The following is a 119,083-nucleotide window of genomic DNA, read 5'->3' on the forward strand; positions in this document are numbered from 1 at the left end:
GTGTGTGTGTGTGTGTGTGTGTGTGATTGGTGTGTTGTGTTATATGATTTAATTATCCTATTGATTGATTGTGTTATTTATTCTAGCGTTTTTAATGTTGTTTCTCTAGGGAGTATTGTTATTAAGGTTTTAGGGTTACTAATATTATTATTTTTGGGTTATGATGAATCGATTATATTTGGTTATTAGTATTATTGTCCTATAAGATTTGAGATATTTTGTGAATCGAGTATGTTATGTTATATTACTTGGGAACATGTGCCATTATTGAGACACTATTTATTAGCATGTAAATGGTTATTTGATCAGTGTATGAGATCAAAAAGTTGAGAATTATTATTTTGTTCTTGGGTTGAGTCTCGACGTTATAGACCTTAGTCCTTGGCATGTTGGTAAGAAGATGATAATCATGAGTTAAGAATGAGGTACAATCTTTATTTATATTTTTTTATGGTCACCTACAATGGGATTTGCCCCGTATGTTGGTTTGGTTCAAGGTGTTTTTCTGGTTATTGAGAGTATTCAAGTTTTTATACTTGTTGGTTTATTCATTCAAATTACTCATGTCCAAGGCTAGGTATTGAACAAAGAACATGGCACACTTATTGGTTAGATGAGTTAATTGAGTAAAGGTTCGTATTATTATTCGAGGTTGAGTTTGACAAAGGTTATTTCCAGAGTACAATGTGTAATTTAGTTTTGAGCTATATTGTTTAAGTGAGCTAGTACTATTAATTATTCTATTATTCTCTGTAGTCTAGTTATATGTGATGATTACTCGGCTTTTTGCTGACGTGTGTGTTGTTTGTTTGCTTTGCTACTTGTGTTTGTGGCCATGTCTTATGGTGACCCTGCGACGATCTATTTTGGAATTTGTCCTTAATGGTGAGCAGTCAAGTTTGTTTAAGCAGGTTAATCAAGTGATCGTAGCTAAAGGAGCTCAAGTGTTTCGATAATACTTTTATAATGAGTTTGTAAAGTTGTATTAATAGTTTACTTAGACTTATAGAGTTGTAATTATTGGGATTTTGTAAACCTTAGCACTTGACAAGTTGTCGAGCTGAGTGTGGCGATATACCTCCGATTTAGGTGTATGCTTCCGCAATTTTATTTAAAGGTTGCTTATTTTTCCTTTAATTTTTATTTATTTTTAATTAGTAAATCGGGGGTGTTACAGATCTAAATAGATTAACCAAAATTGAACTAATAGTTAGTGAAATTGACGATTAGAGAGAGAAAATGGTGAATTAAGAAAATCTAGGTTGCAATTGAAAATAATTTTACGTTTACAGTGACATTTGTTGCTCAAAATTATCGAAAAGTTTGAAAATCACCTTCTCTTTTTACGCGGATTTCTAGAATTTGCTATAGCACCAGCAATTCTTCTCTAATATCCATGATTATGCACGAAATTTTTGATATCTAAGCTTTTTGAGAATGTTTATGGAGGTTTCTGAAAATGAACTAGAGAGGAAGTGACAGTGAGAGACAGAAAATGGGTATGGAGTTTTTTCCCAAGTTTTGAGAGCACCACGTACGCTTTTAATTTTTATAAAATTATTAGAGTGCCACGTAGGATTAATATTTTTAAAAACGCTACAATTGGATTATGCCACGTAAGATTAGTTTTTTTAAAAGCGCTACGTAGGATTATAATAATAAAAAAACGCCACGTAGGATTAATATTTTTTAAAACGCTATAATAAGATTATGTCACGTAAGATTAGTTTTTTAAAAAGCGCTTACATAGGATTATAATAATAAATAAAAATTTATCAGAGCGTCACATAGGAAAATGTTATTTTTAGCCAATGAAAAAAAAAAATTGCATTTTATTTTAGATCTAAAATTTTATATTAATTATAAAAAATAAAATCAGCGCGTTTTCTATGTGGCTGGCGATATTGTGTGGCCAGCTGAGACACACCAAAACATTGACCGGGTAATCCCTGATCAATAAAGTAACCCTTGACCAACTGAGTAACCCCTGACCAAGTAATTCCGGCTACACGATGTGATCGGTCACATATAAAACTTTGTAAAATAAAATATTATCTATTTATATTAGAAATTTTTATCTACATATGAAAAACAAAATATAATTCATTTTATAACCCCTGACCAAGTATTAATAATTTTTTTACCTATAATAACTATTGGTAATTGATAAAAAAGAATACTCTCGTAGTTAGATTTTTGTGGCCATGCTATTGGAACTTTGGAAGTGTGGCAAAGGTTACACCTCACACACCACTAATTAGATTTCATATCTTTCTGAAGCACATTCCAAAAACACATTTTCAATTTCCCGGGAATTTCAGAGACTAACAAATTCCAAGGAATGCCCCTACTTCTCCGGCCACCTTCGCCGTTACCACCCTCTTCCACTCATTTTCCGGCGACCACCCCCAAGCTGAATTTCAATCTCTCCCAAAAACTCAACAATTTTCCTCAACATCGGCCGACGTCGCTTTCCGCCTCCCGAAACGTCGACTTGTTCACCCAGAACTCGGGGTACTTGTTCAAGCTCAGTGACTCGGAGGCCGAGTCGCTTTCGGAGTATGATATTGCGAGCATTGGTTTCGATTTACAGAAGAAAGCCTTTGATTTTGGGTCGTAGGTTGTTTCAGATTGGTACTACGCTTGGAAAATGGTTCGGAATTCGGTATATTGACGGGGTTATGGAGAGGGCTGATACCATGTTCAAGGTTATAGTATTTTGCTTGTAAGTTTTGTTTCAGTTTCTACTTGTTTGCAATTGCTTTTAAGGGCAGAAACCAAACCAATTTATAAGCTGTTGCATGATCATAGGAATAAACTGTCCAATAACAACCAATTCTTATTAAAAATTGGTAAAATGTAAGAATGATTGTCAATGTATAACTTTAACCAATATCTTACACTTATAACAAGAATAAATCAACAAAGATAGTCCATGGATTAATTATGTGAAAGTCAAAACGCTGCAATTATTCTTAAACTATGAAGCACAAATACTATTTTTTACATTCCTAAACAACAAAGTATATACTCCATTGGTCCATCATATATGGTCTTTTATTTTGTTTGCAAAAGTCTATCTTAGACTATCAATATCTCTTTAATCACAATTTTTTATAAAAAAATTACTTTTCTCTATTTTTTAGATGCTTCATCTTCTATAAATGGAAGTTTCAATTTAGATGCATTATTCTCCCTTATAACTAATAAATTCTCTCTCTTTCATATCACATGAATCCCTCTTTTACTTTCTCTCTTTACTTCAAAAATTGCTCAAAAGTAATGCATCTAAAAAAACCAAGAGACGAATACAACAATATCTCACATGACTACGGTCAAAGTTTAAAAGTTTGATCACGAATATGAAAATGAACACTGTACCATGAGACGGAGGGAATAGACATGGTTAATAAATTCATGTATAGCTAATTGTTACTTTTGGGGTTTTTCTTCTCTTCTTTGCCCCTCATTTGTTTGGCTGCCTGCTATTGACCACACTCACTTTTGGCCTGTTTTAAGATGACCCTAACCTGATCCACCCAATAACCAGGTCCAACATCCGCTATCTGACATCACTGTACCTTTGTAGAGTTTGAACTTTTTCAAAACTATATAAACTAATGATGGATGAGGCCTTTGGAGGCTATAATTTGGTAGGTTATTAGCTAAAAGCAAAAGAGATGTTCACTATTAGATTGTATCATGTCAATCAAGGACATAATGTGAAGCTGACTCTGCTGCAATATTCTTACTTGAACGTCTTGGATTGCTGCAATGGTTGTGTTAGTTTTTAACCTTGAAGAGTGTTGACATGTTTCCTCTTATTGTTTGCAGGTTCGAGCTGCTGAGCTTCGGAAAATACTGGTTGAACTTGGTCCGGTATTGATAAGTCACATCTTCTTTGGATTCCATGATGCTGTCTTGAATTTGTTCATTCATGTTTTTGTGCTTATGAATTCTGCGTAGCTTGTCCACATGCATGAATGTATCTGTTATCTCCATGAATTTCTATTTGTAACTCCATGCTCTGTCCTGTCTCTGGTTTAGATTTTTGTTGTTACCCAATATGCTACTAGAGCACTAGGTGCATGATATCTGCAATGCTTTTGTCAGATCATAGCTTCAAAAAGTTAGTCTGATTTTCTAATGGATGATATTTAAAAAGATGAATATCCTTTACTAATAGTCTATGTTTCTGTGCATGTCTCAGCCACTAGAATAATTCTATCTTGCACATAATTTATTATTCCTATTATTGCAGGTTTTCTGTTTAGATATTGGAGGATTAGGGATAAAAATAAGGAAGGAAAATAAAATTTCTATATGGATTGTGTGTTTTTTTTTTTTTTTTTTTTGTTTTTGTTTGTGCTAGCTTATGAACTTGGTTCCTTTCTATTTTGGATACTCTCTTCTTGGGTAACCCATCTTGAGCTTCTCTTTCTCACTGCAGGCCTATGTCAAAATTGCTCAGGCTATTTCATCTAGATCTGTAAGTTGCCTGTATCCTCAATTTAGTGTTTGTTGATGCTGATCTACTGTTTTAGATTTGTTAACTGTGTGTATCTGTACTACTAATACCATTTTGCTTTGCATAACTTCCTATTTCTCAAGTTTTTGACTGAGTATTTCCTATTCTTTGCCTTCTTTAAAGACGGAGGTTTGGAGCAGTGACTGAAATCACCATTTAAAATATTTCTTTGGTTGTCAACTTATTAAAAGGAAGTAGTACATGTAAAGAAAAAGAATTTGCACACAATTTCTACTGATTTTTAGGGTGCTGTTCTATTCACCTCACTTATCTGAACTTTTTCAGCCGAACTTATTTAAACCTTTTTTTTTTTTTTTTTTCTCTTCTCCCTCTTATAATGAACTGAACTTATCTAAACTTTTTAGAACTTATGTTAGTTGTGAGTTGAACTTGGATGACCTTGCTTTTCGTAAATAGAACTTATCCTATCTCTCTTTTTTATTTTATTTTATTTATTTATTTTCCCTGAAATTAGTGAATTTAAGGAGAGGAGAACATAGCCTTAATTTCCTTATGACAAGGTACCAAGGGACATACTTTGATGGGCATCATCAAATAAGGGTGTGCATGTCACATGTATATTGACATAATTTAGTATTATATAGAGAATCAGATATTGAGAATAAATATCAGAACATGTGCAGGAGAATTGGGGAATTTCCCCCTTACAACTGGATCACATCAAGGCATTGCACAAGTCCTTTCTTTTGCAGATGATATTGTTTTACCGGTTGACTTTAGACTATTAGAGCAGGTTTTCATGCAAAGTTAGATCTTTGGAAACAAGAGTTGGAAGTAAAACATAATGTTTGGAGTGTACTGTGCATATGGCACGAAGGAGGATCCTAGACAAGATATTGTGAAACTAGATGGGAGAGGAAAATCTATTAGTAAGACTAGGTGGGCCTATCATTTAGGAGATTGGAGGATTAATATCATTAATTACCTGGCTCCAGTGGAGAGAAGTGTGCGATTGAAATGTTCCTCAGAGGTGAAAAGAAAATTTTGTATGGTTGCTGTCCACCCAGCTTTGCTATATGGCCAATATGGGTCATTATGTTGGGTTTCAAAAAAGATCATGCTTAAAATATGAATATGGCAGATAGATTATGTGTACGTTGAATGATGTGTGATAGCATTTACAATGAAGATATCTGCTGTAGGGTCATAATGATTGTAATTGAGGATACTATGAAAGAGAGATGGTGGCGGTGATGGTTTGGAAATGTATAACACCAACTGTAACACCTCCTAAATTGAACCTTTTTAAAATTGAAAATTCATCCAAAACCTTGTGAGTATTACACATTACCTAATCAACTAGGAAAGTGAAGCCATTAATTAAGTGGTATAGTTAAGAGTAAACTATTAGGATCTCAAAATCCACAATAACAAAATGAAATAAACTAAATTAAATTGTTTTTGGGTTAAGTAAATTATATCAATTGCACATTCTTGTTTGTAGCCTATTAAATAAATGGAAGACATATAAAAAGTGACAAACTCCCGAAAAGTCGACAATTTGAGTTGATTCCATTTTCATCCTGTGATAATAAGTAATTTTTATATCAAAAACATCTTTGAGCACATAAATTAAGAACACAAGCTCTATAACCAACTAAGTAATCACATTATTACTGTACCACACAAAACAAGGATAGTAAACACAGTACCAGGTGACTAAGCTGTAAGCACAGGCACCACCTACTTTTATTGAGGTCGTGCTTAACCTTAAAGTGACCATAGCTAGAATTTTTACAATACATGTCCAGTGTTTACACCCCTCACCAATTATCACAAGATTGGGAGGAAGAATTTTGACATCAAAGTATTTTGCACCTACTAGTAGCCTTTTCTAAGGCGTTGGGGGTGCATTGGTACTTATCTTGTATTAAAATGAGTTTGGATTAATCATTCTTTTGGTGATTAGCTAGAATTATATGAACATGTAACCAGGAGGTATTTTTTCAAGATGTGTTCAGTTGTTCTCATAGAGACGTCATTGTGGAGTTACATACTCTTTTTTCCCACCAAAATTTTCCTAGTTGAAAAATCAGCACTGTATTCATATATATAATAATCACCGGCGCAGCTCATATGATAACATATTTTATAATTCACTATGTACCAGTGTTGGCAAGTTGCAAATCGCAACGTTGGGGGATACCTACTTGCCAATGCACATTTTGTAACTTTTATATCTTAAATTGTATTTTAGTAAGTTGATATTTTGAAAGTATATTTTGATACGAATCTAAAAAATCCCACATGGCTATTTTTTCCAATGTATAAATCATAAAAGATGATCAAAGGATCATGTGTGAATAGTGTAACATTCCAAACATTCGATTAAAGAAGAACGAAGGGAGTTTTTATCTGTGAAGGATATTTATGTCTAGCTATGTGGAACTGCTTTGGATAATTAAGTATCGTAGTTTATCTTGGTCAAACTCGACTTTATCACTTAAGACATTTGTGACAAAAAGAGTTTTATTCTATGTTACTGAAATCTTTCTTGGCGAAGGTAAGTAGAAGTTTTTGCTTAATTTTGTACTCCTTTCTATTGAAGTGTGAACTGTTGTAAGAACTTGGGGAAAGAAAAACTTTGTTCTTCTGATGTATGAACTGTTTTATGAACTATTTTCAATGTTTACTAAAATCGTTTCACTCTTTCCATCTGTTGGATGAATGTCAAAAAGCAGGAATCTACAAAGACTCTTTGACATTCTTCCTTTTGCTGTCAATTCTTATGAACTATTTTCAATGTTTATGTTATTATCTTATGCATCAATTCTTTTCGTAGGACTTAATTCCACCATCATACTTGGAGGAACTTTCAGTGTTACAAGACAGTATAACTCCATTTTCCAATAAAGTGGCATTTAGTCTCATTGAGGAGGAACTTGGGATGCCAATCGATGAAATCTTTTCGGAAATTTCATCAGAGCCAGTAGCTGCTGCATCTCTTGGCCAGGTATCAGTAATTGTTGATTCAAGGTTGATGTGGAAAAGTAAATTACATTTTATGGGTATATATTGGGTACTCCTTTCTGCGTTGAGAGGGATGTTGAATGCATGTACATAGGATCATGACTTTGTAAGCAATAAGCATTCTGGTTTGTTTTTAGGAATCTTAGCCTCTGTAGGCTCATACTATAGGAAACATGTCAATTTTTTCTGGGACTACTCCTCCGTTCCTAATTAAATGCATCACTTGTGTTGGCACATAGTTTAGAAGAATCTTTGAACAGTAATATTATATTATGAAAGAGAAACAAGTGGGTAAATTATTTATTAAAATAAAAGGCATATATAAGAAAGAGAAATAGCAATAAAAAATTCAAAAGCCAATGAGAGACGGATAGAGAAACCATAAAAAATAATGAGTGAGATCATGACATAGGAGAGAGACAATTATAGAAGGTTACCCAATATAGAAGTGAGGCATATATTTTGGAACGGCCGAATAAGGCAAGTGATGCATTTATATAGGAACGTAGGGTTTATTCTCCGATGCTCTTATGTGTCCCTAGTTTCTGTTGTGTGACTTTTATTCAACTGATACTTTGTACTTTTCGTTTCTGATTAAGAAAAAGGTTTTCTAACCAAAAGAACATTTGAATAGGTTTATCAAGCTAGACTTCGGGCAAGTGGACAGGTGATTGCTGTCAAGGTCCAGAGACCTGGTGTAAAAGCTGCTATTGCCTTGGACATATTTATATTGCGTTTTGTTGCAGGGATAATTCGGAGGGCAGGAAAATTTAATACAGACCTACAGGTAATGATGCTATTTGCTGCTTGCAACAATTATAATTTGAAAACTCATAGTGGATGATGCGAGACAGTAATAGAGTTGATTCAGCTGATAACAAAATCATGCCTCATCAAGTGTTACGCTTTACATGACACCTCATAGAGTACACTTCCACAATGCATTACTATTGGTTGAATTGCAATTGTAAACTCACCACAATTTAAACCCTAACTGTGATGCTCTCAGGTTTTTTGAATATGGAAATTATACATATAAAAACAAACAAGCAGATGTTGGCCTTCACTTCCTTACCACTGATGGACATCCCTTGTTCTTGTTTTGAGAGGTTGAACAGACCTAATTTTATTCCTTGTTGTCCTCCCTCTTTTCTCTTTTCCAGTTAAGGTTTAACATTATAGTTACTCTTTTTTTAGCACTTTCACTTGCCTATGAGCTTTGTTCCTGGTCAGCTGCAGCCATGCCATCTTGTTCTCATTATTTTTTTTTTTCCCAGATTTTTGGTTTTTAGTTTTAAGATCTAGACACACCCAAGTCAAGACCTTGTTTGTCCTATACGCAAATTCCCTCTTTGTTTTTGAACTTTAGATCTTGGTCTCCTTTGGTTCCCTTTTTAGCATGTATAGTGATTTATCAATGTTCTCTTTGTTACCGGCTAAACAGACTCTCCTCGACACACCCAAAAATGGTTAGTTTTGTGCTGAAAGTCAGTAAATTCTCTGAGTGATCTTGAACACAGCAGGTCATTCGTATAGTCCAGTCTTGGTGGATCTCGTTGTAAAATGTGTGCAGTGATAATGCATGAAAACTGCTATTGTTGTGTTGTAAAGGGTTGTGACATGCATTGGATCTTGCTTCTATGGCCTTTGGGATGAATTAATGATTGTCATTGAACTGCAAAAGGTCTTATGTTAGTTAGTTATTGATATTATTGATTTGCTCATATCTGAGCGAATTTGTATTTGTGATACATATCAAAGAAATCAATAAATTGATCTTTATGGAAGTGATTCCTAGTATTGTACATGAACATTTGGACAAAAACATTTTTTCTAGGACCAATTCATCATTTGTTCTTTTTATTCTCTTACAAATAATTAGGAAAAAGTTATGAAATAAAATTTACAAATATAAGTTCTGATTAGGAATCCACATCATTTTTTTTTTCTTTCATTTTCTATTGATGATTATAATTGAACAAGTGGATTATTATTTGCAGGCAGTCGTAGATGAATGGGCTTCAAGCCTTTTTAGGGTAAGTTTATCTACTTTGATCATCATGGCTACATATTTCTATGACCATCTACATGCCTAAAAGTTTGACTGAGGGCCTTTGTTTGGCTATTGGCTCATCTCGTACTTGCTTATTTTCTTAATTATAAGCATGGCAGGTGTCACCTTTGTGTTAATTATTATAAAAAAAAAAAAAATCTCCTTTACCTTTGGGAAAAGGGTACATTTCTGCATTAGTATCCTACTAACTGAAGGAAAGATTTTGGATGCTACTAGTTTATTGCATTTTCACAAGTTACTTTTTTCTCGGATTCTATTTTCTTGTCCTGTCTGTTGTTACTTTCTCTCTATTTTGACACTTACCATCATATTTTATTTTAATTTGTTATGATGGTCAAATGTGAGATATGAGATAAGAAATATCCTTAGAGCTTCATAATGAATACAGGTAAATCAAATTGAATGCAGGAGATGGATTACAGGAAAGAAGCAAACAATGGATTAAAATTCAGGTGAGTGAGGCTAATTGTATATTGAAATGTTCGAACTTTTAAGGCTCTCTTTGGCAAGGAATTTGCTGTGTGTAGGCAATGACAATGTTTACTAATAGTCCTTGTTATTTTCAATTTTACTATGACTTATATTGTATCTCTTAAATTATGTTGATAAAAAATGGAGTATTAAAATTATACAATTAAATACATCTTAAATAGCACTTTCATAATATTTATTTATTTATTTATTTTTTTTTTTTGTTTTTTTCAATATGTTATTGAAAGTACCCACCAATCAATTAGTCACTTTGCAACACTGTTATTCTAAGGCATCCTTTCTAAGATCAAGTATGTGATTGAGGCATTAAGATTGCACCTTTTCGATCTCTGGCTGTCTATGGTGCTATAGCATGGTGCTCATATAAGCTTGCCAATGTTGCTTCTCTGCATCCTCTCTGTTAGGCGAACTGATCCATTCCTTTCTTACCTCCAAGTCCCACTACACTCTTTTTAGAGAATCTGTTCGTGTGGCTAAAAAAATTTGTGACATATTCTTTTGGCTGGGTTCTGAGGAAACAGGACACATTCATTTGCTTATGATTTTGTAGTCATGTTGTATTAAGGTGAAAGGCCTTAGATCTCAGTTGTGGTTTCTGAGACAATGTTTAACAAGTGTCCTCAATTACGTATTAGTGTAGACTATTTGCTTTGGTGGCCTAATTGGCTTCTTTTTATTGCAAGATCAATGTTTAGTGTTTTGTGTTGACCTTAGTTTAAGATGAATGCCTATGGGCTGCTTTTATTTTTGGTTTGGTTTCTGAATCAAGTCTTTTCTCCTTTTTGTTATTTGGGACATCTTTGTCCTCTCTTCCTCCTTCTCAGAAAGAAATTTTGCATTCTTTCCTGTGTTTCCTCAGCTTTCCCTGCCTTCTCATATCTGTTTGATTCTAGTATGTAATTTTCTTTCAATACCTGCAGAGAGTTGTATGGTGGTCTTCCTGATGTTGTGGTTCCCCAAATGTACATTGACAAAACAACTCAGAAAGTCTTAATCATGGAATGGATTGAGGTAAATATCATTCTATTGCTTCTTGTTGCCTTTTACCTAGTTTCCTCATCAGCACATTTATTAAATTAATTTCTGGACAATTATTTATTTATTTATTTATTTATTTATTTTTTTTGATAATTTGGACTAATTTTATTTCAGTGTCTGATTAAAGAAGTTTCTGATGAGCAGTTTGAAAATGCATAATAGAAACATTTTAAAATTTTCTGCATTGTGCTCCATTTTTGTTGATATATTTGGTGGGGTGCACTTGTGTGTTTTCTGGAAGAAGTGCACTGTAGATAAAAGTTTTCTGCATACATGATAACATGAAATCCTCTCTTGCTACTTCCAAACACATTTAATAAACAGGAGAAGTGCACTTGTGTGTTCACCAGTTTGCAGTTGGTCATTCTTCTTGAGTCTCTTCAAACAAGCTTCTAATGTAAAGGCTTTAAGTTTTTTGAGGACCTTAGAATTTTGAAGAAAGCCGGATATAGGCACTAAGGAAGAGATGAGGCATTTGGAGATTACTGCAGGTTATGAAGTGAACTACAAGAAAGTATATCAGGACAATCCCTAGTGAGATTCTCCGATCTGTAGTCATTCTTAGTTGATCAGGACGAACTTGAATGAGATTCTCTGATCCGGAGAGTCCACTAGCATCCAGCATTGGTTAATTGAGCAGGTAGATTCTATGGTGGAAGTTCCAAGAAGGAGCACTGTTCTATCTGGCCAGAGGGTCATAACTTAAGCACTATGAACTATATATTGTTCTCCAGCTCGCGATTTTCCCAGTTATGAGCTTACCCCATTCCAAACTCGAAAACACAATAACCATACCATGCACTACCTCCATTCTTGAAAGTTTTTCACATTATCTGTTTTACTCCGTTTCTTTCTTTCTTTTTTTTTTTTTTTTTTGAAAGAGTTTCACTCCATTTCTAGTTTTTATTTACACTTTTGCTATATATATATATATGTGTGTGTGTGTGTGTGTGTGTGTGTGTGTGTGTGTGTGTGTATGTGTGTGTGTGTGTGTGTGTGTTTATATATATGTGTGTATATATAAATAATTATATATATATATATGTGTGTATATATAAATAATTATATATATATATATGTGTGTATATATATAAATAATTATATATATATATATGTGTGTATATATATATATATATATATATATATATATATATATATATATATATATATATATATACATATATATATATATATACATATACATATATATATACATATACATATATATATATATATATATATATATATATATATATATATATATATATATATATATATATATATATATATATATATATATATTTTCTGAATTTTTTTTTGAAAAAAACCACATTTACTACCTTACCCCACAGTATTTACACCTTTCCACTCACTCTTATATTTACACCTATTTCTTACACCCACCCATCTTTTTACACACCCTCTCTTACTTTTACCCACCTTTTTCTTACACCCACCTACCTTTTCTCACTCTCTCTTACTTTATCCACCTATTGTTTTACACCCACTCACCAGATCAACACTATCTCTCCAATTGTCTTAATTTGTGTGCAAATATTAACTGTAAAGAACTTTTGGGAATGAAAATGAACTTCTACAAAGTAGACGAAGACTCATAAAACCTGCAAATATATTTCTAATCAATGAAAATATTCAACTGCTTGCTATATGCAGGAACATGAGATCGCAGTCTTTTGAAGCGCTATCAGAATACTAAACTGAATTGTTGATAGGGCACATGCTACTAGCTTAGATAGCATCCCAAGGCTTTGATGGCCGACTTGGTTAATTCCTACTTAACACCATAGAAAACCATCTATATCAGATCTGTTGTGAATATCGGCATGTTAGATTGTTTTTGGCAGGAAGATAACTTCTTGGGTTACCTTATGCTAGAAGAAGCTTAGTTGTTGGAATTTTTCTTATTTTGACTTAGCAGGTCTAAGTGAAGTTTTAATAAGAAATATTTTAATAAATTATTTTTTGCCATGCTGTTCTAGCATGTTCTCTGGTTTTTAATAAAATTTATTAATTGCCAAAAAAAGAAAAGAAAAGAAATATTTTAAAAATTTGTATACATTATTTTCCAATTTTTTTTGTTGTGAAAAAGGTGGTGTTGTATTTGATTTGTGCGGAACAAGGTCATTGAATAAATAATTGATGAGAAAGCAATAAAGAAGATAAACAAAAACACACAAGGATTTACGTGGTTCTGTCAACTAGAACAACTCCACAGGTGGGGGATCCGAGAGCTTTTCTTCACTTTATAGAGGAAACAAGAGGATTATCCGATTGTCCAAGGAGCCAATAATGGCTTAATTGGCTTAATGAAATATAAAATTCAATGGTTCTTTATAACATAAGAACCCTAATTAAACCCTTTGATTAGTCCCAAAGCCAAAGCACAAGTAACCGACATGACTAAAACAGATCTTAGCTAAAATATTGAATGTCAGAGAACAAACTACATGTCAAAAATGAGGTAGCCAAGATCTAGTGCGCGGATGTGGAGTAGTTACCATCCACGGACGCGCATAGGTTGTTTTTGCCCAAAAATTGCCTTTACAGAACTTTCTGCCTTGGACTTCAAATTTGCATTTTTACGACCCTTTTACACAGTTGCTCATCATTAGTCAAGTGTGACACACTCTCCTTCTAGTGGATATGGGTCACACATAACAGATTTTATCCTAGACATGGGGAAATTAACTCGATATATAGCTGGAGAATAATATATACTAGTACTTTATACTTCATAGTGCATAAGTTATGACCCTAGTGAATATACAAACATGGATTGAACATTTTAAACAAAAATACAATTTCCTTGGAAGTGAATATGAGTATTGATTGGTTTTTGTGCTACATGGGTTTGGGTACATTGCAAAGTAAGTCAGGAGAAGGTCGTATATTACATTCACTAGTTCTCTCCTCAAAATAGATGTAGGCCTTGTTCTTTCACAATTGCTTTCTCCCTGTACCTTAACTTAAAACCATATGTAGTTTCAGTGGAGGTCCATTCACCTAAATGGTTTAACTTAACTGCTATAATCGATCCTTGCTTATCTTATTTGTTCTGTTTGTATGTTATCTTATTAGTTTTTGACGTTTATTGTCTTTTAGGGGCAAAAATTGGCTGAAGTTAAAGATCTTTATCTGGTTGAGGTAAATAGTTTTATTGGATGATCTTGAGAAAATCTTTACAGTTATTCTATAACCAGATTCTATAGCCTAACAAAAAATGTGTTCATGGACAGGTAGGAGTTTATTGCTCATTTAATCAATTGCTGGAGTATGGATTTTATCATGCAGATCCACATCCTGGAAATCTTCTGCGCACATATGATGGAAAACTAGCTTATTTGGGTAATTGGGTTCTCTCTCTCTCTCTTGCTCTTGTGCAACGGCTGTGATCTATGTCTGTTTTTCTATTTCAATTTTCAGTGCCTGCCTTGTTTTTCCCGTATTTACATGAAGTTTGCTGATTTTTTCTTATTTCTGTATCTATTTTCTAAAGTGTTAATAATTTCATTTCAAGGACACCCATGGCTCTCTTTCTGTGATAAAAATTAACATGTCTTTGAACTTTTGGAGTGATGGAAGGTTGGTATTTTGTTTGTCCTTGCTTGCTGCAATTTCCAAGTTTTGTCTGCCTGATGGATGTGGAAGAGTTTGCACTATCTGATGCTATATGACATAATTTTCATATTTTTCAAGGTAAAGAGAGTAGGAAATCATAAAACAGTACAACCAAAAGTCAAATTAGCCTATCAAAGAATTATGAGAATGCATGCCAATGGTGATAAATATTCTACAGCAAAAATGTAGTTCAGCACCAGATGCCAAATCAAAAAAACAAAACCACCACATGTTAGTAGCCATACTAAAGAAAATAATGTACTCATATTCACCAAAGCACCCAAAAGCCTGCCATATATGCACACTTTTAGTTTTTCAGACCTCCCTCTGCTATATTCTCCTTTGCTATCTACCTTGCCTGCTTGTGGCCTCACAAAGAAAGCAAAACACATCCAGCGCTTGGATCTTTTACTTAAAGAAAAGATCATAAAACATTAGCCACCTTATTTTGAAGGAAGAGATGAGGTTAGTGATGTGAATTTATATTTAATTTGTATGAGGATTATAGGGTACCATGTTTATCTCTCTTACTGTGTTACTGGAGCAGATTTAACTACCAGTAACATTGGAGATGAGAGTTTAAAGTGTTCTTGTGAATCTTGTCACCACCTTTTCAGACTCGTATTGGCGAAAGTCTAAATATCTGTGTAATGTAATTGAGGCACAAGTTGAACAGATGTTTTGACAAAGTTCTTCAAGACTACAACATTATCAATACCCCAAAGCCTATATCGAGGCTGCATCGTGTCCTTCCCTGGAAAGGAAGCAGGGTTGGGTATGTGCAACAACAATCTACTATTTCACAATGATAAGAAGCGTAGATATTTATAAAAAAAACTAAATATTTAGTCCATTACAATTCAAAAACTATGGAATAATGATTTGTTAGCTCCATTACTAAGCAACAACATGCTTTTGTGGTGTTTATATATCAGTAACTACTAATTGAACTTTTTTTTGCTGATATAGCGAGTCTTCATGGTATAAAAAAATTCGGTTGCTGGAAAAATGCACCATTGTGAACTACCTTTCCAAAATTTTTGTTGTCAACATGTCTTGGAGACTTTGGGAAAGATTAAATTGCATGGTTGCTCTGAAACCCCTGAATGATCCTTAACTATTACTCTAATTTTGTTAACGTGTTAAATGTAAGAGTATATACCAAGAAGAAAAAAGGGGTGTGCTGGGTATACTCTCTCTCTCTCTCTCTCTCTCTCTCTCTCCTTTCATCCTTTTTTGTTATGCTGTTGCTTGTCCTTCCCCTTCTCTCTCTAAACGTGAATCATCAGACTAAGAGTCACTTCCTGTCATAAAGTGGATATTGAACCCAAATTTTAAATGAAAAATTTGCTCATCCTCCCAACTAGAGCATATATCACTAATGTACCCAAAGCATAAGGACTTGGGGAAGTGCATCATATAATGTTGCAATTGATGTACTGTGCAGCTTGTTCGTTTGTTTATTTCATTATTTATTTATTTTTAATATGTGAGGACATATGCCTTACACATTCACCCTGTAAATATTAAAAGAGTGCAAGTAATTTTCATTTTTCTCATATTCTTTTGTTTTTTCACTTCCAGACTTTGGCATGATGGGTGATTTTAAGGAAGAACTATGTGATGGATTCATTGAAGCTTGCCTTCATCTTGTAAACCGGGACTTTGAAGCATTGGCTAGAGATTTTGTTACTCTAGGGTATCTTTTAGTAATATTCTTGTTGTATATGCTCTGTAGTAGTGCTTTCAAATATAGTCCATTCTTGATATGCAGCTGATCTTGACAGGCTTCTTCCACCAACTTCTGAGAGAGATGCTGTCACAAAGGCATTAACAGGTTTCCATCTCTTGTGTACTACAATGTTCTGTTGCCATGGCTAAATACCTAAATTCTGAGGTTGATCATGGTAAAACGTTTTTCCAGGTGTCTTTCAAAATGCTGTTTCTAGAGGAATTCGCAATATAAGTTTTGGGGATCTCTTAGGTGACCTGGGAATTACCATGTAATCTTCAATTTACCCTACTAATTTGTTGCTTATGTTGTATCAAGAATGACTTTTTGGGGTTTCAAGGTAAAAAAAAATCTGTATGAGGAAATGGATTTGTTTAAGGTATGAGAGGGCAAGGAGGAATAATCCCATACCTCAGAATTACATTACCTGTTGTAGTAATTGTGATTATTTCTTCCTGTCTACTAGGAGTGGTGGTGTGAGAAAAGATGATTTGCATCCAATTCTTTTGTTTATATGTAAAAAAAAAAAAAAAAAAAGTTAAATATTGAAGGACAAGAAGGGAGTCATATGCTAGCAGAGGGCTAAAAACTAAGAAATCACCATTCCTAATTTTAGCATGTAAAATTTTATGCACAGATCCAAGGAAGACTAGGAAGACTGATGGTCAAATTGCTGAGCTGGGTTTTAACTCTACAATAGTCCAAACTTTGTAAAGGAAAACATATTAACATAAACTAGCTCTTCTCACAAAGATATGCTGGATTTTATTCATTATTAACTTTCGTCAAGCGAAACCAAAGTTGCTATTATTGTATGTTTGTTTTAACTTTTAATAATTACTAGTACCAATAAATGATACGCTTTTTACTCAATCAGTTAGAAAGATTCTTTAATGAAAGATTTACACAAAACACATGAATGCTGGCATATATGTTTGAAAAAAGAGAAAAATGTCTATTGTTTATGAAATTTCAAGTGTTTAAATCTGCTTTAAGGAATTTGATATTGACTGCAAGATACAGTTCTAAAGATATACATATATGCTGTTCATTTCAGGTATAAATTCAAATTTCAGATACCCTCATATTTTTCGCTTGTCATAAGAAGGTATTGCTTCTTATTTAAACAGATGCAGTTCTTCGTTGTATCTTGTACTTGTTGATGCTACAAATATATGTAAATGTTGCTACTGAAAGTTACTTCGTAGATTCAGTTATTAAGGGCTCTGTACTAAAGTCTTTTGGTATCTAGTAGTCTTGTAGCTTTCTTGAGAAGAGGCTTTGCAGTCTGTAAGTGTGCATGTAGAAGAAATACGTGTGATGTAGACCATGCAAATGCAGGGACTTCGGGTAATGATTATGAGATGCCAGTAGTTTGGGTAGGACATTTGTGAAAATCTTTTATCATAAGATATGTGTGAAGGTCAATGAGTGAAACAGATGAATGAAAATATTGAAAGTTCGAAACATTGAAGTTTATTCAGGTGACCTGTGGAGCAAGGACATAAGCACATACTTCCTCCAATTTTTTTTTACTCACAACACTTCCTTTTAGGGAAATGTCTAACTATATGCAAGAGTTGCAACATGACTCTATTTGGTAGTGTTTGAATATTAAAACACCATTTCTACTGTTACTTCCCCATTTCTCCTCACCCTTCTTTCCTCTCTATCATTTAACATCCAACCACACTAGTCAACATCTCAGCCACACCCACCACCAGTATTAGCCAGCATCAAACCAAACCCATAACTGCTATAAGTGGCCTTATCTATACTTGAAGCCAAATCTACTCAGATCCACCCCATCTCCTCCTTCCTCCCTCCCTCCCTCTCCGCTCCTCCCCTTCTTCCGGCAATTTACACCTGCCACCACCGCTGCAAAATTACACCAGTCAAGAACAGAACCACGGTCTGCGATTTGTTTTCCGTCTTTTAATAACCCATAGTTTTTTATTACAGAAAAATCCGATTCAATTTCCTGACCCAATATTCTTTAAAAAAAAGATAGAAATAAATTAGAAATGTTGACTTATTTACTATATAATATGAAGATAAACAAGCCATATTGATTTTTTGTGTGGTTTATATGTAAAAATTTAGAAGAATGGAAAACTAAAGAGAATAATCATTATAACGTCGTTCCTAGATAAGCGTGTGTGTGTGTGCAAAAAATGATATTTGCTTCATCTTTTGAATATCAGCCTGGCTGTCTTGGAGGGTATTGCAATTAGCTTTGATCCTAATTACAAGGTTCTGGGTAGTACATACCCATGGATTGCCAAAAAGGTCTTGATGGGAAGTTCACCAAAGTTGAAGTCATCTTTGCAGTCTTTACTTTATAAGGTAGATTGTGTGATATAATGTTTTTAATCGTTATCCATTCTTTTATAAGATGTAAAAAGTTTGTCTATCATGACTGCATGCTGTGTGCATTACATAATCTCTATTCTTACTCTATCTTCTTAGGATGGTGTCTTCAATATTGAGCGTTTAGAGTCACTACTAAATGAGGTGAGAACCCCCACCTTGGCAGTTGGCACCCCTTTATGGCTCTGCTTATTCTTGAATCTTACTTTCTGCTACTTCTTTCTTTAGTTGTTCTTTGGGCCTATATATATACACTTGTCATACATGTTCAGTTGTGAGAATCTTTGTCCTAAATTCTTTTGTCTTTGAAAATTCATTTTCAAATTTATTGGGTATAAGTGTTGTATATAACACTTGCCATACATTTTCAGTTGTGAGAACGTTTTTCCCAAAACTCATCTGTCTTCGAAAATCGCTTTCAAATTATTGGGCTTATAAAGTGTTAAGCTGTAACTGATGCAAGATACATTAACAAGGAACAAAAAATTATACTCACAGAATTATGTAGTACTACTACTAATACATCTCATGGCATTGCCTTTGCTACTTATCTTACCAATACCCTTGATTTTGCCACAACAGATGCGTCGTGCTAGACTAGATAAGACGCAAGTAAAGAAGGATGAATTTGACAAAAAGATTGCTGCCAGAGATATTTTATCTTTCACATTAGCAGAGCAGGTACAGTGAACTGCAGAATCCTGTTCCGCACTTCATGCTAAATGGGCACATGTGCATATTTAATTGAGGCATGTATTCTGTCTTTTGTGGAGTTTATTGTAGTCTTAGTATGACTTGCATATTTTTCTAATATATAATAGCGTTCCTGGTTTCACTATTGGTACATTTGGTTAAAAAAAACCATAGTGGAGCATGTCAAAACGCACAAGATAGGAGAAACGAACAAATTATATGATGTACAATGCTCACTTTGTTAATTTCTGTTCTATAAACATGAGGAATGGATTGCGTTTGAGAGCTTTTTTTGCTGCCTTAAAGTTTCATTAAGGATGTATTGGCTCCTATGGTATGTATTGCAGATGTTAGATGTGTATTTTTGGGGACTACTTTGACAGGTTGTAGATGACTCATTGATTGACCTTTCTTTTTAAGTGGGCAAGTATCTTGTATAAACTATAACACATTTTAAACTATTTCTTACTGTAGAGATGTCCCCTATTTCTTTTGTTCGGAAAAGCTCAAAAAGCTCTGTCATATTTCTAACTCTTGTTATATTTCAGGGTTCTTTTGTTCGGGAGATTTTTCTTGAAGAAACTGCAAAGGTGAGAATCATAGATGTGTGGCGAAACGATCTTGGGGGGGGGGGGGGTAGGGGATGTTTGGGAGACGCATATTTTCTCTGATTGCTTGTTTGTTAATTACAGGGTTTAGATGCATTGGGTATAGCTACTATAAACTCAATAGCTTCTGGACCTGCTGCATATCTACCCTTTCCTGTTCCAATTCTGTCATTTCCCCTAACTGATGAGGATGTTATCAACTTGAGGAACTTCCGCCGCATTGTGCTATTGGTGTCAGGGCTACAGGATTCTGGAGTAGTAAGTATCTCTATAATCTTTTATACATACATTATCACACTTATCAATGCAGACAACAATCAAGAACATGCACTGATGGCAAAAGAATGTTGTTTCAGAAGCGTCATCTTCAATCATCAGTTGTGATGATAAAGCTTTTTCATTTGTGAGCTCTAGCATATGTATATTTAGTAGGCTAACTCATTTGTAATGCTGCAGGGGCTTCCTTGTTCAATGGTATACTGTTTATTGGTCTCAATGGCTAAAATTATCAATCCCTCCACTCAACTTTCTAGTCTATTTGTTTGGATGTCCAAAAAAGATCTTCATTATCTCTTTTTGTTGAGCTTGCTCTCTTTATTAATTTCAGTACTTCTCAATCATTTTACTCTATTCAATATCAATTTTTTCTGTCTAATTTGAATATTTTTCTTAATCTCTGATGTAAATAGAAGCTGGAAGATAAATATGGGACAGATTACAAAGTATTTATTTTGTAGCTGTTGGCCTCTTGCCTTAACCCTTTAGCAACTGCCCCGATTCCTCAAATTTTTTATTTTTAATTGAACTCTTTTCATTGTTTCTTCTACTGCAATTTTGTTGCAGTATTTGCTGCAGCTTCATGAGGCCGTGCAGATAATATTACCATAAAGAAGATTTTCAAAAGAAATTTGGTTCTTTTTTCTATTCGACTGCAGCTTTCAAATGTTTAAAATCTATATATGTTTTGATGTTCATTTGGGGAGGTGAACTTGCTTGAGCTCTAAATTATCTTGTTAAGTGAGCCTTCTAGCTGCTTTAAATATTCCTGTTACATGAACTCTGAATTTGCTGCTAGACATGCATCACTTAAAGTTGGCGTACTTGGTTAAAAATAATTATTTTCTCAGAACTCTCCCATAAGTAATGCTGTATGATCCAATTGTCCCATTAACTACACCAACTTTGCATTCAGTGCTGCTTTTTTCATATGTGCAGTAGGCACTTCTGGTCATACATAGGATCAGTACTCCTACACGCTTACTTTGTATCCTTCTCTTACTCATGAAGTGAAGGAATTAAATCTACTTAGTGCATATGAATTCAGACTCATTACTCACTACTGGACTACTTATGAGCAGACTGAAACAGAAATGAGTCAAGTTCTTGTAAAAGCAACACAGCAATAGATATAATCTGTTCAATTTTAATTTTGAGAGCTTCTACTTTATTTATTTTATGATACCATGCTAGATTTGCACTGGAAATAAAGTAAGATCGTGCTGGTTCTGTTGTAGGAAATTGAAAAGATCAATGAAAATCAGCGGTCATCAACGATGGATATATACCAGCTTTTTTATCGGCTTCCACCTACTCAGGATATTCAACCCGTCCTTGCAGTTGTAAATGAAGTAAGAATTCATTGATGTTTGTCTAATTTAAACATAGTTTTGTATGATTTTAGTATTGTGAGGATAATGGCTGGATCACTTTTTAGTAAGAGATTAATAAAAATACAGCTACATGGACCAAGAAGTTGGTCAGTGATGGAAAAAATAGTGCTCATCTTGCTTTCCTAGAAAATAAATTAGAAGTATTAGGACTTTTGGAAATGTGAAAATCTTTAAATCAAGGATCAATTTGAGTTCTCATCTTTTTGTGACATAAAAGGTTTTGTTGTAAGACTAAATTCTGGTTTACTCCAGTTCATTTAAGCCCAGCTGACTATAGCAAATCTGACATGATCACCGAGGATAAGGGTGATATTACTCCTGGATTCAAGATTCCGTAGTTTTAGCAGTCAAACTCAGCCAGAACTTAAGTGACATCGAAGAAGTTGAATCCATAGGATCGACATCAATTTGATGTGCATCCTATAGTCATATCCACTATCTTCATATTTTCTTAGAAGGCAAAAATGGTGTATACTTTGATCATCTTACCTCATGGATCATGAAGAGAATCAATTGATTGCCTTGCTTTTTGTATACTTTAGTATATTTTCCCCTCCATGGTTAATTACTCGTGTAAGAGTGATTAGGAGACTAAAGCTTAATCTGTGTCAGCTTTCTTTTGCTAGAGTATACAGATCTACTTATTCAATTTCGTAGTTTTTACCTTGTACCATGCGCAAACGCTGTAATACTAATTTGTTGATTATATAAATGCATTTCTTTTCATTATGTTACTAGTCTTACTATGTACCTAATGCATCCTAAATTTTCTCTATTTCAGCTTCCATCAGAACAACAGCAGCAGTTGTACAGTTTGCCATCTGAGGTGCTTGCAAGATTTCTATCGCGTGTTGCTGCAAGAACAGTTCGTAGATTTTTACTATGAAGATTCTTGTAGAATTAATGCTTCATGCAAATATGCAAATGCGAAGGAATGCATACTTCCACAGAAATACTATGTCGTAGATTTGAATGAAAAAAAAAGTTCAAATTAAGTTTTGCATTAAAATTTATGGTCTTAAAAAAAAGTTTGGTCGCATAATTAAGCCATTTACAAGTGAAGGACGGTTATCATTCTAATCTATACAAATGCATATGAAATGGTAAAATGCCTTAATATGGATGTTTGTTTGTTGTGTAAATAGATTTACATTATGCACAATTTTATTCTGTATATTTTTATAGATGTGAAAATTGCGACTATTCGGTCAATGAAATGTGATTTTTCTAGTAATTTTCTAGTAAAGATTTTTGAGTAATTGAAAAGTTTAGTCTTTTACATATAAGTTGAAGAATTAGACAAAAATCATCTTCTTGGCAAGAATGATAGACATCCTTAAACAAAAAAAAAATGCTACAAAACATAGTGATGTAAAAGTGCACATGAATGTTCGATGTGCAATAGTCATAACTTTGTTGAAATGATAATTTTATTTGATTCATTCAATTGTCAATGCATTAGTTAGATTTAGATCTAGTCGTAAATGAATATTTTTATATCAATCAATTTTATTATAAAAAAAAAAATGGAAATTTGGTTAGGACACGCGGCGGTGCTCGTTGAAGCAACCTCTACTATATCAATGATGACGTAAATTATACAAATGTTAAAGCTAGAGAGAGTGTAAATAATTGAGTGGATTTGAAAATATAGTGGATAACATAGGTTAAAGGTGGGCACCGTGACGGGCCGTGCCTGGCGAGCCACGTGCTCCGGCGGGCCGTGCTTGGCGGGCCACCGTGCCTGAGAAGACGTGACGTGTCCGCCCAAAGTCACAGGCCAGCCCACGGCACAGCCCACGTGCCATTCGGGCTCGTACCGTGCTGGCCTCGTGGGCTAGCCTGCTGCCGTCCTCCCTTTTTTTTTTTACAACATTTGTTTTTTTTTTTTAATAAAAGTAATAATATTATAGTGTAGTTAAAAATTATAAATAGACTGGCGTTGAAATTTTTTATTTTTTTTTATTTTTTTATAATAAATACATTATAAAAAAAAAAGGTTAGCATTATATTATTATTTTTATAACTTATAATCTTATATTATTATTTTTCTAAAATAAATTAAGTTTAATATTTATGTTTTATTATTTTGTATATTTAATATTTAAATTTATATATTTTGTTTATACTATTACTTTATAGTTTAATGTTTATAATTTATTACATTTATTTTTGTATTATTAATTATTATAATTTTATTTTTGTTATATTAGATTATGAATTATAACTTAACGAAAAAAAAGGGCAAATTGGACTTTGGATGTAAATAATGCATACTTCATATTATTAAATTACTTGAAAAAATTGTACAATGATAATAATGATAAAAATCGTACAAGGGTATTAAACAAAAATTGGATAATGATAAAAATCGTAAAATGATAATATTGATAATGATAAAAATCGTACAATATACAAAAATCATCTATTCTTCTTCTTCTTCTTCTTCTTCTTCTTCTTGTGCGTCTTCGTCTTCGTCTTCGTTTTCAAGGTCATCGGCTAGTTGCATAGATTGGGAACTAGCCGAACCCGAACGGTCGGAAGCGGAGGTTCCTTCATCGTTGTCGTTGTCGTCGTAAGAACGGTCTTGTGACCGATTATCCGCATCCAACCAATCTTTAAAACACACGCACATTTCAAGTGTTTCGGGATTTAGACTTGTTCTTCTATCGTCTAAAACCCTCCCGGATGCGCTGAAAGCTCGTTCGGAGGCAACGGAGGAGACTTGGATAGCAAGAATGTCTCGTGCCATTGCCGCCAAAGTTGGATGCTTCGTGCTTTGTTGTTTCCACCATGCTAGGAGGTCGAGGTTGTTTATCTCATCATCGTCCATGCCTTTGGTGAAGTCGTAACTCAGGTACATTTGCAACTCCGAGACATCACTTTGCGTTCTCCTTATTGATGAATCACCTGAAAACCTTGAAATCAAGTTAGTAACTTGTGAAAATAAATGTTTGGCCTTCTTACTTACGTTTTTGGATGGTTGGGAAGGCCCTGAGTGAGGAACAGTGCCATATTTGGCTTCATAGACTCTATATAAAGCAAAAAACTGATCCTTCACATTACTCTTATACATTTCTACATTATCGTCAAGAAGCATGCATTGAAAATAAATGTCAACTAACATAAATGTGTTTTCATACTTTTGCCTAGGATCTAATATGGAAGCAAAAATATAAGTCGATCAAAGGAATTTCACTATAATATTTATGCCACTTTGTTTCCATTGCTGGAAGATACTGATCATAATCATTTTGGTTGCGATGATCAGCGAAAAGTTGGGCGAGTAAACATGCATTTGAAAGAAAGTTTTGAGCACATGGATTATAAACAGAAGAAAAACAATACGTCATGTTATATAATAACTGTAAAAATTGCATATATCGTTCACATTTAGCCCAATCATCCTCATATAGAGCATTGTTTGGAAATTTTTGGTTGTAAAAAATTGTCAACGGATTCTTGTACTCAATTGCGTTCGTTAACATGTCATAGGTGGAATTTCACTTAGTTGGGCAATCGGTTTTGATTTTTATTACGCTTATCTTTTGTTGTCTTAGAAAACACTTCCATTCTTGGTATCTCATGTTTGAGCTATTAATAGACATAATAGCTTCTCTAATTTTGTTATAGTATGGACCCATTGCTCTAAGTCCATCATGTACACACAAGTTAAGAACATGGCAAACACATCTAGTATGAAGTGCATCACCATCTAATATTACATCGGTCAAGTTTTGTTTGACATAATTAGCAGTATATGTCATTGCGGTTGCATTGTCAAATGTCATAGACATCATTTTATCTCGAAGGTTGTATTCATTTATTGCTTCCATTAAATGGTGAGAAATGTTAATACCGGTGTGGGGGTATTCCAGCATTTTGAAATGGATTATTTGTTTTTGTAACAACCATTGATCATCTACCCAATGTCAAGTCACACATAAATATTGATATTTATAACCACTATCCTAAGAATCGGTAGTCAAAGACACTCTACAGTTAAGGTTACTCAATTCGGCTTGTAACCACATTTTGTACTCTAGGAAGTTTTTCATGGCGGCGGAACGAACGGTTTTCCTAGAGATTCTTTTATGTTGGGGTAATGCTTTGTTAATGTAAGTGTTAAATGGGTCACTTTCGGAGAAAAGAAAAGGTCATTTTCCCTAGTTCATCCCTATCTCTCTCATAGTTGTAGGTAAAGCCGTGTGGATGGAATTGGGAAATTTTTGGCTGGGTTGGATCACTAGATGGTTTTGCACAACTTTTCACGTGTCTATCTAAGTGTCCTGTCCCCGATGTGGATTTTGCCGAGAATGAATGACCACATGTTTTACATTTTGCTCTTAGGTGGTCTCTACTTAGGAGGAAATAACGCCATACCTCATTTTTGCGGCTTTTGACAAGTACCATCTCACTCTCGGTTAACCATTCCTCATGTGTGTTTGGGAATTGGGTGTTTGTAGAATCGGGGGTTTGTTGGTTAGTAGTAGAACCGGAGGCAATTATGGTTTGTTGGCTACCTTTGCTAGAATAAAAATTGTGTGTGTCAAAGTAATTTGGTGGGAATTGACCGAATTGTGGAAATTGGTTTGGTGGTGGAAATTGGTTTGGTGGTGAAAATCCGGGCATATTGTATGGTTGAAAATCGGAAGTACCATCGTGCTTAAATTGTTCAAAGCCTAGGGGAACGTTACTGGGGTCATTGGTTGGAATGGCCAGATTCGGAATTTGGGGGCTCGTTGGATTAGGTGATTCCCTAGAACTACTACCACGGACAAGTCGGCCTTTCCCCTTCCCCCTAGATGATGGGTTGTTCGACGCCATAATTAACAATATTAATTAAAAATAATAATAATAATTAATAACAACAATTTTAATAATAATAATAACAATAATAATAATTAATAACAACAATTATAACAATAACAATAATAATTAATAACAATAATTGTAATAATAAAAATAACAACAATAATAATTAATAACAACAATTTTAACAATAATAATAACAATAATAATAATTAATAACAACAAATATAACAATAACAATAACAACAATAATAATTACTAACAATAATTGTAATAATAACAATAACAACAATAATAAATTGAAGATTAGTTTAGATCTTACAACCGTGCTTCTACGTTTTCCACTAATTACGATTACGAACTTTTAATTTTTTCCGATATTAAGAAATAATATTTAGAGAATTTAAGAGAATTATTAGAGAAAATAAGAGATTAAGGATTATTAGAGAATATAAGAGATTAAGAGAGGAAGATTGTGAATTTGTGATTTGGGAAATCAATGAAATTGGGTATTTATAGGGAATTTGGGAAAACTAGCCGTTAATTGCCGTTTGAGACAAAAAAACTAGCCGTTAATTTGTGGATTGGCTACGGCAATATAGCCGTTGGCACGACGGGTCGTGCCGGGCTGGCACGCGGGCCGTGCCTACGTGCCATGCCACGGGCCAGCACGACTGGCTAACATCGGGTTCGTGCCAGAAATTGAAAACGTTGTCTGTGGCACGCCCACAGCTAGGCCACCATGTCGGGTTGTGCCTGTAGCGGGCTCGTGTCGGGTTGTGCCTGCAGCGGGCCATGCCCGTGCCGCCCGCGGGCCAACCCGGCCCGTGCCCACCTTATTATAGATAGTACGGGATCAATCGTCTTAGCTATGAGCTAGCCAGAGCTATGGTGGCAAAATTAGCAACATGGTTGGAACACATATTGGAGCCAGGGAGATGCCCAAGTCAATAGCAAAGGGGCGATGTGCAACTTTATACTTGATGTCTTAGACCTTAAATATAATTTAAGGTGTGGCGTGATGGAGACCCAAGATCTCTGATTTGGTTGTATATAGATCTCAGCAAATTATATATCTTGGTCTACCTTTTTCAGCTGTAGATTGCAAATTATATTGCACATATCAGGGCATTTGAGTCAACTAAGAACTAACCAAAAGATTATAACTACAATTTACCGAACATGCCCTTAAATTTTCCAAGATAAATGGTTAAAATTTAATACAAACACATCAATGGTCTATATTATTTTATTATAGTCAATCGTAACTGACAACTGTGGTAGAAGCTTCCTTCTTCGTTTTGAGCCCATACACCTTATGAACCAAATGTAAGACTTGATGGGGTTGATCATTAAGTTCCCAAAATGCACAAAAATGAAACAGAGTAACCGGCTAAACTAAGTCGAGTGTGAAGACGTGATTTATCCAGATAATGAAAGTTGTGGTTTTGTGAAAGGTACATTTAATCTCAAGAGAGGAGGATAGAGGAAAGAGTGTTAGTAACAGCCAGAGCCACAAAATTTTCGTGACTAACAAGACAACTGCTCAAAATTTTACTTTTTCTATAGATAATTGTAGTTGATTTACGTATCTCTCTATAAAGGCTCACAACAATTACAAAGAATTAGATAGCTCTCAAGCATCTTAGAACCTGATTGCCCTCATAGGAAGCGTAAGTTAGTGTTGATAAATGTACTAACCAGCTCCCTTATCAACATGATCGTGGATCTATCCAGTGTGTGCACCATAACCTCTTATCAAATTCATTTGACTTCGATAAGTCCACAAGGTTTCATCTGAGCATCTGCTGGAGTTGAATGACTTGCTGTTGCTGATCTGGGGGCAGTGAACTCAACTGTTCAGGAGTTAGGTTCAGCACTTGTTGCAACAAGGCAGACTCCACATCAGGTGGAAGCTGCATCTGCAGAATATCACGAATGCCAACAAATAAATATTCACTTGAATTAAGAAATTGATGTTCTAGATCCTGGAAACTAATAGACAACATAGAACAGCTGAGCAAATGAATTTGTGCCCCAAGATCTTACAGATTTGTAAGCAGCTAAACAGCATAAGAGTAGCTACGCACATAAAATTGTGCACCATGATCTTACAGATCCTCACAGTTTCCCTCCTCACAACTGAATTTAACTGCTTGTACAACATGAACTATCATTCCAGAAAGGGCAGGAGTTTATATGATAACAGAAAAACTGACTACATGCTGCAATCTGACTAATACAGTGTATGAAGTTCAGAAGGAAAAGGGGCATAGGACATTCCCTGACGTGTCCCTTTCTGGTGTACTTTGTGATTTAAGTTAATATTTCCTATATACCTTGATTTTGATGGACTTCTGGCCCCACTTCATTGTAATTTTTCTACTGCGAATTGATTTTCTTTCCTCAACTAAAAAGATTCAAACATAATCATGCAACAGGTTTTTATAAAAATGCATAGTGCATATTGTTCCACAGAAATGATGACTCAAAGTCTTTGAAGTATTTGTATCATAGTGTTTCAGCCTGGTTCTTCTATCAGGAATTTTCACTCCCTATTGGCCTATTCTATAATCTTGACCTAGTAGACTTTTCAAGCACAGAAGGAGTGTAATAATAATTATTAGCAAAGGAACCAGTTACTACAATAATTATTGCTGTTCTTATTTTTGTCATTATTTTTTTTTGTCATTACATTATTGTTAATATTAGTAACAACATTTCAGGCCTGATACTACAGTTGTTATTAAATGATATGATTATATGAATGATTACCAATCAAACCACCCTTTTGCAAATATCTAAAGTTTATTAAGTCATTAATACTCAACATACAATTTAGGCCCGTACACTCAACATAAAATTAGGCGTCAATACTCAACAAATTCCAATCATCGGTACCACAAGGCTAACAATCAAATAAAATGATTTCTTTTTCTTAAGAAAAAAAGGATTTTAAAATAGACCAAAAACAAACATTAAATGACCACAACATCCAATCATATAGAAAGCTATGAAATATCGAAAAGTTGCTAGCTGAACAAAGAACAGAACTGGAAAAGAAGTAATATGGAAAAATATTCATTACTGCTACAGCTTAAAACAATTATTTATAAATGAGATTAGATGCAAATACCAAAGGAGCAGAGGCTGAAAATGTTTAAGTTGAAAGCACAAGGACTTGCCATAATTTAAAAATCTCATTCTAAAAATAGAATAAATAAATAAATAAAACAGTCTAAATCCTGCTTTATCTCTTGGTAATGGGAAGTAGGAGGCTTTAGTTTAGGTACTGGTACTTGTACACTTAATATTCCAACACTTGGTCCTGCTAAATTAACCCCCTCCATCTTTTCTTATTTGCCTCATTTGGCTAGCACACATGCTAAGAAGGCTTACATTAGTGACAAAAAGGGTTGTGTGAGCACATGATAAAGTCAGACGAAAAAGGAAGGATACAAGTGAGAGGTTTAGGGGTAAAGAATGACAAATACAACCACCACTGTAAACTAAAATAATGAGTAGCAATTCCAGTTCAAACGAGGACTAATAAATTCATATCAGATTAGAACAGGTGTTTTAAGGTGAACAGCCTAACCCAAATTATAACATAAAGCAGGTTTTTTTTAATTTTTTTTTTTTATTTATTCTGATAGAAGCATATATGAATCAATCAAAAAATAAATAAAGAGGCGAGATGCACCACATTACCTGTGGGGCTTGGTTCTCCATGTTCTGTGCTTCCACACCAGAGCTTTGACCAGCTGCAGCAGAGCTACTTGCAATGGAAGTGGCAGTTGGTGCAGCTAATTCCGCAGGTGAGTAAGGCACACTTCTGTCATCATCCAACTTCCTAAGTTTTGAAGGACGACCCATCTGATTTTGAGAATCCTTTTTATCAGATACTGAAGCCAAGTTCGCCAAGGTGTTTGTCCAACTAGCCACACTTGCATCCCCGACACTTTGTCCACGGTTGGGAATGTCCTTTCGATTGGCCTCAACCGACGCAGGGCGTATTGAACAGGCAACCTGATGTAGCAACAATTATTCACAAAATTAACTCTCCAGCAGAATTAGTTATAACGTTATATCTATGTATTAGAAATATGGCTCTCGTCTTTCTTATGCCCATCATGTATTTCTCACGTTCTATAAAATTCGCAAGGTTCTACATGCTCAAATTAGCTTCCATTCTTCAACTTTATTATCATCAATGAAACCATGAGAATATACCAGGGAACTCTCTTACCTGATATCCAGGATCTGATGGCACAGATTGGCTTTGAAAAGTAGGCTGAAGTTTTGCATTTTGAGTGGATGTCATATTAGCATGTCCTGTATGTTGCAATGGTGGAGTTTGGAGAGGTCTGAATGAAGAGGAAGATACAGGTGGCATTTGCAAACCACCCAGAGGTTGAGGGCGTGCAGATATCAGTGATGAAGGCCCAGAGTGCGCAGGCACTGCACTTTGTGGTGGTGAAATCATCTGGTTTACATTTGGATGCTGAGCTCGTGGTTGTTGATGATGTGGCAAGAGTGCTGTGAACTGATTATGTGCCAATGGATTCTGGGACATAGAGGATAATGGAGTGAAAGAAGGCAACCCAGGAAGAGTCTGAGAAGATGAAGGGTGACCCTGCATGGTAGGTTGCGTTGAAGATTGGGGTTTTGGAATAGTAGAATTTGGGATATGTTGTCTTATATTTGGCATCTGCAACTGAAGGTACCCATAAAAGTAAGGTTATTCAAACTTTTCAAAAAAAAAATATATATATAATATAAAATATAAAATCTTTTGTATGATATTCCACTGTTATAGGCTTATTTAACATACCATTTGAGGTGTCACCATCCCCAATATTATTTGTGTCTGCATTCAAATTCAAACAAAAAGAAATAAGATCATTCTGCACAGAACACATTTTGAAATTAAATTTTGGTACAAACTACTCTACAAACAAGATATCACTTAAATATCCTAACAAAAAGTAGCTTTGGAATACAGACCAGCAGACAAGAAACTGTAGAGATCCACAAAAAAAAAAAAAAAAAAAAAAAAAAAAAAAAAAAAAAAGCACTAGATTAACCATCACTATTATCAATGATAACTTGCAGAGCCAAGATCATGCCACAGTCCTACATGGCAAAATGCTGATTCAAGACTGCATAGTGAAGGATATATAGGGCCAACAAACAACACAATAATATTAATCAAGGTGTTTTAAAATTCTCCAAAATTCTAAGGAGATCCATTGGTGAAACTATAAGGAACCAATAGTAGTGCCCAGATTCTTATAACCATTATATTGCGGAAGGCCTGAGAGGGAATACAGCAGTCACAATGAAACAAAGAGCAGGAAAACTTCAATATAGTTGATAAAGGGTGATTTGTTATTCATCACATCATCATTGGTTAAACTTATAGACTTATGGACATAATGCTATTGTGTATCAAGAAGCAGGATGGCAAGCTTTTTCAAGCCTTGTGGTTGTTGGAAGCTTCAAAAGTTCAAGTGTATATGGTATTAGAGCGGCTACACTAAGGCTTCTCAGTTTATTAAAATAAGTTGTGGTATGTAGGAATAGGAAATATTATGAAACTAATCCATAATTATTTTACTCTTTGTGTTCTTGACTTTCCATTGCTCCACTGTCTGATAAGCGATAACTTTTCCCTATAAGTTACTTTAACAAATTTAAAATGCAGCTAGGAAGTTAATATTATTTGAATTGAACCTGTTTGCCTGTATGGAGCAATAATGCAACTAACATAGCTGGAATATATTATTTTGCATTATTGCATATAGTTTTCCTTTGGCAGTAGTAAATAGAAAATTAAAATTTCAAAATCTACGCAAAAGGCTGTAAGACTGTTTAAAATTGATTAACAAACTGCACAACATAGCAAAACCCCCAAAAACTTACTTCATAATTATTTATCTATCATATGAACCACAAAACAAGCTACCTAGCAAAGTAGGTTACCACACCCGTTCCATGTACCAGATTGCAGTACACTATGAGTAGACTGGTGGAGAGGCAAGACATTGGTAAACTCAGACTTTTCAGCCTTAATTCTGTAAGGCTTTTGCGACACGAATTGTATCATAGTTTTATGTGAAATGACCATTACTCCAGAGGCTTGCTCAAAATTGACATTTCCATTTCTCCAAATCAAAAACCAGGAGGATAATATCATTGTATAGCATTAACTAACTAGCTAGCAAGAATACTATAAACAGAAGCATAGAGAATCGGAGAAAGCCAGATGCTACACCAAGCAAAAGAGAACAAACTTAAGGGATTTTCACCAATCAATGGAAGAAGTTCAGATTTGAGCAGAACCTGGAAGAGAGCTTTTGGAAGATGTGGGCTCACAAGCAAAAGCTGACGTGTGAGATCTTTGTTTTGCATAGAAAGCACCTGTAAACAGATTGAAAGTAAATAGATGGAAAATGTAGAATAATTCTTCAATGCATCTCTTTTGCAATATTAACCTTCATTTCTTGTATAACTTGGTTCAATTGACTTCTGGACATTTTGGCTAGATGATGGGTTAAAGGATCACTGCCTACTAGAGACTGATTCTGCAAACCATTTTGAATTATCTGACCAGTCTGAGGACCACCAAGAGCTCCTGCCATGACAGAAGCAGCAGTCATAGCGATTGGGAGGCCAATTGGTTGATGTAATGCTGCGTCCCCAACGGAAACCGTGCCTCCTACCTGCTTTTGAGCATCTGTTTACATAGCAACTCCATTAAGATATGGTTAACAGGTCACCTCCATATGAACAAGATAGAGGTAGACCTCCAAAAGTTGAAGCAGTTGAGGAAGAAACTAAACTAACCAACATTTGTTGCCAGTCCTGGCCCACCCCTACCCTGCAGAGAGAAATAAGGAGCAATTTCAGTGCTTGTAGTCAGAGAAGATCCTCCTTCCCCTCTTTCCCCCCATCTTTCCCCCCCAAAAAAAAATACTATACCCAAGAAAAAGGCGCAGAAACTAAGACTAAGGAGTGAGGACAAGACATACCCAATGCAAGAAATATAACTAAAAGAATTAAAAGGGGTCAGTGTCCACAAAGAAAACCCTTCTTGAGCCCAAACTTCAATAACTCACAATCCAAATTCTGATTTCCAAGCTGCGAATTCCACTTCTAGATCTGAGAATAGATTTCCTCTCTTACTGAACGGCTGGACCTACTAGCTTAAAGATCTTGTGTCCAAGAGAGGTTGATCCCAATCATCATTTTTTTTTTTAAATGTTTCCTTCACAGCCTAGAGTGACTTTATACTCCCAACACAATAGTGTGTCCTGGAGGGTGAAAATTGGGAAAGTATCTGTTTTGTATTACTAGATTGATGGTTGTGATGCTTTAACCTTCAATCAATCTTTTAAAGAGCTTAGAATCTTGAACATAAACAGTCAGCATCCCACAAACAAGAGACCCTTGTTCACCTTCTGGCAGCAGATCCCCTCCAAAGTGACTTCCAAGTTGAGCAATCTCACTGTCCTAAAACCATCTACCAGTATCCCATGAGTCTATGATTCCCCTTTCTAGTATAGAATACCTGTTAGAATTTAGTTTAGTTCAAGTATGCACCTCACTACAAGTCCCATTCACAGCTCACAGGTTTTATTTTATTTGAACTTATTAGCCCTTATCTTATATTATCTTATCTTATTGGACCATATTAGACCTTATTGGACCTAATTATAAGGTTTAATTGGAACTTATCTACCTTTGTCTAATATTATCTTATTTGAACTTATTAGCCATTATATAATCTTATCTGAAATTATTGACCCTTATATTATCTTATTTGAACTTATTAGCCCTTTTATTATCTTTTCTGAACTAATTAGCCCTTAACTAAACTTATTAGACCGGGGGTAGGTGAAAATAAGGTGAGGAGATCAGAGCAGTAGTCCCCTCTCCTCGATACTTAGAAGCCCACCTCTTTGTTGCTGGATTGCCTCAGAAGGATGTGTAGAACATCTATTCTACAAAAATCTCTTCCTTAAAATTTAAGGAAATGACAGTAAAAGCTAGAATAAAATGTGAAATCTTAACGCTATAGGATATACAAGTATACATACCTAGAGTCCTAGATGCACCTCAAAGTGAAAATTTTTAACATGTTCCATGACTTTGAAATTGCACAAGTCTCCTTTGTCTAAAACCCTGAGTCAACTCCCATTTTAGGTCGTCTGGTTGTGTTTAACACAGAGGATCTACAAATTACTATCAGATATAACTCATTTCAATTCCTTTCTCCATAGCCACTAATTCGGACACAACTACACCATGTTGGGGGCTACAGGCCATCCATAATTAATCTCTGAGATCTAGATAAGAGAGTACCACAGCTTCCACCAGCATTCAAACTGGAAATTTTAGTAGCAACCCTCCCATACATTGTGTGTGACAACTTGTTCTAGCTCCAAGCATTACCTAATTTGACAAAAGATCCCCAAGAATTTGTGGTCACCTCCGCTCATCCTAAAGCCCTTCAAAACACGCTTGGATTTATCCACTTAGTTGAAGCCAAAAGGAATGCTGACCATATTTGTACACTAAATAGTGTCCTCTTAACAGAAAATTTATTTGTGCCACTACACTCCAATCCAAAAACACTGAAAGAACCCATAGTCCTACAGAAGCACAGTTTTAAGGTTTAAGAAATTCTACACATCTGGCCATCTGGGGCCAAATATATATAAACTTGCATCCAAAGCAACCCATATTATCAGAGATTTACAGATATTAATTAATAACAACTATGCAAATGAGAGACAGAATCGCACAGAGACAAATTTGCTACAATAAATTTATATATGTACTTCCAGCAAGAAAGAATGTAATACAAACTAAAACAACAGACCATGGATTCTTAAAATTTACCTGTTCACGATTTCTATCAGCACCTTTGTCGTTTTCGGCAAAATCTACCCGCAACTGCCGGCCATTAATCTCATAACCCTGAAGATTACGGCGAGCACTGAGTGCTGTTTCTTCATCCTTGTACTCACAAAATCCATAACCTTTTGGCTTCCCAGTTTCACGATCTATAACCAATCTGAAAAAAAGCAAAGAAAAAAATTAATTAGGAAAATTCTTGACCTAGGAAAGCACTCAACCAGAAATAGATTAAAAAACAGTACTGGAATACAAATGACTTCAACAAACAATCATAATGTATTATAGTCCAAAGTTCAAGTTTGACTTGCATTACAATCAAATATCACACTTAAAACAGACATTGAATCATTGATGAAGCTGAAAGACTTACACCTCTGATCCTAATCGATGATATAACAATGCTCGACCAAAAAAAAAAAATTGCAGAAACATTAAGCTTTCAAAACAGTTTCCTAGTCATGGAGCCTAACAACAAGTGCAACAGCCTCTTTGATCTCAAACTAATATTTAAAAAGGAAAATAATTTCAGTGCATATTTTCCAGTCTCAGCCTACTTCACCCCTAACCTATTAATAACTATCCTTGCCAACTAACAAAAATTAGAAATAAGGGGTAAATGAAGCAAATTTCTAACACTCCTCCCCCTATACACATTTTCCTATTGAAAGTAGTTTATGTAATATTATAAGGAATTACGACAACATAAGGCGCTTCTGTCATGGCAATTGGCGAACCTATCTCCTAATATCAATAGATTGCAAGATCAAATTCAACTAGTACTCCATATATATAAAAACAAAAATCGAGCCCGGTTATAAGAAAAGATCCCATGACCAGCCCCAGCCAAACCCGAGTGATACACGAAGCAACACGATACTCACGAGCTAAAGCTGAAACTTCAATAATCAGTGCAAAAATTTCCAATCAAAATTTTCAGTAACAAAAAAATTGGAAATCGTTTATTATACTAACAACATCAAATTTTGCAATAGCAATAAAACTACAACTTAGGGTTTAATTTAAAGAACCAATTATAATTAACAAAATTGTGCATAAATTACAAGAAACGAACCTGAATGAAACAACGGGGCCAACCTCTTCACAAATTTGAATCAGCTGTTCTTCAGTTGCATCATAAGGTATATTCCCAACTATTAATTTCCAAACAAAAATCGACCCAAAACAAAAATATGTTAATCAAACAATACAAAAAAAATCCAGATTTATGCAAAAATTAAAAGATAGAATGAGAAGAAAAGGGCGAACCGAAGACGCAACGATGTTGCTGAGAAGAGGCCATAAAAGGGAAGAAGAATCAATGAGACGAAGACATGGATGAGCTCTATTGACTGAATCTTCTCCTTTTGTGCATTATTTGGGAAAACTGCATCGAAATTGCAGAAGCTTGAGATTGGAGTTTCAGACAGGGGAAAGGAATACACAGGTTGACAGGTGTATACAAGTTTTGGGTCGAGAAGGTGAGTCCAAGTTTATGGGGCTGGCCCGGTTGATTGTTTGATATGTAGAGTGTTATGGTTGCGCGCTTGCGAACCATGAAGAGCGCCCGCGCCAGGTAGGCGCGGCTGCGTAGAGAGCGCGCCAAACCGCATACCTTTCTGGAAATTGTCAATTTGGAAGGATGAGGTGGCGCGGTCGCGCGTCTGGTGGCGCGCCCACGCTGTTGGTCGCGCATAAACCGCGCCCCTCACTGCCTTCTTGAGAAATTTCGCAACTGGGGTGAGGAGTGCCCGCTCCACCTTGATGAGCGCCCGCTCCTCCTGACAGTTGCGATTTCGTTTTCTTTTTAATTGCGAAATTAAAAGTATGATGCAGTTCATTCTTTGATTCTCTCTGATTTTCCTCTCCAAGAATACCCTCTTCTTCACATTTTCACTAAGAAACTTGCAATCTCTTGTTGAAATACTCCATCAATTAAGTTTATAATTGAGAATTTGATCGTCTTTCTACACATCTTTGTGCTTAGAGTGTAGTGTTCGTCTATTGTATCTCAAAGCATATTTCTGGTTCAACCCAAGCACCGTTGTGGGGGAAATTAACGCTTTAGGAAAGTGTTTACACGCCTTAGACGAGTATCAAGTGTTGAAGACTCACGTGGTCCATGGTATTCTCGTGTTCTTGGTTGTTCATTTGGCTTGGAGTGAGGCAAGTATAGTTCTTCATACTTGTAGTTTAGTTTGATTCTCTGTAATTTTTACTTCTAAACTTGTTGGTGTTTGGTTTGTTGGTGTAATTGGTATTATATTACTTTGTAATTTATATATCAATTTCATAGTTCTAGAATTTGTTTTAGTAGGAACATTTTTCCTAACAATCTAAAGCGTTAACAAACAACATGTCTAGTGTGAAAGAACTTACCACTAACTTTGTCAAACTCAAGAAGTTTGACGGTGTGGAATTTCGACGTTGGAAGAAGAAGATGTATTTTCTTCTTACTTCGTTGAAGGTTGCCTATGTGATTAGCACTCCTAGGCCGGTAGAACATGAGAATGAGACCGTGGAGGATGTTCGTGAGAAATCAAAATGGGATAATGATGACTTTATATGTCGGGGTCATATTCTCAATGGGATGGAGGATGATTTATTCGATGTGTATCAACATGTTGAGTCCGCTAAGGAGCTGTGGGAGTCTTTGGAGAGCAAATATATGGCGGAGGATGCTTCTAGCAAGAAATTCCTTGTAAGTAACTTTAATGATTTCAAGTTTGTTAATGGTAGATCAATTATGGATCAAATTCATGAGGTACAACGTATATATAGTAACTTGAAACAACATGGAATTAATGTTGATGAACTATTTGTTGTTTCAAGTATTATTGATAAGCTGCCTTCTAGTTGGAAAGATGTAAAACATGATTTGAAACACAAAATAGAGGACATATCTTTGTCCAATTTGGCTACCCATCTTCAGATTGAAGAAGGGATTAGGGCCATGGAAAAGGCTAAGGATGGGAATCCTAGCTCTTTTACCATCAATGTGGTAGATGAAGGAAAATCTGGTGCTTCAACTAGTGGAAAGAGGAAGAACGTTTATTCTTCCAAGGGAAAGTCCAAGAAAAAGAAGGACAATAACAACAAGTATGCTTGCTGGGAGTGCGGTAAGACTGGACACCGCAAGAAGGATTGCTACATTTTCAAGAAGAAAATGGAGAAATCCAAGGAGGGTCAAGCTTCTAAGAGCAAGGACTCATCCATCAAAGGTAATCCTTTACATGAGGTTGAATTTAATTCCGGTATGGATTAAAATGCAACGGATCCTAACATTTTTATGGTACAGGATGATGACTCATGGTGGATGGATTCGGGGGCTTCAAGGCATGTATGCAAGGTGAAGCATTGGTTCAAAACCTTTCACAAGGTTGTTGATGGTGAAGAGCTCTATATGGGGAACAACTCTTCCATCATGGTCCAAGGAAGAGGACAAGTTGAGCTAATGTTTAGTTCGGGCAATGGTATCATTCTTAGGGATGTATTATATGCTCCAGATATTTCTAGAAATCTTGTATCAGGCCCTACCCTGAATAGACTTGGATATAAACTAGTATTTGAAGCAGATAGATGTATAATTACTAGAGGTAGCACTTTTATAGGACGTTGTTACTTGACTCATGATTTGTTTAAACTCTCGTTAAGAGAGAAGTGTGTATTGTTGAATGATGTTTGTATGAATGTTGGTAATGACAATGGAGTGAATTTGTTTTATTTATGGCATTCTAGATTGGGTCATGTTAATTACAATAAGTTGAATTTCATGTCTAAACTAGAGTTAATTCCTCTATGCGATATTTCTCTTGATAAATGTTCTACTTGCATGTTGAATAAGATCACTAGAACTCCTTTTAAGAAAGTTGAGAGATGTTCTAAAATCTTAGAATTGGTTCATAGTGATTTATGTGACTTTTATAGTACACCTTCTTTGGGAAATAAAAGATACATAGTTACATTTATTGATGATTTTTCAAGATTTTGCTATGTGTATCTTTTATATTCCAAAGATGAAGCCTTGGTAAAATTTGATATTTATAAGAAAGAGGTAGAAGTGCAAGTAGAATCTTTAATTAAGAGATTGAGAACCAATAAGGGAGGGGAGTATTATGATCCTGCTTATTTCCAATTCTTTTCTTTCGTAGATGAAGTGCTCCGGGAAAGCTATATAATGCTTTAGTGGTAGAAAAGTATGGAGTTGTTCATATTGTACATTTACAGATGTGACCTTGTTTTATTGGGCATTAGTCTTTAAAAAAGGAATAGTTTGAAGGTGAATTTCTTACATCTACTATGTAACAACAATTTTAATTGAGTAGGCTCCATATGAACCTGAACATGCTGCATATCATCAAATTTCTAGATCCATTGATTCTTTGTAATGTTGTGCTGAATTTTTTCACTTGTTGCAGTTTTTAGTGTTTGATGGAATGCCTTTTAGGAAGATAGTGAGACGCAATGGGCGCTCCCTCAGAAGCTTGCAGACACTAGAACTTTGTGGGGATATTGGACTTCCAATTGACCTTGAGTTTGCCACTTATGTGTTCGAAAACTACATCATGCTCAAGGATGTGATTGTGGAGATCAAGCCTTTGGCGCCTTCACTATTAGGTGACGTTAGAGTGCACGATCAAGTTGCAAACCTTGAGAGAATAGTGCCTTAAGGTGTAAAGTTAACTTTAAAGGTGTTGGATGGATATATTTATTCTCGTAAGTAAACCTTAACCAGAGGTGGAGGACCGAAGCATATTTCTAATCTAGTCCTCTGTTGAAGATGGTTAATCATTTATTACCAAATAAAAAACATTTTACTGAGTAGTGTTCTTTTCTTTTATGGCGTTAGTAATTTGTAAGATTATTCTCACTACCATACATTCTGGATTTCTGGTAGTAGTGTTTATCATCCTTTTATGTTTTAATCAACTTAAAGGTTTTATTTAAGTATTTAAGCGATGGTTTTTTTTTTCACTGTGATCAAGGGTATGTTTTGTTTACCTTTTTTCACCTTTTTGCAGGTCTAATAAGATCGGATAAGTTTAGTTCCCAAATAAAAGTACAACTAAAATAAGTTTTAATAAGGTCTAATAAGTTTAGTGAAGTTTAGTTATAAAACACACATTAAATACAAGTTTGAATTATAATGGAAATCAACATCATTAGTATTATACATACCATTGACGAATTAAACCTCTCACCAAAACAAAATCTTACGTCTAACGCAAAATTCAGCATTCAAAACAAATTCAGTCTATTAAAACAATGTAAATAACAAGAAACATTGCAAATATTTCAACAATTATGAACTACATTGGTGCGAACCATTGAAATACACAGACGAAACTCACCTTTGAAACCCTAGCTCGCAAACTACCTTCACGGTTGGCCGCCTAAACGCTACACTCTCTTCTTTCTCCCTAAATTTCTTAGGATTCGCATCATTCCATTTACTCATTTCAAATCGAAGTAAATACAGTTCCATTTACCCTCTTCTTGCTTCGTAAATGAATTTTACTCACATGGTCAACTGAAATGACAAAAGGCAAGCGTTAACTAACATTCACTCTATTAATTTGGACTCAGGGAAAATTACAATGTTAACCCTACAAAAGTAACTGAAATAACTTTGCAACCATGTATAAACGAACCGAGTTAACATATATTACCCTCAGTTACTTTTTAAATGCAAAAAAAGTTGTTTTTTCCGAGATTGGACTACCCACAATCCCACATTGCTTAATGCTTATTGCTTCGAACCAAAGCTATATCTCTCTCTTTCTGCTCATTTTCTGGGTTGATCAAACACCCACTAAACAAAGAAAATATGGAAGCTGCAATGGGGTTGATGCGAAGGATTCATCCTAAGCACACTGACACCGCTCTCTCTGCTCTTCTTTCTCTCATGCCTGAGCATTCCTCTGATCTCCTCTCTCAAGTCGATCAACCTCTCCAGGTTTTGACCCCTGTTTCTGGAAATTCATCCACTTTTCTTTCAATTTCATGGATTTTTTTTTTTGCTTTTTACGGATTGGAAGATGTTTTATTTTGTTGGGTTTTATTTGATCTTGCTTGATTTTGACTTTCTGGGTTGTGGGTGTTTATCTTTGTTTAGGGTTTTAATTTTGTGTTTTGGGATTTGCTTTGTCTATTGATTTATGCAGAATTATGATTGTGGATTCATTTATTGTTGAATGTATTTAGAATTCTGTATTGATTGGGTTATATGAACAGTTTAGTAAGAATTTCTGGTGGGTTAATGCGAGAATGGTTATTGACTTGGAGTTAATTTTATGGGTGCATTCGTAACATAATAGAAATGATGTGCAGGTTTAATAAGAAACTTGTATGGGTGTGACATATATAATCACAAAGGGTTACATTTGTTGCCTCGAATCGGATCTTTAGCATTTGCAATCTTGGGCTGCTTTATGTAACACCATCGTACATTGCGACCCTTTCACTTCAACCAAGCCGTAGAGGATTATTTTTGAGTGTACTATCAATCGATGTAATTGAGCATAACTTAGAGAATATGAATCAGTGGGGTTTTCTATATGCTTGTAACTCTTCTGTAATCAATGTATTGAGTTTATTGCAACTATTCTTGCCCTTTGGATTTGTTCAGGTTTGCTTGTGATTTCTAAATTCTATATACAAGTACTTGATAGATTGAAAGTCAATCCTATTGGATGCTAATTCTGAGTAGTGTGTTTGATCATGAATTAACTTAAACTTTTAATAATTACAGAGTATATACTTCCTGATTGTTAGTTCCCCTTCTAGATGTTTGAGTCCGCTTTTCCAAGCATCATTTTGAAGTTATCCTGGATCACCCCCAAAAACAAACGGGATCCCTAAAGCTTTGGTTCTTCTTTAATTGCTTTAGCCTACAAAAGTTATTTGCTTATGTTATGGAATCTCCTAGTGGTGGTTGGAAATGAATCAGAACTTTCTTATGCGGCATTAGAGATTATTGCTATTCATGGCAGTCCTTTTCTCACAATAGAGTGTAAGAAGCTTGCATGTTAATATACTAACAGTTCAAAGAAAAGATAATTAATCTGTTAGAATTATGGATGATATTAGATTATTAGCCGGAAATTATACGTTCTACTTTAATTTGGATGATTTTTTTGTTTTTTTTTTTTTTTTTATTTTTTCTTCTGGTAAACTGAGTAATTTTCATTTTGTATAAATTCTCTTCTGGAGGCTTTTAATTGAGTATCTTGCTAACTTTTAGCTATTTTATTGTATCACATCGTCTTTTGCGCAATACTGTCATATATGTTATGGGTATCCAGGATGTCAGATTAAGTAGATTATTTTTCTGGTTTGAGGAAGCAGGTTTTATGTGATCAAGAAAGTGGAAAGGAGTTCATATTGTGCGAATATAACAGAGATGCTGATTCCTACAGGTGAAAAAGTTAACTGACATGCATTATTTTCTTACTCATTTATATTATCAATACATTTTTAATTCCTTAAACATATTGTACTATTTACTTGTCTTACTTTCTGCCTTCTTTCACATATGTTGTCTGAACCAAGAGTTGACCATTCAGATTATAAATCAAAACTATAGATTTTGTTTAGGGGCTTTTCGTGATGCTTTCTAGTGTAGTATAGATTTTCCCATTGCAGCGTAATCCATGTTCATATATATGTGTCTTCTGATTGTAGAAGGTATTACTCGTTTTTTATTTTATTTTTATTTTTTATCTTTACCATTAATTCAAGTATTGCATCAGTGATTTGTGCTTAGCTCATTGACAATTCTGATATTCAATAGCACAAAGTACAAAGCTGATCTTTGTTATGTGTTCAATATGCCTCTCTGGTTAGTGAGTCCATTGACAAACAGAAAATTTACTTCATTGGTTCCTCATAGTTGCAATACTGGCATTTTTTCAGATGCCATGGTGAATCTGTACATAGCTCTTAGCCTGTTGAGTTGATGCTTGTCCTAGTGAATGTTGTCACTTCTAACTGTTTTATGTAGCACTGTTTTAAAGCTGTAATTCAATTTTGTTTCCCTTTTTTCATTATAAGTCGCCATGGACAAATAAGTACCAGCCACCGTTGGAGGATGGCCTTTATCCTTCTGTAGAGCTGAGGAACCTCGAAATTGAAGCCAATGATGTTTTCGCCGTATATTGTGACCAGTGAGGTCCTTTACTTGCCTCGTACTTGGTTTTCTAGTTCAGTGGCAATGCTAATTACTGTCAGTATTCTTTCTGTTTTTTTTTTGTCCTTTTGTTCTAGGCCCCTTCCATTTATTTCTTCTTTCTTCGCTGGTTTTTGAAGGGTTTGAGGGAAATAAATTATCTTTTATTGCTAGGTATTGTGAAGGTGGAATTTCATCTGTTTATATGTGGGAAGATGATAATGAAGAATTTGTCGCATGCTTCTTGATAAAGAAAAGTGATTCTATACCTTTTTCCCTGGGTGAATCTTCCCTTAACTGAAATGAAAAGAAGAAAAAAAACTAAATTGGGTCACTCAACATTCAGTTCTTGCTTGTGCCTGTTTGTGCTTTGTGGGAGGGGGGGGGGGGAGTTGACAAATCAAATTTATGAGGGTAATGCATACTAGTTTTCAATATTTGACTGCCCTGTGGACTCATTCTGTGTATTAGATTTTTTCTACTGATCTTCTACTTGTGAACTACAATTCTATGCAACCTCATTTTATTTTACCATTTTCCTTTTCCCAAAGATCGTTCCCCATGTCATTTACTCATCAAGCACCAAATTATTTCAAATGATAATATAGGTGGGACCTGAGGATGAAGGAACTGCCAGGTACTGTTTAACCAGTACTGTCATGCTATCTTTGACTACAAATAGTGACTCCTGCGGGACATTCAGCTTATCTGGATCTATTAGAAGACAGGTAATGTAACTTGTTCTGCAAACGGAAACTGTGACCATTATAATCTCAACTTTACACTGTGTTGCCCCTTCGATATGATCATGTTAAGCTGTTTAGGGGTGAGCAAGGATCGAATATCCGATCCGAAAATCCAAATATTTGATGTTCGATATCCGATCCGAATATTTCGGATATCCGAAATCCAGATATCCGAAATTTTCGGATTTTCGGATCGGATAGTCCGGATATCCAATATCCGACCCTTTTTTATAATATAATTAAAATTCTAATTATTTGGCAAAATTTATTTGTTTTTAAAGGCCGATAGAAATTACCAATGTAATCAAATTGGTGACTGCAAAATCAAATTCTTAATTACCAACTACAATTATACATATTTTTGAAGTTATTAATTCCACAAATTACAAAATATGATAATCCCAAAATTTCAGAATCTAAAATCAACGATAAGTTGTCGCCTGATGGTTAAGTGAGAACGAACGGTGAGTTGCTGGTTGTGAGGTGAAGCCGCGGAGGTTGTGAGAACTACCAGAAATCTGGGCAAAAATAGGAACAATATTGTCCTATAAAGAGAAACTAAAATCAAGTTTCTAATATCAAATAAACTTCAAATAATTTCAAATTCAAATAAATTTATCATCAACAACAAATCGCATAAAGATCGAACACAAAACACAAAAACAACAAATCTGGCATAAAACACCATAGATCTAAAAATTAAACTAACAAAGAAGCAGATTCTCACAAACATCAACTGACTTAAAAATTAAACTAAGAAAAATAGCATAGATTCTAATTAAACGAACTCAACTCAACACAAACATCAAATTTCTCACAAAACAACATGAAATTAACAAAAAAAACCGAAGCAAAAATGATAGATCTAGAAGGAGAGATTACCTGAAAAGGAGATTACAAATAAAACTAAAGCAAAAACGATACGAAGGAGAAGAAGGAGAAGTTTTAAGAATGAGGGAAAGAAAAGGGTGGAGCCGTGGAGGACTAGAGATGCCGAGGTGAAGGAGAGAGAAAGGAATTTGAAAGAGAGGAAGAGAGAGAGAGAGAGAGAGAGGGGAAGAGAGGAGGGGGGCGTTGGGGGGGGGGTGTGTTTGGGCCTTGGGCGATTTATATTGGGGTCACAAATTTTAGGGTTTGGTGATTTTATAACAAGTAAAACACGATAAGGACCAATGAATCATATGGTATAATGAGTCATTTCTTCGGATATCTGATCGGGCGATATCCGATATCTGACTTTTTTTTCGTATATCGGATATCTGAAATCCATATTTTGGATATCCGATATCCGAATTTTTGGGATCGGATATTTATAATTTTCGGATCGGATGCGGATCGATCATCGGATTTTCAGATAGTTTTACTCAACCCTAAAGCTGTTTGACTGGTTATTATCATACAGTGATCACTGGGGCAAGTACCAGAATACTTCATAATTTTCACTTAAATCCTTTTTCTAGGTTTGTACTTAAGTTTTCTATTCGTGTTGTAGATGAGTATGCAACTGTCAATGGCCGAAGGTCATCTTTGTAACATGGGAAAAATGATTGAAGAATTGGAAGGCAAGCTTCAAAACTCACTGGATCAGGTACTATGCATGACTGAAAATTTGATGCTTTTGATAGTTTATGGGACATGCCAGTTCAATGCACCCACTCGACACCTAGACGCGTTGCTCTATGTTTATGTTTGAAGTGGGCAGCTTTATACCTGTGCATAGTCTCACATTCTTATATAGGATATCTAGAAAAAATTGTTACATTTGCTTAACAGTAATGGTTTATATGATTACATTTTCTGGTATGCCATCCTTAAACTATTCAGAATATGATGGGAAGGGGAAAATAATACAGTATGCATTGTTATGGTCACCGTAAGTATTAGGGTTGGGTTGGGAGACTTGGACAATGTGATGACTAATCTGGGAAGGAGGAAGTATACTTAAGAATGTTTTACTGAGCTAGTATGTTATGCTGCTGAATCTGAATAGGTTTACTTTGGGAAGACAAGAGAGATGGTGTGCACTTTGCGGCCACCTGCTGAATTGGCAACTATGAAACTGCCTGATAGCTGATTTGTTTGTCTTGGAATTATGATCAAAGTATGATATTGTGGATTATTAGTGTATTATCATCATTTATTTGAATATCTGGTTATGTGTTCCAGAATTTGGTTGAATTGTAATTCAATATCCTCTTGTAGACTTTTCCATTTTGTTGGCTCTCGCTTAATTCTTGAAATTGTTTTTGGTTCTATGATATTACTTGCGGAGCTTCAGCTTGCAATTTGTATTACTGTTTTTTCTTAAAAAATTTATTTTATGTGTGCAATGCATTTATGGTTGATTTCTTGAGTAAGCCAGATAAAAGATTGGAGTTAGTTTCTGGATGTTTTTGTCATTAATCAAACATAGATTGAATATAAGATAAATACATTACAATACTTACAAAAATGTAGAAAGGTTGCTCTCAAAATACGAAAATTCTACTGTGGTTCAGAAAATAGGCACAATTGTTATTGACAGAAAGTTTGCATAAATTTCAAAAACTAGAAAAATTTTGAGTTTCCACAATTTATGTTTTATTGTGCAATATCTTAAACTTAAATTGGTGTATTTGAAGAAAATGGAGGATATGAATGTGCCTAGGCATGAGGTTAGAGTTAGACAAAGAAATCAAAAGATTTGAATATGGAGAGAGAAATTGCCAAAAAAAAAAAGATGTATTGTTGTGACAATTTAGTCTATTAATTTAGTCCCCCACCCAAATCTTTAGCCACCTACCTTCTCTCTTTCTCTCTCCAGACAACCATCCACCAAATTTCTCACTTCCTTTTCTCTTTCCTCTATGAACCACGGTTTTGGTGATGGCATGGATGGTCGGGGTGGTGGTTTTACTTATGGAATTGTTGCACGGTGAGGGATGGTAGTTGTGGTGGTTGGTTGTGAAAAGGGAGTTGGCGAGGAGAGAGTACAGGGAGGCAGTTTTGACAACGGTGGTAGTGGTGGGGGAGGAGAGAGAAAGAAGTGGTGGTTAAAGGGAGTACGCGGTGGCTGCTTTTGGTGTTGGTGGTGGTCAAAGCGTTCCAGGGTGAAGAAAATGAAGGTGAGTGGGGATTTCGGCCGGGTGTCGTGGTGGTGGTTGTGGGATGTAGTGATGTTGGTGGGTAAGTGGGAGGGGGAGGTAAGGTGGGAGTGAAGGAGGACTTTTCTCCAAAGTAAGCCATTTTTTATAAATATCTACCAAAATGGTTGCGTGGCAAAAGTATTTACCAAACTAAGCTTCCAGGCTAAAACGCTGTCCGAGACAGCATTTTATGCCCTGGTGTTTTTTTTTAATTAAAAATTCTACTCGGGACAGCGTTTTTAGTTGTTGACTTTTTTGTAATTTTTTTTTGTAATTTTAGATATTTTAACATTAAAAGGGGGAAAAAATAGTAAACACATAAAACGCTGTAAAGTGACAGCGTTTTATATACGAAGTTTTTTGTACATAAAACGTTGTCTCAGACAACATCTTATGTACAACATAAAAGACAGCGTTTCTCTGCTGATCTGCAATGCACCAGCAGTTTGCAGCATTGTCTCCAATTTCTGCCCCAACACACCACCCCCTGCCTTGATTTAGCCACCACAGTCAACCACCACCCCCACCACCAACCCCTACCATCGACCACCACCTTACGCCAGTTTCGACCACCCTTATGCACTTCTAAACAGTCCAACTACCCCCAACAACACTTCAACCACCTCCACCACCAGCCCCAACCTTTCCAACACCACCAGCCCCAACCTTTCCACCACCGTCGACCACCACCCACCACAACCAACATCACTAAACCACAATGAAGCACCATATCACTAAGTCCGGTTTGGATAAATAAGGAAAGTAAACATCAAACCACGCACAGATTCATTCAACAAACATGTATTATATTAATAATGTAATCGTTATATACATCATTCTAGAAAATGTTTATCTACAACAAATAAATCATACGACACTATCCCTACTCATCAATTTGGGATGAAGGGTCCCTAGGCTGATCGTCGTCCGTGCGTCTACGACGCCGAGTGTAATGGGAAATGGTGGTGAATGGGTCTCGGCGCGGTGGGGGAGTGAGCTGGCTGGACGATGTGTCCTCCTGACTCCCGAGGGCGCAGTAGTGTGGATGGTGTACTCGTCTGCGTCTGTGGGTGTCGTATGATCACCTCCACTGCTACTCTGGCCGGGGTCGAACTGTGCCTGGAAGGAGGATCCACTATCTTGACCGTCCCGCTGGTGGATGAGATAACCGTGACCATGTCTCTATAAGGAAGTCACGGACATATCTCGCATACGCTCGAGCTGGGCTCTGTTGGGCCCGTCTGCAAGGGCGAGTGACAGTGCATCAAACATCGACACCATATCCGCCGCCTGCAGTAATCATCGGTCAGTTAGTTACATGATATATTAAAAAATAAAACATGAGGACGATAAGTACAATAAAAGCAACTCACATATCCGTGAATGACGTCATGTGCTGGCTGGTAATGTGTGGACGGTGGTGTGTAGCTGGGGTTGATGAAACAGCGTGTAATACGCCTGTACCACACCATGTATGGATCGTGAGGATCCATATCGCCCTGCATCGGGTCACCGCCAACGACGAACTCCAGCCGTTGCTGCCATAGCTCAAGGAAACGCTAATGCTCCAATGCCCAGTTCGTCTCCCCCTTTCCCCGACGGTCAATGCCGTGAAGGCGTACACTAGTGTCACAATGCTGGGGAACAGGCTGGCGTAGTTGGAACTGTTGTATGACGCGGTCGGGTAGGTGACTCTCCACGACCTCGAAACAAATCAGGGGGACTCTGGCACGCCACTCTGCCTGATGATCTAGTAGATGTGCAGGCATGGCATCTACCAAAGCCGGTTCATACGGATCCCAGGTGATCTGCAATAACACATCAAAATAAATATTATAATTAAGTTAGTCCACATACGGTATACACAGCACATAATTGTTTACAAATATCTAAAAAGTTTCCACCTGCTGCTCAGTGAGTCGATCAAGGGTGTCTCGGTAGTATGGAAGACCCGTCGCCGCATGCGCCTGTGTGAGTCTGGGGACCACCCACCTATGGTAACAAAATTGTTTTGTTTGTTAGCAAAATGAAACCGTATGGGGGCAAAAAAGACTGCCAAATGTTACAAACCTGTAACCGTAAGCCTCATCAGCTGCAGGGAGCGGTGGAGAGATGTACGGCTCATACTGGTTATCCCTGTCCTGTTGTCCTCGACGATGTACAACAGGCCTACCTGGTCTTCCTACGTGGATGTGCTCCCAAGCCCATAACTGCAACAACAAAATACGTAGCTATGTTAAGTATGATCCGTGGTGATTGCCTAAATAGATAGTGAAAACTAGGTTGTTTACCTGAAGCACGATCAGAGGTCCACAGATCTCGACTGCACCACTTTGGGAGGCCCTACAGAGGTTGCGATACAACATCGCCAAACAAGCACTACCCCAGCTGTATCCACGGATATGATCCCAGTCGTGGTCTAACAGCTGTTGGTAAATAAGCTGCATATGGCTCCCGATCTTGTTCCTAAACAACACGCCGGATATGAGCAAGAACATGTATGCTCGAGCGTATCTCTGAACTATGACGTCATCAGCGTACGCAGGCATGTGACCGAAAGTATCTCGTAACCAGTCGGTCCTCAACCCGGAGCCACGGATATCGTCGGGACCAGGCTGCACCCCCAGAACCCGGACTACCAAACCAGCTGGATCGACTATCGCAGATCCTGTCACCACAGTCCCATGCACAGGAAGGCGCGTCAGTATCGCGACGTCCCGCAATGTAACAGTGGCCTCCCTAACTGGTAGATAGAAGGAGTGCGTCTCCTGCCTCCATCTCTCCACTAGCGCAGTGACAAGCTGTCGGTCGATCTCCCTGAACGCCACCCGATGAATACCGCCAAAGCCAGCGTACGCGACGTACGCAAGACAACGTTCATCGACAACCCAGCCGCCTAGAGCCCGGGTAGTGTAGTGCTTGCAAATCAGCGCCTTCGCTATGTCACCCTGAAAAAGCATGATCCGTTTGTAATTAATATTAGATAGTACATCAATGAATCTAGAAAAGTAACAGAAGAAATATTATCGTCTGGTTCCATACATCGACGCTCCGATGTGTGTCCTGCAGAGTCAGGACAGAAGGGTCAAGGGGTCCGGGCTTCCTATCCTGTCTGTGCATGGTGTCTGTTCATTGAAAACGTTACATAATATACACCAACAGAATAACTGGAATAGCAATGAGAACGAGGAAATAAAATGGACGGTTTTTTACAACAGCCAAACATATAAAATATCCAAGTGACATACAAATCATCCAAGTGACCGCAATTTTCAAAATAACACTACTAGATACAACTACATCAAATAACAAATATAAACTAAGGTCCTATGTCGGTCTAGATGGACAAGTAGTTCGGTTGTGACCTTGCTGGTGACAACGACTGCATTTGGTCGGAGGCCGGTTGGTGTCATCCATTTCATTGCGTATGCGCTTCGACCTTGGACGACCTTTTCCACGAACCATGGTGCCGTCCGGAATGAGTTTAGGGCCTACGTACTGTGCCCACTGTGCTCAGGTTGTCTCGCAGGGGATAGGCCAGAACTGCGGTGCATAGGTGTTCGTGTAGGCGGCCGATTGCAGCAAAGGGTCCACCCAAGGCCGCTCCGAAAGTGAATACGCCGCACAGACTGCTTAAACATGAGAACATGAGAGTGGAATATCTTCGGTTTGTTTCATGTACACGTTCTCAATTGCCGGTTAACAGTATGCTTGTGGCCTCCTTTCCTACCAGTTCGCTCTCCCCTCTCTGTTGTCACTTGGTAAATATGCAAACGACGATATACGCATCCACTCTATGATATCTGGCTTTTGCGGTGTTTTTCTCCAGGATCGCAGTGACCTTTGTGGGGTATGGAAGTCCCTGATCAGACCTAGCCTCGGAAGACTCTCTTCTCAAAGTGAAATACTTGTTAACTCTATGGAAGGTTAACTCGACAAGGGACATGATCGGTAGAAACCGAGCTCCCTTCAACACGTTATTAAATGTTTTAGAGAAGTTTGTAGTACATATCCCATATCTGCGACCGTTGTCGTGAAAGAGAGACCACATAGTGAATAGGACTTGAGCAATGTACTCCATGGCCTTCGTACATGCCTCACCAATGAAACACAGATCAACTTGAAGTTTTCTTTCCTGCCTTTGGTACGCCGCAGCCTTGAACATATCTCTCATGTCGTTACTTCGCACGTGAGTGTTCAAGTTAGAAGCTATGTGGCGGACACAAAACCTGTGATAGGCTCGCGGCTCGGTGAATCCTACATTAGGATCATTTATTGCTGCAATGATCCCAGGATGTCGATCAGATATAACACAAAGGCCATCCCGTTGCGTGACACGATCCCGAATACAGCCCAGGAACCAAGACCAGCTGGATGTGTTTTCCCCTTCAACCACCGCAAATGCTAGAGGAAATACCTGAAAGCTTGCATTAACACTAGTAGCAACCAACAGTGTTCCTTTATACTTCCCGTACAAGTGCGTTCCATCGATACAGATAACAGGCATACAATGTTTAAAGCCGTCAATACAAGGACCGAAGGCCCAAAACACTCGTTCAAACACTTCCATGTTGCTGTAGTATACACCGTCCACCAAAACTTTGTGTTTCCATACGACACATGTTCCCGGGTTTGACCGGAGGAGTGCTTGCATGAAGTGCGGAAGTCTGCCGTAAGAACTCTCCTAATCCCCAAATATTTCAACTATAGCTTTCTCCTTGGCATACCACGCTCGTCGATAAGGGACATCGAAATGAAATTGCCTGGAGATGAGGTCCTGGATGAATTCAACTTTCAAAGACGGATCTTTCCGCACAAAGGACTTCACATACTCTGCTATTATGGACGAATCCAAGTGTGGGTGATCAGTAGATAGTACTTCAGTGACACATGTCTCCCGATGCGGGCCTTTGTACGTGACTATGGTAAAACCACGGGAGTGCTCACTGGATTTGGTACCCCGTAGCATCCAACCACATTTCTTCTTGCATCGCAGATGTAGGACACCATCATTCAAGGTCACTATGGTGTAGAATTGATTCCTCTGTATAGAATACATCTTCACCATTTCTTGAAGTATTTTCTTGCTTTCAAAATACATTCCCTTCTCAAATTCCCCCCAGGAACAAACGATGTGTGGCTACCCGATTCGGTCCAATACTGATCAACTTCATAGTTCTCGGGGACCTCACTGAACCAGGGTATGGGAGTTCTAACCAAGGGCTCGACAACTTCCATCTGTGCAGGTTCATCATCCTCCTCTCCGTTCTCGTCCTCATCATCCATTTCCGCATACACATCATACACCGACAATTCATTATTCACAATATCATCAAAATAATTTGCCTCTTCTCGAGACGGTGATGCTTGAACATCATCTTGCATAGGCGAATAGCTATACAATTGCATCGGTGAAGATGCCACGGTGTTCGATGACGACGGACTAGGTTGGCCGAACATTGTCACACATCCCCCCGCATGTACTGGTGAAGCTATATGAGAACTTAACGACAAGTGAAATTGGTCGTCCTGCATCATTCAGAGTGACGGATCCCATCCCATATTCATTTGATGGAATGTGGTTTGAGGGCACTTGGAAGGGCGCGGTGTTGTAATCAGAGACATATGTAGCTTGCTGTTCTGCCCGAGTACTTTGTTGGGTACATATAGGCATCGTTTCTACATATATCTCATTGGGAACACCCTTCATTGCAACAATGCTCCTCAAATCTTTCAAATGTCTGTTCGTAGAGACAGGTAACACTTGAACCCCATGACCAGTATCAAACCTCATTTTAATGTTCAGTTCCACATTCATTGGGTTTGAACCAATACTACTATGAACCTCGTTCATCAAATCATTACTGTCATGTTCGGTTCAAGTGTTAGTGGTTCCATATTCCCTCCACTATACTCAACATTTGATCCATCGCACAAAATTTCACCTCCCCAACGCCATAACAACACTACATTTTGTCCTGTCATATTCTACATAACAACCAAAACACATTTTACTTAAAGCCATTAAATCATCCCTAAATCACCACAATCAAACAAAAAACGTTTACATACTTTACAAATTAACTACTAAGAACCCCTAAATCACCATTATTACACAACAATGTAGGTTACTACAATTGTTCAAAATCTAATAACTATCAACCATTTTCAACAATTTTCAACATAACCAACAACAACAATTCAACATTATCCAAACTATTATCAACAATAACAATATCAACACTACCATTATCAACACTAACAATTCAACAATTACCAACACTAATAATTCAACAATACCAACACTAACAATTCAACATTATTAACGCTAACAACTCAACCTCGTCAACATTTTAACCCAATTCCAAAAAAATTAGAAATCACCAACATAAACCCTAGAATTTAAAAAACAAAGAGAGTTGAATGACTACCTATTTCGGGGTGAGGGGAGTGTATAGTGGGCTTCGACGTCCGGAAGACGGCGGGCGATGGTGGAGGTGGCGGCGGCGCAGCGGTCTAGACGGAGGAGCACAAGTATGAGAGAGAGAGGGATTAAGTTAGAGTTTGGGAAAGAAGGGGTTTGAGAATGAAGGAGGAGGAAATGAAATACGCTGCCTGCTGAAGGGAAAAAAAAAACGACAGAAACGCTGTCTTAGACAGCGTTTCATTAAGAACCATAAACGTTGTCTGAGACAAAATTTATTGTTGAGCGTTAAACGCTGTCTCAGACAGCATCTTTTGAATAACTTTTTCTTTTTTTTTAAAACATTTTTTTAAATAAAAGGTAATTACAAAAATTTCAAAAAAAAGTCAACAACAAAAGTCGCTGTCCCAGACAGCGTTTTTAAGTTGAATTTTTAATAAAAAAAAACCAGGGCATAAAACGCTGTCCGAGACAGCGTTTTACCCTGGAAGCTTAGTTTGGTAAATACTTTTGCCACACAACCATTTATGTATATATTTTGCTACTTAAGCTTACTTTGGGAAAACGTCCAGTGAAGGAGGTGTTCATGGAGGAAGGATGAAGGAGGTGGTCATGGAGGAAGGATGAGGAGAGAGAAAGATGTGGGGTGGGTTTTTTTTTTTTTAAAGAAAAATATAAATTAAAAAATAAACCAATAAGAAAATGACACGTAGGCAAGGCAATCGATTAATACCGGCTTGGTGACCTGCTGTGTTGATATGGGAAGATGGGGGGTAAAAGGTTGGATTATTTTGAAATAATCCAAAGGTTGGTTTATTTTGTAATCCAAAGGTTGGTTTATTTTAAGAGAATGGGGAAAATGTTGAATTATTTAAAGTAATTTTTCCTTAAAAAAATTGTGATAAACTACCTTATAAATAGTTTTTGTGAAACTATATTATAAATATAATGTGTGGCAAAATTACTACTTCAAAATGAAAGAAGGGATGGAGAAGGAAGAAAAAGACAGAAAACAAAAGGTAGTAAAGAAGAGAAGGGAGAAATTTGGGAGCCAACAAAAGGAAGGATGGGAGAGGGGGGATGGGGGTGGTTAACTTTGAAGGTTTAAGCCAATGAGTAGTATTCGAGTATACATTTCATGTTTCTCCATATGGGGTTATACGAGTATAATGTGCTTTATAATGTAGTTTATGATAGATTTTCCTATCTATCAAATATTTTTTCATACATATTGATCTTAAAAACCAAGCTTGGCTAAAATTAATTTTAGTTTAAAGAAGAAAAAAAGATTGCAGTCTAGCATTTTAGTTGTTGAAAGAGACGGGGAGCACTGAAATTAGGAGCTTAGGAAGGATTGTATGTATCATGTAATATTTTTTATTGGGTGTTAAGAGAGCTACAAAAGTCTTTCAAAAAAAAAACTACAAAAGCAGGTAAAGAGAATTGATCTTGGAATCCCTAAAATCGAAAGAGAAGTTCTAACGTATTAAGTTGTCCTTCACATTCATCATGTAAAATTTATAGTTGTGAAAAGAAAATTTTTTCATTATAATTTTTGGAGAAAAGCAATAGCAAATTCATTGTATCAAAAACTTTTATATTTTCATTTCACTAAAATACCTCAAGACTTAAAAGAGAAAAAAAGTAGAATTTTGTAAAGTAAATTCTCATCCTGAGAGAATCCAATGTAATCTTAAAATCAAATGAAGGGCTTTAACCTATCACCAAATCTTAAATTTATTGTGATATTTGCGGGAAACATGATGAGGATCAGCAACATCCGTTTTGATTTTGCAAACGTGTGATGGATGCATGGAGGGGTGAAATACTACAAATTCACTTAGAAGCTAACACAAGTCAGTCATTCTTTGATTGGGTTCCAACGAAATTAATTTAAAATTTACTTTAATAATTTAGGTTTAAAATTTCGTAATTAATTTTATTTTAGAACAATTACAAATACAAATATTTCCCTTAGTGAGGAGGTTTCTTATTTTCCTTTCAAAAAAAAAAGAGAAAGTCTTATTTTTATTTTTCTTACTTTCGTGAAAAAAAATACAAATACAAATACGGTACTTTGTATAATGCACCACAGGGGCAACATCATTAGGTGATTAGCAAAAACTAATGCAACGATTTCATGCCTCTTTAGAATTTGAAGAGAACATTAACAAACTAGATGTTTTTAACCTGTCCAAATTTTTTTAACACTAGTTAATTTTTTTTTTTTGAACTTCTCATATATATATATAACAAATTATATCAATCATATTCAACTAAACGTTCATTGATAAGCCTCAATAAATGCTTCATTTGTGGTTGTAGACAAGTAATTTGTCAATAAAATTCAATTTTTCTTCACGATTGTAGACATTACTTATCATTCAAATTAAATATGAAATTCATTTAGATCATCAGCCATACTTGAACCGAACATTCATAGGATCAGTGACAGCCATAGTTGAAATGAACCTTCATGCAATCATTGATGAACATCAAATCAGCCATAGTCGTAATGAACCATAATAGGTTCATTGATGAACATCAAAGCAGCCATAGTAGTAGACAATATCTGCCTGGTCGATCAAACACCTGATCAATTCTTCAATCATGCAGACATGTTAATGCTGCCAACGGCTCTATACTACTCATGATCCATGGAGAAATAAGAATAATCTTCTAGCTAACTTGTTCAAGCTAGCTTGAAAGTTACTGTTAAACAAAGTTTGGCTAATACACCCACAATCCGAGAGATGGATATTAATAATAAAATTTAAACCTCACGAGAAACAAAGCTCACGTTAATCTCAATTACACAAAGATATCTGCCCTTTCAAAGTTTTTGAAGTTGTGACCATAAGGCAGACTTCCAAGAAATGTGTATGGAAAGCATAGAAAGTTCCGTTGTAGAGATTTACGGTATAGTTATTGGAACAATATCGTAAATTCCACAATTCTTTCCACACTGACTTATCATCTTGGGATGATGCCATCAAAGTGAAAAGTCCATTAGGTAGAATTAAAAGCTTCTGCCATTCAAATGTCATTGCGAATAATCAAGCAAGCCACTTTTAGCCATTTCAAGGTTTGCACTCAACCTACTAACTGAGTTATTGACCTTATCTACTATGAGTAAAACAGTAGGCTGCATCACCTGCATGTACGATTGCAGCACAGATATAGAAACTAGTTCAAACAGCTGTGTTTGAATGAAAAACCACTACTGTTAAATAAAGCAAATAGCCATTCAATTTGATCCAATAATTCAAAGACATGACCAAACCCAAACAAGGTTTAACATCATAGGTTGAATATTGCTAAACAAACGGGGCGAAACAAGGGTCAAAATTAACAAAGCAAGTGGTTTTACAAGGCAGAACCACAAGGGCATTGAACGATAATGATGATCTTCGCTCATCTCTCAACAACCTAAAAAGAATTCTATAGAACTTACCTAGGGTTCAGGCTCCACTAGCATATGTAACCATCAAGCCCTGAGCCCTGAAAAGTTTTGAAGTGAACATTTAATTTATTGCATTGTTGATAAAGAAATGGCCTATATCCATTAAATTCCAGCACCTCTAACCCTTCTACGTATAAAGTATTGCTATAATTATTAAGCTAACATCATACAATGCAATAGAGCCAATTGATCCCAAGGTGAATCTAAGATACCTAACAAGGAATGCTTATAACTCCAAATCTTACCAAAACATGGAGCCAAGTCCTTGTAAAACAGACGGTGCATTTACAAGTGGGAAAAAAAAAAAGCAAGAATACACATGAACTTATTCTGAAGAGCAAGGCACACTCACCAATATTTGTTTCAGCATAACTACTTAATATCGATTGTATGCTCTCCCATAACCATCTAGTCTCTGATGCTGAATATCAGTGTAAGCATCACGGGGCCTAGGGTGTGGAAAGTGCTCAGCAGGAGTTGTGTATTGGCCCCTTGGCTCTACGTGAAAGTTTGACCCACCATAGGGCTGACTGTGTAATGAATCATAATCAGAGAAAGTGGACTGCTGATAACCACCAAAACCTGAAGTTGGCATCTGCTGCTGGTGCACCTGCTGACGTCTTTGTGCATCCAAGTGAAGGAACTCATCCCACTGTTTAGCATGAGAGCTTCGTAAACCAGCAAGTTTTTTCATGTAAGTCTCTCTCAAGTCTCTGATAACCTAATATTATTTTGAGCACCACAGAGGGAAACATTTGTCATTTTAATTAAGATGATTCGTATCAATTTGAATATACATATATCAACAGAAAACTCAATGCCAATTTAGTGCAGCAATATCATCAACAAACAGCCACTTAAGTGCTCCTTCCATCCTTAATTTTTAGCCCCCTAGCCATTTTTCACTTTGTTAATTTTTGGTTGAGTGGAGTTGATAACAAACAAAAGTGGTGGGGCCAAATATATTTTATGCGAGAGTGAAGTTGTTATCCCCATGATAAAAGAAAATAGAAATGAGGCAAATAATAAAGGACAGAGGGAATACAAGCAACGACGTGAGCTAACGACGACAAAAGGGCAAATGGCTACATGGAAAAATTACACTTAAGCAAAGTTGACCAAGCAGCGCAATTATATATTTGGAGTATACACAAGAGTTATGATGAAGTTTTACAGAGATAACCAAAATATGAGCTTACAAACTTAATTTAATTTATGGAGGGAGAGAATGTTGTGAGCAAGATGCAATTTTCAACATCTTAAGGTTCAGATCAAGTGATCAACAGCGGATAAAGTAATATGGTGTTATACTGCTTTGAATAAATTTTTTTATCACATTAATACACTGAAAGTACAAATATGCCACTCTTTGTTTATAGGCTGCAATAATAATGTTGCCAACAAAGCATTTAGTAGTACAACATAACCAATAAAACAACCTACAACAGACTAATTGCTCCTTATACACTTCAGAATACAGAGCCAGATTGTTACACCTCCAGAACAGCTAAACGGGCCCATATATGTTCAAAAAATTGGCTTTATATTCTAATTCTATGTTTATAACCAATGGTAGCTTTGACCTTTGTTTCTCAGCAAAAATTGTCAGGATTTTCAACTTTTTATGCACTATTATAAAGTCAACCCTCACGTGAAGCCAGCACAAAATATCTACCCTTAAGATTCTAAACAAAAGGCATTTTCTCTAAGAATTGGACTAATACTCTTGCACACACCTTCGTAGCATTTTATCAATACTAGCAGCACAAGGAGACACACACATAAGCATACAGACACACAAGGGACACACAAAACATTACACACACACACACAGACATTACACAAGCGCACACACACACTGATACACACACATACCTCCCGGTGCTTGTAATTCTCCTCGTCTTCTTGCTGATCACGAAGTCTGGCTAGATCCATGGCCTCTCTTCTGTATTCCAACTCCACATCCTCAAGTGTTTGTGGCAATAAGGGATGCTCAACCTTATTATCAGCATGGACATCAAATCCCCGTCTCTCAGTTTCCCAACCATGGGATCTGTAGGGCCCCTGATATGTGGTATATGAACTGCCACTATAAGGGGCACGCGCTGGAGATCGCGAACGGCTTGCACGACCTCGTCCTCCATCACTAACATAAGCTTCAGTAAATGATACTATGTTAACCATTTGTTTCAGCATTGCCTAACATAAATAGTAGCTCTAACTAGATAAACTATACTTAGAATCCCTCTGATGCACTTTACAGTAACTTTTGAAGACAACTTGGAAAAATCAGACCCCTTCGCGAAACTCACTTCAATATCCAACATGGTATGGTAAAAGAACTTACCTCTTGCTGCAACCACAGATAAACAACATGCAATGTTACTAGAACTTCAAGTACAATACAGATGACAGTCCATAAAACATTACAATAGAGCTCAAAATGTTGAAATATAGTACTGCAATATAGTCACTAATTACCAGTTCTGTAATAGCGTTACAGGTATAGCTTTTAGTTGCCCTACCTTGTGGAGAATTTCTAGAAGGTTTCTGCAGATCCCCACGAATACGGTCCTCAAGACCTCTATCTTGTCTGCCAAATCTCTGATGAAACTGTGATGCATTTCTAGGGCTAGGGTTAGATCTTTGGGATTCTGAGCGCGTAAATCGATTACTGAAAGGACTGCGCTCAGGTGACCTAGATCTTCGGGGTTCTGAGCGCGTAAACCGAGTACCAATAGGACTGCGCTCTGGCGACTTAGACCTACCTGTATGAGAACCTGGAGAGCTCCTATCATTACATTCATCTTTAATCACTCTATGCACTGCATCTACACCTTTTCTCAAGATTAATCTATCCTTGCCACTAACAATGATAAACTTCTCATCCATCTTGATTTTGCAGCCATTGTCTAGCTCAATCTTCTGGATCACTTTATCTGTGAAAAGTGCTCTCACTTGCTTGTCTCTTGCAGCAACCCTTTCAAAGAAATCCTGGGAGTTGCGGTTCCCTCCAAGGGTAAATGGACATCCCTGCAATTGTTTCATAGTCCAGCAACATTGAAGCAAAGAGTTGGTAAACCAAGGCTAAAAGCACAAGATCAATAAAAAAAAGGATATCATAAAGCAGCATAAATTAGCAAACAGAGGGCTAACAACAAATCACATCAGGAGCTGAATGGCCATGTAACCAACTAAGAAAATAAAATCTGACAATAATATCATCATCCCAATGTTTCTACCGGAACCTCCTGCTCAAGGGGTTCAGATGTATGCATTCAGAGGATTTTTATGGAGGACCCTTTATCAACCAGAGAGAGAGAGAGAGAGAGAGAGATTTATCATACTTTTCCAGTATCTCTTATTTAAAATGGAGCCTAGGATTGGTGTAAACCCACATCATATTTTGGAAGCTATTATAATTTTACTTTCTTAAAAGAACCTGATGTGCTTTAGGATATAATCATTAAGGGAAATTCTTATTGGTAACCCTGTATTATTGCACTTTTGATCTTGGTAATCGGAGGGGAAAAAAAAAAAGGTTTTCATCAAAGGTAATTCCATACTCTAGGTTTATATCAACCACGACATTAATGACCATTGTCTAATCATAATAATAACTTAAATTACTAGCTACTATAAACAATTCCAGAGTTAAAATGAGTTTCCCCCTTCCTTTATGAAGAATTCTCCCACCACCTTGATGTAATGATGGTTTCACATCTCTTTGTCTCTATCATTAGCTCTTTTCACCGTAGATTGTAGGTTTTTCCCAGCAATTTCTTCAAAGATTAAATGAGTTCAGGTGCTAAAGCAGCGTGTGTTAATTTCCAATTCCAACAGTCTCTTTCCTAAAAACAATTGATTTGTAGATTGAGACCTCTAATTCTGCTTTAATTTTCATCTGAGTATTTCAAATCTTCATGATATTTTAACCATCTAAGCAGATTTTATGGTTGAAGAATTCCAAGTTTACAATGTGAGTTGGGGTTTTATTTGTTGGTGTTTCTTTATTATAGTTTTTTTTTACGATAATGGTGGTTACTGTTTTTCAATTTGGCCCTCATCAAAACCAGCAAGTTCACGATACCCATTGTTGCTGTCAAAGAGAATACAGTTTTCATTTGTTTTTTTGGGTGTGTGTGTGATAGCCAAGTAGTAGGGTGTGTTTGTGGTAGCCAAGTAGGGTACAGAAGAAAAAAATGAACTTAACTAGCATCATAAGACATTGAAGCAATAGTAATTGTTAACCATGATTAGAAATTTAAGTTATTTATAGGTTTTAATGGTGATTAACGTCATGGTTGATATAAATCGAGTATAGGGTTACCATCGATAATAACGTTTTTGTCGAAGAGCAATAACACAGGGTTAAAAATCCCAATAGACAGTAAATATGCAACATTGACCCTAACCTGAGTGAAGTGACCAGATTCTCCACAAATTTTGCAAATCATTTCTTCTTCCTTCCTCTTCTTCCAGTTCCTCTCTGTTGCTTTAGATTTAGCCTCCCAAACCTTAGCCTCTCGACTCGTAAAATCTGTCGGGACAGCATTAGGGTCACGCTCGTCTTCCTCATCTGAGCTCGCTTGGGATTTTTTGGTATTTACTTTTGGCTTTTCTTGTACATTGACTACAGAAGATCCAATTGGTCCAGTGTACGCCTTGTATATATCACTAAAATCATCATCATCATCCTCCAAATCTGGTCTATTTTCCATTAAGGGCTGTATACAAGCAAAAATACAACAAATTCATAGTTGAATCCTAACATTAAAGGGTTGTGCAATACATTAGCAACCAAATTTGATTCAATTATCTCGAAAAATCATATAATTCATAGTTGAATCCTAACATTAAAGGGTTGTGCAATACATTAGCAACCAAATTTGATTCAATTATCTCGAAAAATCATATAATTTTATTAGGCTCATAATTTTGTTTTCGATTTTGGAACCCTAAACTTATGCACTGACAATTAAAAAATAAAATAAAACCCTAGATTGTGAAATTGATAAGATGATTACAAAAAGAAATAACAACGAACTTACCTCAGAAGCTGCTTCAACGATGGAGAACGTCAAGTGCGATGTTGAGTGCGCTTCAATGGAGAACTGAGAGAGAGGAGGAGGCAGGGCTATTGTGACTTGTGAGTCCGTTTTTTATTTTTCATTTCACATTGAGTTTAGTGAGGCATTTACAAATACTGAGATGTCAATTTGGTTGACAAATAAAAATATGGGAAGTTGAAATTCCCGAGAACTGAAATTCCTAGGAAATGAAATTCTTCGAGTTGTTTGGTTGACAAATTCATGGGACGCAGAAATTTCTATGAATTTTCACGGTAAGTGGAACTTCTCATGGTTAACCAAACACAATTTAACATTTCCTAAGAATTCCAATTACATGGGAATATAAATTTTCAAGGCATTTGCATTTCCCACATTTAATCAAACGAGGCCTAAGAGACATCGAGGAAATAGAGATGTAGGTTTGTTTGTTAGGTACTTAGGTATGGACATATACATAACAATATTAAAATATAGGAAAAATTAATTCTAATAATCCTACCTTTGGCCGGTTCGTTGATAATAATACCACCTTTAGATTATTATTTAATAATCCCATCTTTATAGGGGATCTTTTTCTATTGATCCCTAACCTGTTGGTAACCGATTTTAATAGGTTAAGATGCCACGTGTCATTTTGTAATTGGTTAAAAAATAAAAAAAATTAAAAACTAAACAAAAAAAAAAAAGAAAAAAACCCACTACCTACCAGCCATCTCCCACCTACCGTGAAACCCTCTTCCATACCCTAGCCCCACCAAAACCCGCCGGCAGCCACCCTAAACCCCCAAAAACGGCTAGCCACGGAATCCCCCAATACCAAAAAACCACCCCGCCGACCTAAAGTCACCCTCGAAATCACCACCTAAACCAAATCCCACCCCTGAAACCACCATAACCACTACAACCACCACCTTGGAGCCACCGAAATCCCCTCAAAAATCGCTGAAAACAGTCGAAAACCTCTTCAAACCCTCTGATCGTGCCCTCGTTTGCTAGAGCTCCTGCTATTCCCGCTGCCCATGTTTGATTGGGGTTCGAATCGGATTAATTTGGGTAATTTCATTGGGGATTTTGGTGGTTTTGGGGGCGATTTTGGTGGTGGGGCTAGGGGTATCGGGATGGATCTCACCGTCGGGGGAGGTTTTGGCAACCGGCGGGGGAGTGTGGCCTGGTCGTTGGCGGGGCAAGGGGAGGGGGGCTGCCGGCAGAAGGCTAAGGCAGGGGCTGGGCTGGGCTGGGTTTTTCTTTTTTTAAAAAAAAATTAGTTTTATTTTTATTTTTTGACCAATTATTTAGTGACACGTGTCACTCAAATTATAAAAAAAAATGAAAAAGAGTTTACCCAATGTACAAGTTACCGGTTGATTAGGGGATTTTTATCCACCAATCACCGTCTGACAAGTGGACCAGCCAGGTTCCGCCACGTGTCCTTCACGTAGGCCAATAGGAGCCTGCCACGTGTCAATCACAGATACGTCCTCTACGGACCAATCGAGACACGCCACGTGTCCACCCATGCCAAATGGGAAAACCGGCCAACAAGGCCCAATCCTGTTTAGAGGCCCAGTCAGCCCTAGGTTTACCCTAAACCTAGAGAGTGGCACGCTTCTCAAGACTATAAATACTTAATTAATCCTCATTAAAGGGGATTCGGCAATTAATTACTCTCACCTAGAGAAGTCTGAACACATTGATCACTCCTCCCCTAGAGGAACCAGATCTTCCCCCTTTAATTTCCGCACTTATTACTCCTCAAACAAGTACTAACTTGACCGTTGGAGGCGGAGCTCCCAGGAGTCTCCGTTATTTTGCAGGTACAGGCGGCCGGTTCCAGTCTCGGTGTTGTAACTCTCCCGCAGGACATCAGAAAACCCCGAAACATTTGGCGCCGTCTGTGGGGAGAGTACTTCTGAGATGGCATCCACGTCTGTACCGACTCCTGAAGAGAGGCGTCCCCTAGACGACCCTCAAGTTCAGTCGGACCATGATACCGAGAGTGAATTTGAAGTTGAAGCTCACACAGCTTCAGACGGGACCCTAAGGGCCCGACGTACCCGTCATACCGAAAGGAGGGAGCGGGAGTGATAGGCTTATCGCGTACCTAACAAAAATAACCTAACTATTCCTTCTAACTGTGTAGTAGGGCAAGTAAGGATCGAATCCCAAGAGACTATGGTTCATTCAATTAATCAGACTCAATTAATCACTAAGCACGTGACCAATCAATAATGGATGATAATAATCAACTAATTTATTAAATAACACAATTAACTAGAGGAAATATTAATCAATAAACTAAAGCATCCAAGATCAAGCATCACCACGATTATGATTGATAAACTAATAAATCTACCCCCAATATATAAATCAATTGACAAGAAGAAAAGCAATCCCTAATAATAATACCAAAGGTCTCTTCCGAGTTATCAATGGCTTCCCAAATTAACTATCAAGCCTACTTCCGTGGAATCAAGCGAATAAGGGACATTAAACACCATGCCTAGATTCCTAATTATTCAATCATCTACTTCCGTGATGATCTTCAAACCCTTAATTGAAATAACCTAATCCCGTTAATACCCAACTTCCGTTGCAATAAGAACAAAGGGATGATAACAATACTAATTATCCCTAATCTAGTATTGGCATAAACACAATCAATTAAGCATGTCAATTGGGATTATTATTGGGGAATTTAAAGATCTACTTTATACATCAATCATAATCGGGCTTAGCAAGATCCCGGATTAAGGAAACTACTCACAAATCATAATTAAATCAAAAACAAGATCTAATAGAGAACACATAATTAAAGAACTATAAAATAAATAAAAGAGATGGAAAGTAAGAAATACCAAATACTTCAATTGATGATCTTGAATTCTTGAGGAACAATTAATAAAACTAGGATTAAAGATTGAAATTGCTTAAGAAAATAAAACTAGGGTTCTTGAGAGTTTTCTAGGGCTTAAGGAGAAAACTAATGAAAAACTAACTGTCTAAAAGTTAATTACAAAAGGGTATTTATACCCCCAAAAGATAATATTTCGGAAAAATAAGAAAATACGCGTTCTTGAGCTTTGCCCGGTCTGACCGGGCGGACCTCGCCCGATCGGGCGGAGGAAGGCTGCGTAAAATACGACAGTTTTCCTTCTTTGCCCGGTCTGACCGGGCGAACCTCGCCCGGTCGGGCGCGCGTAACACGTTTCCAAAATTGCATCTCATAACTTGATTTCTTCATCGCCCGGTATGACCGGGCGAAGCCTGCCCGATCGGGCGCGCGTTGCACCGTTCAGAATTGGGCTTCTTCCTGTGAACTCCTCATTGCCCGGTCTGCCCGGGCAAGCCATGCCCGGTCGGGCATTCCACATAAATTGCAGTTCTTGGCTATCAACTCTTCCGAATCTACTAAAAACACGTCCAATTGCCTAGAAACGCTTCATATTCCTGAAAAGCTTACTAAAACAATCGAATACACTAAAGAAGAGATTGTTAGCAAGAAATAGCTCCGTAGAGCTCAAAACCATGTAAAATCATGCAATCAAACCGGGGAAAACCATTGTATAAAACACGTATATCAGGGAGCATCTTCAAACAGGAAGCGAGCCAGCAGGCTCACCGCCTGTTCGGCAACAGCCGACTGATGGGTCTGCTCCCATCACAAGGAACGAACTCATGACCTTCATGAGGGACTTCAAGGGAGAAATTCAAGAGTTGCTTAATAAGAAGCCTGTTCCGGCCAAGGAACAGTCGGCCAAGAAACCATCCACTTCACTGAAAAGGAAGCCAGTTCAAGGGCGGGAGGCGACTCCTCATCCTAAATCAAGGAAGCAGGAGCCGCCTGCTCTTGATTTCACAAAATTCCGTTTTCCTACAGGAAGTAGGAAACCTGTTCGTCACATTCAGGCGGACGGGTCGAAGAAAACATACACAGACGCTCGTCTGCTGTTAGAACAGAAGAAAAGTGACCGACTGTCAGAGTCGGCCTCTACTTCAAATTTTCAAGAAAGTCTGCGAAATACCTCGATGAGGCATACCCAGTCGTGTCATGAGAGTCAGTCAGGCGGCACCTCCCGTCAGTCAGGCTTTCATAGCGACCAGGCGGTACCAAACTTACCGTTTGTACCACAGCAACAGTATTTTATGCAGCCACCTCCGTTTGGTGGACACGCAGCTAAAAATGTCCAACCTTTGGAATGGCAGCTACGGTTGCTTAGACTTGGTGAACAGCCGTCGGCCTTCTCCAAGGAAATCACTGAAGCCGCTCAGCCGGCCAAAGTGAAAAATGTGTTAGTAGGCGCCTATGATGGCACTACTAACCCAGAAGATCATCTGATGGCATTCTCCAACCTAATGTACCTTCAAGGGTTGGATGATCCCACTTGGTGCAAGTGTTTCCCAGCGACTCTCAAGGGAATCGCACAGCAATGGTTCGGCAACCTGCCGACTGGTTGTGTAAACAGCTTCAGGACGCTTGCTTACTTGTTTGCCTCCAACTTCGCCATGAACATCCCTGCAAAGAAAACGACCCTTGATTTGGGAACAGTTCAGCAGGGTGAGAAGGAGGGGCTTCGTTCTTACATCAGGCGGTTCAACCTGATGAGAATACAGATTCAAGGGTTACCGGATGAGGTGGCTTATACTGACTTTTTCAGGGGTCTCAAAGACGGGTCGACCTTCAAATTTGATCTGGTTCGAAAGAGGGTGGCGACTCTTCAGGAGGCTTTGATTGAAGCAGAAGCCTATATACAGGCAACTGATCTTTGTAGTACAGTGAAACAGTCGGACGGGAAAAAGTTCGACAAAAAAGGACGACAGATACAGTCGTCAAACAAGGAAGAGAAGAGAAAAGAGGTCTGGGCGGCTGATTCCTCTAAACAGCCGGCCCAGAAGAAGAAAAATGAATTCAAACCATACTCCCCAAAGTATGCGTTTAGCAAGGATACCCAAACTATCCTAAAAGAAATCAAGGGACGAATCTCTATTGAGAAGCCGGTCCCCATGAAGGGTTCTGCAAGCAACCGGAACCAAGATAAATTTTGTGATTATCATGAAGACGTTGGTCATCACACCAACGAATGCATCAGTCTCATGCGGTACCTAGACCGCCTGGCTGAGCAAGGTGATCTTGACTCTTTTGTCAAGAAATCCAAGGGGAGCACTTCCTCGAAAAAACAGTCGGCCAAAAAGAATCAACAGGCCGACAGCTCTGATACAGATGATGCAGTCGTCTACACTATTGCAGGCGGCTTCGCAGGAGGAGGTCCCACCATTAGGGGCAACAAAGACAATATCAGGCGGCTAGATGTAAATTCCGTTCACCAAGAACAGCCCTCCAAATATTCATTTCCTGAGATTGTCATCACTGAAGAAGATCTAGGAGGGGTAAGGGGGCCGCATGACGACCCTATCGTTATTGAATGTAAAGTGGCCAACCAGAGAGTTGGCCGAATCCTTATAGATACTGGAAGCTCCTCAGATCTTATCAGTAGCAAATGTCTGTCAAAACTAAAATATCAGACTGATTGTATACATCCGGCCTCCCACCCTTTAGTAGGGTTTGGAGGAGGAGTCGTCCACCCTGTAGGACGAGTAGATCTACCCATCCGCCTGGGTGAAAAAGGGGAAGGCCGACACATGGTAGTCCGGTTCCTGGTGGTAGAAGAACTCTCGGCCTACAACATGATTCTGGGACGACCAACCCTGAATAATTCCAAGGCTGTAATAATCCCATCTCTTATGTTGCTCAAGTTTGAGAGGGACAATGGAACAGTCGGCTCCCTAAGGGGAGATCAGAGGATGGCACGAGAGTGCTATCTCTCGGATATCAAGCCCACTGTTATGGCCGCTGGGTCCAGTGGAGGAAAGATTGACAATGTCAAGGACAATGCGCCTGATCAAGAAGCAGGCGGCAAGAAAAGAAAGGCATCCCAGATGGGGGCCGCAAGAAAAGATAAAAAAATAGCAATCATTGGCAGAGGAGCGGTCGGATGAATTCCGCCCTCAGCCGGCTGGTGAGCATACGGACCTGATCCTAGATGTCTCCCGTCCTGACAGAACAGTCAAAGTTGGGACGACTGCTCTAGGGGTCCTAGGTGATGTCTTTCACAATCTGTTGAAAGAATACAAGGACATCTTTGCATTCGAAGTCCATGAAATGCCAGGCATTAGTCCTGAGCTGGCGGTACATAAACTGGCTGTGGATCCAAAAAAGAAGCCGGTAAGGCAGAAGAAGCGGAACCATGGCGAAGAAAGAAGTCAGGCGGCAGCCGCCGAAGTTAAAAAATTACTTGATGCAGGGTTCATTCGGCAATGTTACTTCCCAGACTGGGTTGCAAATGTGGTGCTTGTTAAAAATCCGAATGGCACCTGGCGAATGTGTGTAGACTACACAGACTTAAACAAGGCGTGCCCCAAAGACAGTTACCCTCTGCCTAAAATTGATAGCCTGGTCGACTCAACAGCCGGCCATGCTTTGATGAGCTTTATGGACGCCTACTCTGGTTTCCATCAAATTCCTTTATGGAAGAAAGATCAGGAGAAGACGGCCTTCGTCACTGATCAGGGGTTATACTGTTACACGGTCATGCCGTTTGGTCTTAAGAATGCCCCGGCTACCTTCCAGCGAATGATAAACACTGTGTTCTTTGATCAGATTGGGAGAAACGTCGAGGCATACATTGATGATATGATTGTCAAGACTAAACTTCAGAAAGATCATCTGTCGGACCTCCGAGAAACTTTCGCCACACTCAGGCGGCACCATGTCATGCTCAATCCCAAGAAATGTGTATTTGGAGTTGAGTCTGGGAAATTTCTCGGATTCCTTATCAATTAGAGAGGAATAGAGGCGAACCCTGAGAAGGTGCAGGCGATCATTGACATGCAGTCGCCTCGTACCATCCGAGAGGTTCAGAAGTTAACGGGTTGTCTGGCGGCCTTAGGAAGATTTCTAAGCCGATCAGGCGACAAATGCCTATACTTTTTCCAGGCAATCAAGAAAAAGGCGAGGTTTGAATGGGGGACGGATGCTGAGGCCGCCTTCCAGAAATTGAAAATTCACTTGCATTCCTTGCCGAGGCTGGTCAGCCCTTTGCCCAAAGAAGTACTCTACATGTACCTGGCCGTCTCTGATCATGCGTTAAGCGTTGTTCTCCTTGCTGAGAGAGACGGCTGTCAGCTCCCGGTCTACTTTGTCAGTCACGTACTGAAAAATGCCGAGTTGAGGTATCCCCTAGTGGAGAAATTTGGTCTTGCACTCTTCATGGCTGTTAAAAAATTGAAGCCCTACTTTTTGGCACATGCAGTCGTCGTGTATACAGACCAACCTATCAAGCGGCCACTGACCATCATGGAGTCGTCAGGCCGAATGATCAAATGGGCCATAGAAATACAGAGCCTCGAAGTTACTTTCGAGCCTAGAAAAGCAGTGAAGGGGCAAGCCTTTGCTGATTTTATTGTTGAGATGACTCGTCCTCCTGACTCTCAAGTTCCAGACCAAGTCTGGAAGGTATATGTGGACGGAAGCTCTACTTCAAATGGTTGTGGAGCAGGCGTCATATGTCAGTCGCCAGAGGGCGACAGGTACGAGTATGCTCTACGCTTCAGTTTTCAGGCTTCAAACAATGAGGCAGAATATGAAGCTTTACTAGCCGGAATCCGCATGTGCAAGGCGGCAGGGGCAAGAAAAATAGACGCCTGTTCCGATTCACAATTAATAGAGAGTCAGTACAATGGCGAATATGAAGCGACCCATCCGGCCATGATCAAGTATTTACAGGCGGTCCGAAAAGCAGTCGGCTCCCTTGAGGATTTCCATCTGATCCAAGTGCCGAGATCAGAAAACAACCAGGCGGATGCATTGTCAAAATTAGCATCAACCGCCTCCTCTGATACTCCTCGAACTGTTTTTTGGGAAGTAATGGAGAAGAGAAGCATCGAGGAAAACCCTATTGGAATCCTAGACAGAAGCTCAACCTGGATGGATCCAATCAGGGCATATCTGACAAACGGTACCCTGCCGGATGATCATCAACAGGCGGCAGTGCTGAAAAGACGAGCCACCAATTTTGAAATTATAAAGGGAGAACTTCACAAAAGGGGGTACCTACAACCCTTCTTAAAGTGCGTTACTCCAGAAAAGGGGCGAGAGATACTAGACGATCTCCACTCTGGTTACTGTGCTTCACATATAGGTGGACGGACGCTTGCTCAAAGGGCAAGGCGGCAGGGCTACTTTTGGCCTACTTTGGAAGCAGATGCAATGGAGATGGTGAAAAAATGTGACAAGTGCCAAAGGTTTGGCAAACTAATTCACCGTCCGGCTACTGACCTCACTACCATTCACAGCCCACTACCGTTTGCTAAGTGGGGCATGGACATTCTGGGTCCATATACGCCTGCTACAGGCGGCAGGAGGTACATACTTGTTGCCGTTGACTACTTCACTAAATGGGTAGAGGCGGAGGCTATAAAGGGAATCAAGACGAAAGATGTAATTTCATTCATTTGGAAAAATGTCATCACTCGGTTCGGGGTTCCCATGTCTATGGTTTTTGATAATGGTCCCCAATTTGAGACGCCTGTTCTCAAAAGCTGGTTGGGTGACCAAGGAATTGCAAACTACTTTGCATCTGTCGGCCGACCACAAGCAAACGGCCAGGTAGAAGCCTTTAATAAAATCATCTCAGACGGTCTGAAGAAAAAGATTGAACGAGCAGGCGGCCTATGGGCGGATGAACTATCACATGTTCTCTGGGCTATTAGGACGACTGAAAAAGGGGCGACTGGAGAAACTCCATTCCTCCTAACTTATGGTGCGGAAGCTGTTCTTCCAATAGAACACTACGAGTCGACTCTTCGAGTAATGCTATATGACGAAGAGGCAAACTGGGAAGCCATGCGCCTGGCGTTAGACTCACTCCCTGAAAAGAGAGGCAATGCTGTCTTACGCCATGAGATTTACCGCCTGAGAATGACTCGATCATACAACAGAAAAGTGCACAGGCGTCCACTCAAGGTGGGGGACTTTGTACTTAGAAAAATGGAAGCTGTTGGTAGGGCTAACGAGTCTGGCAAGCTAACTCCCAACTGGGAAGGCCCCTACCGAATATATGAAGAGGTTAGAGACGGTACCTACCGTCTGGAAACACCAGACGGCCAGCCGTTACCTCGAACTTGGAATGTAGATAATCTTAAGAAATATTTCTTTTGAATGATGTAAAGTAAAGAGCTACTTAATAAAAGTTTGCACTTACTATTCAATTTTGTATTAAGAGGGGCATGCCAACTGACTAACAGTCGGTTACTCTCCATGTTTATATTCATTTTTAAGAGGGGCATGCCAACTGACTAACAGTCGGCTACTCTCCATGTTTATATTCATTTTTAAGAGGGGCATGCCAACTGACAAACAGTTGGCTACTCTCCATGTTTATATTCATTTTTAAGAGGGGCATGCCAACTGACAAACAGTCGGCCACTCTCTATGTTTAATTTAAGAGGGGCACGCCGCTAGACGGCTACCCTCACATAATATAGTTCACCAAGAACTATCAAAAAACATGATCAGACCAGGCGTCAAGCCAACTGATCAAAATGTAAAAATTCAATTCGACCTGTCCCAACATTATAGCAGGCGTCCGACGGCATCCATCCGGATGAAATTCGTCGCAGAGAGCAGCTCCCTTTTGGGTGGAACATTGTTCTATAAACTAATCACACGGCACCTATACGACTGTCCCCAAGGGCAATCACGTAGCCGTTTTTGAGACGGATAACTTTATCACTAACCAAACTAGTGGTAAACGTTGACATCTGAGTCGGATTACCGCCTGTATTACTTGGGATAAATGCAGGGGGTACCTCTTGAGTTAATAGCCAACAAACATTGGCGAATCAAAAGGTTCAGCCGGCCTCCGCCGCCTGGTACCTTTACTACTCAAGCAGGAGTGACGGCGACTAAGTAACACCAAAGTTAACTCATAGTCACTCTCTCAAACTTAGTATGGAGCCTAAAAGGTATGAGTCGTCCGCCTGTTTTTAGCAAACAGGGGCTCTCAACCACTACTCCTTCTAGGTTAACAACTTTTGAGTTAATAGCCAACAAACATTGGCGAATCAAGGGCTCCAGCCGGCATCTGCCGCCTGGTACCTCTACTACTCAATCTAGAATGAGGACGACTGAGTAACACCAACGTTAACTCATAGTCACTCTCCCAAACTTGGTATGGAACCTAAAAAGTTTGAATAGATCACCTGTTTTTTGGCAAACAAGGACATTCAAACTACTATTCCTACTAGGTTTCCCTTCGAGTTAATAGCCAACAAACATTGGCGAATAAAGGGGAACAAACGGTACCCACCGCTTGATACCTCTACTACTCAATCACTCGGCGATTAGGACCGCCTGCCTAAGGGTAATCCAGTCATAGACTGCCTACAAGTCTAAGTAAGAAAACCCTTTGGTTAATTTTACTAATAACAGGACCGCCTGCCTAAAGGTAATCCAATCTTTTAAACAGGAACAATACTGATTGAATAAATGGCCGACTGATCGCCCAGCTTGGAAACAGACAACCAGTCGTCCAGGGGCATAGGCGGACCATCCGTACCTGTCTACAATCGGCCATGCAAAACAGTCGATATAGTGTACAATTCAATATCAAATATTCAACACTTAGACAAATTTGAAGCAAAAATGGCATTAAAGAAGAATAAAATATTCAAAACCCCGGCCCCCTGGCCGGGTAAATACAAGCAAACGGCACGCAGGCCGTGGAAAGAATACATAAAGCTTAAGAAGGGGGCAGTTCAGTATTAACAGCTGCCGCCTGGTCAGCACTCTTCTTGCTGGACTCGGCTTCAGCTGCATCCTTTTTCGATGCCTTGCCCCCAAGTGGCACAAGCGCCACTATCGGCTGCTCATCCTCAACCAAGGCCTCCTCCAACGCCTCGTCCTCAGCAGCCGCCAGGATCTCTTGATTATATGTTTCAGAACACTGGCGGTACGTTTTTTCCCACGAGGCAAAGTCGGCACTGGGGAAGAGGCGGCTCCAGGTCATGCGCTGGATCTGGGAAGAGTCTTCAATCATCTCTCGGACGAGCTCTCTCTTCTCTTGCTCAGCCTTCTCCGAGAGCTCTTTAGTTAGACTCTTCTCCTGGGTCACTAGGCGTTCCTTTACATTAGCCAAGGATTTCTCCATGGCATCGTATGAGAGTATCTTTTGGCGGAGAGGTTTAAGCTCGGCCTTGAGATTGGAGACGGTCGCCTCCAGCTCGCTGTTCCTCTTCTGGGCCGCCTCTAACTGAGCCCGGATAGCGGCGGCAGCCTGCGCCTGATAATAAAGAATATCAATTGTCAGAACTTCATTTTGGGCAATTTGAAACATTGCCTTATCACAGTCAGAGGCGGCCATAGCTTTTGCAGCCTTTACCTCTTTGTTCTTCCGATCAAGCGGCTTGCGAAGGCCGTTCACTCGGAGCAGGGCCTAAGTAAAAAGGGGAACAGGCGTCAGTTTCCAAACAAAAAGAAAACAGGCGTCCTGGAATTCAAATACTCAAAAATATGCCAAGTATACCTCAGCAAGGACCCCTGCAATCCCATCAAGGTCAAGGGTGCCGACACCCCTGACCGCCTCCCTTTCAGATGGAGGAACTGCTTTGATCATGGACTTGGCTACCTCTACCAAGTCAGGCTCCTGAGGGCCGGCTGCATCAAGCGTAAAAAAGCAAGTTATACCTAGTCAAGAAGGAAGCAAGTGTAAAAGTTTTACAAGTAATTGTCCATACTTCTAGGCGGCCCCGCCGGAGTTTTAGAAGAAGTGGCCGGCTGCTTTTCAGCCGCCACTGTTTTCCTGGAAGACCCAGGAGAGCTTGCAACAGTCGTCCTCTGGGCCTTGGGGTCCGGCTGTTGCGAGGAAGAAGCTCTTGGAGTGCCCGACTGAAAAAAAAAAAAAAAAGAGTTAGTATATGCATAAGACAACAACTCCTAAAAGAGGAAGAGTTTCGAGGCCTACCAAGGGTGCCCCCTTGTTGGGGGAGTCGGTACAAGACTGTTGCATGAGAGAGGCCCGCAACATGGCCGCCGCAGTCTTGGATGCTGTTATTTTACTCATGGCGTCAGCTGCAAAAAATAAACAGCAAAGTTAGTAAAAATCCCAAGTAAACAAGGCGTGAAAAACAGAGTATTTGTCAGGCCGGCTACCTCTAGAGCACCGACTGCTGAGGCCACAGGCGGCCAAAAAGTACTCGTCATAGAGCCACTTGAAGCTTGGGACGCAGTTCAGGGGTACTTGCTCTCGTACCCCTGAAGTAGAGTTCACCCTAGTCTCTACTTTGAAGAGTCCTTTGTCTAGGATCTCTTTTTTAGCCTTTGGGGGAACAGACGGCATGCTGCGACCGCCTGCGAGAAGAGGCGGATCCCTATTCCACTTGTTAAAGCGTTTGTTCAGCTCCGTGTCTGAACCCTCGATGATAAGGAAGGTATTCCGCCAATCCTTCCATTTGTTCGCCTTACCTCTCGTCATGAGGTAGCCCCTATGGCTTGTTAATTGATACCAGCCGGTGCCGCCCGACTTAGGGGTCCGGCTGAGATAGTTCATGTGGGCGAAAGCCTCAAAGCTTGGCTCCACCCCGTACATTTCGCACCCGGCCACATAGCCGAGTACGTTTACCCAAGAGTTGGGGGCTAACTGCCATAACCCCAAATCATACCCATCTAAAATCCGCTGAACAGCCGGATGTAATGGGAAGCGCAGTCCAGCTTTGATGGCCGCCTCATAGCAGCCAAAGCAGCCGCCATCATAGCTGGTACCAGCCGGCCAGACGACAGTGTCTTCTGGATCCGGCACGAACAGTAAAAATCCGGGGCCCATTTTGTGGTTAGCTATAAAGCTCTCCACTTTGTCTTTCATGGCCGCGATCCGGCCCCGGGGTACCGTGCAGTAGTAGGGGGTGTTTTCCTCTCTGTAAGAGGCGGACGGCTCCGCCCAATTGCCCCCCTTCTCAACTGCATGAGAAAGCCTCGCCTCTTGTAGGCGGCTGTTTCTTTCTTCTGAGCCTGGAGAAGCGTGGCCAGAAGAGCTGGACTCGGACTCGTCCTCTGACGAGTCCGAAGAGGACGACTCCTCCCCTCTCCCAGAGGGGCCCGCCTCCTCTCCCTCAGAAGGAGCAGGAGAAAAGTTGGACATATCAACGGTAAAATGGGAAGGGACCACCTTGACCCCTCCCTCAGAACTGTCGGCTTGGCAGCCGCCTTGTTTCCTTTCTACATCTGGCGCCTGGTCAGATGTTTCACTAATGGGCACCCTTTGGGAGGAGCCGTCCGAGTTTGAGATCCTAGCAGTCTTCTTTGTTCTGGCCATCACGTTCTGCATAGACACAGATACAGTCGGACTTTGTATAAAGGGCAAAGATGGGTCCAGAAAAGGGCAGGCGGCACTCCTAGTCCTATATTCAGCCGTCCCCGGTGACCGGCTGATCACTAACTTAGGTCGTGTCGTGTGCTTCCATGGTGCCATTTCAAAAAATAATAATAAGAAAAAAAAATTAAGAATAAGAGAACCGACGGTTACCTGAACGAGTGACGACTGATGAAATTCTGAAATCCTTTGCAAACGGCTTGTCAGAGCAGGCGGTAGGCAACAAAAGTCCAGTGTCAGAGCAAGTTCAGGGGTCCGAATGTTCTCTCGCAAAGTTCTCAAATGTGAAAATGACCGAAGTCAGCACTTCCTTATATAGGCAAAGTGAGAAGGCGAAGGGTCGCTTCCAAATTCAAAATTTGGGCGGGAAAATCTCTCGGCCATTTGCAAGGTGACACCTGTAGCAGGCCGTCGCCTGTCACCATGAGGCACCTGTCACAGGTGACACGTGACCAGTCACGTGCCACCTGTGAGGGGCAAATGATTAGGGGATTTTTATCCACCAATCACCGTCTGACAAGTGGACCAGCCAGGTTCCGCCACGTGTCCTTCACGTAGGCCAATAGGAGCCTGCCACGTGTCAATCACAGATACGTCCTCTACGGACCAATCGAGACACGCCACGTGTCCACCCATGCCAAATGGGAAAACCGGCCAACAAGGCCCAATCCTGTTTAGAGGCCCAGTCAGCCCTAGGTTTACCCTAAACCTAGAGAGTGGCACGCTTCTCAAGACTATAAATACTTAATTAATCCTCATTAAAGGGGATTCGACAATTAATTACTCTCACCTAGAGAAGTCTGAACACATTGATCACTCCTCCCCTAGAGGAACCAGATCTTCCCCCTTTAATTTCCGCACTTATTACTCCTCAAACAAGTACTAACTTGACCGTTGGAGGCGGAGCTCCCAGGAGTCTCCGTTATTTTGCAGGTACAGGCGGCCGGTTCCAGTCTCGGTGTTGTAACTCTCCCGCAGGACATCAGAAAACCCCGAAACACCGGTCATAAGGGACCAATAAAAGAAAATCCCCTATAAAGGTGGGATTATTAACAGCGAACCGGCTAAAGGTGAGATTATTAGAATCAATTTTTCCTAAAATATTATAAAAGTTTATAGAAGAGAGGAAAAAAAAAAGTGATGTGGAATTGTGAACCCATTATTATTACAAGCTTAGAGGCGCATGCAATGCGTGCACGACTATCCATCCCCCCTCCCCAAACTTACTTGACGCATTTTCTTATATATAAAGTTATCTATATACTCTATACCTATTTGCATAAAAGACATATTTACATCATTCATTACTCTTTATACGGATTTAAATAAATTTCATTGTAATTATTTTTTTTTTTTATGGAATTGTATTTATACCATTTAAATGTATACATACTTGTAAAATAAATAACCGTATTAATTACAAAAAGATGATTTTCATACTTTTATCTCCAGCCCCCCTCCCCCAATAGTAACTTAATATTTTATTCTTTATGGAATAAAAACATGGGACATTCACTAAGGAGTACGAACATAATTAAAGGAGCAAAAATCAGCCAAAAAATATAATTTGATAAACATTTCACTTATGGTAGATCAACACTTTACCTTACTTTGATGGCTAAAAAAACTAAAATTAATGAAAACTTAAAAGAGCTTATGGTAGATCAAAATGTTTTATATGGTAAACAAATAGCCTTGAAAAATTTGTCATTGTCAAGAAGAAGAGATCGATGGGATGCCCACCATAACCCACCCCAACTATATATGTTCTCAACCTATCTTTCGAATGAAGTTAACTTAGTTTAAAAGACTTGGTGTATACCCATGAAATAATCAACCTGTATTTCACAAACATGGTCACAATATAGGCTAGGTGTTACGATCCACTATAGTTCTTTGCATCAATATCCTATTTTCCTATAATCCTATCTAATATAGCATGGATGGACAATTGATTTACATTGATATTTAATAATGGTTCAAAGTAAATACCCAAATTTTTTTTTATTTTTTTTTAAACCAAATACCCAAATATATTGATAGAGGCATAAATGACAATATGACACCATTTACACCGGCCAAAACATATCTCTAAATTATAAAATCCACCATGAAAACATAGAAAGAAATATTAATTTGACTTGACAACGTTAAGATGCATTTAAAAAAAAAAACTTACATATAATTCCATATCATTCTTCTTATATTCTAAGGTACTTTGTACCTAAGAAGAAGATAAATCATCCACCAAATATTTATTTTTCTTCTCGTTTTTTTTAAAAAAAAAAAAAAATCCACTTTTAGTATTTTTTTTTTTTTTTAAAAACTGCCCATCATAATCTAATACTTCGTACAGTAAAATACTTATATATATATATATATATAGAAGATTAAGAAAAACCTAGATATAATATGATTGGAAAACACCACCTAGTATATTCTACTTCTTACAATACCCACAATCGAATGCATTAATTTTACACCGAATTTTAATTAAGATAAATATTGTAAAATACAATCAGTAACATATAGTTCGTATATGTTAAGCAAACAAAAAATATGAGTTGTATTGTAATCCCCCGTATTTTTAAATATTTTATAAATGAAATTTTATTTTATTTATAATATTTATTTGTATTTTTCCAGAATTTACTTTTCAAATTATTAATTTGGGTCAAAAATTATTTTAGGCTAAATTATTTTATGAACCTATATCCTAAAATCCATTATTATAAAAACAAAGCATAACCCATTTGTTTATTTAATTGGTCCATTATCTTCATGAAGCCCAATCCTACCCTACAATTCTCCTATAAATACCCAATGAATCCCCAAATTTTCCCCACACAAAAAGGTTAGTTTATTTTCTTCCTCCTTTATTTCTTATTATTTTCATAAAGTTTATGTAATTGATTTTTGGGTTTTGGTTTTTTATTGCTTGAAATTAGTTTATTTAGTATCAAAATCATGTTTTTGATGTTTTAAACTAATAAATTTCAGATTATAATTGTTGTTTTAATTTTCAGATTTTATAATCTTAAACCTAGGGTTTTAATTTCGTTAAATTGGTATTTTAGGATTCTAATGATCAATTAATTTAGGGCTTTTGTTCCTATTGAATTTCTAATGATTAATTAAGCATAAAAACAAATTTTCAGTTTTCTATAATCAACTTTGATCTCCGTTCTTAATTTTTTTAATCACGTTTTAATCACGTTTAGATTCTAACTTGTCCGATTTTTACAAAAAATAGTGTTTTCTGTGTGTAAACAACGTTTTAATCAAAACTCACTACCTTTGGTAGAACCACCCTCTCGTGGCCAAATTCAGCCTCTAAATATGGTTTTCGGGCAGTTTTTTATTTTTAACGAAGGTTTAATGTTTAAAATAAATTTTCAGATTTTTATAAAGCTTTAAACTTGCTGTAATTTTATGAATAAGTATGTATTTTAATGTTTTTATGTAGGAAATTTTAAGAATAATATATAAACTTTTAATTCTAGCAAAAAGGAAGGTTTTAAAGTGTTGTTTAATTGAATTTTGAAGGTTTGACTGAGATTTTATGAAACTAATTGAATTCTAATTATATATTCCAAAGTTTAGATTGTTGTCTTCATACATTCTACTATTAAAGTAAATTTTCAAATTTTTAATCTTGGTTTTAAAGGTTTTAAATCATGGTTTTATGATGGATTTTTAGGTTTTTAACATACTAACCTATTATATAATGATTATTTCAAGTAGAGATGTGTATAAGGTTGTTTTATAATTTTAAACTAAATTTTCAGATTATAATCCTTACTTTAAAGTTGCTGGAATTTTATGTTATAAGCTATATTTTCATCATTTTAACATATAAACTTATACTTGAACTATTGAATTATTAACTTTGACTATTGTGAGTAATTTAAAAGCATTATTTCAATGGTTTAAGGGTTTTTAAAGTAAGTTAGTATTGCTGTAAATTATATTAAGACTAAATTGTTAACATTACTAAGACTTCACTAATTAATAATAAATAATTCATTTCATTAATTGATTGGATTAAGGGTTTTGGATAAGGGCCTTAATGGTTCCAACTTGTAAGACTAAATTGTTAAAGGTATTTACAGGTTTTTAAGAGAGAATTATTGGGGTGTTACATGTATCCTCCCTTATTTGATTATGTTTCATACCCAATAATGTTATTCAGACCCGAGATTTAGAAATGCTATTTAAAAAAATAACAAATTAAATTAAGTAGATGAATTGCCTTTGTGATTTTAATACCACTTCTAAAAAGACAAACATTTATGAATTTGTATACCTTGTAGGTTCGTTCTCATTATCGAAGAAGAAATGATGTCAACTTTAATCAAACGCTCAACAAATCCCGCAAATTCAATCGATTAACATCGACATAACCAATTTCATGAAAATGATCGATTAAACTAACCTGAAATAGATGACTATTTGAATAAACAAAAGATTACTTAAGACTTGAAAGGGTTGTTAATGTACAATTATATCTGCTAAAAAAATTGTTAACTCTTTAATTTGTAATTTAAAGGTGGAAGAGGTGAGTTGATTTAATGGTAGTTATAGTCCCTTAAAGATAGTGATGAATGAATCTATAGAAAAGAAAAAGAACAAAAAAAAAAAAAAAAAATATAACCGTAAAGTTTAAGATAAAAATATAACTCCATGTTTTTTTTTTGTTTTTTTTTCACACAGCATAACTGCGTGTTTATTGTATCTAAGATAAGGGTATTTTTGGCAAATGAAAATTCCCAACCAAATATGGTGTTCACTTTAAAGAGTAACATAGATAGATAAGTAAAAAGAGAGAAAATAGTGATGGGATCACACTTTGACTGCACCTTTAGAAACATATAAAATACCATTGGAATTTTTATTCAAATACTACTGAAAGCATGTATAGTACTATTGAATATACAATAAATTATTTGACCACTTAATGATGACCACACTATAATTGTACCACTGGAAGCTTATAAAATATCACTGAGAGTGTATTTAGTTTAAAAGCATGCATAATACCATTGGATGTATACAATGATATTATTTGATCACCCAATGATACCACGTGAAATTTTGCGCAATTTAAAGTTAAATGACTGCACGACCCCTCACTATGTATTTGTAAATGCCTCACTAACCTCCCTTTGAAATACCATTAGAGACATCTAGCAGCTAAGCACTAGAAACACTACCTGTAAATATCAAAAGTCTCGGGTTTAATATACTCTCACCAACCATTTGTGTTAGATTTTTTTAGCAGAAAAATTTAGTCCCACTTATTGGAATTTATTTTTATTTCCTAGTCAAAAGAGTAACTATGTACGTGGGGGCTTCGAGCAGGTCAATGCTCTCTTCCTTTGAGAAGGGATCAATTGTATCCATAGTTAAGGGTATCGAATCACTTGAATGGGTAATTCAATTTGTGTTGTTAAGCCCTGATGGTGGTGGGGTAGGTGGTCATGGGTGGGGCTAGGTTTAATTTTTTTTTTAAGTTTTTTTTTTTTTTTTTTTTATGAAATAAAAAAATCTTTTCGATTTATTTTTATTTTTATATTTTTCAACCAATTACGTGGTGACACGTGTCACCTTAACCTGTTGACCGGTTGGAACACCATTTTTCGCGAATTACCCTGAAGTCCGATTTATTTAAAAATAATCCAAAGTTAGGATTATTTTGATCGAATGGGCAAAAGTTGAGATTACTTTTACCAATTTTTTCTAAAGAAATAAAAAACCTTCCTTCCCCCTCCACTCCCCTTCACCTTCCCCTTCCTCTTCCATGGTAGCCTGCCTTCTCCAACACCCGTTGTACAACGATGCTTAAGCAACTACCATTGCTCCCACGTCTGACCACGATAGTTCACAAGCACCAAGCACCATCTCATTGCCCCAACAACTCTCATGACCACCACTCAAATAAACCATCAACACCAGCATTGCCTTGGTTTCCTCCTACTCGGTCCATCTCCCATTTTAAGCTAACAACATACTTCGTATAAATAGTTTGTGATGATCTCCACCTACACAAGTGACACCACATCACTATACAATATAAAAAATGAGATTATGTTATGAAATATTGTGTGGATGCCCATTATACTCCTTGTATCATTCCAGAATATTCTAGATAGATCTAGGGTTTATATTCTTATCCAATCAAACCCTAATTATATTGTATATATATACCCCCGTCATATGGAATAGAAATACACTGATCGATTCTCTCACAATCTCTCTCATGTTTCTCCTTATTTTATAACACGTTATCAGCACCATCCCTAACCGATTGAGCAAACGAAAAGAAAAATAAACATCATTAAGGTAAGTTTTATTGCTTATATTCACTTGAGATTCATTGTGCAACTATATATAGAAATAGTAGTTTTTATATTGAATTTTGTCGGCACTATATCCATGAACTAGTGAACTGTTTTGATTAAATTCATATGCTTACACGAATAATGGCTTGCATACTTGTCCTATATGGGGAAGTATTGATTTGATACTATATTGCGATGCGGCATATTATATGAATTTATTGTCTTTGATCAAATGATTATTATGTATGATTTATGAGATACATTATCAATATAAGAAACCATGATGTAAGCATAATGGGATGATTGGTGATTTACTCATCAGATTGTGTATGTATTTGATACAATTATTTTGTTAGTTGTGATGTCACACTAGTAATATGTACGGGAATTTTACTTCTAATTTGTTATTCTATATTTATCATATATTCATATCAGATTTATAAGGAATATTAAATAAGTCTAAGAGCTATAATAGATCATTGTGTGCTATAATTGTATAAATCGATCTTTCTATTTGGTCTGACTTATTATATCAAATTATAAAATATATTTGTTTGGTTTGATTGATGGATAGAATATACTAATGTTATAAAGGCATAATATTTTCATATATTCAACTATCGTTTTGGTAGGATATCTTTTATTAAGTATATCTTTTATTAGGAAACTAACAGCCTTGGTGAGCAAGGCTTTTGTTTTCTTCCTTGTATAAATACATTAATAAACTCAGAACATTGTGCATATTATCGTGCTTGTGTTTTACTTGACTCCAATAATTTCTTCTATAGTAGTTTCTTCATGACTTCATAACATAAATTTATATTTTAGCAATTGCTTCGTAGGATAAATGCCTTTGCAGCACAATTTCCTATTTTGAATGGATAAAAAAACTTCTCTATTTTTGTTGTTGTTGTATGGTAATGAGTAATTGAATCAAACTAAAAGGGCTTGTTAAACAACGGTAACTTTCGTTGATTTATGACTAGAAGATCATAATTGAGGATATATGAGTTACTATTGCAAGACTAATTGTCACTTCATATTATTTCATAACATTTCCTCCGTAGGAATTTTTGTTTGTACTACATTATATCTCTAGTGAATGAAGATGTAAATGAGGAATAATTACTTCCATACTAGTTAACATATGCTTTTGTTACATGAGTATGACATATGTCAAGTTATATTATTATATTAACTTGTTTATTTTAAGGCATGATTTATGATTATCATTGCTACCTTATTATAATAAATTATGGTATAAGTATTACTGTGTGATGTTTGATTTTATTCTTTTGATAGGATATGGAGTATTTGATCATTGCCTCACATAATATCAAGTCTCTAGCTTCTTAACCATAATTCTAAGATATTTTACTCATCAAGATATTTATGCATAACAAACTATTAAAGATAAGATTGACTTTATCAATTCGTAGCTCTATTAACTAAAAGACTCATTTTATTTGTATTTCAAGTCTATTTTGCATCCTTAATATTGACAAAATATGTATATTTTATTTATTGTGTTCATCTACAACTTTTATTTATCTTAATTTGTTTTGTTGAGGAATTGCTTGATGCTTGGGTCAGATGCATGTCTGTACAATTGTATTCAAACTATAAAATCAATGATAATAAGTTGCAAGCTAATACTCTATAATCGCATACTCCTTTTCAATCTTGGACTTGAAGTTTCAAATTTTATTCTTTGAATATATACTTTAAATTATCTCATGTACATACATCATATTATAATTGACATTAACTTTGTACCATGGTCATATTGTTGGTAACCTTATAAGAGGGTACTATTATGAAACATACTAACACGATGGTATAAGTATTGATGATGTGTGATTAAATTTAATTTGGTGGTCATTATAGATATCAATCTATATTTGGGTGATATTAATGATTTATATATTACTAGATTATGATTCTCTCTCTCCAAAAAAAAAAAAAAAAAAAAAATTATACGATCTGCAAATTTAACATGATTGTACAATATTTATTTGAGCAAGAGAAAGATGACTAGTGGGAAACTTACTTGTAAAGATATATTTATTATGCCCATACTTATAAGATCAAAGATTAATATAATTGGGCAAGAGTTATGAGTAAGAATTTATAAGAATAATTTTATTATGCTTGATACATGCATTGCTAAAAAAATATATGCCTTAAAGGGTGAAAGAGATTTAAAGGTTGTTGGATTCATTTCATGCCCCATATGCAAGGATTAGGAGGAGATAGTATTTATTTCATTATTTTATGTAATCCTTGCACATAAATAATAAAAAAATATATTGATGGTCAGTTTGGTACATACATTAACTTAAATATTAACGTTTTATTTAATAAAAGTGGCCACATGTTAATTAATATATTTCAAAATGATACCATCCTGAAGATGGATATGAATAGATGTCATTAGCTATATACCAACTGTAAATGCTCTAATTAAAATTAATGTCCCAGAAGGACAACATCAATTACTGATGAACTTAAAGCACGCCTAAAGCGTGGTAGCCGTAGCCAAGCCCAATAGATTTCAAAGATAAGAATCTTCAAACAGGAAAAGAGCAATTATTGACAATAGCAAATTTGAGAAAGTGACACATTTTGATGGATCTCCTGAAGAGATCATTTCTAGTACATTAAAATGTGTTATGACTATATAAAGTACTCCAGAAGAGTATATAATGTTGTCCAACAAGATTAGCATGTATCAAGATTGCAATCAATCCTTCAGTGGAGTATGAGTATTAGTTAGTCTTGCCAGTTATATAAAGAAACACATGTTGGTGTTCTAATATCACATCATATGCATGCATAAAGTAATTTTAATAAAGTGATCACTAGTGTTGGAATACTGACCAGAGTTTAAATTTAGAGAAGTGACTGGATGTGATAATTAAATTAGGCCATCCGGGTTTAATAATTACCCGTTATGGAAACTTGAAGTTTCATTTGATAATGTGCTGACGCTCTCTCAATGTTGCATATATGAAATGAATTAAATGGCAAGACATAACATTGAGATTGAGCTATTATTGAATAGTAATGGGTGACCAGAAGTTCACCAGAATAACAAATATATTATTGTCAACTATTAGGTGACCAGAATCTCACCAAATACTCTATTTAAATCTTTAAAGATCTCGAAGATCACTACCTAGTAGAATTTCCAAGCAAGTGTTTTATGCTTATATAATAATTCTTTTGATTGCGGGCTATTATATGTCAGCACATAAGAAATTGGAAAAGAAAAAAAAAATGTACAGCTACACAACACATGTCTCCCCATTGACATTGATTTCCAGAAAAGAACATATTATGAAAAGTGTAACAAAAAATACACATGCAATGTAAAGTTAATGAAGAAATGATTCTTCATTGAAATTGTTCTCTAAAAGATATAAAACTTGTTTAATACAAATCTTCTGAGATAATTATTTTGATTGTGATCCTCCCGATGAAAAGAATTTCAATGCAAATTTGTATACTAAGTTGGTATAGAATTAGATGCCCCTATAAATGAGATATTTTAACAACTTAGGGGGAGAAGAATCAGCAAAAGTTGGAAAATCGAATAGAATTTGATGATCCCTATAATGGTAGTTTGAAAAGTTATATGCCAACTTTTGTCTCATATTATCAAGATATATTGCACATTTATGATTTGATTTGTATTCAGTTATGACTCATGTTGCATAGCGTTGAAGATACATTTTGCTCATATTATGTGTATACATTGAGATAAAATCTTGCCAATTGTACTTGAATCACTACACTTGAAGTGTAGGTTGTATGATCGGTTCCAAAATAAAGATATCTCTAATGGATATGATATATGGCAAGATAGTGCAATTAACACTAATAACGTAATAGTATATAAATACCATAGTATATGAAATACCCTAAAAGTGGTATAGATATCTGAATTATTACAATAGATGGCCTATGATGTAAGGAAGTTATGATGGTACCAATAAGAAATGTATTTAGATATCATAGTAAAATAGCATGCGAAATGTACGTTAAAGTAATTTTATGATATTGGTACACAATGGAACCGATGAATAATATGCATATGCATAATAGAGTGGACCAGTGAATAAGGGATCTGAAATATATGTCCATTTTGATGTCGACATAATGATAATAATCATAAGTATATCATAGACCAGAAATCCAATGAAATATGAATTTTTAAATCCACACTGTACAATGTCTTGCATTATTTTGAGTCCTATATATGTTCATATGCATGTATGAGTCATAGGTTAACGGATTGTTCATTGCATATGTCAATAGTTGTTAGATGCATTACTTAATTGTATATTTTGCTTAATATGTTATCATGTTATATATATCTCATATTGCATGCATTAGTTTCTATACAATAATTGTGGTGTATGTGAATGTTCATTCAAAGTATAGTAAGGCGTATTTACAACATTGATGGGATATTACAAAGAAATATTTATGTTCCAATGGGCTTACAATAGTGATGAAATTATTGATGACGTCGATTTAATAATAGCATGTTATGAATCATGTAAGAAAAGTTCCCGAAGAACTTATATACGACGTATATAAATACCCAGCCCTACATATTTTATATCTTGAATGTTGCAATTATTATCAAACTCCTGAAAAGTCAATATGACTACATCATCGATATCTCAACCTAAAATTTGAGTACGTGAGATTCAACAAGTCTTTGTATTCATTGACGAACTCTCATATAAAACATGAAATATCTAATTAAAGAATAACGTTGAGATACCATTGAGTGAGAATAATATTCTTGTGGTCTAGAAGAGCCATAAGCAAAATATGTAATTAGTTTAATTTCTTAATTCATATGATATTGAAAAATGAAATATACATGATGATATCAAGTGTTGCCATGAAATTGTGTTTGGATAATGTGATCAATTATTGATCGTCATTTTGTAGTATATATGACCTCCAGAAGAAGGCATACATCTAATTGTTATGACAATTCGAAACAAAACTATCGAATGAAATAATGGTAAACACTTGTATTATTTCCACAAGTATGAAGAAATGAAGACGCCTCAATAAGTTCATGTGAAGATTTGAAGATTCAAGTTCGATTTGAAAGGATTAATTATCAAGAAATGGTATTTTGCTACATGGGAGAAGTTATCCAACGAACCATATCACGTCGGATTTATTGCACTAGAAGATTTCACGTTATGTATTCATCAGGGGGAGAAAATACGCGCTGCACTATTTTTCCCTTGACCATGGTTTTGTCCCACATTGGGTTTTCCTGGTAAGGTTTTTAACGAGGCAGCATCCGGAGCGTATTACGAAGAATGTTGTACTCTTTTTCCTTAATTAGGTTTTTATCCCACAGGGTTTTTCCTATTAAGGTTTTAATGAGGCACAATCTTCGATAATGGTCATCCAAGGGGGAGTGTTATGAAATATTGTGTGGATGCCCATTATACTCCTTATATCATTCCAGAATATTCTAGATAGATCTAGGGTTTATATTCTTATCCAATCAAACCCTAATTATATTGTATATATATATATATATATATATATATATATATATATATATATATATATATATATATATATATATATATATATATATATACTCCCGTCATATGGAATAGAAATACACTGATCGATTCTCTCACAATCTCTCTCATGTTTCTCCTTATTTTATAACAGATTATAAATTATTGATCTTAATTAATTATTTGCAAGTTAAATTCTTAATTGCAAATTCTACACACATAAACCCTAACCCAAAACCATGCGAATTACAAATCATTATTAAATATAAAAATAGTCCTAATTACTATCAACATTGAGAATCAATTTTGTAAAAAGAAAATACTAATCAAAATTTTAACAAGTGTGATAATACCCAAGTCCCAAAATAAACGTATTTCAACCTTGCCATCCCCCAAAATTGCTAAACAAAGTAAAATAGTAGCATCAGTCATCTCCCTCCTTGGTTGTTAATGTAACACCCCCAAATCTCCTGTAACACCCTAGAAATTCCTTCCCTTTAAAATACCTGTTTTGCCCCTTTTTTTTTTAAAACACGAAAAAGGAAAATCTAAGATGTTACCGCCACCGTGAAAACAGCCGAGGCAAATATTAAAGACACACAGCGGAAGACTATCTTTAAAACTATTTAGAAATCAAGTCAACTTTAAAAGTCGAAACAAATGAAAGTAAAAGTCAAACAAAGTCAACTTACAACTTGGAACCATTGTAGGCCCTCGAACCAAAACACTTAAAATTCCTTTTGCGTTAGTCTCATGATCAACATAAATAAATAATAATTTAAAGCAATAAACATATCATATTCTAATGAGAACTAAGCATGATTCACTCTTCACTTATGCCCCTTCATGATTATGCTTCATTACCTGAAAAGCTTCTCTCTACTTGTCCCCACTACTCGCCATTAGAAATGGGTCGTCGTAGGGCCAAGGTAAAGACAAGGCCAAAGAAACACACAATACACATAATCAACAAAGCTGAGTACATAAGCGTAATAAGAACACACTAATTAACATGCTTTCATCCTATCAACACACAAATTACCTTGTTGCACCTGTTTACAAGCATACAATCATTCAACACTTAACTAGACCAATAACTAGTCCAATTATTTAGCTTGATTACGCATCGAACGGGTTTCCTCCTATCCCGCCCCAATAAAGGGGCACTAACACGGGAGCTAACTGTGAGAGTATAAAATAAACCACTCGTAAGTGGCGGAATTCCTGCGCATAATAAATTAAAAATAGAAAGTACAGCGTCCTGTACCCCCAGTAGAAGTTATGGTTAAATATAAAACCCCATAACTCCCCCCATATGTTCATACTCAAGGTATATACGTTTCAAGAGTTTTGGTGCGTAATCTCTTTCACTTTACGTTATTTACAAATTATTAAACTTGGTGATGACTCTTAACACAACACAAACCAAACACTAAAATTTATTCAAGCAATCAAACATATCGATTTAATTCTTGAATAATTAGTGACCACATAAATTTATTGTTGAACCCTTTTTAAACTACCTCAGTGTCAAAGACACCTTAAACGCATAGTGCGTCACAAATCCTATCCCTCGGTGTTAGAAACACCTTAAACGCATAATGCGCCACAAATCCTATCCATCAGTGTTAGAAACACCTTAAGTGCACATAGACACCAAAATATAATTTAATCCTCGTGTTCAAAGACACTTAAATAGCTCATTCCTCATGCTTATAGCATCAATAAAAATTATATGAACCATAATAAAATTCCTTTTCCATATTCCAAACCAAATTAAACATTAAGTTTAATCAAACATGCTCTCTAACATGCCAATAATAAAAGTATGGTTCACAATCAACATGCCATTATAATTAAATCCAATCACCAATTCACCATAAATAAATCATACATCACCAATCATTCACCAACATCAATCCAATCAAGAAATTCCATCCAACACCTATCATGATACTACTTGGAATTAATTTAACAAAGCCTAGCATGCTTCTATATACTTAAACTTTACCAAGTACGTGAACGTACCTTGAATACGATCTCAAAATAGCCACGATTACACAAAGTCACTCACTTGGAAATCTCCTACAAGCCAAAATTATAAAGGAGTATTAATACCCTTCTAACACAAAATTCCAGCAATATATAATCTCTTTAAATCACTCAAAAACCCTTTAAAATAATCTGAATTTTTATTTTAAACCCTTACTTTATTCCCAATTAAATGGGTAATTAAAGATCTTTTCAAGACACTTAAATTAGACTTATATATAAAAATTTGAGCATTATTAAAACTTATAAAATTGTTGTAATTTGGTTTAGAAACATTAATTTTAATAATTTCAATCAACCACAATCAAATTCCATCCATAAACATTAATTTAAAAACCTAGGGTTTCCAATTTTTGGGGCTTTTGAATTAAAACTTAAAATCTAAAATTTATAATTGAAATACTTGTTATTAAACATCCTAAGAATCATCACAAAACCCAAAAACAATAATTAGATTTAGGGTAGATTTAATTAAAATAAGAAAAACAACATAAATCTTTCGTTAAAATCAAAAACTGCCCGAAAACCATATTTAGAGGCTGAATTTGGCCACGAAGGGTGGTGCACACTACCATAGGTGGTGATTTTTGTTTTGAATATCGTTTACACACGAAAAACACTATTTTTTTGTAAAAATCGGACGAGTTAGAATTTAAACGTAATTACATCGCAATTAAGAAAATTATGAACGGAGAATACGCAACACGCAACCACCTAGCCGCCGCTGCCACGCTGCCTGGTGGCTCCTGCCACCGGCGAAGGTTGGTGGTGGTGGCCGGCGTGTGTGGTGGTTAAATAATAAATAATTAAATTAATTAATTAAAGGGAAAATAAAATAAGAGGAGAGAGAGAAAATTTACCTTTGGGTGAACTCCACCCTAGGCACATAAGGGATATTTATACCCTCTCTCTTAGGGGTGTCAACGGGGCGGGGCGGGGCGGATTTTGGCATTCCCATCCCCATCCCCGCCTCACATTTTCATCCCCATCCCCATCCCCATCCCCATGTCGGGTCTGAAAATAATCCCCGTCCCCGCCCCGGCGGGTCCAACTCTAAAACCACCCCCGCCCCATCCCCGTCCCCGCCCCATACCCGCCAAACCCCCACCCCATACCCGCCAAACCCCCGCCCCATCCCCGCCAATTCCCCGCCCCATACCCGCCAACTTAGTATTGAGAAAAGCAACTGTCTTTCAAGTTTCAAGTGTCAACTGAAACCCTGCAGACTTCATAGTAGACTAATGAAAAAGTAGCAGTGCATACAAATCCCATTAACTCAAATCCAACAAAAACCACTGCAAGATCAACCATTTTAAAAATAACCATTTTAAAAAAAAAAAAAATAACTCCAAATTGTCCAAAGTCCAAATATTAAAAATAACTACAAGTCTACAAATATTCAAATACATAACAAGAAATTCATTAGGCCTTGAATTATTCGGTGCAAAGTCCACTTGTTCCAGAATCGATATCACATGTTTCAAATCCTTCCTCTAATTCTCCCACTAATTTAGCATATTCATCATCCTTAAATTCTCCACAATCTGCAAATACAATGTGAATTAATTAAAATAAATAAATAAATAATATTATTAATTAAATAAAATTTTATTTTAGCTATTTACTTTTAGAAGCAGCCCATATCCAATTTTGAGTACACATCAAAGCTTCTACAGCTTCCGGTAAAAGCCGACTACGATAAGGATTAAGAACCCGACCACTTGTGCTAAATGCGGACTCTGATGCAACAGTAGAAACAGGAATGCTCAATATATCTCGTGCTATTTGCTGAAGAATGGGATATGTGCCTCCATTTGTCTTCCACCAGTTAAGAATATCAAAATCTTGGACTAGAGGCACATTAGCAGCATCTAAATACTTATCCAAATCTGATATATCATGACTTGAGTCCTTATCTTGTTGTAAAAATTCAGCAAATTCTTGCATAAAGGTCTCTTCATTGGATTTGCTACTACTACCCAAATCAAAATCTTGTTGGTTGCTACTACCTTGAGTTTTACCCATCTTAGACCCATATTCATCAACCAATCTTCGTAGAAGATCACTAATTCTACGAACCTCAATTTCAAAGTCATGCTCATCAAAAATTTTTGCAAAATAAAAGCGAATAAGAGCCATTTTGTATCTAGGATCTAGTATTGTTGCCACTCCCATTAAGCCATTCACACTAGCCCAATACTTGTTATATTTTTGTAACATAATGTCGGCCATTTTCCTTACATAATCATGAGGAGATAAAAGCCAACCAGAAATAGCAATTCTCAAAGCACAAATTTTAGGAAAATAAAGATTGGCCGTAGGGTAATTTGTTCCTGAAAAACTAAGGGTAGTTTTACTAAACACTTCCAAATGTTCACATATTTTCTCAACTTTTTCCCAATCTTCAGGGGTCGGTGGATTCTTATATAAATTATTACGAGCACTTAAAACAACAAACACTTCTTTATAACTAGTAGCAATAGAAAGCATTTCATAAGTAGAATTCCACCGGGTTTTGCAATCAAGTGCTAACTTTCTACTACACTCAGGAGTTATTTGCTTAGCCACTTGTTCAAACCTTTGTACTCTCTTATCAGAAGCAGTCCAAAACACAACACTATCCCTAATTCTTTGAACACCATTTGATACCACAGCACTTAAACCATCTTGAACAATCAAATTTAATATGTGAGCACAACAACGCATATGAAAAAAATCACCTCGCAATAAAAGTGAGCCATATGGAAACACTCCTTTCAAAATTTCCATCATTGCATCATTAGTTGAACAATTATCCACGGTTATAGAAGACAACCTAAGATCAAGATTCCATGATTGAATGCTTTCTTTCAAAGCATCAGCAAGAACCTCAGCAGTATGAGGGGCGGGGACATATAAAAACCTACCAAAACCAATGAAAATAACATATATTATTTGTCTATTCAATACTATTGTGGATATATGGGCTCATTATTATCATCCATCATCACAACTTATAATTCTTATGATTTTAAAATTCACACAAAAAACTATAGCAATACAAAGACAACCAAAAAAAAATAAACAAGTTATAAGTAACCAGAAAACAATACCTTATGATCCGACTTTGCAACTTCCATGTATTATCAATAAAATGTGAGGTGACCGCCATATAACCTTTTCTCTGGTTGTCAGCTGTCCACATGTCAGTAGTTAAGGCAATCTTACCCTTTGCTTTCCTCAACAAGGTTGCAACATTCTCCTTCTCAAGCTCATATCTTTTCATAATATCTTTTCTAGTTGTGTTGCGAGACGGCACTTTAAATCCAGGTTGGAGTGTCTTGCTATATTTTCTAAAACCAATATGCTCAACCATGCTAATTGGATACTCATGCAAAATAATCATCTCTGCCAAGTCTCTTCTTCCATCTTCTTGGTGGAATTCGTAAGGAGCCAATGTCATCGTGTCATTCTTATCATTCAAGTTTTTTTTTGTACCAAACATTCTTGTTTGTCGAAGATCTTGACATACTCTCTTTGGACATATTTTTATATGATCTTTCAAATGAGTAGTTCCTGCTTTTGACCCACCAGCAAGTAGCTTGGAGCAATGGTTGCACTCAGCTTTTATCACATCCCCAACTCTCTTTCTCTTAAAATCAGACCACACTGCCGAAGTATGCCTACTAGTAATTGGTAGGAGAGAAGGATCGGAATTAGTCTCTAGAGGACTTTCATCATCATCTATTGCAATTGGAGTATTACTAGCGGAAGTGGGAACACTAGCGTTATTTGACATCTCAGACAAATTCTCCCCTGTAAAAATTAAATAAAGACAATTAATGCACTAGACATATTGACTACAGTATTGAACACATTTGACATCTCAGAAACAGCAATAATAAATTAATAATAGCAAATTAGCAATGCACAGCAGCAAAGGCAGATCATGCTTCTAGCACAGCTATCGGAAGATATCATGTTGAAAGGCCTATCAATGCATAATGTCATACTGTAACTGCTATGTTAATATATTGTTGCTGCTGCATAACCAGTTAACCACCTATCACACTAAGTCACTAACCACTACATACTGGCTGCCAGCAACAGCATCACCAAATTTAGTACTCTCATTTTGTAAGAAAGAGGGAGACAACAAACACAAACACAAGGACATCAAAATATAGTACAGTAGTTGTACAATTTGGTGTCTCAAAGTCTTCATTCTTAAAAGCTGTCAGCTTACGACATTAAAGATCCAACCTGTTCTTCCACTCTATCTATACACACCCACTTTCTTAACCACCAAAATCAGCACCTGATTATCCATCCACATTTTCATTACCCCAACTCAATTTGCATACATTGTGATCAATTTCATCAATATTGAGTACTACTTAAATTACAGTATAACAACAATAGTATGATACTATGATAATAGTTTGAAATTCATTTCTCACGCTTTTATACAATCTTTTAGTTGCTTATACACAACTCCCTCACCTGTACATATGCTGCTAGAAGAGACAGAGAATCTCTTGCTACTCTGCAGGGTCACATCAAAGTATCAAACTTCCATACATTCTTCCAAATTCTCAGATCCAAGTATCCAACAATGACCCAAGTCACCCAACCATACCATTAACTGATTTTCTGAAGAAAAGAAATAAGTGTTACCCCAACTTCACTATATAATTTCCAGATTTGTCGTATCACCATACAAACATATCAACTAGTTGTGCAATGCTAGCAGAATACCCAAGATTTCATTGGACTCAAATGACTGAAAATTTCCGCGTACCACTCTTTCATCCCACCCACTTCCATCCGGCTCCCCAAAATTACACAGTTAACATATGGAAGTAATGGAACCATCCGTGGCCAGATTTATGTTTTGATAGTATAGCATACTATTCTTGCTTATTCTTAAAATTAAACATGTAGCATGAAGCATCCTTTGGGACTTCTATGATAATAGTTTGAAATTCATTTCTCACGCTTTTATACAATCTCAATAACAAAGAATACAACAAAATTTGAAGAAAATTCTTACCTGGGTTATTTAACAATTCTCAATAGAAATTGCTCCAACTTCCCCCAATGAGTCTGAAATTAGTCTGAAATTGCTCCAACATAATCCGAATTTAGTTATCACACATAAGCTAAAATAATAAACATAAACTTATAAGTCTGAAATTAATGAGAAAAACTAATTACAATCTATACATATTTCGACTTTATTATATCTATTTTGTGAAATTAAATATAAAAAAACAAGTAATGAAAATTCTAGATTAAAACCCTAATAAACTAAAAAATTTAGAGGTCATCATATTCATACATTATCATACAAAAAATAACAGTAATCAACTACATTGCATTAGATTGAAAGTATCATACAAATATAACACGAAACCCTAGCTCAATCAAATGAAATATTGAAAACCGCAATCGAACAAATCATAAATAAAAGACGAATCACATACTTTCAATCGAAAACCCAATTAAGAAATTCTTAATTGAACATATTGAATTAAGAAAATTCAAAGATAATAATGCGAAAACGTTTACCTAAATTGAATGAGTTGCAGCCTTGCAAGATCGAGGTTGAAGAAGAAGGATCGAAGAGATTTGATTGCAGACGAGGACCACGAGGTTGAAGAAGAAGGATCGAAGAGAGGGGTTTGAGGCTTGAGGAAGAGATTCAGCGCAGTGAGCTGTGAGACTGTGAGTCTGTGAGAGGAGAGAGTGAGGCAGTGAGAGGCTAGGGTTTTTGTTTTGTGAATGACTGAATGAGGGTGGGTATTGGGTAAGTGGGTTATTGGGTTAGATTTCATTAGGTGTAGTTTTTTTTTTTTTTTTTTTTTAATCGTATTATGCAGTCGGGTCTTATGCGGGTATGGGGTGGGTATAAAGCGGGTATGGGTCGGGTATGGAGTGGGTCAGGCGGGGCGGGGCGGGTACGGGGTGGGTCAGGCGGGGCGGGGCGGGGCGGGTATGGGGGCGGGTCTGGGCGGGGTGGGTATTACATAACAACCATCCCCGCCCCATCACCCATGGCGGGTATGGAGTTTAGACCCATCCCCGCCCCGCGACCCGCCAAAGCTAGACCCATCCCCGCCCCATCGGGGCGGGGATGGGGCGGGTCTCCTACTAGACCCGCCCCAGTGACATCCCTACTCTCTCTTAATCCTCCTACTTACTTCCCTTAATAATCCTTTTCCAAATCAAATTAGGATTTGACTTTCTTTAAAACTTTGACTTTTAAATTATGTAATATAAAATAATGTGCCCCAATATTTTTAATCATAAAATCCAATATTTTCAAGATTATTAAATAATAAAATATATTTTTAATTAAAATCATTCTTTTTGTATTGAAGAAACCCTAAATAATTCATTTCGTATTATTTGAATACTTCATGAAATACTTATTTAAATTTGAAATATGTATAAAATACGAGGTATTACATCTCCCTCTACAGAAATACTAGTATAATACATATAATTATACCGTAGAGATAGACTTAGGCGTATTACCACCACGTGATAACATAAGGCTAACTTAAAACTGAACACAAAATAAATTTGCAGCAGAAAGCTCAATTTTTTTCTTTATTTAATACTTAAAATTAGTAATCATTGTCATGAGTACTCAAAATTGAAATAAAAACAATCAACATCCCTAAACTAGGTGAAACAAATCCCAAAGCTCCCATATGCTCATTCAAATACTCCACCTGAAAATTCATCACTACTTACCATTAAGGTAAACAGGGCGAACCAAAACAAATAAGAAGTACGGATTAACAAAATATGCTAAGTACATTTAAGTGCAAGATAAGTAAACTCAATTTATTAGCAAACATGCTGTTGAAACTGTAGACACCTAAAAAGGTCTTCGGAAAACCAAACCCGATGATGAATAACCTTTCACCGCCATTATTGGTCGGGTCGAGTATTTAATCTCAGGAGTGCTTAAAATCCATGTTCAGTCAAACACACCAGTCAACAAATCACTCCAAACATTTATTCGAACGTTGTCCAACCATCATTTCAGCCCAAACCCTTTTTAATTCATTTCGTGTTATTTATTAATTAAGCCCGATTAATAAATAATAAAACCCTAAACCTAAAATAAGTCCAGAATAGCTGAAACGACGCCTAAATATTACGTATTAATAGTTAAGCAAAAGATAAAAATAAATTTAGACGGAATTCAGGAAAACAAAAATGTCGCGACAAGGTAAAATCCGCCGCGACACGGCAATATCTGCCGCGCCACGGCAACATTTGTCGCGTCATGACAATTTCCGCCACGTCACGACAAATCTGCCGTGACATGGCAATTTCTAGGTTTTTATTCTTCGCGGCGCTTCAATTCTAGGGTTCTGTACCTCACCTCATATTTTCTCTATAAATACGAAATTGATTTCACCAGTTTCGAGGCACCAAACAATTCTCTCTTTCCCTCTTATGCACCAAAAATCATTCTCTCTTCTCTCTCTTATGCTTTAGACTAAACACTAGCCTTCCATATTCTCCTAATTACACCATTCCTTCTCTAAGCACTCCCCGGAGTCCGTACTTTACCCAAAGTTCCACCCTTAAACCAAGGCATGAAAGGTAGAACTGTTTGAGGGTTTGGCCCCAAATTAACTCTAGTTTAGTTTAATTTAATTTCCATTATTGTTTATTATTTCCCTTAAAGTTACTAACGCGTTTATTGTTTTATAATTGCAAGCAAAACACAATCAAAGTAAGGAATCATGTTCCTTTTGTTCCTATTATTTTTCTAACGATTTTTGTTATGTTTTCATATATTAATCGTTATTATGATTGTTAAATTGCTTCCAATGTTAATGTTTATTCTGTTGTTATTATTGATCACCCTATTGCATGTTAGAGGGAATATGTAATTGAATATAACGCCTAATAAGATAATTTGGACGACCGGTTTAGATTCCTTTTTAATCTTGTTGTTAATTAAAGTGATCACTAATAATTAGACTTATGTGTTGCATTAACATTCAACCAATTTAGCTTAATAATAGTTTGGATCAAGTTGAATCTTTTTTTGCATGCCTTTGAGATCGCAAGACATACTTTTCATAATAAAAACTGAGTAGAGGCCAATACGGGCGAATGTGACTCCTTGACTCACTTCGTACCATCATCCCCGATCCTCCTTTCGTGGTTTTGAACCATATGGAGTTAGTAATCTCATGGATTATGAATGGGGTGTAACCTTCACGGGTCAATCGTTGTTGCCTTTTGTTGTCCCTTAATCGTGGTTGCTTTTTAATGATCTGTGAACGGTTTACAAGTTCCTTAAAACTTGTTGGTGGCTCCCTACTTTGCTTTTTCCCTAATCGTATATGTCAATTTCCACTTCCTATGAGTGCCAAGCATATTCACAACATGCTTAACGTAGACGCGCTTCGAATGACACCTACAATTTGGCGACTCCACTTGGGAGGATTCTTGATTATTTATCGATTTGAGTGATCGGTATCTAATTGAGATGAGTGGATGAGACTTGAAAGATTCTTGAATCGTATTCTTGTGATTAAATTGGCATTTTTGCATCTGCATTGACGTTTTAACGTCGTATTTGTTAGGTTTACAGTGTATTCAATCTAGAAAACACTTAATAAATTGTGTGGGACAAAACCCAAGTAAAGTGATTACACTAACAATGTAATGTAATACAAACAAACACAACCAAGGTGTTACAATCAAGTATAAGAATATCAAAGAAATTACAGAAAATTTCTAAAAGAAACACTAATATGAAGACTTAAACACTTGCCTAAACTCCAAGCCGATCAACGCACACATGAACATGAGAATCGCGATGTCCTTGAGACTATGATCTTGATACTCTGTCAAAGGCGTATGAATACTTTCCTAAAGGGATTAATTTCCCCTACACGGTGCTTGGGTTAATCCGGAAATTCCCTTTGAGATACAATTGTCAGCCTTTTCCGTTCTTAGCACAAAGAATCGAAAACAAAGATGAATGATTCTCGAAGAAGGTTAAAATCAAGAAGTTTTTCTCAAAATAGTTTGTAAGAAAATTTAGAGAAAAATGGAGAATTCTAGGGGAGAAGATGAGTGAATAATGTTCTGTGCTCTTTCGAAAAAGAAACTCATCCCATATAAAATAGAATCAACCGTCGTATAAAATCGCAAAACGGCAAGAAGCGCGGGCGCGAGCGAAGAGGCGCGGGCGCGCCACCACAGCAGCGCGGGCGCGCCACCTGCCCGCGCGCACGCGCCACCTTTTAGCGCGGGCGCGCCTCCTTCTTTGCCTTAAATCTTCGATTTTCCAGAAAGTTAGCGCGATTTATGCGCGGTTTGGGCGCGGGTCGCGCCATGCCATGACGCGAGCGCGCCTCCAAACTTTTCCAGATTTTCCAGAAACTCATCGCGGTTTATGCGCGGTTTTGTCGCGGGTTGCGCCTATCTGGCGCGAGCGCGATTTAGAAGAGCGAGCGCTCCTCCGACACTCTAAATTATCAACAATCCTCCCCCATTTAGAGTGTCTTCTTTATACATTCTCCAAATCTATCATTTAGCCACATCTTATGCATCAATGTTAATGTCCCTTCAGATTGAATTAACACCTAGTACAACACACTTAACGATGATCATATCCTATGATTTCCATATGGATTGAATCACACGGATATATCCAACCATTTGAAGGTGAAGTACACATAAGATAAATCGAATCATTCATCACTTGACACTTTTAAAAAGCCATGTGTCCGTATCTTTCATAAGTTCATCAAAGTCTATATGTCCATCTAGACTTCTTGAAGCGGCTAAACTTTGAACTTATATAGGTAGGTTCTCATATACGTAATTGTGCCCTTGTGACAAGACACTTACATTTAGAGCTTCTCAACTCTAAACCTTTGAGAACTTTTAATTGACGCTACCTAATACATCACAAGTACCATAGCAATATGGGTCATTAAATATTGCTAACAAACATCAAAGATGTGATTCAACCACATTGAATCTAAGACTTGATGTTTCTTCAAGCGTTAGATTGGGTTTCACAAATTTGTGGTTTTGGACATAAACCCATTCCATTCATAGCAAATATGATGGAATGTCTTGGCATTGCCTTTGTAAAGCAATCCGCCAAATTCATCTTTGTTGGAACATAGTCAAGACTTATGACCCCATCATTGATAAGCTCTTTCACTAGGCTATGCCTTAGTGAAATATGCCGAGACTTACCATTGTACACTTGACTATAAGCCTTTATCAACGCCGAATTGGAATCACAATGGATTGCCACCGGTGGCATTGGCTTTGACAATAAAGGCAACTCTATCATGAGATTCCTCAACCACTCAGCTTCTTTACTAGCTGATGCAAGAGCTATAAACTCTGCTGCCATAGTGGAATCAGCGATGCAAGTTTGTTTCTTGGAAGACCATGAAATGGCACCTCCTCCAAACATAAATACCCAACCACTTACAAAAGAGTCATCCTCTTTGTAAGTGATCCAACTAGCATCCGAAAATCCTTCTAAAACTGAGGGAAATCCACTATAAGACATACCATAGTCTAACGTACCCTTAAGGTACCTCAAGACCCTCCTTATTGCAAACCAATGTTGTGCACCCGGGTTACTAGTAAATCTACTTAGTTTTCCCACAGCCAATGCAATATCCGATCTTGTACTAGTCATGGCATACATCAAGGATCCAATTATCCTTGAATATTCCAATTGGGAAATTGTTTTCCCCGAATTCTTAACCAATTTGACATTTGGTTCCATGGGGGTGTTCACGGGACACTTATCAAACATATTGAACCGTTTGATCATTTTCTCAACATAGTGAGATTGACTTAGAATAAGTCTTCCATTGTCCCGAATTATCTTGATGCCTAAAATGACATCTGCCTCCCCCAAATTCTTCATCTGAAAAGATGAGGATAAGAATTCCTTGGTCAATTCTACTTGTTGTAGACTTGTACCAAAAATAAGCATATCATCAACATATAGACAAATGATGACACCATGACCTTTGTCATCAAATTTGCTATATATACACTTATCAGCTTGATTCACCTTGAATCCAAAGGACAAAATTGTGTCATCAAACTTCCGATGCCACTGCTTTGGTGCTTGTTTAAGTCCACACAAGGACTTAACCAATTTACACACCTTATCTTCGTGTCCTTCCAAACAAACCCTTCGAGTTGTTTCATGTACACTTCTTCCTCTAGATCTCCATAAAGGAATGCCGTTTTCACATCCATTTGATGGATTACTAGATTGTATACCGAAGCCATTGCAATTAATAACCTAATCGAGGTTATTCTTGCAACCGGTGCATAGGTGTCAAAATAATCAACACCATGCTTTTGCCTAAAGCCTTGGATAACCAATCTGGCTTTAAATTTCACTATGGAGCCGTCCGGTCTCCTTTTCCTAGTGAAAATCCACTTGCAACTAAGAGGTTTGCAACCGGAAGGTAAATCCTGTAAGACCCAAATGTTATTTCCCATGATGGAATCCATCTCATCATTTATAGCCTCTTTCCAAAATGCACTATCTTGGGAAGAAATTGCTTCACTATAAGTTTTTGGGCCACTATCCACATTGTAGCAATATGGAGTAGTGGAACTAAGGACATCCCTAGATCCTTCAACCAAATAAATTATGAAGTCATCTAGAGGATTCCTAATTTTCCTTTCTCTAGTACTTCTCCTCAATTGAGGAGTTTCAACATTCTCATTATCGAATGTACTTTCATGAGTTTCAAGTTGATCATTCAACACTACTATCTCCCTATCATTGGCACTAATTTGTAGATCTTTCGGTCTACTCATTGATGAAAATCGGTTTTCATCAAAAATTGCATCTCTTGACTCTATAACTGAATGAACAGATATATAGTCATTTTGTTCTATTACATAGAACCTATAGGTTTTGCTATGCTCAGCATACCCTATAAATATGCAATCCAAGCCCCTTTCACCGAGCTTTCTTTTCTTGTTGCCGGGCACTCTTACAACTGCTCTACAACCCCAAACCTTGAGATACTTCAAGTTTAGATTTCTTTTGTACCAAAGTTCATAAGGAGTAGATTCTTTTCCCTTTGTGGGAACCCGGTTAAGAATGTGACATGCTGTCAACATAGCTTCACCCCAGAACCCTTCACTCAAACCTGAGTAAGACAACATGGAATTAACCATTTCTTCTAGGGTTCTGTTTTTCCTTTCAGCTACACCATTTGATTGTGGTGCATAACCAGCTGTAGTCTCATGAATTATACCCAAAGATTGGAAATAACTTGGATCATAGTATTCCCCTCCCTTATCAGTTCTAATTCTCTTAATAAATGAATCTACTTGCAATTCTACTTCCCTTTTATAAATATCAAACTTGGTTAAAGCTTCATCTTTGGAATGCAAAAGATACACGTAACAAAACCTAGAATAATCATCTATAAAAGTGACCATGTATCTTTTGTTCCCCAAAGAAGGCATACTATGAAAATCACACAAGTCACTATAGATTAGTTCTAAAATGTTAGAACTTCTCTCAACTCTCTTAAATGGAGTTCTAGTGATCTTGTTCAACATGCAAGTAGAACACTTATTAGGAGAAATATCACAACAAGGAATCAACTCTTGTTTGGACATAAACAACATTTTATTATAATTAACATGTCCTAATCTCGAATGCCATAAATCAAACAAACTTAAATCAACTTGATTAACATTGTTAACAACATTCAAACATAAATCATCATTACAAACATACTTGTTCTTTAATGAAAGCTTAAACAAACCATTATCCAAGTAGCAACGACCTATAAACATTACACCCCTAGTAATTATGCATCTATTAGCTTCAAATACTAACTTATAGACAAGACTATTCAGGGAAGGCCCGGATACAAGATTTCTACTAATTTCCGGAGCATACAACACATTCCTAAGAACTTTTGCAGTCCCTGAACTAAACATAAGCTCAACTTGCCCTCTTCCAAGGACCTTGATGGTAGAGTTGTTCCCCATGTAGAGGTCTTCTCCATCAACAAACTTTTGAAAGGTTTTGAACCAATGCTTAATCTTGCACACTTGCCTTGACGCCCCCGAATCAATCCACCATGAGTCATCATCCTGCACAACAAAAATGTTAGGATCCGTTGCATTTAAATCCAAACCGGAATTAAATTCAACCTCATGAATTGGATTACCTTTGGTGGGTTGGTCCTTGCTAGTGCTAGCATGACCCTCCTTGGCTTTTTCCATCCTTTTCTTAAAGGAAAAACAGTCCTTCTTGCGGTGTCCAACTTTACCGCATTCCCAACAAGCAAACTTTTTATTGTTTGCTTGCCTTTTGGACTTCCCTTTGGAAGAATTATCATTCTTCCTCTTGAAGCTAGTAGAGGCTTTAGCCCTTCCTTCATCTACCATATTCACGGTAGATGAGCTAGGATTTACATCCTTAGCTCCCTCCATGGCACAAATCCCCTCTTCAATTTGAAGGTGGGTGGCCAAACCGGACAATGTCATGTCCTCTTTCTTGTGTTTCAAATCATGTTTCACATTTTTCCAACTAGGGGGCAATTTATCAATTATGCTAGAAACAACAAACAACTCATTCATAGCAATACCATGTTGTTCTAAGCTACCATAGATGCGTTGCAACTCATGAAATTGATCCATTATGGATCGACCATCAACAAATTTATTGAAATTACTAACCAAGAATTTCTTACTTGAAGAGTCTTCCATCATGTATTTGCTCTCTAAGGACTCCCAAACCTCATTAGCCGACTCCACATTTTGGTAGACATCAAACAAGTCATCCTCCATCCCATTCAAGATGTGACCACGACAAATGAAATCGTCGTTGTCCCAATTCGATCTTTCCCGAACGGATTCCAAGGTCTCATTCTCATGTTCATTTGGCCTTGGAGTATTTATAACATAGGCAACATTAAGAGATGTAAGAAGAAAATACATCTTCTTCTTCCATCTCCTAAATTCAACACTTTCAAACTTCTTGAGTTTGACGAAGTTAGTAGTAAGTTCCTTCACACTAGACATACTTGACAATTCTAAATTTAATCCCTTTATATTGTTAGGTTTACAGTGTATTCAATCTAGAAAACACTTTAATAAATTGTGTGGGAAAAAACCCAAGTAAAGTGATTACACTAACAATGTAATGTAATACCAACAAACACAACCAAGGTGTTACAATCAAGTATAAGAATATCAAAGAAAGTACAGAAAATTTCTAAAAGAAACACTAATATGAAGACTTAAACACTTGCCTAAACTCCAAGCCGATCAACGCACACATGAACATGAGAATCGCGATGTCCCTTGAGACTATGATCTTGATACTCTGTCAAAGGCGTATGAATACTTTCCTAAAGGGATTAATTTCCCTCACACGGTGCTTGGGTTAATCCGGAAATTCCCTTTGAGATACAATTGACAGCCCTTTCCGTTCTTAGCACAAAGAATCGAAAACAAAGATGAATGATTCTCGAAGAAGGTTAAAATCAAGAAGTTTTTCTCAAAATAGTTTGCAAGAAAATTTAGAGAAAAATGGAGAATTCTAGGGGAGAAGATGAGTGAATAATGTTCTGTGCTCTTTCGAAAAAGAAACTCATTCCATATAAAATAGAATCAACCGTCGTATAAAATCGCAAAACGGCAAGAAGCGCGGGCGCGAGCGAAGAGGCGCGGGCGCGCCTCCTTCTTTGCCTTAAATCTTCGATTTTCCAGAAAGTTAGCACGATTTATGCGCGGTTTGGGCGCGGGTCGCGCCATGCCATGACGCGGGCGCGCCTCCAAACTTTTCCAGATTTTCCAGAAACTCATCGCGGTTTATGCGCGGTTTTGTCGCGGGTCGCGCCTATCTGGCGCGAGCGTGATTTAGAAGAGCGAGCGCTCCTCCGACACTCTAAATTATCAACAGTATTTAGGTTCGCCTTGTAGGAAAAATTGAATAACCTGATCGCCGATCGAAAAAAACAGAGGCACAGATTAAATTTCTTGACTACCGCGCAACGGCAGAACTGCCGTGTCACGACAAATTCTGCCGGGACGCGGCAATCCTGAAATTTTTTCTGTTGTTTTGCTTTTTTTCCGTTGTTAGCTTTCTTCGATTTTTCTGAAAAACCGTATGTGTTCTATATATGTTTTAGCCCCGGGGGATTTAACCTCTATCAACTCAAAAACGTTCATGACAATAAGGGTTCACCCGAGCTGTTAAATCCACCCAAACCATAGAGTCGAGTTCAATTTAATCATGAACTTGCGAAGCCGCCCGTTAGCATACACCCTCAAGGGAGGCTGCCTTGCTAACACGTCCAAACTCTTAACCATGGTACCCTTTTGACACCAAAAAGCTTGACCATAGTGGAACATAGAACTTGACCATATGTTGCGAACTTTTCATTGCATCATTGTGACTACGTGCTCTACGTGTGCATCCTTGATTGTTTTAATCCTAACCTTAATGATCATTCTTTGTCTATGGTGGTTTATTTTACGACTAACTAATGCCAATGGACCGTAATCACTTAGTAATTAGCGCAAACACTAAAATAAAATAAAAAACTGGAAAAAAAACACGCAAAACAGAAATTGGAGTTGATTAACGTGCCACGGCAGTACTGCCGCAACGCGGCAAATAGCGCCGTGTCACGGCATATTGTACCGCACCACGGTGCAGTTTGCCGTGTCACGGCAGTAGTGCCATGCCACGGTGCCCAGGTTTAAGTCCAGTCAGTCCCTGTCTTAGTCTTCCGTGCTGTTTTACTCCACGCATCAGTCGTTTTGACACTGTTTACATGTCTAGCTATGCGATCATACCACGAGTGTTATAACATCACCTAATCACTCACAAGTCAGGTATAGTCCACACACTTTTTTATTTTTGACTCAAGTCGTGCACCAGGCCATGTCGTTTATGATCGTACACTAGATTCATGCATATGTCTCCTTTTTCCGTCACAAAAATGAGTGGATTTTTTCTTACCTATTTTCAAATGTCTATCTTTCCCCCTTCCTTCCCTATTATGAACAGTGAGTCAAACCATTAAGTGAATTTAGTTTATATCGCAGCACTTAGTCAAGAAGCAGGTGTAGATATCGAGTCCACCGCCGTAACATCTAGTAAACTTTCGCTTCACTCCAATGGCCAATAAGGAAGATATTGAGCAACTCAACAAGTCAATCGAGACACTCATCACCATGATACAAGGCCTTGACACTAAGGTCACTACCCTAGAACAAAACAATGCCACAGTTGACAAGCTGAAAGAAGAAGTGAGCAAAATCTCTAAAGGTTTCACCTGCATAGTACAACCTTCCATTGCTTTTGCTCAGAAGAACAAGCGTGGCAATAACAACAACACTTGGAAAAACAAGAAGAACGTCATTCCTTCTTCTTCGTCTTCCAAGCCTAACAACACCACCAACAATATAGGCCAGTGTGATCTCAATGAAGTACTAGCTCCAAACACTTCTCTCTCAAGGAAAAAGAGAATTTACACTCATTTGGGAATGACTTATGATGCTGCCTTTGATTGCCTCTATAGTCAAGGCTTGATTACACCCATTGGACCAATCCAAGAGCTGAAACCTAGAGAAAGGAGTGCGAAATGGAACCCCAATGCCCACTGCAAGTTCCATCAAGGAAGGGGCCACACCACTGAGCGATGTTAGAATTTGAAGGACGCTATTCAAGATCTAGTGGATGTAAACAAACTCCCTGTTCCTTTAGGCGGCAAGAAGTGATAGACAGCGATGAAGACAGAGCGTGAGATGAAGTCTCAGCATAAGATTTCATGATGTTTTTTGTTCTTTTTATTATTTACTTCCCTTTTCCCCATTCAAGTCTAGCATAGATTTCCCTTTCCGTCTTTATTTGAGCATTTTGATAGTTTGTTCACCCTTTTTTTCCATTAATAAAATGAGAATTTTTGTCTCTTACATCTCAATCATGTCTTTTTCGCATTAAAAAAAAAAAAAAAAAAAATAGCCGAACTAAACACAAGGTACACCAATGATTGGATACACATTTGCAACCCATTCATTCCCCTTAAACCATTCAAACATATATTCCATTTCTTCACTAACCATTTTGAGCCTCATCTAACGATTGGCCTTCATTTATTCAACCCAGATTCACCTAACCATGGGGTGGGAAGATGTGCAATTCGTGTAATATTCAAAAGCAAGTTAATTAAAAAAAAAAGAAAAAAAAAGCCAATGTTTAAGAGCAAGTGTTCCAATGTCTTTGATATGAACACGTCTCAAATTGCGTCTCTCATTGAGTGCTTGGTACCGTGCCTGAGAAACATGAATGCTAAGTGAGTGATGGAGCGCATGATCCGAGATTGCCCATATTGATTCAAAAGAAAAGCAAAAATTCAAAGCAAAAAATGTGGAAAAAAAATAATAAAATAAAATAAAACTTGCAAAGTTCAAATTTCAAATACACAATTACACATCTTGGGGGGCTTCTCCCGGGTCTTGAGCCTTTTACCCTTTTCTTCTTTAAACCATCAGCTTAACCACGTTATAACCCTTAAAAGACCTCTTTGAGGTGTACATACACTTGTGCAAAGTTCGGCTAGAGCTACGTTCGGCTTGATTCCTAATGGATATGTAGGCAACCTCACATCGAGGTGCGGCCACATTCACATATGATCACGTCAAGAGATTTCCAATGCTCATCCCTATCCATCTACAGTTAGACTTGGGGGCTTGAACTCACATCACTTAGCTTACCTAGCATAAAGGGTTATCATCTTTGACTCTTCTCACATCTATTTCCATCACCATAGCCTTTGCAGCCAGCCTTAGTATCACTTTCACACACTTCATTCATTGCCATATCCTCCTTCCCTTAGGAACTCCTTATCATGATATCTTGTTGCAACACCACGTACACTTCATTATCTTTCACAAAAGCATCTAGCAAAGTCATCATCATTCGATAGCATTATCACAAATGTACTTAGCTTCCTGACCTAGGTACATTTATCAAGATTCATGCAAGATGTGCTTAGCTTCCTAACCTAAGCAACATTCACCATTGCATACATCACATATTGTGCTTAGTCCCTTGACCTAAGCAATACTTAGCAATCACCATTGTATACGTGCTTAGCTTCCAGAGCTAAGAAAATTTTAAGATTGTTATTTTTTTTACACTATATATGATGCTTAGCTCCCTAACCTAAGCAACATACATCGACGAATAAACTACGATTATACTACTGTTCTTAGCTTCATGACCTAAGTGCATTCATTGATCGTGTCACATGATGTAATTGTCCTTAGCCTCCTAGCCTAAGAACATTTATCATGCATGCATTATTTTTAAGACGAGCGAGTCAATTTGACAAGAAGAAAATCCAAGCGATTCATCTCGCTTTGCTCAACGAGGAAGTTCAAACTTCTTCCTTTTTTCATGTCTTTTCTTTTGGGGAAGTTCAAAAACTTTTTCAAAATTTTCTCGGCGTGGAAGTACAAAACTTCTTTTTTTTTTCCATCTTTCTTCTTTTGGGGAAGATAACTTTTTCAAAATTTTTCTCATCGAGGGAAGTTCGAAAACAAAACTTCATCTTTCACGTCTTTCTTTTTCGGGAGAAAGTCGGTACCCTCCACTCATGACAAAAAAAAAATGACGGAAATTTTTTGCTTTTGCATTTTCATTTGCTTGTGTCTGCACACACACTCAAATCATACACACACACACACACAATCACAAGTCGTACATGTGTCATGTCATGTCAAGTCAATCACAGTCTATACGAGTCCCTTGGAAAATTTTATTTTTCAAGTCTCAATTACAGCCTCTGTTCGGGGAAAATCGAACGCATCAACATCTCTACATCCCACATTCGGGGATAATCGAACCATCATCATTTGCAGCACACGTTCGGGGTATAATCGAACCACCATCAAACATTTATCAAACATCTAGTGACTATCTCCCAAGGTGAGGACGATTCACGTTGCAAGGTTCTCGATAAATAGAGACTTGTAATTTTTCATTATCAGACAAGTTTTTTCCGAGGCGTGAAAAATTGTCGGTCGTTGCACACTTCTCGAGGCGTAGGAGTCAGCGATTATGTCCCAAGGCAGGGATATTTAGTGTTATTCCCGGGGTATGGAATTTCACTTGTGTGCTACACGAGGCGGAGTGGCTCACGATAGAGTTCCCAGGCGAGGAAACTATCTCAAATCAAATAAGCTTTTCCCGAGGCATGGAGAATTGTCGGTCGTTGCACACTTGTTGAGGCGTAGAAGTCAGCGATTTTATCACCTTCTAGCGGATCGCTCAAGGCGTAGTGGTTCACGGTAGAGTTTCTGAGGCGAGGAAACTATCTCATATCAGACAAGCTTTTCCCGAGGCGTGGAAAATTGTCGGTCGTTGCACACTTCTCAAGACGTAGAAGTCAGCGATTGTATCATCTAATAGAATTCCCGAGGCGTGGAAAAACATCATCTAATAGAATTCCCGAGGCGTGGATAAACATCATCTAACAGAATTCCCGAGGCGTGGAAAAACTATCTCGTATCAATCTTCCCGAGGCGTGGAAAAACATCATCTAACAGAACTCCCGAAGCGTGGAAAAACATCATCTAACAGAATTCCCGAGGCGTGGAAAAACCACCTTGTATCAATCTTCCCGAGGCGTGTAAGAACATCATCTAACAGAATTCCCGAGGTGTGGAAAAATATCATCTAACAGAATTCTTGAGGCGTGGAAAGATATCATCTAGCAAAATTCCCGAGGCGTGGAAAAATATCATCTAACAAAATTTCCGAGGCGTGGAAAATCATCATCCGGTGGACTTCTCAAGGCGTAGAAGACTACCAAAATGTGTTTGTTGCCTTGCATTGGTGTCAGATACGCATTCTATACCCTTACTATTTTATCTGTGGAACTAACGCTTTTCTACAGGTATCGATGTATACAGAGTGATTTAGGATTGCAGAACGTCTTAAATCATTCTACGTCCCAATCAACTACTTTGACTATCGTTTTCGAAACTTACGTTTCTACAAATTCAGTCAAAGTGGGGGCTTCTATAGACACCTGAAAATGTCTCCCCAAAACCAAACCCGATGATAAACAACCTTTCACCGCCATTATTGGTCGGATCGAGTATTTAATCTCGGGAGTGCTTAAAATCCATGTTCAGTCAAACACACCAGTCAACAAATCAGTCCAAACATTTATTCGAACATTGTCCAACCATCATTTCAGCCCAAACCCTTTTTAATTCATTTCGTGTTATTTATTAATTAAGCCCGATTAATAAATAATAAAACCCTAAACCTAAAATAATCCGGAATAGCTAAAACGACGCCTAAATATCACGTACTTAATTGTTAAGCAAAAGATAAAAATGAATTTAGACGGAATTCAGGAAAACAAAAATGTCGCGACACGGTAAATCCACCGCGACACGGCAATATCTGCTGTGCCACAGCAGCATCTACCGTGTCACGGCAATTTCCGCCACGTCATGGCAAATCTGCCGTGACACGGCAATTTCTAGGTTTTTATTCTTCGCGGCGCTTTAATTCTAGGGTTCCGTACCTCACCACTCATATTTTCTCTATAAATACGAAACTGATTTCACCAGTTTCTGGGCACCAAACAATTCTCTCTTTCCCTCTTATGCACCAAAAATCATTCTCTCTTCTCTCTCTTATGCTCTAGACTAAACACTAGCCTTCCATATTCTCCTAATTACACCATTCCTTCCCTAAACACTCCCCGGAGTCCGTACTTTACTCGAAGTTCCACACTTAAACCAAGGCGTGAAAGGTAGAACTGTTTGAGGGTTTGGCCCCAAATCAAATCTAATTTAGTTTAATTTAATTTCCATTATTGTTTATTATTTCCCTTGAAGTTGCTAACACGTTTATTGTTTTATAGTTGCAAGCAAATGCAATCAAAGTAAGGAATCATGTTCCTTTTGTTCCTATTATTTTTCTAACGATTTTTGTTATGTTTTCATATATAAATCGTTATTATGATTGTTAAATTGCTTCCAATGTTAATGTTTATTCTTTTGTTATTATTGATCACCCTATTGCATGTTAGAGGGAATAGGTAATTGAATATAACGCCTAATAAGATAATTTGGACGACCGGTTTAGGTTCCTTTTTAATCTTGTTGTTAATTGAAGTGATCACTAATAATTAGAATTATGTGTTGCATTAACATTCAACCAATTTAAATTAGCTTAATAATAGTTTGGAGCAAATTGAATCTTTGTTTGCATGCCTTTGAGATCGCAAGACATACTTTTCATAATAAGAATCGAGTAGAGACCAATACGGGCGAATGTGACTCCATGACTCACTTCGTACCATCATCCTCGATCCTCCTTTCGTGGTTCCGAACCATATGGAGTTAGTAATCTCATGGATTATGAATGGGGTGTAACCTTCACGGGTCAATCGTTGTTGCCTTTTGTTGTCCCTTAATCGTGGTTGCCTTTTAATGATCCGTGAACGGTTTACAAGTTCCTTAAAAACTTGTTGGTGGCTCCCTACTTTGCTTTGTCCCTAATCGTGTCCCTAGTCGTATATGTCAATTTCCACTTCCTATGAGTGCCAAGCATATTCACAACATGCTTAACGTAGGCGCGCTTTGAATGACGCCTACAGAAACCAATTATGAAAATTCCAATATTTATTCCAATAATTCAAATCTCATACTTCCAAACCAATTCTCAAGATTCTCAAATAATAGCTCAAATAATTCCTCTCCTAAGTGTGCACACCCCCAAGTTAGTATTTCTATGTAGAAAGGTTATTCTTGAGGAAAGCCTAGGTCATAAATAGTCCATAGTCTTATCAACTAAATCCGCATAGTAAGATTAATTTAATCTTGGTTGTAAAGCTTCAATAAATAATTTAACAATTCTCATGAATTTTCTCCTTTGAATAAAATCAACCTTTATAATAAAATAACTCAAAACTCCTTTTATTTAATTCAACATACTTTTAAAATAAAACCTTTTTAAACATGATACATATTCATATCATTCAAAACATGATATTAAAATCAATTCTCAAACATATTTAATTTAAAACATTAATTTCTCATGCTTGTTTCATGAATCACAATTCAATTCAAACATCATTATAATCACATAAAACATATTAATCAAATCAATCACATTATATTGAAAGATATCTAGCCACTTAAACATACCTTGATTCCGGATCTCAAATCAACACTTCATTCGCACTTTCAAAGTTCGATCATGAGTACACCTTGCAATTAATATAACCATAAGGTTATCACAACATCTCTAGACATAAACCCTAATCTATTTATGAATGGACTACAAAACTCTTTAAAAATAATACTTAAAATTATAACTTTGAAAATAAGTGTATATATTTTAGAAAACTAACCATGAAGAAAATAAAGGAATAAAATTAAAGAGAGTTGAATTCGCGTTGAATTGGAAAGAATATGCAGAACTTGTGGAGGCCATAACTCCCTCAATATAACTCCGAATTGGGTGATTCTTGAGGCTAACCTCAAGGATATTTGAGACGAACAATCTTTCGTGAAAGATCAAAAATCCAAGAAGTGACAAGAAGTTCCCGAAAAGTGGCTTTAAACGTATACGGGCTGATTTTCTTTTAGAAAAGTGGAGAAAAAAAGTAAGAAAAGGTTCAGGGAAAAGAACAATAAATGAGAAGAAGAGAATTGGATTTTGGTGTGAAGAATATGAGAGGTTTGAGGGGATAATTATAAGCTCATGAATGTAAGAATTAAGGCAATTTAGTGTAGAAAGAAATATGGTAATTTTAGTTTATGGAATTACTTAGCTTGGAGAGCTAAGCTTCAATTTAAGGTAATTGGGAATTTGATGATTAAGAAATTAATGAAATATGGCAAGGTTTCATTTCATGTTTGATCATGAAATTAAAGAAGGTAAGTAGGCTTGCTTAAAGAATAATTAAGAGACAATTAAGGCAAAATAATTTATGGAGAAAGTAAATGAGTTGCATATGTTGCCAAAAACAAAAGCAAAATCCTAGCACCACCTGAACTTACTTTCAACACTCAAAGGAAAGAAAGTTACATAGCATTAATAGGGGTTCATTATTAGTGCTAATTGCTTAACCTTTAGAAGAGCCCATATAGTAGTAGGCATGATTATCTTTTGATAGGATTAAGGCAGCTAGGCTCATCTGGGCTTGAAAGGTCTCGATAAAGGTCGAAAACTACAACAAATCAACATCCAAATTTGACTCAATCATCAAAGCTCGAATATTAAAACTAGAAATTCTTCTCACTTAATTCATAAACGTCAATTGCATATATATGAACCATAGTTATACAATCGATGATTAACTTCAGCAATTATAACCAATAGTGCAATAATCAACCTAAAAAGAACCCTAAATTGACTATACTAGCAATAATAGTAATCAACTGAAACCCTAGATTGTTAAATTAATATTTAAAGAAAAACAATCTAAAGTATATTACGACCCCAGAAGTTGCTTCAATGGAGGAGAGAAAGCTCAAATGTCGCTTTAATGGAGAGCTCAGAGTACACTCTAATGGAGGAATGAGAGGGGTGCAGCGTTAAAATGAAAAGCAATATATCCTCCTTTACCTTCTAAAAATACGAGAAAACACTCATGAATAGTGTAAAGACAATTATACAAGGGAGCCCCACTTAATATTCAAGATAAACAAAAATCGTTTATCTGGCGGTATTTTGTAAATAAGTCAACGATATATCACAGTCAGCATGACATTTTTCGTAAATAAATCAACGTTTATGAAACCCGCATTTAATAACAATTGTTGACTATTTACAGAAATGTCACTAGATAGACACTTTTTTGTTTATCGTGAAGATAAACTTGTATTTTCTCCAATTAGATCCTTAAAATATTTGCTTACCTTTATGCCCCTATTGATATATTGGTAATTGAATCTAATTAAGCTTTTCTTGGTGTGATTTAGTGATTAAATTCATATGAATAGTGTTTGGACAATTATACCCTCTAAATTGTTTATTACTTATTTGTCATATTTAATGTTAATTGCCTTTTTTATTTGGAACTTTGAAGAATATTATTTAAATATATATATCCCTAAAATATTTGTTTTCATATTTTCCCTCAAGTTGTCATTAACTACTGAAAGGGCTCTCTAAACCTTACTAGCTATGGCGCGCGCATCGTTAGCCACCTTAGTAAAAAGGAAAATTGAAAACATGCAAGAAATCTAATATATATAAATAAAGTAGGCATTTTTCAAGAGCATTCGACGAGCCACATAAGCAAAGGTATATTTTCGACCAATTAAAAATCAGGTTTCTATTTTATTTTGGAATTAAAAAAATTCGTTTGCCACCTAAACAAAAGTGACGAATGAGATTTAAGAATTTTGCCACGTAAGTAAAAATAATGAATATTGATTTATTAGGATTTAATTTATTTAAAAAACTAAAAATTATCTTTTAAAATAATCATCTTTAAATATAGGATTTATATACCTACTATTATAAGATAAATTTTGATAGTGTTTATGATAAGAAATAAAATTATTCCTTAATTAAAAATTAAATTAAAATTTGTGATCTTTACCATTATAAATTGATGCATCATATGACACCAACAAAATTTCATATCAGTACAAAACCAAACCAAGCAAATTTTGTGTCATTAATTTTGTGTCAGTTTTATTAGGTCATCAATGGCTGGATAATTCTTAGCTTAATTTTTAAAACCCATGTTTAAATGATATTTGTGGTTTTGCTTAAATTGTGTTTATTTGGGATACTTAATGATTATATGTTTATGTTTTGTTTACTGAATGTTGTTTTTACATGCAGATCTAATTTAATCAGAGAATTATAATCTTTGGAATATCAAAGTACGAGTTTCTCGCCTAATGATCCTATTGGATGAGGAGGTATTATATCTTTATAAATTGTTTACATTTATTAAACCTTTTAATGAACCTTTTAGTTTTATCAATTAATTTTATGATTAAAACAATTTTTTTGTGATTTAGGTAGCTTAATTAAGTCATAAAATTAACTTAATTTTTTATTTTAGTTACAGGGTGATTACGTTCATGGCTCAATTAAAGTCAACTTTGTTCAATAATTTTGTTCAAAATTGATTGAAGGAAAATTTTACTCCATTAGATACTTTTCAGTCGTTACAAATAAGAAGCAATATCGCACGCATTGTCATCAACAACAAAATAATGATTCAATTTTCCAAAATACTATTGTTTGGGCGATTGGGAACGATGAAAAAATTCCAAAGCATAAATTTAATTTTGTATAATTACAATTAAATAATGATTCAATTTTCCAAAATACTATTGTTTGGGTGATTGGTGACGATGAAAAAATTCCAATGCATAGATTTAATTTAGTATAATTATAATTTTTAAATTAATTTCACAACAATTATTCACTTTCTGGTAAATATTTTAATTTATTTTATAAAACTAAAGATTAATTTTATATAAATTTTATTTTTGCTAACATGTTCTATTTATCCACTTTTATTAGATGGAAGAGATATGGGTGTGAACAAAGTTTGTGATTCTATCAAAAAAAAAAATTAATACAAATTTTTTTACATAGAAATATTACATCTGATAGCTATTATTTTTAATGTAATCAAAATATTTATCAGGGGAATAAATTACATAAAAATAATAAAAAATTATCCTTAACAAACAATAGTAAAGTAATCAAAAATATTATGAGTATGATCTAATTAGAAAAATTATTTTTATGAGATTTTATGTATAAAAAACCGTGGGATATTAGGATTTAAATTATTAAAAAAAATAAAAATTATATTATGAAGTTAATGGTTTTATCTAAATACCCGATTAATAAGATGTTTTTTTCATAAAAAAAATTTAAAACTTATAACGCAATAAAAAAACCTTACCTTCTTTAAACATTTTATAACATTTTATAAAAAAGTAAAGTAAATTTTATTCTATACAAATGGAAAGATTTAATTTATATCAATTTTAGTTTGGCTAACATTTTTATCCATTGAGTAGTAGGTTGGTTGTGGACAAGGTTGGTAATCTATCAAAATAAAAGATATGGTAAAACAATGATAATTATTTAGGATTTAAATTATTAAAAATTTATCATTTCACATTATAGATTTTATATAACGGAAAATATATCATATTTACAATTTATTTATATTTAGTAAATTCATTATATTTATATTTAGTAAAAATTAAAAATATTAAACTTTTGTAATTTTGTCTAAAATTATTAAATACAATAAATCAAATAATTAAAAAATTTATATGAAAAAACCGTGCATCGCACGGGCTTCCATCTAGTATTAAATAATAGCAAGCATAAAATGACTATTGTGAGATTCACTCATTTCTAATCATACCAGAGCTGTTCATGGACGGGATGGCCCGCTAAGCCTGCCCTACTCGCCTCGCAAAATGGGCTGGTTTGGACAACAATTTTGGAAAAAATTGAATATTTGGATGGGTTAGGCCCAACCCGCTAATATAAATGAGCGGACATGGACAAGACAATTTGTACGCAGGCTAGCCCGCCCAGCCTGTTTAATAAAAAATAATTTAATAAATTTTTTTAGTTAGTTAAATTTTATACTACCTCCATTTCATATTTTTTGCATCTTTGGGGTATTATTTGTGAGATATAAAAATATTCTAAAGTTGCAAAAAATATAAAACGGAGGTAGTATATATTTATAGAAAAAAAATACAAAAAAAGTGTATTGGACTCTAAGTTTTTATTAGCTACAATAACTATTTTTTCTTTTTTATATTTTATCATCGGAGACTTATTATATAAGTTCTTGAATAATTTCACAAACATATGTCACGATTTCAATTTTTTTTTAATTTCTTTATCATTTGTGATCAAAATTTTTTTAAGACAACTTAATCAAAACAATTGTAACATAAATAAATAATAAAAAGATTACTTAGCGTTTATAATAATTAAAACAAAGTGCTAAAAATAATAAAATAAGAACTAAGATTTAAGTCCGTTAGCCCGCGGACAAGCCTGACCCGTTTAATAGGGCGGGTATGGACAAATTGCCAAGCCCACATATAAGGGATTGGGTCTGCTAAATTAAGCCCGTTAGACAAAGTATGAACTATAAGCCCGGCCCGTTTTCAGCCCAAATCCGTAAATGATCACCTCTAGATCATACTATCAATTTTCTTAAAAATAAAAATTTCTTGGATAACACAAATTTTAAGATTTCTCTATGGTGAATTGCAAAATAACTAACTACTATTCTTAATAATTATAAATTATTATATTAAGTTTTATTTATATAATTATTGATCATTTTTATTATTAAATACACTCTCCGTCACACTATACAAAGCCTATTGGGTTTTTTCACGATAAAATAAATTATTGAGAGTATATATGTGCATGTGGGGTTAGAGAGAGAAAGAAAAAGTAATTGAGAATTATTGAAGAAAGGGAGAGAGAAAGTGTTAAAGATTGATGTCAAATGATATCATAAGTAAAATAAATGACAACTCATTTTAAAAAAGGGTAATATTCTCAAAAAGTACTACCTTTAAGGCTTTAAAAAGAAATAGGCTTTGTATTTTGGTTTACCAAAAAGGAATTTAGGCTTAGAGATTATTTTGGTTTACCAAAAAGGAATTTAGGCTTAGAGATTATTTAACTATAATTAGTTTTTTTTAACAATATAATAATTTTATTAATAATTTTTTGAAAGAAAAAACCATCGTTGTAACACCCTAGAAATTTCCTCATTTTGAAATACATGTTTTCCCCTTTTAAAAATACGAAATAGGAATTAACAAAAACATTATTGCCACCGTGATAATAGCTAAGACATTTAGACACACAGTAGAAGACTTTTCAAAAAATTTCAATCCAAACGCAAAGTCAAATAGTCAAATTGTTGTAAGGTTTTGATGATTGTGAACAAATGATGATTATCTATAACTAATATGTGTATTGAGATGCATGTGCATGAACAAGTCATGAAACATGAAAATTGTTGAGTACAGATTAGATCATTATTGAAGATGGTTCCTAACATACAATGTATGGATCGTGCTTGAGTTCCTGTGGGGGAACACAAAGAGAATAAGTCTGAACGTACAAACATATTGTTAGACTTTACATGCAGTTCCTAAGAAGAATGAGATCGAAGCAGTTCTTTGCAAGGAATAAGCAGTTCCTTTAGAGGAACAAAAGTTTCGGAGTAGAAGTTTCATCAGAGAAGAGAAGTTCCTTTGAAGGAACAGAAGATTCAGAGTAGAAGTTTCATCAAAGAAGAGAAGTTCCTTTGAAGGAACAAAAGCATTGGAGTAGAAGCTTCATCAGAGAAACATGAAGACTATGAAAAAAGGAGTATAATTTTCTAGGAATCATGTAAGTATGTTAGATAAGAGAAATTGTTTGGAACAAACCTAAGGAACTACATTAGAACTTCAGTAAGTAAGGAACTCAGTGTTGCTGACTAGTAAGAAACTTATTGGCAGTTTAGAATTTGTTTAAAAGAGGAACACGAGTCTGCACATCACTAGAAATTAGTTTTCCACGTTAAATAGTCATTTCATTGTATATTCCTACCTTTTAGAGAGTTAGTTTTGACTTGGTATTATTATTTATTAATAGATTTTATTTTATAAAAGATAAGATTTTAAAATAAAATTTGATTATCTTAGTAAAAATCATAACATATTCTCCTAGTTCTTAGGGTTTAGTTTTGACATAAACTATTTTCTAAAATGAATTTATTTTATAAAATAAAGTTTTAAAAATAAAATCTGGTTTTATTCTAGTCAAAATTATGGGGAGAAGAATTTCAAAGAGGTTACCTTAAAAATAGGAGTTTAGTTGAGATTAAGGAACGAAATGATGGTCTTTATGTTAAGCTAAATTAATAAACGAGTTTATTATTTTAACTTTTCTTCTTAAGCAAGTCTGTTTTAAACTCCTATCTTTTAGCACAAGGACGTGGTCTGCAAGGAACTTGTGGTTGATATTAGTAAAACGTGCTGATTGATTTCCTAAGAAAAAGGAGGTTATTGAGAAAGTCACGGAGC

At 36.5% G+C, this 119,083-nt stretch overlaps 5 protein-coding genes across 7 annotated transcripts; 2 read left to right on the forward strand and 3 right to left on the reverse strand.

The window, feature by feature from the left end:
- The first annotated feature begins 2,341 nt into the window (after positions 1 to 2,341).
- On the forward strand, positions 2,342 to 23,040 carry LOC110696451 (uncharacterized aarF domain-containing protein kinase At1g71810, chloroplastic-like). Its single transcript, XM_021873737.1, is given in 22 exon segments — positions 2,342 to 2,581; positions 2,583 to 2,708; positions 3,835 to 3,879; positions 4,451 to 4,489; positions 7,332 to 7,502; positions 8,154 to 8,306; positions 9,520 to 9,555; positions 10,002 to 10,045; positions 11,006 to 11,096; positions 14,247 to 14,288; positions 14,381 to 14,489; positions 16,347 to 16,461; positions 16,550 to 16,599; positions 16,687 to 16,765; positions 17,552 to 17,602; positions 18,699 to 18,840; positions 18,964 to 19,008; positions 19,447 to 19,545; positions 20,106 to 20,147; positions 20,250 to 20,423; positions 21,680 to 21,793; positions 22,617 to 23,040. Coding segments are annotated over 22 exon segments (2,112 nt in total). The 3' UTR covers positions 22,722 to 23,040.
- A 5,007-nt stretch (positions 23,041 to 28,047) lies between these two features.
- LOC110696452 (cleavage stimulating factor 64-like) lies at positions 28,048 to 37,078 on the reverse strand. 2 transcript variants are annotated; one of them, XM_021873738.1, is made up of 10 exons: positions 36,839 to 37,078; positions 36,645 to 36,723; positions 35,555 to 35,729; positions 33,497 to 33,530; positions 33,145 to 33,386; positions 32,993 to 33,070; positions 31,482 to 31,517; positions 30,897 to 31,364; positions 30,359 to 30,676; positions 28,048 to 28,569 (listed from the first exon to the last, which is right to left on the reverse strand). In XM_021873738.1, exons 1-10 carry the CDS (start codon positions 36,870 to 36,872, stop codon positions 28,441 to 28,443), a joined length of 1,593 nt encoding a protein of 530 aa, XP_021729430.1. In that variant the 5' UTR covers positions 36,873 to 37,078; the 3' UTR covers positions 28,048 to 28,440. The 2 variants fall into 2 exon arrangements, with proteins under 2 accessions (XP_021729430.1, XP_021729431.1); XM_021873739.1 differs by lacking the exons at positions 35,555 to 35,729; positions 36,645 to 36,723; positions 36,839 to 37,078 and having other exon boundaries at positions 33,457 to 33,519.
- A 4,211-nt stretch (positions 37,079 to 41,289) lies between these two features.
- On the forward strand, positions 41,290 to 47,200 carry LOC110696453 (probable F-actin-capping protein subunit beta). Its single transcript, XM_021873740.1, has 6 exons — positions 41,290 to 41,525; positions 42,917 to 42,987; positions 43,622 to 43,739; positions 44,345 to 44,464; positions 45,975 to 46,070; positions 46,473 to 47,200. Exons 3-6 carry the CDS (start codon positions 43,707 to 43,709, stop codon positions 46,554 to 46,556), a joined length of 333 nt encoding a protein of 110 aa, XP_021729432.1. The 5' UTR covers positions 41,290 to 41,525; positions 42,917 to 42,987; positions 43,622 to 43,706; the 3' UTR covers positions 46,557 to 47,200.
- A 4,161-nt stretch (positions 47,201 to 51,361) lies between these two features.
- Positions 51,362 to 52,177, reverse strand: LOC110696415. Its single transcript, XM_021873702.1, has one exon. It carries the CDS (start codon positions 52,175 to 52,177, stop codon positions 51,362 to 51,364), a length of 816 nt encoding a protein of 271 aa, XP_021729394.1.
- Positions 52,178 to 57,257: 5,080 nt separating this feature from the next.
- LOC110696454 lies at positions 57,258 to 62,703 on the reverse strand. Of its 2 annotated transcripts, XM_021873742.1 has the most exons (7): positions 62,546 to 62,703; positions 61,910 to 62,221; positions 60,020 to 60,527; positions 59,842 to 59,847; positions 59,370 to 59,650; positions 57,847 to 58,215; positions 57,258 to 57,532 (listed from the first exon to the last, which is right to left on the reverse strand). In XM_021873742.1, exons 2-6 carry the CDS (start codon positions 62,213 to 62,215, stop codon positions 57,871 to 57,873), a joined length of 1,446 nt encoding a protein of 481 aa, XP_021729434.1. In that variant the 5' UTR covers positions 62,216 to 62,221; positions 62,546 to 62,703; the 3' UTR covers positions 57,258 to 57,532; positions 57,847 to 57,870. The 2 variants fall into 2 exon arrangements, with proteins under 2 accessions (XP_021729434.1, XP_021729435.1); XM_021873743.1 differs by lacking the exon at positions 59,842 to 59,847.
- Between the last annotated feature and the right edge of the window lie 56,380 nt (positions 62,704 to 119,083).

This window comes from Chenopodium quinoa, unplaced genomic scaffold (genome assembly GCF_001683475.1).
Source record: "Chenopodium quinoa cultivar QQ74 unplaced genomic scaffold, ASM168347v1, whole genome shotgun sequence".
NCBI lineage: Eukaryota > Viridiplantae > Streptophyta > Magnoliopsida > Caryophyllales > Amaranthaceae > Chenopodium > Chenopodium quinoa.

Bases quoted from the DNA above. Each gene is read 5' to 3' on its own strand.
- LOC110696453 (XM_021873740.1), top strand. From the start codon at position 43,707: ATGATGTTTTCGCCGTATATTGTGACCAGTGAG. The intron at 43,740-44,344 runs GTCCTTTACTTG...ATGATAATATAG, and splicing joins CGTATATTGTGACCAGTGAG to GTGGGACCTGAGGATGAAGG. The intron at 44,465-45,974 runs GTAATGTAACTT...TTCGTGTTGTAG, and splicing joins CTGGATCTATTAGAAGACAG to ATGAGTATGCAACTGTCAAT.
- LOC110696454 (XM_021873742.1), bottom strand. From the start codon at position 62,215: ATGGAAAATAGACCAGATTTGGAGGATGATGATGATGATTTTAGTGAT. The intron at 60,528-61,909 runs GTTAGGGTCAAT...AAACAATTGCAG, and splicing joins AATCTGGTCACTTCACTCAG to GGATGTCCATTTACCCTTGG. The intron at 58,216-59,369 runs GTATGTGTGTGT...AAATAATATTAG, and splicing joins AGAATTACAAGCACCGGGAG to GTTATCAGAGACTTGAGAGA.
- LOC110696415 (XM_021873702.1), bottom strand. From the start codon at position 52,177: ATGGAAGTGTTTGAACGAGTGTTTTGGGCCTTCGGTCCTTGTATTGAC.
- LOC110696452 (XM_021873738.1), bottom strand. From the start codon at position 36,872: ATGGCCTCTTCTCAGCAACATCGTTGCGTCTTCG. The intron at 30,677-30,896 runs GTAAGAGAGTTC...TTGCTACATCAG, and splicing joins CATCAGATCCTGGATATCAG to GTTGCCTGTTCAATACGCCC. The intron at 28,570-30,358 runs GTAATGTGGTGC...GATATTCTGCAG, and splicing joins TGGAGAACCAAGCCCCACAG to ATGCAGCTTCCACCTGATGT.